The sequence below is a fragment of the Pipistrellus hanaki genome (genome assembly GCF_964339955.1).
Source record: "Pipistrellus hanaki genome assembly, chromosome: 13".
In the NCBI taxonomy this organism is placed as follows: Eukaryota; Metazoa; Chordata; class Mammalia; order Chiroptera; family Vespertilionidae; genus Pipistrellus; species Pipistrellus hanaki.
This window is the reverse complement of record NC_140515.1, coordinates 40,060,097-40,204,275: the sequence shown is the minus strand read 5'-3', so window position 1 is coordinate 40,204,275 and position 144,179 is coordinate 40,060,097. Positions and strand designations below refer to the sequence as shown.

General features: G+C 39.8%; 1 protein-coding gene and 1 long non-coding RNA gene across 3 annotated transcripts; one reads left to right on the top strand and one right to left on the bottom strand.

Moving 5' to 3' along the window:
• Positions 1 to 12,679: 12,679 nt before the first annotated feature.
• On the bottom strand, positions 12,680 to 14,855 carry LOC311632174. Its single transcript, XR_014796728.1, has 3 exons — positions 14,381 to 14,855; positions 13,254 to 13,342; positions 12,680 to 12,716 (listed from the first exon to the last, which is right to left on the bottom strand). It is a non-coding gene; the product is annotated as an uncharacterized lncRNA (long non-coding RNA).
• Positions 14,856 to 35,768: 20,913 nt separating this feature from the next.
• Positions 35,769 to 115,572, top strand: SATB1 (SATB homeobox 1). Of its 2 annotated transcripts, none has more exons than XM_084903320.1 (11): positions 35,769 to 37,604; positions 40,395 to 40,629; positions 44,513 to 44,689; positions 45,513 to 45,639; positions 46,432 to 46,555; positions 65,281 to 65,392; positions 67,754 to 68,208; positions 76,031 to 76,243; positions 84,491 to 84,646; positions 112,922 to 113,125; positions 113,808 to 115,572. In XM_084903320.1, exons 2-11 carry the CDS (start codon positions 40,419 to 40,421, stop codon positions 114,306 to 114,308), a joined length of 2,280 nt encoding a protein of 759 aa, XP_084759446.1. In that variant the 5' UTR covers positions 35,769 to 37,604; positions 40,395 to 40,418; the 3' UTR covers positions 114,309 to 115,572. The 2 variants fall into 2 exon arrangements, with proteins under 2 accessions (XP_084759446.1, XP_084759447.1); XM_084903321.1 differs by having other exon boundaries at positions 35,769 to 37,615.
• Positions 115,573 to 144,179: the final 28,607 nt, after the last annotated feature.

Sequence of the window (144,179 nt, the reverse complement as noted above, 5' to 3'; positions counted from 1 at the left end):
ATCTCTTTTCAAAGTTTATGTTGAATTAGTGGTTTCTACTATTTTGAAATACTACTAATTTACATAAATTTTCATCTGACTTCTAACATTTTAATAATTTATTAAGTCTAATCAAATTTTCATTGACCTTTTTGGATTTCCAAGGTATAAAAACATTTTTCAGTATACAATGATAATCTTGTATCTTTTTTACTCTTTATAGCTCTTCTTTCTTTAATATGTTTTATTAGATTAGTCAGGTCTTTTAATATATGATTAATAATCATTTAATGACATTATTATGGCAAACTACTATATCAACTTCTTTCCCTACCCCTGGTTTTAAACAAATACATTTCTAGTATTTTTGCATTAATTTCATTGTTGACTATTGGTTAAAAATATTTATCATCACATTGAGGAAATATTTTATTTCTCCCTTTCTTGTTTACCATTTTATCAAGAACAGGTATTAAATTTTATCCAATGCTTTTAAAAATAATTCATTAAAATAACAACTCTTTCTTATTTAACTTACTAATACCACATATTTTATTAGTATAATTCCTAATTTTATAAACTTTTGCTTTGCTTAATATGCATAATTTTAATTATTTTGCTATAGTGAGTTTTAATGCATTTAAAATATATCATGTATAAAATATATCATGCATAATCTTTCAATACCACTGTTCCTTCACTAACATTATTCTACTAATGATTATAAACTATTTCCTGTATCTTATTTACTATTTTTGACAAAAATTCATCCTTGTTTAATATTCATATTGCTTTAATTTGATCTACATATGTGAGCAGATTAGGTTAAAAAAATATTTGCCATTTAAAAACATACTTCTATGTTATTTTTCTTTAAGTATGACTCTTATAAGCACCTCCAAATCATAAGGTCTTTATCTTAATTTAATGTGAATATATTTCATTTGAATAGGGAAATTTAAGACATTTGTAGTTTTCATAATGTTTAGGCTTAATTGGAAATATTTCACACTTTGTTCTTTTCAATAGTTCCTTATTGTTTCCTTTCTATTTGGTCTTTCACATGGACTATGTTTTGTTTACTTTTATCTTCTACAGTTATTTATATAATATATATTTTGTTTCCAATTCAACTAGTACCTACATTAAATTGTTCACAAAATAATTTAATTATTAAGAATAATAAGAATTGTATTCTTATCTAAGGATTTAAAAATAAAGCAATTTGTAATGTTTTTGTTTTCTCCACATCTTCTTTTGACATTGTGAACATGAGTTATACACTCTGTTTAAAAATTTAAAGCCTTCCTTTTCAAGATAACTTTATTGAAAACATTGCTCCATTAGTAAAAATATATCTAGCTGTCAGCATCAATTCTTAACTCACTTCAGTTTTCATTACACTTTACTCAAGTATTACTTTGTCTTTATTTTCAATGCTTAACACTAGTCTTTTTCCCCCAGAAATTTCCTATTCTTGAGTTTTTATATTGTCTCACCTCTCTATGATCAGGAAAATATCTCTGCAACTTTTGCAAAAATATTCGTAGCTATTTTATGTTCTGGAATCTTGCATATTTTACAATATTTTTCTGTTGCTTTTACATATAAGGCAATAATTAGGTAGGTATAAACTTGCAAAAATCAAATTTGTTTCTCATAAACTTATGTAGAAATTTACCTTTGGTCTTTAAAAAGTTCCTGTTCAAGTGTGGAGTTTCCTCAAAAAACTGAAAATGGAACTCCCATTTGACCCAGTAATCCCACTCCTAGGAATATATCCCAAGAAACTAGAAACACCAATCAGAAAGGATATATGCACCCCTATGTTCATAGCAGCACAATCTACAATAGCTAGAATCTGGAAACAGCCTAGGTGCCCGTCAGCAGATGATTGGATCCAAAAACTATGGTACATCTACACAAAGGAATACTATGCTGCCATAAAAAAGAAGGAATTCTCATCATTTGCAGCAACCTGGATAGAACTAGAGAACATCATGCTGAGTGAAATAAGCCAGTCAATGAAAGAGAAATACCACATGGCCTCACTCATTTATGGATATTAAAGAACATTATAAACTGACAAACCAAAAGTCAGATATAAAGACAGTAAAGCAATAAGCAGACTGTAAAATTACAGCGGGGAGAGTAGGGAGATCTGGGGGAGATAAGAGATCAACCGAAGGACTTGTATACATGCATATAAGTACAACCAATGGACACAAAACTCTGGGGAGGGGGGGTATGCATGGGAGGGGGGGGCAATGTTAAAATATGTACACAGATAATAATTTAATAAATAAAAAAAATAATAAATAATAAAATAAAATAAAAAATAAAAAAAGTTCCTGTTCAGTATAATATAAGGATATATATATATACTTTTCTCAACTTCTTGCAAGCTTGTTTGTCCTACAAATATTAAAATTGACCAGCCTAAGACTAAAGCATTTAGTTATCCTCCTATATTTTGTTCAAAAGAAAACTTATAATATTGGTTCAACTTTTTCTTCAGAAAGTTTCTCTATGTTATAACTTTAATTTTTACTTCTGATTCATATGCTCTATATTCATGGGAACACTATTTTTTTTTTTTTATAAATTCAAGAAATGTTTATTTAACACCAATAGAATATACTACGGGTTAAGTACTCTGTTAGGAATAGGGTTACAATAATAGATGTTTGTTGTTCTCAAAGAGATTATATTCTAAGTGAGAACTACATAATTTGTCTTTCAACTTTCCTGTCCACTTTTAACATTTACTCATTTTCTTTGGATGTTTGGACTATTTATAAACTTTTTCTTTTCTGTCCCTGGTTTCTATTTCTGCAAAACAAAATTTTTACCTACTGAATTTTTTATTTAGTCACAATTTTTCTTATTTTTACCTGTTCTTGTTTAATTAAAAACAATATAGTCTCTCCTACTATATTGTTCTAATTGCATTTCTAAGAAACCTCATATTATCAAAAGGTTATTATAAAAACAATTATTTCAAGAAGAAAAGGGGCTAGGGGCTAAAACGTTCCAAATACACAATTCAATAATTTTTATTATAGTAATTTCAATAATAAATGTGTTTTTTTTAATCTCTAAGTGTTTTTAATTCAAATTGCCACTAATCAGTTAGTCTATCAAAACCAGTAAGTACAATTCTTAACATTACTGATCAAGTTATGTAAGCCTTACAGTGTAAAGTAAGACCATATCATAGACAAGATGTTTCTAGGATCATAAAATAAATAAAATTTTCAACTATCCAAGGTAAAGAAAAGATCATAACAGCAAGTGAGCAGCAAACCAGCCATTCAAACAAATTTATTCCAAATATTTTTATAGAATAACTTCACTTCTGCACGATTAACTTTAGTCCTAAATGTGCCATTATGTTAAAACTAATAATAGCCAGTACAATGCAAGCGATGTATCTTCATATATCAAAGATGTTATTTCCAACTCCATTTATAAGTCGTGGGAAGTAAGAGAAATGATTGATGTCTTATATAGAAACAACCAGAGTTTTTGGTCCACTCCATGCTTTGGGATATGTTTCTCGCTCCATCTCAAAAAGCTGAAGACCCAAGAGGAAAAGCACCTGTGCCTTCATTGTGCTTCCACAAAATTCCCTTTTCCTTTGAACTTGCAGAGTCAGCGTCTAGCACTTACAAGGAGAGCCAAGGAAAAAAACAGAAAACAAAGGAGAATATTTTTGTGTTGCTCATATATTTCAAGTCCTGATGCACAAAGCCCGAGAAGTCATGGAAGGGAAGATGTTTATGTTTGTTTGAACATTAAAATGCAGAAATGCAGTTCTGGCCAGGATTAACTTTCAGTCTGCTAAGTATAGGCAATGCCCGAGGTATGTCAGGGCCAGCAACATAGAAGGCCACTGGAGCATGTTAGAGAACCAATTGGAATTGACGAAGCTGACCCTTCATTCCTTTCAGTATTGGGAATATGCTTATTTCCTATGTTCTTATTGTTGATGTATAAAATTCTTTTTCAGGTGTTTCTAAAGCTTTTCAAAAACAAATTCAGTAGAAGAGTGTTCATATACTGCAACTCATTTGGTGTCTTCCCAGAAGTTGCCCAAATTGGAATCTTAAAATATGCACATTGGGATGAAAACACAGCTTAAAAGCAGTTTTGTTAAATGTCTGTGTTTTTAACTCAATGAATGATTTTAAAAATTAGCTTCATTGTTTTTTAATTTACCATCTGTTAACTCAATAAATATGAGTTCTTAAAGTTAACCTAATTGTCTTGGAATTTGCTGTTTTCGAAGCTGATTAAAGTTATTTAAATTAATTTTATTGTATATTCAGATTAGGACAAAGCTTGTCTGCATTTGGATAGATCTTGGCTAATAATTTACAAATAAATATGCCCATTTTTAAAATGAACTAATTTTCTTTTTATGGTTCCTACTACACATCAGTCAACTTGTAAAGAGTCAGAGATGCTGATAGGAGATAATTAAAGAGATAGGGTATCAATACACTAAAACTTATAGCCTTTATAAACTGTGACCATGCACACTTCTATCAACTCTGTCTCTTGTCTAATGAAGATAAATGTAGAGTAAATATTAAAGGGAATGCAAGTAGTTTTATTCTACATTCCCATGGCTAAAAGGAGCTATGTTTTTTTAAAAACATTGTCCTGACTCTGGTCACAGTGGTCTTTGGACCCAAGTGGGCCAATTAGTCTCTTCTCTGAGAGTTGTGAAAGATAGAAGGATAGGCCTTTCTCTGAATGGCTTGACCGAAACATCTCTAACTCGGGAACAACTGGCAACTATAATCTGCTATATAACTGAGGAGATTGAGGGAGCTGGACTGCTTTGAAGAAGAAACACAAAGAAGACATATATATAGAGAGAAGATTGATGGATTTCCTATAGCATTTTGCATACCTTTTCTACTCCTGAGGCCCCATTGCATTGGCTGTGAATTCCATAAAAAGCCCCTCTGTGCTTTTCATTTTTTTGTTTAAACTCAGAATCAGCTTCTATCACTCACAAGTCAAAATAACTTGAACTATTGCACTAGAGAGGAAATCCCTGTGGTGGCAATGATTGTTTAATCAGGGATTTCCAGATTTTTTTTACTCTTCTCCTTGTTCTCCTTTAGATGAGAAGTTGTTAAATATTAATATATATTTAATTTTTTTTGTTTTATGGTTATGCTTTTATGGTTTATCTTAGAATCTTTTGTCTATCCTCAAGTTACATTATGTTTTCCTCTAAAAGCTTTATGGTTTTAGCTTTTACATTTAGTTCTATAATCCATTGCAAATGAATTTTTGAATATGGTGTGAGGTAGGGATCAGTGTTTTGTTTTTGTTTTTTGGTTCAGTTTTGTTTCTATATGATATCTAGTTATTCTAACACCATTTATTGAAAATACTTTATTTTGCATATTGGGTTGCTATGTTGGTAAAAATTGGGAGCAGGAATGGAGTGGCCATCTGAAACTAAACTAATGACAGTACTAAAATGAAGAAGTAGACGCATTTATTTTATTCGTTGTACTAATGAGTTTAAGAAAATGACAGTAGCTTCTTCACATAACAAAGGAATGGGTTAATAATTCTTTCATCAGAATGCTCTTCTTCCATGAATTCACATGTAATGCACCTAAGACATATCGAATGACTAAATATTCCACTCTGTTTTCTGTTCCATGCTGTTGCCAGCTCACCCCTTTCCATTATCTGTATAATGTGCATCCACTTTTGCTCCAAACATTAAAAGGAACCAGACATGTTGAGATCCAGACTGGGACTGTATCCATTAGGTGGAACAGACTACATTTGCCCCAAAACATCAAATAAAACCATCCTGATAACCAAGTCAAAGTAAGATTCCACTGTTGTCCCTGTTTGTTCATTCCACTTATTTGTACCATAACTGGAGTTTTTTTTGTCTTTTCAATTGCTTAAACCAGCTTCCAAGTTATCTCCTGAAGATCCCAGAATACATCATTGCATGTTTGAGATGACCTCAAAGTGTGAATGATTCTCAAAATCCAGTGGTTCCCAATGTGCAAGTCACATAACCTGCATATATATCACTGTCATGGCACACAAAGCAAATGCTTGATACTTGCCAAGAACATTGGGGGAAGAGAATGAGGTAACTGGCTCAGGGACTCTGACCACCCTGGGCCCTTCCCAGGCCCTGCTGAGTCACCTTGAACGTTGAAGGCCTTAATGTCTTGGCATAATGGTTATCCTTTTGTAACATAGCATTTGGCTCACTCATATATAAATATTTCTTCAAAAATATACAGTAGTGAGTGAAAATCGATAGTTTTGGCTAATAAGCACCCATTTTTCCTATTTCTGGAAAAATTACTCCCCAATTTAACTGGGAGAACCATACCTCCCCCACTCCCAAACTACATGATTTGTGTAGGGTGGTTGTACTCCCAAATCCAAGGTGAGCACTTGACCAAGGCTGGTGAGTTAAAGAACCATAGCCCTTGATCAGAGTGATGAGGACAAGTATTGGGTAGATGATACAATTTGATCTAGTGACAGTCAGGGGTAGCAGCTAGATCTCAATATGCCTAAAGCAGTCCTTGCACTGTATTTTCCAGTTTATATGTATGTTTGGTTAGGGATGGAAGAATAAAAATTAAATAAAGTCAGAAATAAAACTCTATTTTTGAATTGGATTTCTACCCCTCACAAAACAAATTCCCTAAATCAATGGGGATTTCTGGATCCCAGCTTATTTCTACCAAATCTGAATTTATGGACATGCATCCAGTAATCTGTATTTTTTAAAAGATTTTTATTATTATTATTATTATTTTTCTTTTTAGAGCGTGAAAAAGGAGGAGAGAAAAATATAGGTGCAAAAGCAACACATCTATCAGCTGCCTCCTGCTTGCCCCCCTACCTGAGGTCAAGTCCACAACCCAGCCATGTGCTCTGACCAGGAATTGAACCAGCAACCCTTCTGTGCACAGGAAGACAACCAACTGAGCCACATCAGTCAGGACTAGAATCTCTATTTTTAAAAAGCATTCTATTTCATTCCTATTCACACTAATGTTTGAAATCTACTGATTTAACCCCTTTATTTTATGACTGAGGAAACTGAGACTTTTGAAGACTAGGTGTTTTTCCAAGATCATTCCACAATATGTATTTATTCTAGGTCTGTTGGAATTAAGAATGAAAAGAACAAAGACCCCCTGCCTTCATGGACTTCGGCAAACTAGCTGGTTAGTTATAGAATCAGAACTAGAATTTAGTTCTACTGTTTTCTTCCTGGTGACTTGATTTCACCAAGGTCTTGCTCTAATACTTCCTTCCCAACTCCAGCACATTTTTTTTTAAAAAAATTTAAAATGTGCACTTTTATTAAAGGCAATGATTCTATAGTTGGGCAGCATTCATAGCATCTTACCTAATAATGGACAAACATGTAAATTGACTGTACCTCTGCTATGTCCACAGCCAATTCGAGTGAGCATGCAAATCAGAAGGCCAAAGATGGCGGCTGCCCAGCTACTCCAGGTTTGAAGTGGCCAGTCTGGGCAGGACTGATGCTATTAGAGGTGGGGGGAGGAGAGGGTCGGCAGGGGGAGGAAGGGATCTATAGGAGCAGAGTACTGCAGCAAAGAGAAGACTGAGTCTGCAGTGAAGACAAAGATGGCAGACTCTGGCCAGAGGAGACCGGTGCTGGAAGCCAAGGGAAGGGAGGCCTATTGCATGAATCTCTTCATGCAACGGGCCTCAGGTATAAAATAATTGCAGGTGCTTTAACAAGTTTAAGGCAGACGTTACCAGTACTACTGTATATGGTCTGGGACTTGCAGACATTTTCACCAAAAGCAACAGAAGACAGAAAGCAGCAGAAGGAAACAAATGCAGTACTCACCCTTCCCCTCAAAGTCACAGGTAACCCAAAAGTCTTTGAAGACTGTTTTTTTCGTTTAAAAAAAAAAAAAAAATCATGCAAAATGCTGCCTTTAATCCCATTGTATGTGTAAATGTTTTAATAGAAAAAAATAATTTCTTCCAAAATCTTTAAGTAGAAAATAAATGTTCCAGAAATAGAGACCATAATTGTTCTCTGGCTTTGCGTACCCTTGGCACACCAGCAAGTCACCCAGGAGGGACTTGTTCCTACGCCATTTACATTCCAGTCATTTCATTTTCTATTCTTGTTTAGATTCCAGGATTTCTTCTCTATTAGAATACTAATGACAACAATAACATTAACACAATAAGCAATTGTTAGCCTGTATTGAACATTAACTGTGTTGAAGCACTGTGCATCTATTAACTCCAGGAGGTGGGCACAATTATCACCCCCATAATATGGATGAGTAAATTGAGGCAGAAAATTAGGAGACGTGCTCAAGGTCATGCAGGTAGTAACTAGTTGAATCAGGATTACAATTCAGGCAGTCTGACACCCAAGGTTTCTTTGCCTGTATATATTAATTTACTCTGAAGTTCACTTGAATATTATAATTTGCCCACACTGCTCCTTTGTACTCAAAATCCCTGGAACATAGAAAATGGGTGAATTTTATTGTATATAAATTATACCTCAAGACAGTTGAATAAAAAAAATATATAATTTGTAGAACCGAGTTGTTAAGACTTTAAAGACTTGCTTGTTCAGTGAATTGAGTGGTTTTAAGAATATGGATGTGCCCATGGGAGCAGAACCTACAAGAAACCAATCAGCAGCATACCTTATGAAAGCACACCTAGTATTTTGACCATTTTATGGGAGTTGATGGGGAAATGTGGGGTGTTCTTACAGATCAGACTGTGGAGTGGCTGGCAAATATGGCTTCAAAACAAGAGAAGAGATGAGAAGAATTGTTTCGTGGACTCAGTTTTGTAAGAAATTGAAAAATTAGACCTTGTAAAGGCAGTCTCAGGCCCATGCTATGGGACAGGCTGTGTTATAATATATCTGATGGGTAGTAATAAAGAGGTTAGCCTTCACTAGAAACATACTTGAACTATACAAATGGGTTTAGTATAGCCCTAGCCAGTTTGACTCAGTGGATAGAGTGTCGGCCTGTAGACCAAAGAGTCTCGGGTTCAATTCTGGTCAAGGGCACATGCCCAGGTTATGGGCTTGATCCCTAGGAGGGGGCTTGCAGGGGGCAGCTGATCAAAGATTCTCTCTCATTATTAATGTTTCTATATTTCTCTCCCTCTCCCTTCCTATCTGAAATCAATTAAAGATATATTAATAAACAAACAATTGAGTATAGTGTAGTGTTACAGAGCCTGGGAGTTCAGGGTTTTAGAGCCTGGTACAAGGACCATCTGGTTAGCCAGCATTCCTCATGCAGGCTCAGTAAGCTTAGTCCTAGACAATAGGTTTTCTGATGCTGTGCAGAACTTTGTGTCCTGCACTGAATGACTTACGCATTTTTTAAAACCAATAATCTTTAACATAGACACAGAAAAGTATATTGATCAATATAAGATCATTGTGCTCTTGAAAAATAAACCATCTAGCAAAGGAAGCTTATGGCATAAGGAACATTAAAAAATGTGTCATTTCCTTTCATTCATTAGCTCTCTATAAATACTTAATCTGGCACCACCTATGTACAATATGGAGGGTTGTGTACTATAAAAAGGGCAGCATTATAAAGGATGTTGCCTCATCCTTCAAATGAGTACCGAATATCAACTATAGCCTCCCAGGATTGACTAAAATATATATATATATTGATTTCAAAGAGGAAGGGAAAGGGAGGGAGGTATGAAGAAAGAGGGAGGGGAAGGAAGAGGCGGGGAGAGAGAAAAAAAACACACACACATCAGTGATGAGAAAATCATCTATTGGCTGCCTCCTGCACACCCACACTAGGGACTGAGCCTGCCACCAGGGCATGTGCCCCGACCAGGAAATGAACTGTGACCTCCTGGTTCATACGTTGATGCTCAACCACTGAACCACGCTGGCTGGGCAGGATTGCCTTTTCCAGTCTACTCTGCCACCAGAGAGATCTTCTTTCTAGAGATATTTGATGGTATTGCTCTCATCCTTACAATCTTTAATGACTCTAACTCACACATGAGACACCTAGTATCTCAGGTAGGAGATATTGACTGGTAGTCTTTAATCTCAATTTGACCATTAGACAGGACCCCCCTCCCCAATCTGTACTTTGAAATATGAGTAAGTTCTCAACATTTAATATTTCAATTTTTCATATAAGCTGAATTTCTAGCTTTTCTATAGAAATTGAAGAACTGACATTCCGCATCATTGGCATTGACTATGGGAGAATAAATTTTCCAGGTTGCCACAGTTTCCACCACTGCCTACGGTCTCAACTTGGCCTGCTTTGCTCCCTTAGATCCATGCTCGGCCCAAGGTATCCAGGGGTCTTCAAACTTTTTAAAGTGGGGGCCAGATCACGGTCCCTCAGAGAGCTGGAGGGCCGAACTATATGAACAACTAATTCCTACTGTAACACCTTGGCTGCGCTCACTGCCCAAAAAACCTGGCGGGCAGGATCAGACTCCCCTGGGGGCTGCATGTGGCCCACGGGCTGTAGTTTGAAGACCCCTGAATCGTCTGCAATCCTCCATGGATCGGATCATGTCTAAACTCAAGAGCATGTATGCAAGGCCCCTTCACAATTTGGAACTGCTTGGTTTCATCCTTCACAAAGGCTCCCTGTGCTAGCCACCCTGAATTCCTAAACAAGTTTTGTCCTCCTAAAAAGTGCCTTTTCTTGTGCTGGTCTCTCTGCTCGACATATCCTTCCTCCATCTTTCTTTTCTGCCTAGAGGAGTCTCACTTATTCTCAAGACTTAGTTCAGTCCTCTATGGAACGTTCCAGAATCCTGCCACAGAGTTATTTGCTTCTTCCTAAGTGTTCTCAAGGCACTTTGTGCCTCTATTAGCATTGCAATGACTTTTTCTGTCTGTCCAGTTGGAAAATGTGTTTCTAGAAGAGAACTTTTAATCATCTCCATATCACTCTTACAAGAGTGCCTGCATCTAGTAGATACCCACGAGTATTTATAGAATGAACAAAAAAGTGAATGAATGAATAAATGAAAGAATACTTCCAGGAGAAACTTTTCATTACAACATTTTCAGGTTTATAATAAGAAAGGTAACTACTCAAGACCAAATCTCAAATTTTGATAATGATAATGACATCTTCAGTTAACAGTTCTTAAAAGTTCCTGTTCATTGTACCCTTTCCAGAAAGTAAGTCTTGAAAAATTAAAATATATATATATATATATATATAGTATTAATAAATATAGTGACTTAAATTTGATAAGAGCATCACACTGTTGGAGTGATTTGGGTAGTGCAGAGAGAACAGATGGGGAAAGACATCACAACCTATCTCCCTTGAAGGGTGGTGGCCTCTCTGGCAATGTTTACCTGGAAGAGTGGCACATTTGGGCCACAAAGTGGCAGGAAATGACCATGTAGCTGCAGGCTATCCTGTGGGAAAGGGTCAGCATGGTAGTCCTTAGAGATGTGCACCATAACTCTCTCTGTTTGGGCGCAAGGATCATTGTAATTATTCCAAGGAGCCAATGCAACTAGTCCTTGTCAATAGTTGCAAATAAAATGTGTCACTCCTAGCCATCCCATTTAAATGCCAGCATGAGCCTCTTCAGAGTGATCTTTATTGTTGTCCTAGCCCAGGGGTCTTCAAACTTTTTAAAGTGGGGGCCAGATCACGGTCCCTCAGAGAGCTGGAGGGCCGGACTATATGAACTACTAATTCCTACTGTAACACCTTGGCTGCGCTCACTGCCCAAAAAACCTGGCGGGCAGGATCAGACTCCCATGGGGGCTGCATGTGGCCTGCAGGCCGTAGTTTGAAGACCCCTGTTAGCCACATGAGACATTCAAGATGGCAACCGTCCCAGCAGCCTGGGACCCTGAATAAGGAGACATGGAACAGATATGCTAATGTGCAGTGGACTTATAGCATGACCAAGAACACAACTTTGGCTGCTATAGGCCACTAGAACTTGGAATTGTTACTCTGGCATAACATAGCCTATCCTGATTAATAAAACAGATTTGCTCTGTTTTCCTGCAAATGACAGAAAAAGACTAATGGTTGTATGTTTTAGGAAGACCAATTCCATGCAATTTAAGAAAATGTAATATTGAAGTGTGCAAAGAAGAAATAAGTTGCTTATGACTTTATGCTTTATTCACACAATATACATTGAACTCTAGAGTGTGTTGAATATTCACTACCTAAAATCTCTGCCTTTATGGAGGTAAGTGATGAGTTTCTCTTTCACCCAAATGTTTGCATTGATGGCCTCTAAAGTTTTGACTGGACAAATTAATTTTAAAAATACTCTCCAATCCAGAGTTTCAGGATGTCTATATCCTCTGGTCTAAAAAAGAAAAAAAAAAAAATACACATTTTCTCAAGCATTCCTTTGATTCAAACCATTTATTGATTTATTGTCTTTTCACATTTTAATGTCATTTTCCCAGCAAATAAGTTCCTTGAAGGCCAATACTTTGCGTCTTTCTCATACTATTTAGTAAGCAGTATTTTATTGTCTATTCTCTGAGGAATATAATCAGCTTTTGACACTAGGTATTATTATTTGATGTATTTCAGATTTGTCTTTCAACTATTTATGTTAGATTTGGACTTATTAAAAAAAAGTCTAGGAATACAAATGTATTACCTTAATAACTTTCAGGGCAAAAAAAAAAATGCCTTCTTTTTCTGAAAAAAAAAAAAGAAAAGAAAAAGAAAAGCCTTAGCTCAGTAATATTGAATTTGCGGCCAATTACAATATTTCATTAACATCTTAATTCAGTAAGCATTTAATGTATTCCTACTATGTGCCAGGGGGCAAGGTTTATTCAAGATTATCAAGATAATGTTACTTAATACCCTTTACCCATCATTACATAATTCTATATTTAAATAGAGTCTATGAGCTCCCTGTACAAGACTACTTGGGGGGAAGCAAATGCAAAAGGTTGGGTCACAATCTCCCCTTGGTTTAATTCAGGGGAGCATAGCACACCTTGAATTCTGAGGACTTAATTGATAACTTGGGGGGGGGGCGGGGGATGACCAGTAGGTAAGTGTGTGCAAGGGAGAAAAAGAACAAAAAACCTTCTACTTTCTGTATTTCAGTTTCTGTTAAGGTTCATTTCAGGCTTTTAGAACTGGAGAATCAGCTGCCTGCTACAAGAAATTGCTAATAAGCAGTAATTAAAGACCGAGGGTTTATTTATTCTTTCCATTCCAAACCTGATGTCATTCCCAGATGGAAATATTGGTACTGGTTAGGCAATTCAGCGTTTCGGGAAATTAAGGCAGGGTTGGGTGTCTCCTGGGTCCTGCAGGGAAGAAAACTTGTGTTTTATCACAATCATGCATACATTTTATTTTATTATTATTATTTTTTTTTTGCCTTGCTTTACAGAACCAGGAGTTGCGGTGGGCACGTGTGTCTTAAAAAAAAAAAATGAGGGCTATTTTTCTAAAAGAAACTTTTTGTATTCTTATGTCTTTGGAATCGTGGTCCCCGCCTAAAATGACAATCAGCTGGAAAAAAAAAAAGACGGCTACATTCCAGTGAATTCAATACCCATTGATAGAAAAGCACTGGCAGATGAGAGAGCAGCATGACTACATGGGCGACTCTCCTTTATTTAGAAAACCCACCCCAAAATACAGCACAGTTGACGTGTTTGTTACCCAGGGCTTGAAAAAGTAGCACCTGCCACTGTGTAAAAGATAAAATAAGACTGCACGGGTGTCAGGATTTTCCCAGCGTGCTTTATTCATAGACATTTGACAAGAGAGGACCTACCAGAGCTTTTAGGGGGGGAAAAGCTGAATTCTCAGCCCACAGTCACTTTCCAGGAACTTCACGGTAAAACTGTGTTCCAGGCTAGCGGGATGGAGATCTTAGCAATCTCCCTCCTGCTACCATAGTTTCCTTCTCTTGTAAATACAATTATTTATGGGGGCTTAATGAGAGAGCAAGCCTTGTGTGAAAGGAACTCAAGAAAGTGCAGCTTCTAAAAATACAAGGAGGCGGCTCTGCAATTCTTATTGTTACAAACTGACGTTTTTTGCAGTTCAAGCTCTGAACCTAACAACTACACACACATACACACCACACACACACACACACACACACACACACACACACACACTGGGAGAAAAAGTAAAGACTATGGTTTTTTTTTTTTCTTCTTCTTTCTTTCTGCAATCCCCTTACACTTGTAGTAAACAGTAGTAATTTTCTGTTGTCATACTCAATGCAAATTTCCCAAAGAGGACACAACACAAAAACAAAAGACTTGTTAGCTTCCCTTAGAGTGGGGGGGAGGGGGGCGGACGAATGGCAAGTTGAATTTCCATTTCACCTTAGCTGGGGTCCTGAACCTCCAGTTCACCCCTGATCTTGGAGGTTTTTGGAGCTTCAGTCTCCTGTGGGGTACATTCCCTCGCCCCTCATCACGAGCCCTCTCTGCTTCCAGCTTTTTTGGAGAAATTGGACCTCACAGCTTGGGCGCCTTTCTTCCAGCGAGTAGGAAAGCACAGCTGCCTACGGGAGGATCAATAGTAAACCCGTGGCCAGGGGTCCACTCCTCTTCCTTCCGCCACGTGCTCCTTAGTTGGGGTGCAGCGCTCCCGCCTGGGGTACAGAGAGGGGCTAGGGTGTGGGGTGAAGGGGAGATAGATGGGCAGAACAGGCTGTGAATGAAGGGAAGGAGGCCCTTTAGGAAAGATCTTCTTCACCTAACACCGAAGAGGAAAAAAAAAAAAAATTGGCCCGCATGCCCCTAGTGGGGAGTGATCCATCCCACGCAGGCTGGGCTGAGGGTGGGCGGCGGGGGGGTGGGGGGGAGAAGGGGGGAGATTGTCGGGGCCTCTCACCTGACTTCCTCCTCCGCTGGCACACTCTGCGATCACCCCCCTGTTCCCCCTCAAAAAAAAAAAAAAAAAAAGAAAAAGAAAAAGAAAAAAAGCCCAGGCAAACAACGAACAACAAGAGGAAGCCGCAGGCAGCCAGAGGAGGGGTGCGCGAGGTGGGGGCCCGGGAGAGGGGGGGGGGGGCTGGCGGGCGCCGAGGTCCGCGCCGCGCACCCCGAGCGCGCTCCGAGGCGCCCACACTTACCCCTCGCGAGGGCTGAGGGTCCGATCTTCGGTGCCAATCCCCCTGGCGCGCCCCTCGCCCGCCCTCGTCCCTCCGATCCCTCCCCCGTCCCCCCCTTCCCCACCCCCCCCAACACCCGGCCGGCCCGCGGGGAGGGAGCCCGGGAGCAGCGCGCGGCGGCGGCTGCGGCTCGGGCTCGGCTCGGCTCGGGCTCCGGCGCGCCCGGTGCAGCCGCCGAGGCTCCGCCGCCGCCAGGGGGAGAAGCCGGGGCGGGCGCAGGGGAGGCGGGCCGGGCCCTCGCCTCGCCGCCCCGCCGGCCGGCCCCGCGCTGCGCACCAGCTCCGGATCGGCGGCGGCGGCGGCGCGGAGTCCGCGGAGCGCCCGGGGCGCAGCGCGCAGGCCCCCCCGGAGGAGCGCGGCTGGATGCGCGCGGCGGGGGCCGCGGGGGCTGCGGGGGGCTGCGGGCTCCCGCGGGGGGCGCCCGGCTGCTCCCGTGCACCTCCTCCAGACTGCGGGCGCGGCGACCGCCGCCGAGCCCCGAGCAGCTCCCGCCGGCCCCTTCCCCCTCCCGCCCCCGCCCCTCCTCCCCCCTTCACATCTCCTCCCTCCCCCCCCCCTTCCCTTCCTTCCCTCGGCCCCGCGCGCTCGCTCGCTCGCTCCTCGCTCCTCGCCTCGCTCTCCCCTTTAAACGCCCACTTCGGATGGGGAGAGGAGACAACTTGAAGTCAAGTTGCCATTAACTTCCGCGGCGGCCGCAGCTCCGGCGGCGGCGGCGGCGGCGGCACCAGAGGCAGAAGCCGCCGCCTCGGGAGTCCGACGCCGGCCGCACGGTGCGCCCGCGCGGGGAGCCCGCCGGCCCCGGCCCCGGCCCCGGCCCCGGCCCGCGTCCGCCAGCGCCCATGCCCGGGTGAGTCCTGCTCCTTTGCCTTTTTTTTTTTTTTTTTTTTTCCCCTCTCCGCTCTCTATCTTTTATCCCTTTCTCTCTTTCTCTCTTTTTTTTTCTTCGGGATCGATTCAAACTTCTTTGTAGCACCCACTCCTGGCGCCCCTGGTCGGGGCGGCTCTGCTCGGCTCCCCTCTCTCGTGGGCGCAGGCGGCGGGGGTCCGCGGATGGAGCCCCTTCTCTCGCGCCCGCGCCGCCGGGTCCAGGGGTGGCGGGGAGAGTGAGGGGGAGCGCACGCGGGATGGGGGGACTCGAAGATGCCGTCCGTCCTTCCTCTCGCAGGGTGTGGGCACACTGACACACCTGCCCGCCCGACAGACCCCGGGCTGGACACACGCCTTCGGGTCATCCGCTTGACGCCCTTTGGGAGGAGAAAAGGGGGGAGTAGAAAAGACCCGAAGGAAGCCCACGGAGCAAGGGGGAGCCTCTCTGCGCCCCTCCGAGCCGGGCTGGCAGGAGGGAGCCCCGAGGAAGGAGCGCGCTGGGGAGTGGAAACGCTCCCCCGCCGGATCGCCGGGAAGCTCAGCATCCTTCCCAGGTCCATCCCCGCTTTCCTCCGCCCCCCGCCCGCCCGCCCGCCCGCGTCCCCTTCCCAGGACGGGGACCTGGGAAGTTTGTGGCAACTTCTCCTCCTCCCCGGGAGCCGCTCGGGCGCCGCCGGGCGCTCAAGTTGGAGCCGGGAGTTTGAAAGCCGCGGCGGGCACCCGCGTCTCCAGTCCCCGGCAGAGACCGGTCCCCGAAAGCCTCCTGGAGTGAACATGGCTTTGGAGATGGGCTGGAGGAAGGGAGGGAGAGGTGCTGCCTTCTTTGCAGGGATGGACGGAGACATCACGGAGCAGCCACGGGGGTCACTGTGCGCCCCACTCCGCTTTCTCCGCGGGCCCCACCGCCGAGGCTCCTCCTGGGGCGGCGGGACCTGGGTTTGGGCAGCCGCCGGGCGGGGAACTGCGCAGGCAGGTGGCAGGTCCGGGAGGGACACGCGCGTACCCGGGGCAACGCACAGAGCAGGACGCTTGGATCAAGACTCCAGAATGCCAAGAGGGACTCAGGGCTCTTGCTGGGGGTTCTGGCACGGACCTCTGCCACTAGGGCATTGCAAATTTCACTCCCAACTGTCAAGTGCAGGGTCCCTTTCCCAAAGTGCCCTCGCTGGCAACTTTGACCTCTGGGCCCTTCCTCTGTGAACTTTCTCAGCGGCCTCCCGCCTTTCCAGGCAACCGCTGTCACACTTGGACTTCCCACGGTTGCAAAAGAGGGGACACAGAAAGATGTCCTGTTCTCAAGGACAGAACCTGGGGTTCCATGCTTGCGTGCTCGGAGGCCAGGCCACCTGACTTCCCCTGGAGGACAGAGTTAGGAGGGTGAGAAGGAGTAAAACTACACTTCTCAGTGCCAGGTTTTGTGCGAAGCAGCTCCTGAAATCTACAGGGTTTGTGCTGCTGCCCCAGTAACTCATCCCGCTGAAACTTTATTGAAATGTACACCCTGTCTGAAGTGGATTTTTTTTTTCCTGAGTTATCAGGAATGCAAGATTTATTCTATAGTCGAATGTGGCTGCAACACCTCCTCTTTCTCCCCCCGCACCCCCCCCCCCCCCTACTTTAAGACTGGAGAAAACTAAGGTTGAGGTGTTTGCTCTACGAACCTTTAATCCGCTGTGTGGTACGGGTGCTATGATTTAGCAGCAGTTCTTTATTTCTATTGCATATTATTTTAGCAGAACAGTAGTACATTCATATACTGGCTGCTCCAGTCTGCTGGCAAACATTAGCATTCAAGCTTACATTTTTGACAAATGTGCAGACAGGAATAGCATGAATAGGCATCTTAAATATTAACAACCTAAGCATCTGTTGCGAAACAGATTTAATATATTTACTCTGTTTTTCTCACATTGTTAGAAAAGGTTATAATAAGTGCATAATTTCAACTTTAGTTTGCAGAAGTAACTGGCTGCATCTTTCACTACCTCTCCGAATGTTTAACACAATCACCAGACATAAATACTTTAATTAACTTGGTTAGGCACGTTATTAAATAGACTTTAAACAATGTGCTTACTATGTAACAGGAGCAAAATATGTATCGTATTTCTGCATATTTTAAATGACTATGCATTTTATAAACATACCAGGCATGTTTATTCTTCATCTCCATTTGACACTTATTACTTCATGTTTTTTTCTAATGGAAACAATATTTTAAATGTAGAGTTGTTTAGTCATATGCAATACATAACATGTAAACAGTAGCTATAAAATACAAAGCACTGTTAAATTTGAGCATGGCTACTTGTAACAAGCTCGAACAAGAGAAATAAAAATCACTGCTCAATTTTGTATTCCTTTCTGAATAATGAATACAAATGATGTATAATAAAGAACAAATAGGGATTTCCCTTCTAAAGGACTAGTGCCTTAAAATGTGTGGGGGGTAGGAGGGATGGAAGAGAGGGGGAAGATAAAGAAAACCTAAAGAACTTCCCAAAGTCTGAATAGTTATTTCCAGAATCAATGCATTCCTCATTTTCCCACAGGCTGAAATATGTAATAAATAATAGTTCTTTGTATGTAAAAGTATTCAAGAGGAATGCCTTTTGTTTAGTTGTTGTAATAAATTAATATATTCTTCGGTTGATCATCTACAAAAGTGGGTCTTTTGTTTCTCAGCATCTTAAACAAGAACCACCACAAAATGAACATTGGCTTATTTCTGCAAAGAAGTCTGTTGCCAGCTATGCGATCATGCGGCTTAATAAGATATGATATGCTGAGTGAAGGTTAAGAAAGGCTGCATCACGTTGGCAAAGATGGAAATACCTGGAGGAGGTTTTGAGTTATTTTTTTCAGGTGACAGGTTGGGGGTTGTAAATTAGGCCTAAAAGGTCAGGTGACTGGCACCTGTTCCTCATTATTGTGAAAATCTTCTGGTTACAAACTCTATTAAGCTAAAGGCAACACGGATATACAGTAGGGACTCTGTAAAGCACTCTAGTGGCTTGTCATCTGCTCTGTAAATTTCCAGAAGGGCCATACATAGATATGCCCTGTACACAAACACATCATTTCTTTTGAGATGTGTTATCTTGGATGACTCTTAGTTAGTACTTGGGATTGGTGAAGTCTGTAAAATAAAGACATGCCACTGAATCAATAGTCAGGCCATATCTAGACATGCTGTAGTCCAATGCAAAAACATTTTTAAGCCCCTTTTTTCCTCTTTACAATCCATGGATTATCAGAATGCGTTCATGTTTTAAAGGACAGCCTCCACAATTGCCTTGTATACTTTTTAGATCAGATGTGTCCCCATTTTACATGATGCCATGAAATATTTTGCTCAGTACTCATATGTAAGGAGAAAAACGAGTTGCTATATACCGTCATAGCGTGGTGGCATATAGAAAATGGGAAGAAAAGCCACATTTTTATATGAATGCTGTTAGGAAGGGCATCGTCATCTGATCCTCAAGCTTGCCACTTCTCTCAGCAGAGCTCAGTAACGTTTCTGTTAGAATCAGAGAGTATGATTTGATTTTCATGAATGGCTTACCTTTAGATATTTCAGGGAGCAGAACAAGCATAGGTATCGGATGGATCTAAGTTGCACACGGTGACAACAGAAGTAAAGATGCCAGCTGCTTTTCATTAGCCAAGGAGGAGGATTTTGAGTCAATTCTTTAACTCAGATTATTACATTCTATATTTAAATTGGTTCTTTTTTGCTCTCTTTTTTTTTTTGAGTGGGGGGGGGGGGGTTTTGCACAGTTATTGCTTATTCTGTTAAGTATTTGGCTTTAGCATTTGTGGTCAGGTTACAGAGCAGTCATTACTCTTGCTTTTCAAATTGATTTGGTTTTCAAACTCCAGAAGTCTGGGATGATTTTTAACAAATCGGTTTACGTTTTGACAGAACAGAGTTAAGTTAATTAATAGATCAGGCACAACACACCCTCCACGGCAGGGTGTATTTTCTGGTAAAATGAAAGTTATGTTTCAGCATGATGAGCATCAGGCTTCAGTAATCTGTTCCTCGTGTGGAATGAACACTTCCTACTTCGAGCTAGCAGGCACCTACTGTTTATTTACGCTGCATTAAACTGACAGCTCAGCAATCAGGGGAAAAATATTACTTACCTCGCTCAAGTAAGTACCAGTTTATAGGTTAGTGCACGTATTTATATTCCTGTCACCACTAAATAACGGCTCTGTCTCCCATTTTAATATCTACCTGTGCAGTAATCCAGGGCTTCAGACTTCCTGGTTGGGGCTAGGGGTCGAAAGCAGGTTTTTCTTATCATCTCCCAGTGGCAAAAACCTTAACGAAAAGTAATTTCATCTCTGTCGTGTGAGAAATGTTGCTTTCCATACCTCCACTAGAACATCAAAACCCCCCAAAGAATCTGCAGTGCCACTTAAAATAGTAATCTGTTAGAAGAGCAACCTCAGGACAAATACGTCCGAATACCTCGCAAGTGTGTGTTTCTACCGAGTTCCAAATAGGATTCTTAAACGCTTTGATTGCTTAGATAGTAACTTTGATAAAGTGTCTTCCCTTCCATGTCTAAGATGGAATGTTTCAGTTTTGTGTTTTTTTTTACTGGAAATCTTCAAATATAAGTGCAAAGTAGGGCTCCTTGATTGCTCGGTACCGTTGCCTTCACTCTGAAAATATTCTTGCCTCCTTTCCTGTTACTCTATCAACCTTGAGATCTGGGTGATTTCAGCTTTTTTGTAATACTAAATGAATTTGTTGCTTTTCCTTTTACAATGAAAAAATCCCTTCTCTTTCAAACTCCTGGAAACATCAAAACACTGCTAAAGTTGAATTCTAAAACGTATGGTTAACTTGAGAAAATTCTTATTTTCGCGTATAGTCCCTCTTGCGGTCATTGTCTACACACAATTGTCAACCTCTAATCACATATTTCATTGACATCAGAGCAAAATGTGGTCTTAATACAGCATATAAATCAAATTTGTTACACAAGGCTCTTCTGCTTCCCTATACCAAAGAAAGAGTGTCTACTATGGTAATTTATATGTAGTTCCTAAGTGCTATTCTCAATGGTAAGTCTATTTAAACTTGATGTCTTCATAGAGTGTGATCAGCACATTAACACACATTATTTAATACTTTTGAACGTATGCCAATGGTACCTTTTGCTGTTTATTTCTCTTAAAGTCTTTTTAAGATCAGATATTTCATTGCATAGTAAATAGATACAGATTGTGCGTCTATGCATTTAGGGTGAGATTTAGTAGCGTAGCATTTCTCCAGCATATTGGCCTATTTTTTTTATTCTTTCAAATTATTCTTTATCACTTCCACTGATGTGGCTGTCTGAGGCTTGGTTCTTAATAGAAATTCTAATCATCTCTTTTCAATGGACTTTTAAACATGTAGTTCAGCTTGGGCAGTGTGATCTAGTTTAGTTATGCGAGATGGAAATGAGTTAGCTGGTATCCTGGCAGTTATGTCCCTAGATTCTCCTGAAATTTCAGTCCCGTTATTTGGCATTGGGCTGTGAAGTGTCTTGCAGTCAAAAGGAAGACGTGGCTCCGTTTCCAGTGGTGGAGGAAAGAAAACATTGAACTGTGCAATATTTTATGATGCTCACCGCCACTCATTTGAGAACGTGCCTGTGATGGCACACATTTTGGGTACCTCGGGCTGCAGGTCCCCCAAATTGAAGCTGAAAGGCTTGTAGAAGAAGCGAATGTCAGGCTGCACCTGGTTGTGCCTTTACTAGAATATCTGTGGATCTGCACTATCTACTCTCCTCCCCCCCCCCCTCGTACTGCGCCCCTCCCCCCCAGGTGTGCAGGAAGTAGAGGGCGTTGTACAGGGTGAAGTGGGTGGACTCTACCCAGAGCTATGACCTGATTTGTGACGCACCCTCAGAACGGCAGTAATGGTCCAACTGCTTCTCAGGCAACTGGTAACCACCTCATTTGGGGATGCTTCTGCCTTGCTAAGCACTGCCAGAGAGAACGTCCCTTCCTGTCACCTCACCACAGGCTACTCTTTGACAGCTCTCTCATAGGGCTAGAGTCAGAGAGCGGCTTCTGATATCTGGAGGGTAAGTGCCGGAAATACTCCTCTCCATTCCATGTGGAGAAGCAGGGCTACAGCCACAGGGAGGGCCAGGCATTGAGTGTCTGTCTGTGTGGGGTCTCTGGGTTGGGATGTTGCTTTTTCTCAGTTAGAGATGATTTGAGATCACAGATACCAACACACATTTTTCAGTGGGCTTTCTTTTTTCTTGGGGGGTGGCAAAAGAGGGTAGGAAGCTCCCAAGGGAAGTTGCTAGAAGATCTTCCCTTGAGATATTTAAAGAAAAGGGAATTCTTGAGATGCAGTTTTCCAGGAAGCCAGGCATATAGTAAACTTGATTGCTAGATAGATGTTCCTTTCTAGTCTTCCTCAATGGTTTCTGTAATGCTGTTAAGAGCATGTAAATGAGAATTTGCCCTTTTACCGGTTTATAATGTTAAAGACTTTAAGGTAAAAGAGGTTTTATGTTTATAAATATTTTATTGTAATAATTAGTATAAATAAAATAGAACCCAGTGTACACAGATATCCTTTGAAATGGAGATAGTCTTGAATATAGCAAATCCATAATTAGCTGTTTGATGTTGAATGCAATTGAGTTTTCTTGTTCCAGTGAACTAGACAATGGAAAAATCATTGGGAATTAACAACACGGCTGTGTGATTCTTGATAAAGCTAACCTTTCTTTTTCCCATTCAAGTATTTTATCAGTGAGTGAGGGGCTAAACTAAAATGCTTACACTTGTAAATTTTAAAAGGATATACGGAATTGGTAAAAGAATCTCAGTGCTTCCTGTTGTGTCTTTACTCATTGAAACGATGCCTAGGTATCCTATTCAATGTTAGACAGATTTCTCCAGACTATGGGAGGAAATAACACTATTTTAATCGCTGTGCTTTATAAAACAAATCTTAGAGGTGGGCTCTTTTGGGTGGTTGAAAAAAAGACTCAAAAACAATTTAGAACATTATCTTAAAAGTCAAAAAAAATGACAGCCTTACTTTGTATGCAGTCATTGTGTTTTAATAATACTGTACGCTTATTAGTGTTATTAGAGCAGTAGACAGTTAATTACAGCCTTTTCTGAGACATGTTAACTCTATATTAACAGCCATGTTAAAAAAAAAAAAAAAAAAGGAAGAATGATGTATATGCTTACCTACAAGCTGCTGCTTGCTAGACTCTTACAAATATTTTCTTAGAATGTATGCAGTCACATTTTGGTCCAGAATCATCAAAATGGTTTCTACTAAAACAACTGAATTTTAAAACTTTTCACTGGGACATAAAATTTTCTCTCTGCTTTTCTTTTTTTTTTTTCTTTCTTTCTTCCTTCCTTTCTTTCTTTCTTTCTTTTTTTTCTTCTTCCTTGTAATGGGTATTGGTTTGATCACTTCTGCCAGCAGCAGAGATTGCTGTCCCTCAGCTGTTTTCACCTTTCCCACATGATATTTCCCACCTTGCCCGCATTTTCTTGTTTTCGGATCACTTTGGCCAGCCCACACCATGAAGAGCTTATGGAGCTGATGGAGTCCCTCTGGATACTTGTATTTTGTGGAATCGTTTTAGTCACTAGTTTTCCTTGATCCAAGTGTCGTTTCCTTAACATGCTCCAAAACCCGATACTTCAGATACATGTGAGCAGTTGATTACAACAGTAGTTCTAAGACTATTTTATTTTCCAGATTTCAAACCTGGGTTTTTGCTTTGGCTTTTTGGCATGGCAGAACGATGGGGGACTGCCCAGAGGAGCTGGAAGTGGGACTTTGCCTTACTTAGATGATGGCATCCAACTGGTTAACCATGTGAATTCCCTTGGTTAATTTGGACACTTAGACCTTGTAGCCATGTACTATAGCCCTTAAAGACGCACTAGTATGCCCTGCTTTTGAGGTGCTGCTGCTATTTACTCCAGTAAGACATTAAGCCACAAAACAGAAATTCACTATAAGGTGCCTATCTCTGTTACATAAAATAGGAAAAAGTTCACAGTCTTCTGTGCCTTGTATAGTATGCACTCATTAAAGATTTGCGAAATTAGTAATAAAGCAGCCAATTTGGCATGTGCTGCAATAATGGTTTAATGAGGGGGGTGGAGGAGGGAGACCTTTCTCTCTAATTTTCTGTTTTTACTGGGGTTATCTGAACACTTAATCTGCACATGTCCGGCTTTCTGGATAATTGAATGTTTTTCTTCTTTAACTATGTGCTCTGTCATTTTTTTTTTGACAGTAGCACTGGGGTCTGTTTCATCCTCCTTGTCTGACCTCAAGGATTAGGTGAAGTATCTCTGTTCAGGTCTGTGGTCCCTTGGTGTTTGGTTGTGGTAGCAAACGGTATTAGAGTCAACACAGAACACTCCCCTGGGTTTGTACAGTTAGGCCACAATGATCTTTCTGATATTCTGGGACCAAAAATACTATTTGCCAGTAGCCCAAAGCTTGTAGGCCTCTACCTATTCTTTCCTACAATAATGACTTTGTTCAGGGTCCCATGGCAAAAATATGAGCCATGGGTACTGCATACAAATATATTTTTCATTTTAACTCTATGTATTGTACTTTTAAATGTTGTAAGATTTAGGGTCTTTATATGAATGAAGATTTCACTCTGTTCCTTTAAATTAATACTAGAATTCCAAAGGGGTTGAAAAGTTCTGGACATTCTAAGAAAGTTATCTAAAAAAAAAAAAACCCAAAAAAACACTTCCTCCTTAACTTTATTTTCTTTTAAAAACGTGTGAGGCCCTAACCTGTTTGGCTCAGTGGATGAGTGTCAGCCTCTGGATTTAAAGGTCCAGGGTTCGATTCCGGACAAGGGCATGTACCTTGGTTGCGGACACATACCCAGTAGGGGTGTGCAGGCAGCTGATGGATGTTTCTCTCCCATCCATGTTTCTAACTCTCGATCCTTCTCCCTTCCTCTCTTTAAAAAAAAAAAAAAAAATCAATAAAATATATTTAAAAAACGAACAAACAAAAAACACATGTGTTGGGTTATTTTGCAAGACATTCCTATTTAGTTACAGAAAGGAAAGTATTCTTAAGTGGTACACTGCTGTGTGACCTATTCCATTATCATGCACATTCTGTCTCTTTAAAAACAGTCTCCTCTATTTGCCCTATTAATTGTTGATATGTTGCCATCCACGAGACAAAAATTAGAGCTGTAATTAAATAATCATGTGATGCTCCTTAGTGCCAGTGAGAGCAAACTCATTTTTCCAGGCCCTGATGGTCACTGATTATTGTATTACGACTGGCTTGCCTTATTTTTTCTCTTCATGATCCTCTATCTGTAGATTGCCTAACTGCTGTCATTCCTTTCAAAATTAAAGAAAGTAGAGAGCATTCAGCCAGTTAATTGGCTGGATGTCCTCAGAGATGTAAGGTAGAAGTACCTTTTTTTTTTTTTTTTTTTTTTGCTTTTGGTCACCTGGTAGGTCCTTTTGGGAGACTACATCAGTAGTGTGGTTGCCTGCCATTTAATTTACACTGGTGTTTTGGCTGGGATGGAGGCATATGGGGAATGCCAGGAGAATTACAAAAGGAGCTGGGTATTAAAATTCAGAAATGATTAAAATTGAAATAAAAGGATGCTGCTTCTTTGCCAGTACTCTGGCAGTCATAATGACACATAGAGATTAGTTTCCACCTTCATCTTTTCCTTCTTTCTCATTTCCTCTTGTTTATTGTTGACACATTTTCCTTATGTCTGCCTCCTGTCTGTGTCTCTTTGCACCATTATGCGTTCCTGCTTCTCTCTCTTTTCCTTAAGCAGGGAGAAGCCTACTTAACCTTATTATAACAATAACAGAATAGGTTATTAATATTTAATATGCACATGATTAAAATTTCTCTCCCTTAAACATAGGTCAGCTGTATTATTATTAACCAGCATGTAATTTTTCATTTAAAATATTCTTATTCTGCCCTCGCTGTTTCGGAAATGTGGTCTACTTGAGTAGTGATTTAATACCTGATGTTTGGAAAAACGGTGGTGGGCTAGTGAGAAGAGAACTTACCAGTCATGGATAATCAATTATACATGAATTCAAATGTAACAGATGGAATCTGGTGAGTTAAAGTTTCTCTTTGCCTTAATGGTGTGTTGGTTTTTTATTTTATTTTTTTATTTGTTTGTTTGACATCTGTCTTCTATATAGATAAACATCTCATGTAGCAAGTGAGAAATTTTCTTATATATTTATATTCTCTTTAAAGTGAACTTTTTTTTTTTAATTAAATGAAGGGGCAGATAATTATTTTATGTGGCCTTAAAGATGATCAGATTATTTTCCATCACTTTGTAGATACAGAACCCAATCCCGTTTGACCTATGAAGGTTCTCTCAGCTAGCTCATAGAGGAAGAAACAAGCCTCAGTCCAGGCTCTCTGCCTTCTGTCCCCTTCTTTGCCCTCTGTCATTTGTCCTCTTTTGTGGGAGTTGCTTCATAATACAGGTGCTACACTAACTCCAGGCCTTAAAGAATTTCTAATGAAGACTGTGGTAGACTAGTTTCAAACTGTGTAATCTTCTGTCTTATGACATGCAAACAGTACCTGTGAACATACATCATGTTGAATGCATGTCATATCCACATTTAGTCATATTGGATATTGGCCAAATAATTGTATTTCCCAAATCTATAGAGAATGCCCCAACATTGGCTTTATATCCTAACCTGCCGCACATGCCTGTACACTTACAGTGCTGTAAATTTTTAGTGGCAAAACCCCTTTGTGCAAAGCAAACTAATTTTTGAAGCCTTGTTATCTTCATGGAGATATAAATTTTAATTTTAATTAAGTATAGTGTGAATACATAGCGTGCTTTTTTTTCAGTTGTAGAAATATTACAATGATTGGTATTGTCCATCTCTAAAGCAATACAGTCGCAAAATAATTTCAAGCTGGTCCCCATCAAGATTTTTTCATAAATATGCTGTTTGTTTCTCTCAAGTGTATTCATGTGTATATATTTTTAAAACACAAATGAAAATAGTCTCTACAGAATAAAAATAAATGATTAAAAAATAGCCTCAAGGCTCACTTGTTCTGTTTTTATAGTTATACAGAAGCATTATTTATCAACTTTTTGCTTCATATCAACTGGAAATTTGCATATATATTTATAGTTCATCTTAGTTACTTAATGAATTAAATCCCACAATAAACACACAAATAGATAAATATATACCTGAAAAATAGGTAACTTGATATGTCTAGCTACAGCTATACTGTGAAACTATTTTTGTAGTATTTTATGTTTGCTTTTATACATAATAAATATATAATTTTAGTTTGGCTTTCCTACGTATTAATGTTGCTTAACCATGCATTAAAAACATATATGTAGGTATGAGCTTCCATAAGATCAAATTTACATAAGAATTTCCAATACATTAAAAACTTCTTCATTCATAAGGAAGTCCTCTAATGTAAAATAAATATGAAATCAGTAAGAATAGATTATAGGAAACATAATACAGGACAATATGTTATAGAAAAAGATAATATAAAATTACTGCATGCTGAAGTAAATACTTTAATCCTAATTATTATCACTAAAAAGTGACTGGAAACTAAACTTGAAAGGCTTTTAGCCTTTTTTAAAAACAGACATTATATTTTTATTTAAAATCAGAATCTAAAGTCTATATTCAGAGACATTTTACAAATTATTACATGGACTAAATTTATACAATTGTTACACATCTGGGGCTGTACTGCATGGAATGTTCATCACTCTTAAGTACTGTTCATTGGAAGGGTCTACTCTTTTAGGAATATAGTTAATTTTTACTCATTTGAAAAACATCTAAAAGAATTTTTGGACTCTATGTACTCTTGTTTGGTTTGTTTCTGTTTCTTTCCTGTCTTTTGCAAAAAATACAATAGGACAGAATACAATCTGAAAATAGAACAGTTTTCTTGCATTATAGGACCATCAAATTACCTACTTTGGGTGGGATCTTGGTCTCTAATTACAAATCCATGTTAATTATCCTTGGGTCAGGTATTCACCATAGGAATTAATTATCTTGCATAGGCTGGACTGTGGCTGTTGGCTGGTAAGGACAAAGCAATAGGAGGGTTGTCGGTGAACATGGGATTGTGTAGCTCATTGTTGTTCTCCTTGGCATGATAGTTTCATGCTAATATGTACCTGCCAAACTTAGGAATAGGTAAAAGATTGGTTTGTTTTAGTTTTTTTCATTGAAAAATTTTAAATTGGGGTAAAAGATATATAACATAAAGTATGCCTTTTTGACAGTTTTTAAGTGCACAATTCAGTGGCATTAATTCTATTCACACTTCTGTGGAACCATCAACACAATCTGCTTCCAAATCTTTTCCATCATCCCCAATAGAATGTGCTTCTGAATTAACTTCTCTCTTGCATCAACAAATTTCAAGCATTATAGTGGAATTTAGTCCCAGTCCAGGTGTGATACAGTTGTTTCTGGTGGTGGCTTTCCTTCCTGATGGACAACTCCTGTCCATTGCCTTGTGGGGATGGGCACAGCAGTACCATATCAGAAACTCCCTGTGGCTGATCCTCCTCCCGAGGATCTGAACTAGGATTCAGGTGCGTCAGATCCTCAAACTGTTTCTCCCTCCAGTTAAGCCAGGAAAGATTAGTGATGACATTCACATCTCTAAGAAGATTTGGTTATGTCTTGGCTAAAACCATGGATTGGGAATAGGCTAAGCTGTTTGACTTCGTTGGCATTAAAGTCCCCTGGGCCCCCCGAGAGAATTGCATGGCAACTAGCGCTGTGAGGACCTGTCACTGGCTCTTGGGAATGGACCCTAGGAATACGCCAGTTCTGCCTAAGTGCAGCGACTTAGGCTGGAAATAAATAAGTGGAACAGTTTTCAGCTGTTCAAGGAGAACCTCACTCCAGGTTTAAGTTCTTTTTTTGGGAGAAAAACTTGTGCTCAACTATGTTGACAAAAGAAATGGAGGAAACTGGGATGCTTCTGGCTCCAGCAAATAATAGGCTGGTTTTAGAACTTTACTTCCATGTGTAATTTTGTGGTTAGTCACTTATGTCTGTGATGGTAAATCACACACCTTTACAGGATTTCTGGCACCTTAGTAAATCTCGAGCAAGTGCAAAATGCTGACTTACCTTGGTTCCTCAAATGGCATTTCTTTAATTGACAAATCAATGCCCATCTCCTCCTCCTCCTTGTTGTTTTTTTTGTTTGTTTTTGTTTTTGTTTTTTAATTTAGTGGCTTGCCTGCACATATATTCCTTAAATTTTGAAGAAAGTGCTGGTCCCAATACAATTTTAACTTTTCCAAGTGAACTCAGGATTGGGTTAAAAACTTCACTTGAGATGCCCTCACAAGTATATTCGATTTCCTATGTTCAAAATGTTACCTAACCCAGTGGATGCCAATCTGGGCTATAATTGTAATCACCCTGGGAGCTCTAAACAGCAATGCCCTGCCATTGCAGTGGGGTGGAGCGTGGACATCCGGGTTATGGAAGGCGCTCCTCAGGTGATGTTAACCTGAAGCCCATTTTGGGAGCCACTGAGCTAACTTCTGATCCCGGCACCTGGCTTTACTTGCTAAGACGTCAAGACTCTTCCTAAGATTTCGTGTAAAAACAGTTCTAGAGTTCCTTCCCCTGTGATGGCTGGCACTTGTGAGAGACTCCAGAAACACAGACGTAAAAACACCCTCAAGGTGCTCACAGACTTGCAGTTCGGAGGGGCAGACATGTAATTATGGAATGTCACACTGAAGGACAGGTGGTATGATGGAACATCAAGAAGCATGTAAGGAACAGCTGGAGAGAGCTTTGGACAGAAGAGTGGAATCAAGCTTCAGACTAAGAATATGGCAAAACGGAGGCCTCAGGTGAGAAGAGGGAGGAAGGACACTCCAGAAGCAATTCTGGGGGAAGGGTGTAGGGGGCAATGAGACAAGCTGAAACTGTAAGCATTCTGGAGGTGATATCTACACTAGAGGACTCAACAGCCATCATAGGAATCCTTCCCTCTACCTACTCAATTTTCAGATCTAAGTCTAGATAGAGATATCAGTTTTGGTGGAGCTATTACTGTTGTGTGGGTTATGATCCATACTGATATGTCTGTGGAAAGAAAGTAGCTTTCAAAACTTTTACCTAAAACATTTTTGCTAAAACAAACAAACAAAAAAACAAAACAAAACACACCAAAAACACACTAAACATACACACACACATATACACACACCACCACCACCACCACCAACAAGGAAAATGGGGTGTGTGGTTTTTAATATTTCTGGGTTTTTAGGCCCAGATAGTTTGTCAGGTTCTAGAAGCCAACTACAATGGTTGTTCCTTTCCCTTACCCAGTTTTCCCCAAATTAGCATTAACATTGGCCTCCCTTTGCTCGGCTTTCATAACGACCCTTTTCTATTAAAACCATATCACAAATTACCGGTGGGTATTTACATCCACCCCAATGTAATTAGGAAACAACTCTTGATCACTATCAGTCTGGCTATAATGGAAACCCCACCTATTAGGGGAAAAAACACCAAGAAAAAAAAAACACAAAAAACTCGAAGGCCCATAGTTAGAGTTGATTATCATTGCTCCGTTATCTCCCCTGAAACATGCTCAAGCTTCTTGCTGTTATTTTCTGCGGTATGCCATTATTTGTTTGGTATCTGGATGCCCTCCCAGTTTGAGTAGGTACCTACATTAAAGCTTCCAGAAGACCCATTTCTAATGGCAACTATGCTTATGTAATGTGGGGGTAGAAGGGAGGAAGCGGAATGGCTTTGTGACTTTCACCTATGAGCTCATGGAAAGCAGCATGTAGGCTAAATGCATACTATTTCAGATGTACTGCAGGACCCTTTCAAATACAGACTGCCTAGAAGTCGTCTTAAATTGGTGTGCAGTGGCACACAAGCCTCATTGCATGCAACTGTACAGATCCATGGACTCATTCTAAAATGGAAAATGATTTCCATTTGGACATTATTAGAATGTCTAAAAGCCTCTCAGCACCTCTAAGACTCCCTGCCAGGTCCTGGATTGACTTACGTAGTCATCTTTAGAGAAGTTCACTAGGTAAGTGCTGTCCAAAAGATCTTTCAGCAATGGTGGAGGTGTTTTCTATCCTGCACTGCCCACTACCCACCCTAGAGCTATTAAACACTTGAAATGTGGAACTCAGTTGTAAATTTTATTTAATGTCAGTGAATTCAAATTCAAACGCTATAGCCACCTTCCCCACCAGTGCCTCCTTTTGCAGTTCTCTAGAAGGAATTGTGATTGCAGTTAGCAGTGGGAGTTGGATGCTAAGTGATACTGAGCTTTTGCTCTCAATTTCTTATTCATGATGTGAATATTGTAAGGACCGCACATAGATTCCTGGTACTGTGGCAGTGAGCAAGACACATGGTCTCTGTTCTCAGAGGGCTTACAGTCTAGTAGGAGAGGTACTTATTAACGCAATTACTATCCAGCTTGTTAATTGATTAAGACTGTGATGACTTAAAAAAAAAAAAAAAGAGAAATGCTAGAGGCTATGAGAGGATAAAATGGGGGCTATCCTTTCTGGTAAGCTTAGTCAGAAAGTTTAATCAGAGTTTCGTTTGTTCACTAAAACAAGAAAAGCATGAGACAGCTTCCCTTCCCCAAGGTCAAGGCTGGGTCAAGCCGACTGCAGGACCCATAGCTCTCAGAGTGGAAGTGTGCCTTGCCCTGACCTCCAAAGATGTGGGGTCTGTCTGAGCTGCATGCATGCCCCTATTGCACACTTCTGAACTTGAGCAAGCAGATTCTGTCTGCAAACGATGCAGTTGTGATGATGTCAGTCACAGATAAGATGTGAGAAGAAGGGTGCAAATGTTTACAGGATATTGCATTTCCTCTCCCAATATATGTTTTGACAATGTTGTTTGGGCTCCAGCCCCAGCTTTTTCCTCTCTGCTCTTACAAATTTGTATTTGGTCTATTCAAGAAACGATGTGGAAATCAGTCCTGACATCCCAGAAAGACAAAATGAGACACATGACAGCAAAACATATGGCTCAAATAGACATCCTTATATGGCCAACACAGACCATATTCCCAGAAATTCACATATGGAAAACACCACCTGCAGCTAAAGCCAAAAAAACAAAAGAGTTGACACGACAAAGAAAAAAAAAAAGAGCAATATGCTACGTAAATTGTGCAGCTTTAAAAGATGTAGGGAGATAGCCAACTGTATTTGAATTTAAAAAGATGGGGGAAAATGTCCTTAGGAAGTGCTATGGGTGGTAAGCAATGCTTTGCTAACACAGTCACTGGCGGAGTTGCCATATCTTAAAAGCGTTCAAATTCTAAACGCTTTCTCTGTTTATTACAAATGTATGTGCTATTCAGAACTCTGAATGTGTTTTAATGCTTTCGGATATCTGCCTGCATATTTATCTTAATACAGTGCCATCTGAAAACATGCAGTAGTCCTTTCATTATTAAGTTAAAAAAAAAAATCTTGTATATCTGTTCCAGTATTTTATCTTTGCTACTCTTTTTGTAGCCAGTCTGAATGCTTTCTTATGGGATAAAAAAAAAAAAAAAATTAAAAAAAAAATGGATGCGCTGTTGTACATCACACATTCAGTAATTCATGTATTGCACTTGTACTATTTCATGTTCCTGAGGATACCCATTTTGATATCTAGATTTATAAAGTTCACTTTGTTTTAACTTCTTCCAACACTTGCTTGCTTCTTTATCTCCAGATATGCCTGTGTGGAATCACATGTGTTCCCCCCCCCCCCTTAATAATTTATCCTCAGACATAACCTGAGTAGTGGCATTTTTCTAATTATCTTCCTCCCCCCCCTCCTTTATTTTAACCTTGGTGTACACTGACCAGTGCTCAGTAGCTAGAATGAGTATTCTAAGAGAAAGATAATTTATAGTAACTAAGTTTATCATTGTCCTATTTGACTTGGGAGGGCATAAATCTCTGTGTATCACTTTACTTATGTCATTTCTTACAATTGTACAGTTCTAACATAAAGGACGGGCTTGAGGAGAAATGAGTATGTATTTGTGAATAATAAGTTCATAATTGTACTACATTATTCTTTATAATAAAGTCACTGTTAGATATTTTATCCTCCTCTATTCTGCTTATCATTTTCCAAGTCCATGTCCATCCTCATTACCCACTTTTATGTTTTGTGTTGGAGAGTCAGTTTGCAATTCCTGGATAAAAGATGCTATTCAAATTTAAAGATTACGGTTGTAGTTCCCACATTTCATTAGCATTGGCCAAGTCTTTAGGAGCCTAAGGCAATCAGGAAGCTTTTTGTCTTATTTACTGTGTAAATAATGGGATACATTTACTTACAATATTTTATTCCAGTGTGTCTTAATATTGATATTTTCAGCAATCCTTTTTTGGTCTTCTCTTTGCTGAAAAACTATTTTTCTTCTTTTAAAAACACTCAACATTGGGAGAAGTTACATGGATAAATTTTTCTTAGTTTTTTTTTTTTTTTTCTCTTATGTTGCTATTTTTGTAAATCTCTGCAGTGTGACACTAGAATGCACTGTCCCTACTGAAAACCAGGCAGGACAGCGTGTCAGGCGTCACCAGTTTGAAGCAACTAGTCAAACATTCATCTTGGAAGCTCCTAACTTAACCTATCATGTTGCAAAAATCATTAACGAGATAATTCATTGCTATCTGTCTTTTTAAATATTTCCTTATTCGTTACATTTTTCTTCAATTAAAACATTCTTCATTTTTCCCCACATTTCAACTTTTAAAAATGTGATCTCATTGGTTTGCTTTTCTTGTTTTGTGAGGCTGTCGTTTATTATCACATGTTCTTCCTTTTGCTCAAGGCTTGGGTTTGTATGTGCCAAGATTCATGGTTGCCTTCCTCGATTTTGAAGAACCTTTCCGGTTTGTGGGAGAGACTGGGGGGCCATTAGAGTGATATATTCTCATTGTGTCTCTCCTAAACTTGTCCTCCCCAGGAGGCCAGTATTTCTTATCCTTTATCTTCTACTTTACCTTCTGCTTTTCTTGGATTTCTAATGTAAACAGTGCCTGTAAGTGTGTATTGGTAGCTTTAAAGAGCCTCATTTGCATATTTTCCTCTTATCTCAGTACTTGTGATAACTTGTTGCTTTTTTATGAGTAACAAAATGTTTATCGGACTGATTTTTTTTTCTCTCTCTTTTCCTTACTAGTATGTCCTGAAAAAAAAAAAAAAGTAATTCTTTCAACATCTTTGTTTTTGTCTAATGATTAACTGCCTTCAGGGACTGAGATGCCAGTGCTCAACCCTAAGCGATTAACACTGCATCTCTCTCTGGGTGAGATTGTAACATTCTTCCTTTTTTTTTTTTTTTTTCTTTTATGGGAATTACACTTAATAGATTATCTCAGAGGATCTTCCTTATGAGCTAATCACCATTGATTGAACTGGGTAACTTACCCTGGATTGCAGAAGGATTTATTGCAACCGCAGATGTATTTATTTACCCACCCAAACTTTCTTGTCTTTCGCTTGTGTGAAGTTAGTTTTAAGAATGGCGGCATCTTTTCCCTTTTTTAATAACAAGTCAGGTCTCTTTATTAAGTGACCCAATTTTTTGCTTAACGCGGCGGCGGCCACTCCAGGCCACGTAGGTCTCTCCCTCCAAAGAGTTCTCTGGCTCGGAAGCGAGGGAGTTTTGAACCCACCTCTGACTTTCACGTTGGCTCTAGAGATAACTTTTAGGACTCATCCTCTTGGAGGGCACATCTTCGCGAGACCGTTTTTTAAAGACCTTGGCCTTTGATTCCTCTGCAAATGTTCCCACAGCCCTCCGCGCTTCCCTGGAGAGCTGTCCCCTCCGGAGGGAGGGTCCCCTCCCGTCCCTTCCTCGGACCCGGGACCTCAGAGACCTCACGCCTCTCACCTGCGTGGCCGGGTCCATCTCCCGCGGGGCCGGCGCGCCCTCCCCGTCTCTCCGGTTGGTCCCCCGGTGCCCGCCTGCGGCGCTCCGGACGGATCCCTTCCTGTGGCTTTTGTGGCGCGTGGGTGGCTGGGTGGTTAGCTTTCCCCCCTGGCCTTCGCGCCCTCCTCCCCATCACTTTCACCGCCACCACCACCCCCGCACCCTCCCCCCCCCCCCACGGCCCGCCAGCGCCGCTCTTCTCCCCCGCTCCCTCCGCACACCTGCCCCCGCCGCCCGCGCCCTCCCCGCAGGGCCCGGGGAGCCCCGCGCCGCCTCCCCCTGCGCCCTCCCCGCTGGCGGCCCCGCGCTGCGTCCGGTACCCCGGGCATTGTGTGCCCTCCGCGCCGGCCGCCTCCCGCTCCTCCAGCTCGTTGCAAACGCCTGCGCGCCCGCCCGGGGCCGGAAACCGTGCGCTCCCCCCACCCCATCCCCTCTCCTCCCCTCCCTCCCCGCCCCGCACTCATTCACTAGTTACTTGTCTTTTTTAACTCGCCGCCTCCTCCCCCTCCCCCGATCCCGGCCCTCCAGCCCGGGTTTTAATCCCCATCCCTTCGCCGCCTGCTCCTTGCACCCTGCCTCCCCCCCCCCCCCCCGCCGCCGCCTTCCTCCTCTGCTCCGCACCCCCTTCCTCCTCCTCCTCCTCGTCCTCCTCCTCCTCCTCTCCCTCCCGCTCCTCCTCCTCCGCCGCCGCCGCCGCCACTGGCTCGCTCGCTCCCGCTCCCCGGACGCTGGGGAAGGGCTCGGGGCGGCGGCGGCGGCGGCCGGGAGGCGGCTGCGTGCTCGGGCCGGGCGGCGAGCGGGGAGGATTTGTATTAAAATGAGGAGGAGGAAGAGGAGGCAGCCACAGCGGCGGCGGCGGCGGCGGCGCGGAGGGCTGCAGCCCGGGCGGACGCGCGGAGCCGAGCTGGGCACGGCGGCGGCGGCGGCGACAGCGGCCGGGATGAGTCAACTAATCATTTAATGGGGGCAGAGACGGCAGCGAGGGGGAGAGCGAGAGCGAGAGCGAGCGAGCGAGCGAGCGAGGGGGTGGGGGGGCTGGAGAGAGAGGGAGAGAGAGAGAGAGGGGAGAGAGAGAGAGAGAAACAGCCCGTCCGGGCGCCGGCGCTCACACGCGCACAGACGCGCGCACACACCTCCCCGGGCCGCCCGGCCGCCACCGCCGCCGCCGCCGGCCGAGCAGAAAGCGGGGCGACTTCCCCCCTCCACCCCCTCCTCTTGCATTTTGGGAAACTCCTCATCAGTTTTGCGGGGGTTCCTGCGTTCCTCCCCCTCCTCCCCCCTCCTCCTCCCCTAGCGCCCAGGGCCATTGTGGCGCTCCTTGTTTACCCCGGACTCCGGCCCAGTGAGCGCGCGGCCACTTTTTTGGGGGGAGGGCGGAGGGGGCGGGGAGCGTGTGGCTGCGGAGGCGGTGGTGGAGGTGGGGGGGGGGGTGCCTTCTGATTCCTTCCTCCCTCTCCCGCCCTGTCCTGCCCTCCCTCCTCCCCCCAAAACCCCCTCTCTCGCCCCTTCACTCGCCCGGCACCCCCAGCCGCGCGCCGCCCCGCGCCCATGGGCAGCGAGCGGGTCCGCGGGGCTGCGGGCTGCGAGGGCCGGAGCCCCGGTGGCGTGTTAGTGCCTCTCCGGGCTTTTTCCGTCACCTCCTTGCCCCCCGCCCTCGCCGCCCTGGGTTGAGGGTGCGAGGCGGTGGGAAGAAAGTTTAAGGTTTGTTCGTATCAGTCGCGATTGTCGGGGGGCGGGGGAGGGGGGCGAGGAGGGGAGGGGCGGCGAGGTGGCCTCCCCCTCGCCGCGTCCTCCGGGGTCATCGGAGAAGAATCCTGCAAGTGACAGCCCGAGTGCACTCGGGGTTCCCTCGCCCCGAAAACCCCGAGCGAGCTGAGGGAGGGGGACCCCCCCCCCCTTTTTTTTCCCCATTTCGGGGAGACCTTGTCCGCAGTGAATTTTTTTTTTTCTTTTTTTTTTTTTTAAATTTTCTTTTTTGAAAGAATCCTCCAGCCACCACATCGCCTCCCCAGCTCCCACCACCACACAGTGCCCAGGGTTTGCTTTGTTTTTTACGATTCTTCCCCCCAACGAATCACTTGTCAGATCAATTTTATCTCTTCGCCCTCCTCCCTCCTCCTCTCCACTCTCCCCTCCTCCCCCTCCGCAAACCCCGTTCTCTGAGGTTAGGCGTTTTACAAACCTTCTATGTCGTTTTTCGAATTGTGATTTTTGTTTTTTTTTTTAAAACAACACTCTCTCCCCCTCCACCCCCCACCCCCCATGGCTACTCTTCCAGGCGTTTATTTCTGCCCTTCCCCCGCTTAGGGGGGGCGGGGGCAGGGGAAGAGAAAATAATACAATTTCAGGGGAAGTCGCCTTCAGGTCTGCTGCCTTTTTTTTTTTTTTTTTTTAATTAAAAAAAAAAGAGAGAGGGGGACAGAAAACATCAGTCTTGAACTTCTCTTCAAGAACCCGGGCTGCAAAGGAAATCTCCTTTGTTTTTGTTATTTATACGCTGTCAAGTTTTGAAGTGGTGAGTTTCAGGTCGGTTTTGCTAATTTCACTCCGTAAAACTGCAGTGTTTCTGTTTCTAGATAGTACTTTGCTTCTTTGTCTCTTTAAAAGGTCACAGGGAAAGCTTGGCCTGGATCGTGCCGGCCATGTGGAATGGATAAGGGCATAATCTCTTAAAATGTGATTAGGGGGTTCCGTGGGGGGTGTGGGGGTGGGGGGTTGAGGGAGGCCATTTAGCAAGGAACTCCTTGAAAGGATCCCACATTGCAGCAAAAACAAAAGCAAAAACAAACAAAAAAAAATGTTCTTGAAACCGGAATTTCGTGCTTTTCTGTTTTTGTGTGTGTGTGTAAAGGGAAATGATTGCTGTGTCTGAGTTCACTGTTTTAGTCAGGAGTGATCACATATGGACTTGGTTTACGGCCTGGGAAATGGGATTTTGAGAAAGTGGCCTGCTTTCTGTGTGCCAGCCAAACGTTACACGAAAATGGACTTCAAAATGTGTAACTCACAAGAAACTCTGGAGCCTGGCGTCTGTGGAGACAGAGTTAGTTCCCGGGCTGTCAGTCCAGCAGGCCCAGAGTGCAGACTGCTCTGTGCATTTTCAAACGGAGGTTTGGTGAACTTTAGCCTTGGGCATAGAGTTTAAATGAGGAAATGGGGTGTTTTATGTGCATGTAATTTTGCTTTATAATGTAAAGCTTTTTACAGGACGAGACCGATTGTTTGACGCTTGTGGGTGGGTATTGGGAGGACAATTTTGCATGACCTGTATGATGTTTTGATTATCAATACGTTAACTAAATTATCATCTATCAGTTTCACTTGCTGTATCCTTTATAACGCTGCTAAGCCTCAAGACTGCTGAATATGTTTGGTAGCATTAACTTTGATGCTGATGTCTCCTTTTTTCTCTCTTTTTTCTTAAAATTGCCCCACGGGTGAAGTATTTTCTTTTCAAAGCATATGTTTTAAAATTCATTTTCTGCTCTAGGGGAAGGCAACCACTTTGGGGGGAAAAAAAAAGCAGCTCTGTATTATAGCCCACATGTAGCATTACAAAGAGTGTTTTGAATAAGTTAATAACCATTGCTCTCTAATTTTGGCTTTAGTTTAATATAATGGAGAAGAGTAATCTTGATAAAAAGTGGTTAAAAGAGGCACATTTATTGTTAATGAACCTCATAACCAAAAACAGATGGGACCTCGATCAATGGTAAACCTTTAGTTCTCAGCGTGCCACCCTGGAGTACAAGGATAAATAGCCATTATTTCTCAAACTTTACAGTTCTTCAATTGGCATTCTTAAGGTTGCTTTTAAGCCTACAGATTACCGTTGCCCCCTCCTCCCCATTCGCCTCTTTTCTTGATTATAATGGACAGAGTAATCTATGGCTAAACAGAAGAAAAACATGCTTATAGAAAAGGCATGCTACTATAAGCTGGCTTTCAATAAATCGGATCTAAATAGCTTTCCCAGTGTAATAATTTTTTAAAAGTACAAGAGATGTCAAATTACTAGACAGCTGGAGGAAAGTAGTAATTATCATATTCTATCTGATTTTTTTTTGGAAATATGATCCCTTCCCCCTTCGTATTGGTAAGCTAAGTACTATGAAAGTTCATAATTCCACTCACCTGTTCTTACCAATTCTAGTTAAAACTATTTTAGAAGTGACTTGGATATTGTGCTCATTGTTTTATCGTAAACCGTATGAAAATTGATGTCCATTGTATAATTGAAAATATAAAATTTTTTTTTGAAGTCAACCAAGATGTTAACTTCAGTGCATACCGAGATTATTTTTGAAAACTGGCAATTGTGTTTTACCTAAATCAAGATTTTTTTAAAAACCAGTTTGCCATTTGCATCTAATGCTAATATTACAAAGTATTTTCACATGTTTTGCTATTGAAATTAAGAGCTTTCTATTACTAAAGTACTCCTAAATGTTAACTCTAAACATGTGAGTGGTAATACTTCAGTACTTGGAATATTTGAAGTAGTCCTCCACCTAACATCCATTTGCTTAGGGGTGAAATGATCCAATCACACATTTGAGCCAAGACTTAACTAGGTATATAACAGGTCATGTAACACTTGCAACTTTCATAGTAGAAAACTTTTTCTACAAATTAACCTGTAATGCCAGTGGGGAGTATAAAAAATTAGATGTTTGCTACCTTCTGAGGTGGTATGTATATGCATGTACCATTTTTCCCCCCCATAAAAACAGCTATGTTACAAATATATATATATATATATATATATTTATTTATACACACACACACACACACACACACACAGATTTAACTAATATTTGGACTGTGATCATTTTGCATCCTTGATTAAAGTGTTACTGTTTTGTTCTGTAAAGAGTTGCTAATTTTTAGAAATTGGGACTGTATAAATGTAATTTATTTTCTTTCTGGCTATATTGCAGTGATTCTTGTTTTAGAAGTAAAGCCCATTCCCCCTCCCACACACTGAGTTTTGGTGGTAGGTCACAAATTAGCTTTTATTCACGTGTGTTAATACAGTTTTCACAAATTATTCTGTTAACTTGAGTGGACATATGGTGTTATCGCGAAATATAGTAACATCTACGTTATATTATCTATCTAGCTGAGTAATCTTGCAGATTATATTTGTGAAGAGAGAGATCTAGGGGTAAAACATTTACATGATGTATATATGTAAATACAGAGAAAGAGTGGGAGAGAGGGAGGGGGGGGGGGAGAGGGAGAGAGAGAAACACCCCCCACCCACCCAGTTCTAACAGCATCTTCTTTTTTTAAATCCTGGCAGGTGATCTTTAGAGGGTAACTGAGTATGGATCATTTGAACGAGGCAACTCAGGGGAAAGAACATTCGGAAATGTCTAACAATGTGAGCGATACGAAGGGTCCACCAGCCAAGATTGCCCGCCTGGAGCAGAACGGGAGCCCGCTGGGAAGAGGAAGGCTCGGGAGCACAGGTGGAAAGATGCAGGGAGTGCCTTTGAAACACGCGGGCCATCTGATGAAAACCAACCTTAGGAAAGGTAAATACTCTGGAGCCAAATCCTGGAAAGCTGTGAGCCCTGTGCCTACCACCCAAGGCTACTCTGTGTGGGTGTGGAGAGGCAGCGCTCCTCTGCAGGCTCTTTGCCTTGGTTCTCTTTCTGATCTGAAATCAGTTACATCCCTGGCTGCGTTGTCAGGCAGGTTTTGAAAGTGGAGGAGGCTGTGTGTGTGTGTGAGTGGAGCATCTTACTCTGCTGCTACAGACTGGGATTATTGGACATTTACGTTGATCAGGACTGAGTTCAACCTAATGGTCTTTAGCTACCCAAGGCTTCCATGGATAAGGTGTTATTGAAGTAGAGCCATATACATGGCTATTGCTGTACTCTCCCTGCTTCAGAATCAGACACTGGCTTTTCCACCAGATGACTGGTTGTAAAAGACAGGTTCAGAGGCGATGGAAATTTTGTGTGCTTTGAGGTACAAGTTGTGCGATGTCATTTTTGTGGCTTGTTTTCTTAAGAGCAAATGGCATTATTTGACAATGAAGAAAACCTGATCATTCTAGTTTTCACGTTTGCTATCACTGGGTATTTTGATTAAAAGGAAAGGCAGATTTAGGCAAGTTTATAAGGAGAGGAGGTGTAACTGGACTCCTTTCTGCCCATTTTATGTGAAGTTGATGAAGTTGAACAACTTTGTGTTCAGCACTCGTCCATGTAAAAGCAGTGCCTGTGCTGGTTTCAATGTGTGCGCCTCAGAATGGTCTTTATTTTGTCTCCGAATAAATGTGTACAGGATTCAGATTTCCCTTCTATTTGCTAAGCAAAGGATAGAAATGCCATCCTTTAGCGACCGAGAATATTAAGTAGATAAAGTTAGAAGGCAGAGGAATTTCATTGTGTTTGATGCATAACATTTATCATACAATCATTTATTTTTTCCTTGGTTTGGCGAAAACAAAGAATATATTGATCCTGAAATGAACAGACACAGCAGACCGTATTGTTAGATCTTTATCTATTAAAAATGGAAAAACAGCACTTCAGCAAATTCTTTGGCCTCTGCTCATGATTACCCTATTTATTGATTGTTTGCCAAGAATGTATGCATCTTAAGAAAGCCAGGGTAAGAGCATTAAAAATATAATTTATTACGGCTTTTCCAACAGAGTGCATTAATATTGTACTGTGAAGCACTGGGGCTCTATAAAAAAAAAAAAAAAAAAAAAAAAAAAAAGACTTTCTGACGCCTGCAAACATATAAGTTCCATAAATTCCTAAATAGGAGATTTCAGCTGTCTCTGGTATTATGTGATATTTGCACAGCAAACTTTTAATGCCAGGACAGTTTTAGACAAGGATTCTACAGACTTCCCTGCTCCTTATGGCAGACGTGCTGTTTACACAGGCTCATAAACCTTCAGCAAAAGCTTCTGAGGCTGCCTCCAGGTTTAAATCATGCGGTATTTTTAGCAGCCGGCAGTGGCCAGCGCGCTGCTGGCCCCCTTTAATGCCGGGAGGTTATGGAGTTGCAAGTCTCGCCAAACACCCGCACAAATAATCAGTTCAGAGGAGGCTCCTGTTCAGCGTTACTCCCCATGGCAGGAGGGCAGCCCTGACAGTTGGCTGGAAGGGTTAGCAGGCGAGGTTTGTAATGAAATGATACTGTTGTCACTTTATCAGCAGCCACCTTTCGTTACCTACATACAGGGCCCCGCTCCATACAGTCGAAGATGTATCCCCATGCATGTCAGTCGTTTGGAAAAAAAAAAAACCCGCAGTGATGTCATAGGGCTAAGGAGAGAGTAGGACCAAGTCAGCCTCATCCTTGAAGAGGAAAAATCAATGCGTATGTTTTTGTTGTACCAACCCAACTCTTTGAAGCCATCAGGACAGGGGGAGGAGAAACCCAAGTACAGTAATTTCACTTCCTGCTCAAAAGATTTTTTTTTTTTTCTTTTCTTACAGCATTGCATTGGTAGTGACTTATTTTCAAAATGTAGTTTAATTGGGGAAGGTTCTGTGCTTATTTCAAACAACAAAAATCACTGAAGCCTTTTAGTGGTGGTAGGTTTTTTTTTTTTGTGTGTGTGTGTGTGTGTGTATGTATGCGCGTCTTTTACATTTTATTTTTTGTGTATAGTTTCTGTTTGACAGGTGCTAGATAAAAATTGTGGCAGGGTTGTGGCTTAAGAAAAAGGGGCTGGATGTTTTTGTGTATTTGCTGAGGAGGTTTTGCCAAAGTACCTCCAAGCCAAGAAAGAAATCACCAGTTAGTCTATTGCTTTTTTTTTTTTTTGCTGTGGTCTCCCCAAATTTTCTGATCCCTGGCGGGTTCTCTCTCTGGTATCAAACAGCCGCATGAACGACTAGAATATTGGCAAGCTCCACGGCTGCCTTTTTTTTTTTTTTTTTTTTTTTTTTAATGTCTCGCCTGTCGGATACCTCCGAATGAGTTTGTGAGCTTTTTCTAAGTAAACCTGTAGGTTTTGGTGCTTTAGCTTTGTGGTTTGTGTTTTTTCCAGAGTTAGAATCTCTCCTGAACAGGTCACTGAGGCTTTGGTGAAGAGGCATGTGTAGAAAAAAATGTAGCTGTCTTACTGCCAGCTTTTGTTCACAGAAGAGAGCATTTTTAAAGGGCATCTTGGGGTGTCCGTAGAAAATCCCGATTTTTATTTTTTTATTTTTTTAGCTCTGGTTGGCACCCGCTAGACAAATTCCGAAGTTGGTAGGATTCTGCGAGTCCAGAGGACAGCGCTGAGAGAGGCATTGATGTTGCAGGGCTAATTGAGGATCCTGGGTGCCCTGTTAAAGTAACCCTTGCCATCATTTATGGTAAAGATGATACCCTGCTGGCAGTGTGCCACAAGCACAGTTTCGGATGCATCTGCTTTTAACCCTTCTCTACGTGGCCCTGGGAGTCTGGCAGTGCGCTGCGTGGACACCTTGAGGGCGACAGCGTTCCCTGGCTTCCTTTTCTAGAAGCCTTTTTTTTTTTTTTTTTTTTCTAATTTGGTATGGCCAGTGCTGATTCATCCTCTGGCTGCTGAGTTATTGCATTGGATTAAAGTAAACGGAGAGCGAACATCAGATCGTCGCAGATTCCTTCATCCTAACAGGTCCCGATGAGGCCAGCTTCCTTTTTCGCGCGCTCGTTTTCGTCCCATTTACTCCAGCAAGGCTGTTCGTGTTAAAGACACGTGGTTACCGTGGGTGTCTCTTTAGTCAGGTAGATGAAGTGGGGAGGAGCCATAAAAATAAAGTCTTATTTGCCTGCATTGTGCACCTACTGGAATCATACGTTTTGAGCATCAGTTTGGCTTAAGTTTTGTGCTCCTTGCATGGAGGCATGATAAAGTAAAAACCTTTAAAGAGGAAGTGAAAGGCTAATCATTTTACAGCCAAAAGATAATTTGTTTGGGCACAAACAAGGGATCCTTTGATGTTAACAAAAGCCTGTGGGAAACACGAAGTTGCTTCTTGTGAAGACAACTGGAGTGAGTCAGGTTTGCCCTCTGTCTGCATACCACTCCCAACCGCTCAGACAAGACACCTACTCCCCCCACCCCCCCCTCTCATCAGCATTATCTCTTGATCAGAAAGGTAATTCTGCAATAACTAAGCTTCATGGAAGCAGGGCCCACCTCCCCCTCGGAGCAGGCTCACGTTGTTTCCATCTCTCTCTCTCACAGTTCCGAAAGAGGAGAGGTTGTATGTTTGTATATGTTGGTGTGTGCGTGCCTGTGTTTCTGTGCCCTGTCTGCCTGGAAAACAGTCTCTCCCTCCTCTCCCTGTTGTGAAGATTTAGTTTCATGGCTTCGTGTTTGTTTTCTTGGTTTTTTTCCCCTCTTCCCTCCCTCCCAGACTGTCTTTCTGAAGATTGTTGGTTTGCCTCTCTCCCTCCCTGTTCCTCCGATAGGCACCATGCTACCGGTGTTTTGCGTGGTGGAGCATTATGAGAACGCCATTGAATACGACTGCAAGGAGGAGCATGCGGAATTTGTGTTGGTGAGAAAGGACATGCTTTTCAACCAGCTGATCGAAATGGCACTGCTGTCTCTGGGCTACTCGCACAGCTCTGCCGCCCAGGCCAAAGGTAAATGACGCACGTGCGGGGCCGGGAGAATTGCTTGGCATCCTTTGTTTACCTCGCAGAGAGAGCACTGACTATAATCTTTTTCCTTTTTCTTTTTTTTATTCCAAGAACTGTAGGTTGTGTATGATGACACGAGCTCCTTATAGGCTGTGGCTTTAAAAAATTGGCTTAATTCAGTTTGGTTTAGTTAACACACATTTTTTGCTCATGTGGAATGTCGAGGTAGATTTTTTTTTTTTTTTAAATTACTTCAGCTGAATCATTAGTATGCTTATTGACCTTAATAATCTGCTCCACTGAGGACCCACAAGGAAGTGAGGAGCGTATTTGAGCAGATGGACTGTTGAGAGTCAATTTGCATTTATGACTGAATATCTAGTTCTGTTTCTTTTATTCTGTTTCTGATGGTTTTATGGGCTGTAAAGTATTTTTCAATGCTGATTCCCTTTGCAGTAGAGGATCTTATCTGAATCATAAAGCCGTGTTAGCACTGGCTCAGCTATGTCTTATTTAGAACTTCCTGCAAGTTTAGGAAAAGCGTGGCCTGGGCATCGGTTTTATTGATGGCGTTTGATTTCCAAAATAATAAAACAACCCTACTGTCATTTACATAATTTCACAATTTGGAAAGCTGAGCTATGAATATTTTCACTGACCTGCCTTTCAGAGGGAAGGGAATCATTTCAGACAGAAATGACAATATTGCTTGTGGTGGGGGCCATGAAAGAAAAAAACAAAAACAAAACAAAACAAAAAACAACCTACCAGATGTATTGTCTGAAGGACACAGCATGCAGTGACATATTCTCTTTATCTGGACTAGGGCTAATCCAGGTTGGAAAGTGGAATCCAGTTCCACTGTCTTACGTGACAGATGCCCCTGATGCTACGGTAGCGGATATGCTTCAAGACGTGTATCATGTGGTCACATTGAAAATTCAGTTACACAGGTGAGTCAGGGCAGCGTGCCAGGGGGAAGCATTCTGGCTACCTGATATTTTTAACTAAAGCATCTCTGGTCAACCTTTTCATTTCCTCTGTGTTTCAGACAGGTTAATTAAAATGGATGTTTTTTGCCTTACCCTCTCTGCTTTATTTTCCTAACTTCAGTGTAGAATTTAAAAGCAACCGCATTCCCCCCCCCCCCCCAAAAAAAAAAAAAATTTGTAGGTTTGTGCAGGTTATCAAAAGACAAGACTTTTTATAGGTAGGCAATGAAATGATGCCTTACAAGAAGGCATTTTACATAAAGTTTACTTAAGAGAAAAATATTTCTGCATATCATGAACAGTGCCATCTGTGTACATTTTGTGAAAGAATGCCTTGTTCACTCTTGCCGCAGCCTTGTTTCTTTATATATATATTATTAATTTTTTTTTTTACCATTTTAATTCGTATGAGCGGAGTCACGAAAGGAAAATGGCTAATACGTTCACGCTTCCCTCTGCTTGCTCGTGAGAGAGCAGTACACCTTAAATTGTCTTCCCAAGCGCATCAGAGCAGGAAGGTAGAAGTAACATGAAAAAATAGCCACCACAGGCAGCTGATGTATAATTCATGCATCGATACAGCAGATGTGTTGTATAAAGTAATTAACTAATCGGAACAATCAGGAGACCGAGAGCAATCTCCAGATGCATCTGTTTGATGCGCAAAATGAAATCTGTCTGTCTTAAAGGAATGTTTTGCAGCGGGATGCAATCTTGTAATAATCCCCTTTCTAATCTCCGTCTCACACATAGTTGCCCCAAACTGGAAGACTTGCCTCCCGAACAATGGTCGCACACCACTGTGAGGAACGCTCTGAAGGACCTCCTGAAAGACATGAATCAGAGTTCGCTGGCCAAGGAGTGCCCCCTTTCACAGGTACTTAGCAGCGTGTGGAATAAGCAATAAGACAATCCCATTCCGGGTCGCCCCATGTGAGTGAGGTTCCGTGGGGCTCCGTGGTACCGGGAGCGAGAATCTGCCAGAAATGCAAAGTGGCTTGACCCCGGGTGATGTTTAAAAAAATATGCCTGATTCATTCTGAGCGCAGCCTTGACACTTTTTCTCCCTTGGGAAAAGAGCGAAGGAGAAACGGCTCAGCAGACTCTGCTAGCTTGTTTTCCGATTGCTCTTCTGAGCATGGGAGCTCCATCCTCCCGAGGGCTCCGATGTAGGGAAGAGTCAAGACAATCACACTTCCGGGAGCCCGCAGTATAAGTGTGAATGCTGAAAACTTCGCCGTGCCGCCTGAATTAAGAGTTCAGTTGTTTAATACTTAGCTCATTATAAGAATAAAGAACTGCAAAGAGCATTTGTAGTAATAATTACAAAAGTAAGGATAGAAATCTCCTATAACGAAAGGTTGAGTAGTTATTGTTCCTTAGGATTTTCTCTCTAGTTTGGGGGCATTGGGTTTGCCTCTTTCTCCCCCACTCTGAGATGCCTGCCAGACCACCAGGAATTTTTGGAATAAGACACAGATCTATTTTTATTGTGTTTGATTTTTTTTTAAGAATGAATTTTGATGGAGAGTTACTAAAACTATAGAGAGAGACCACCCCTGTTTCTAAATGTAAAACCAAACATCGTGTTGGATAGTGCTCAGCTAATTTCAGATTTAAACAAACAAACAAACAAAAACAACAAAGGTGCTATGAACCTGCTTTTTATGGGCTGGCTGTGCGGTGACTACATACATGTGGTAGAAAACTGCCCCTCGGTGCCCAAATGCAGTGGAAGGCAGTTCTGTGACAGAGTATAATTGAAGTGCTGATAGAACTAGATGTTTAAGGCTTTCTTTCAGTTCAAGTTTAATTCATAATTCTGAATGTCAGTCTGTCAGTCATTTGAACTTGAACTGTATGACTCTGCTACAAACATTTCTGCAGTTGATGGAGTCTTCACATGTGTTTCCAATGTGATGCTCATGAAGATCCAGGGCCCCTTTGGAAGGAAGCTTGCGGGCTTCTGTGCCACCTTTTCGTGGAACCCCCATGCATTGCTGGTTTGCTGCATTGTAGTCCATCCGTTTTCCTTTGATATTTATTAGCAGTTACAGGAGTGAAGCGAATGAACTAAGTGGGTAGTTTATGATGACTCGCTGTGTATGCTCTTTTAAGGTGAGCTCTAGCCACAGGTAGTACATCCTCTGTGTTGTTACGTGTTTCTTGAAATTCAGAGCAGCCTCTTTTTGTCATTCAAGCTCATCTCCTTCTGCGCTTCCTCTTTCACCCATGGAGTAGGAAGGATGTGAATGTATACCCGTCCAAAGTAATTTAAATTAATGAAACACAGAAATCTACAGGATGATGGAGTGAAGCAGGTGCCTCTGACCTCTGGGACTTTGGGTTTTGCAGACAACTCCAGATAACATGCCAGTTGGGTACTAGCATTTGAACATTGGAAATGTCCTCGAAATAAGCTTTTTTTTTTTTTTTTTTTTTTTAATTCAGAGGTAATACGTGTAGCAACACCCAGAGTAAGAATCTCAAGTACTTTCATATTACTACGTGTCCCATTGATTTCGGAAGTAAATTCATGCAAAGATTTAGCGCATTCATTGTGAGCTGGAGGAAGAGGATGCTAGCGCAGTATTCATCAATATAGGCAGTGAGAACTCATAGTTCAATGACATCAGCCTTCGGCCTGTAAACTCCACCTCACGGTAGCTTGTAAATATAATTGTGAATTTACTTAATGTTATCATGGGAAATGAATTGGATGCAGGCAGTTATGACATTAAACCGAATGACAAAATGAAATTCGGAACTTGGTTTTGGAGTCATAGATTGGTGAATCTCTGCAGAAAGCCCTTTAGAAGATCATGCGTCCATCTGTGTGTGTGTGTGTGTGTGTGTGTGTGTGTGTGTGTGTGTGGACTTTGCTGTAATCATTCAGTGGTGAAACTAGGCTGCAACTTCAACATAATTGTAATTACAGTCATCTTTTCTAAAAAATTTTTTTTTTGAAAAAATGCATAGTTGAGCAGTGGCAGCAAATATTTGAAATTAATTTAAAATTTAATACTATAAAGGAAGTGCAGTCTGTTGTGTAAATGAGGGACTTATTTTATATTTTATTACATCATCTTGTATCCTTTCTGTAGAATAAATTCCATGAACCTGATACTCAATTCAGAATGTTTTAATAATGAATTATTTTCCATTTTTTTCTTTTATTTTATTTGCTGTCGTAAGTTATGATAGATGAGAAATTCAGGCTCTTCTAAGGAGTTAGCCAAAAATATATGCTGAGTTTGGCAAAAATGACTCTTTCTCCTGTGGTTAAAATTTGGTGATGAAGATGATATGGTAAAAGAAAAAAAAAAAAGAAAAAAAAAAAAAGCCTAACAAATAAATATTGTCTCAGCCTTGTATAAAACGGGACCCAATACCAAGAAATCCAATGTTAAGACCCTTTGACTCCCCTGTGGAGATTTGATTCATTCACGGAAGAACTTTCAGCATACTATGCACTGTTCCCATTTCGCTGTACAGTTAGTTGTTTTGTTTAATATGATAAGATAACCTTGTAGCCACTTAGGGCTACAGGTCCCCTAATATTACGTTTAGCAGATGTCTACCCTGTGGGCAGTAGACTCGCTGTAGAGAGTAGGAGCCAGAAAGGAATGGGAACAGGAGCCAGCAGGAATTTGCCTCCTGGTGTCCGATAAGCCCTGCCCCGATGCTCTTAGGAGGATTGTCTCAATCTTGCTGAGCAGAAGTCCATTTGTGACTCGGAACCATAGAACTAGGACGTGTTACTCTCCCAGACTTCTCCTTGGACAGATAGAGGAGCCACTGTCCCCAGAGGTTAAAGTCAAAATGCTGGGTACTGGCTGACCCAAAAGTCCTTTCCCAATGATGAATTTCAAAGGAAGTGCTGACTTTAAAATGAATACTTAACATTTTGGTGCAGTAATGTTTTCTTTGATAATATTTGTAAAGTTTTTTCCAGCTGCAGAGGTTCTGTAAGTGTGCATGTGGTTTGATTTATAACTCATACCTTTCTTTATTTGTGGTACTGCTTTCCTATCATAAATCTACCCAAGTAGATTGATACCCCTTTATTAAGTTTTGGTCCCGCATGTTTGTTTATTTTTGTAAAAATGTTCTAAGGCATAAGAAATGCCTCCCTTGTTACAGATTTGAGGTTGAGCGTTGTATCGTTACTCTTGCTTTTTTTTTCAGTGGGATGTGGTTAGATAAGTTGGATGTTGTATTCTGAAATGCAAGTAATGCGGAGAATGAAGTCTGACTCGGGGACCAGAAGGCCTGTGGTCATGAGAACTTTGAGAGTGTAAATTCAGGAATAATTAGGGAGTTGAAAAAAGAAACATTTTGCTTTTCATTTTGATTTTAGTTTTCCCTGGAGTTTTAAAATGGAACTTGAATACTGGAAATATATAGATATAGATATATGTAGATATAGATATAGATGTAGATATATATATATATATATAGATATATCTATATATGTGTATATACATATAGATAAATAGGTATATCTATATATGTGTTTACATATATATACACACATATATATGTAAACATATACACACACATATATAGTCAATAAAAGGATAGATTCATTTTGTTGAAAGTATCATAAGTAAACATCAGTTATTCTACCAGACTAATGCGTTCCTTCTGAAAATGTTTAGGTCAGATATTTCGGTGAGATATTCATGTTATAGGTGCATTATTACCACCCATCCATACCCCACACCGGGGTACACACACACACACACACACACACACACACACACCACTGCCTTAAAGACACTGCGTGGTTTTCTATTTCTTACCTGGGGAAAAGTAGCTCCAAGCCCAAGTCCTACATAAACTAAGTAGCAGTTGTCATTTTTATTTTCAAGTAGCAAAAGCTATAGAAAATGAATTCAAATGTGAACATTCCATTCAGAAGTAATATTGAGGAAAAAGATTTTTGGGTTTTCATTTTCCTGCCAGCAGCAGGGTCTAATATGTGTTAGTTTTTTGTTTGTTTGTTTGTTTGTTTTATGTATTGACAAAACATATAAAAAAAGGAAACTGTGCTGTCCTCCTGGAACTTAGCATTTAAAATTTAATTCTACTGATTCTCTGGAACGTAGACATTTAACAAACCTGTGTTCAGTTGATTTTCATTCTGTATTATAAATAACACTGGAGCAACAATTTTAAAAGCCCTTCTTGTTACATATTTTTAACTGCACTTTGTGTAATTTTTTTTCATAACTTTTGTACTGAAGTGACATTTAAAAAGATTTTTGTTGAAACACTGATGATCACGTTCTCTCAAAGGAACAGGCAGCATCAGTATTCATATATTGTATTCCATGTGAGAGCCTAACCTATGACATTTATTCACATATTTACATATTTATACATTCAGAAATATGTACCGACAGTCTGCTGTATGACAGGAGACTCCTATTTCCAGTGAAATAATAAGGATGACACACCTTAATAGTTGAGGTAATAATAGCTAATTGATTTAGTGCTTTAGTATCAAGAGCACTTCTATCACCCTGTTTTATATTTTGCCATTTTCAGTTCAGGAACCTCAGGCATGGGATGTTTAAATAAAGGCTCATGGTTACATTGCTAGGTGAAGGGCAAGAATTCATACCTGGAGCTTGTGAGCTTAACCAGGTTTCCTTCTTGCTCACATATATAGTAAAGGACTTTTTAAAAAAAGGCTTTCTCAAATTAATTTGAAGTTTTTACAAAATATTTAGATTTCTAGGAAGTACTGATAATTAAGTTTTCCAGTTGTCTTTATTCTCACTGATGACATTTTTCTTTAATGTGTTTTGAAATTTTTGATTTTGTTGTTTGCATAGTGACATGCTTTTTAAAAGAACTATCATCTCATGCCCCTGATTTTGAGCATGAGAGAGTGATTCAGCCCACAGGAGCTGACTTCTGGAATGATGAGGGACATTGAGGTTCCAGAAGTTTTGCATGTCACAGCTCTGTGGCCGTCACGTCTTTCCCCCCATCCTCAACATCCATCCATCTTGATCAGTAGGTATAATTGAGCTCATAGCCCGCTGTTTTGAACCCCAAGATCATGTTAGACATTTCATTGGAAACAGTGGGCAGTTCTTGAGTCTCTCTGAAAGTATAGACCTAACTCATACATCGGACTGATTTTAAGGATGAGGATATAGCTGGCAGCTCCACTTAAAACTGGAAAGTTTCCTGCATGGCTAGTGTGGCTCAGTTGGTGGGAGCATTGTTGGTACACTGGAAGGTCTCGGATTCGATTTTAGGTCAGGGCACATACTGGGTTGCAGGTTCTATCCCAGGTGCATATGGGAAACAACTGATTGATATAACTCTCTCTGTCTCCTTCTCTCCGCTTCCTCTCTCCTTTCTTTCCTCTCCAAGACACACACACACACACACACAAACAAAAAACAAAACCAAAAAAAAAAAACCACCAAAAAAACACCGAACAAACTGGAAAGTTTCCTGTTTGAAGTGTGCTTGTAGAATTTTGTATTTGCATCTTCCTAGTATAATATTATAAATCTTATTGCTAATTACCCTGTATTTTGGGAAATACCTGTATTCTTTCCTTTAAAAAAAAAAAAAAAAATCCAGTCCTTACCCTACTGACCCTTGGAATTCCAGCTTGTGAATATCTGCTTTTCCAGGCACTGAACTACATGATACTAATTGGATTTTATTACCACTTTCAGCAATTGTATTAATGGCAAGGTCCATAATGGAAATAGTAACCAGTCTTATATGCATAATTGTGTGTGAATTGCTAAACGTACCCCAAATAATTTTTTCTGCCTCCTTTTTTGAACCAGTTATTACTTCATGCTCACTGTTCTTGGGAAAATATTGCAACACAAGATATTTCGGATAGTGAGACATACCTGCTGGTGTTAATATTATAATACATAGAGTCTACTGTAGAAGTGTCCTCTAAATTGCAAGTTTTACTCTTTGCATCTAATTTTTAGCTGCTTTAGACACATAAAATTTTTACTATAGCTCCATGTTAGTTCTCCATAACCTTTTAGAAATATTAATCAAAAAGGGCTGAACTTAATAAAGCACCTAACTTACAGTGAATTGATCTCAAATATTTTATGGCCACTATCTTTTCACAATAGTACAACATAAAAGAGTTTAAGCCATGCCAACTTAGGGATGCTTAACAATGTGTAAGTACTTCATTTTCACTTAATAGATTTTTACCTCTGCTTTGTTTTAGGTCTTAAACAGGGTTTCTTTTGACCTCAAAATCACTAATGCAAGAAAAATTACCGTATCATGAGAGCATTTCCCCTATTTTTTCTTCTGGTTTGTAGAATAATAAATACTTCCAAGGCTTAGGAGTAGACATGGCCTGGGTGAAAGCCTATTAAATGCTATGTTCTAATTGTGTATGTTTTTTTAAGTTAACCGGTACATGCTAATTAATCTGGTTTTCCTGCTAAAAAAGAGCTAGCTTTAGAGTGCTTTTTGAGTGTCTTTTTTTTTTTTTTTTTCTTCCCACAATTATGAATTGAAATTTCAAGTTGGGCTCTGTCCGGATTTGCTTTTAAAACCTGCTTTATTTCACATCAGATTTGGGCCCCTTACAACTCGTACACAAACAAACAGAAAACAACCCTAAATTCAGGATAATCCAAACAAACAGAGAACACCCAGTTGTTGTTAATTTTTTCCCCCCTTTTTCATTGGAAATCATTTGATCATCTCGGGCTTTGAGCGTAGAAAACATAAGAGAGCCTTTAACATAACAGGGGAGAGCTCAGCCGGGCTCTGCAGCTCATTGCCAATTGAAGTAAGGAACGCTCTGGCTGTTGGGACTTTTAAATCTAGACTTAAAAGTTATTTGTTCTGTTTAGCATTTTTAAAACGATTCTATTAGGAATTGTATGTGCTTCAGTTTTAATTTTAACTCATAATGATTGTAAAGCACCCTGGGATGCTTGCGCGGAGGGCACAACAGAAACACAAGATTGTATTGTGTTCTAATATGCCGCATTATTGTGGGGTGCTGGAGTTGCATTGTGGACAATTCGTAAGGTTGCAGAATCCCTCTCTGCAGAGAAGGTGGCTGACTTCCTTTCATAGTCTCTCTTTTCTTTTCTCTCATTCTTACTCTAAAACTTTATCCTCTTCAGTCAACCTCTTTACTTCTTTAAAAAAAAAAAAAATAATCTTGGATTGCAGTATTTTCCCACGAACATTGCTAATCTAATTTAGTTTACTCAGAGGAGTTAAAGATGCAAACCAGATGATATGGTGAGAGTGAAGAGAGAATGATGCTCTAATTGTTAGCATTGTTTGAGATCACATTCTTATCTAGGCGACAAGACAGGAAGGGGTACTTCCTTATTGGATACCAATGACTGTCCCTGGCTTGTCCCGTTTTACTGTCAATTCAGCATTTATTCCCAGGCAATTAAAAAATATGGAGCAAGCCTAAACAAGTATGAACTATTTGAATCCTCACAAATAGCTATTATTTCCCAGAACGTATTAAAACTCTCCACGATTATGTTAATAGAGGACAGAGCTTGATGGTGCTTTCTTTTTATTTCTTAATGGAACTATTTCTTGAAGAAATGCATTTCTTCAGAAACGCCATTCTGTCGCTCTGATGTGAGTATTTGTGTGCCATTGGTCTTTGCCATCACTGATTGGTGAGCTATTTAGCTTTCATTCCCTTAGGTCTGTGAGCTTGGGCAAATGACTGTCTGTGCCTCAGTTTCACCATCTGTAAAGTGGGAAGATCATGGTACTAATTTTGCAGGACCGTTATGAGAATGACATGAGAGTTAATACTTGTATAACATTTACAACAACACTCAGTTCTAGAGCATTCACTAATCGGAGTTGTTTTCCTGAGACATGGGAGGGAGAGTTTGACATTGCATTTGTGGGAGCTGCATAGCGTTGGAAGCTTTGCTGCTATGAAGTAGATTTGATGTGAGCTTCATTTTTTATGGGAACAACCAAGAACTTTCCATTTGTGAAGAAATCAGAGGACTGTGTTATAACTCATTCTCACTTTTTGAGGGATCCTTTTAGCATCGCCCGAAGAATCATTAAAAAAGTTCCCATCTATTTTAAAATGGAAGTGGGGGAAGACTTGGGCCTTTGCGCTAAATAAGCATATTGGCAGGTTAAGAAAATATGACACTTTAGATGCACAATGTCAAAGAAGATAAAGATGCCTCATGGGACTGTCTTCTGGATGTGAGGTTTCCCCAGTGTCCTTTCCTGTAACTTTTCTCACCCCACTCCTCATCCTCAGGCTCCTCCTCCCTTTATGTACCTATCAGAGTGCTTTCTGCATTGTTCTGATATCAACTGGACTGACTGGACTAGCTAGGCTTCCTGTGTACACTGTAATTGTGTACAAAAGGGAATAATTTTATTCATCATCACAGTCAAATGCTGGCACACAGTAGGATCTCAAAAATATGTGTAAAACTGAAATATCCTCATAGGGTTTTCACCATGTTAATTTCATGAACCAATAAATTCTGTCAGTAGTTTTATTAGTTGTATTTTATTTATTAGTTGTATTTTATCCTAGCTTTCAAAATATTTTTCATGTTATACTTCATTTTGAATTTTCGTACCCAAGAGCAAATTGCTTCTGGTTTTTTTCTAAGAAAATCTCACATTACAAGCTGTTTCATATTTTTACCTATATTATAATATTCTTAAATATGTATGTATGGCACTTACATGCTTGTAAGCAGAACAATAGTCTTGACCAAGTACTGGGGATCCAGAGTTCTTTAAAACAAAATGCTATAAAAGACCTAATTATACATTACTATTAAACACAATCTTTAGCACCATATTTCTATGCATTTTAAATTTTTCATAATTGAACATATATTTCAGTGTGACTAATACTTTCCCTTTTGTCTCAATTGTGTTACAGTTGAGATCCACGTTTTCTTTTTACTGAATCTAAAATCTCTTTTAGTTAGAGAAATTTCTTCACTAACAGTTTTAGTCCCATTTATTTCTCATATTGAAAAATAAAATTAAGAGGTGAAATTTCAAGAACAGAGCCTAAATAATTTATAGACAAAGATGCTGATGCTGCCAACACAGAAATGCTAACAGCCAGTACCACCCCGTGTGAGTTCACGATGTCCATTCCTCAGTTGACATGCACGAGTCCGCAGTTGGCCTTGGGAGACTCTGGTTAAGCCTGTAAACATATAATGTATATGTCAGCTCGAAAGGTCCTGGATGACCTGAATTTAGAGAGAGCTGCAAGTGTAGATAACTGTCCAGTCATTCCAGAATGCGCCTCAGGGACTTCGCTTATCCACCCCTCTGTGCCTGAGCACCAGCTCGGCCGAGAGCACTCACCTCCAGTGATGACGGGACTCATTAATTCACGATGTCCAACCCGTCCAACGTTGTGTGTGTGTGTGTGTGTGTGTGTGTGTGTGTACATGTACATGTATGTGTGTGTGTGTTTACCATTTCACCACAACAAAATCGGTGATTAACAGCATAGTACCTTTTCCCAAAATGAAGCATTTTGGTAGTATCGATAGAAAATCTGATTAACTTGGTTTTTCTTTATGACCTAACCCAGAGGTGACATTGATTTGTATTTATCCAGTGGACATGGGAAGTCTTGGTGGAGAGCTAATGAGAAAACACAGAAATCAACATGATTTAACCCTCAGTCTCCAGTAAAATCCTGGATCAGGTCTGAGTGGGGTCCACAGACCCTGCAATGGGCCTTCTAGGGTTTGTGCGGACCTGAGAGTTATTTATAAGGAACCTTGGGGTGCCCCAGTAAGGGGAGTTTCCCTAGGATTTCCGAGACTCCCAGCGTTCTGGCAGCTCCATCAAAAGCTAAAAGCCAGACTGTTTTTTCCTCCCAATTTTTAGGTAATGTAGCTTAAAAAATCTAATAGTGTTCATGTAAAGAAGGAATGCAAAGAAGGAATATAAAATCCGTGAAGAGTTACAGAACCTAATTCTAGTGTTTACTTTTAGAAAAATGGATTTTTCAGCCTACTTTCCCCCCTTACCCTGTGGCTTAAAGCTTTTCAATATGCTCTATTTAGGATCCCTGGTACTTAACACAAATTTGGTATCTTTTTTCCCCTGCTATTTCTAAGCACAGATACTAGAAAATTTCATCTCCCCAGAGGATGGGAGATTCAACCACACTAGGATCACCAGAATAAGAGGAAGCAAGCATTCCCCAAATGTGTCAGTTGATAAGAGATTTAGAATTTTAGGAAACAATTTTTGTTATAAAATCAAACTCAGTGGATTTAGGTCTATCTAATAAGAAATTTATCCAGATCCTATTTGGAGTAGCATAATGTTTAACTGAGTGGTGAGTAAATTTTTTGTAATCATATATAAGCAAGATACCAAGGTGCTTTAACCGTTCTATAAACGAATTCTAGTTGGGAACAATTTGCACAGTGAATGCCTAAGAATGGATGGTGTGCATGACAGTTGCATCTTCTTTAGTCACTAAAGGAGACCTTCCCGGACCTCTATCTGGGAAGACCTATAGGTTTCATACAATCTTAAAGCTGTTAGAAGGGACGTTGGGGAACATCTACTTCAGTTCCCTTCGTACTGCAGATGAACTACTGTAAGCCTCTATGTGCAGTTAATTTGAAATATTTTATGCCCTTGGTAATAATACACATTTTAACAAATATTTTCTCATTTAAGGCCTTTACTAACATATTCAATTAGTTTGAGTAAGAAGGTTTCAGTGTAATAAGAAAAATCTAGATAGGTACTTACACAAAAGAACTGAATAGAGAATCTGGTCAAAGATATTATCTGGGTCTTAGCAAAATTACTTTAATTATGTGAAAAAGCCATATGAACCGTGAACCGACGTTTTCTTTTTTTAAAAAAATTATGAATTGGATATTTAAATAATTATATAAAATGTCCGTGTTTGAAACGATCGCATTTTCGTCAGTAGGAGATAGGCTAAGAAAATTAAAACCAAATTGGATGTGTTTTCTTTGTGCTTCCTTTTGTATTCCTTCAGAGCTTTGTATTGAGTTTCCCTTTTTTAGTGCATCTTAGTAAACCCTTGTGTGAAAACGCCATTTTTCAGGCACTGGGATTGATCAAGATGGCAAGAGCCATAACTATGACAATTGGAGTTTAAGTAAAATTTAGACGTGATTAGTCTCCTCTCAACAAATTGAGATTCTGAATGTGCCCCAGTTGTCTCTCCCAAGAGGATAGCTTAGAAAGCAATTGAGGATCCGGAGGGAAAGATTGGGGGAACATAAGCTAACATGCACCAACAGAATATTGCACTTAGAAACCCTGCCGTTTGCTTCTCATAAATTGAAGCCCATTTCACTTCCCACCCCCAAATGCCAGATGGGGACTACCTGTTAATTTCCAACAAATTCCTTCCATGTCACTCTCTCACCCGATGCCTTTTGGCGCTTGTTTGCGGTATTAGCTATCCTTTGGGATGAAAAGAAAACCCAGTTTTGTGAAAACTCCCATTAAGATTGTATTTGAACGTGGGGTTGATTCTGTTCGATCTGAAGTCTCAGTTTGACCTTTTGAGTTTTCCACACGCACACGTGAAGGCTGCTGTAAACAGGCAGGCCATACGCAGACAGGACTTGGAGAAAGGAGAGGAACATCGGAAGTGTGTGAAGTTGCACTTCTCAAAAAAAATAAAAGTGGAAAAGAATAGAGAGCCAGCAGTTTGACAGATTGTTCTGTGAATGCTCATTTTATTGAAAATTATAAAAAGGTGCTTAATGCCTCTGTGCCATTAATACAATACATAAAAAGGTTACTGTCAAGATTAGTGTTCCAGTTCTGAAAATTAACTGTAGAGCTTTATGCGTCACTCTACATCGACTTAAAAGTTAAAGGCTTCTGTGTGTGGGGGGAGATATATATATATTTTGTATGTGCAGACATTTATCTTAAAAAACAATTATTTTAGACTTTATGCCAGAGACATTAGCAGTGACATGCTTTCATTTAAAGCACAGACATAATTGATACATACATACATACATATATATATATATATGGATCAGAGAGAGTAGAACCATGAAAATTGCGTTATAGAATTACGGTAAACCTGTGCAAGTTGATTTCCCTTGCTGCCTCTCCAGAGTATTCCAACTCAACACATACATTCCTTCCTACAGAAGAAAAAAAAAAAATTCAGATTCCTTAGTTGAAATTAATTAGCATTCAGAAACCAGATAGCATGTTTTTGGGTATTCATGAGATCTCTGTTTGAAAAAAATGTTTTTAACTTGTAGAAATGTGTTGCAACACACAGATGGGAAGAAAAAGAAAAAAAAAATCTCTTTAGCAAGCACTGTGTGTAAAAGGAATATTACATTTTGCACGCTCCTGATTGCTCTGTGTAAACAGTTTTTGACATCTGTCTTTATAGTTTTCGAGGAGAGGAAGACTTTGTTAAAAGAATCATTTTTATACAGCAGTCACCATTTCAGTCTTGCTTTACCTGTATTATGAAAGCAGATGGTCTGCATGTCTTTTGAATATTTATAACTATCAAAAACAATCTCTTGCTATTCACCCTTAGGCTTATGAGATGTCAGGACTGTTCTGGTTGAAAAAAAATCATCTTGGGTGTTTACAGAAAGAGGATTACATTAAGCTGAAATGACTATACATTTTCCAGTTTAATATTTGTCCATCAGCTGTTTAATCGTATTTAGATAATTGTGTAAATAAGACGTCGTAGCCTTTGCCCTCTCTGCTGATGGAGCCTGAAAGCTTTAGACCTGGGTGAGCCACCATTTTGTAGATTCTCCTGCTACCTTCTCCCGCCTCAGTTAAACCATCCGCAAGTCTCCAGTAAGTTTGGATCATGATACTGCAGTGTGTTTGTGCAAAACAAACCAACACAAACAAAAAAACAAAACAAAAAAAACCAACAGTGCACAGAAAGCCAGGATGGAGATCACATGCGCTGCTAGGGAGTTGCTGGCTTCCGGTGCAGGCTGTTTAGTTTATTAGAGTATATTGTCATATGCAAATAGAGTACCGCACTCCAATTACCCTTTAAAGATGACATGGCTTCCCCTTTTTTTCCCCCTCCCGGAGCGTGCAGAACGCTGAGGGTATTTTGGAAAACTTTTGGTACAGTGGGGGTTAACTGTTTTTTGACTGGAAGCTGAGCAATCAGAGATAACAGATTTTGCTGTGGTTGGTTGATTTGGCAGAAAAGCATGAACAGTTTTGGTTTAAATGATTGAATAACCTGATTAGCATTGTTTTGGGGTGGGTTTTTTTGTTGTTGTTAAAGGCACAACAAAGCAATTTTAAGGGTAATCAGATCACTGCCTCTCCCCAATGGATGAATCTTTTTTTTTTTTTTTCTCCCCAGAAGGCTTTGCCTCTCCCCAAAAACCTCTTGCTTGGCTACTTACGTAGGAAAATAAAACTGTCTTTCCTTAGTTTCTGGATGTGTCATAAATGTACACCTCCAGTGAACACCCCATTCTCGTCAGGGTTTGGAAGGATATAACATTTTGGAAAATTATGTAACCTCCACTGATTCCTTGTAGGTGTTTTGATGGTTGTTGGTGTGTGTGTGTGTTTCCTATTTAGAGACCTGCGGTATTTTTGAGCCCAGGTCCAGAAGGTCCTCCCTCTATCTACGTCAGGCTTTAGAAAAATTCCACCCTTACCTTTTCACAATTAGAAAGGTTATAAATAATGTATTTGGCTGCGAAGGAAGCTCAGCCTGTGGCAGATGGCATCATTCTAGAGTGCCGGGGTTTCTGCGAAGATGGCATCCTTTCAGATCGGAACTTTAGCAGACTCCCAGAAAGCACGGAGCCCCTCCTAGGGCGTAGACATGTGCTTTACGGATCTTAGAAAAGCTTACGACGCGGCTCCCAGGACGAGCCGTGTCGTGTCACACTGGGGTTGTGAGACCCACGGCCAGTGCTGCTGACTTCCAAATCCTGTTTCCCAGCACGGAAAGCCGTGGCCGATCACTGGTCGGTGCTGTGTGTAGCATTTGAACTTGGGAATCTACGCCGATGTGAGTTCTGTCAGCCTGAGTCCTTCCTTCCCCAAACGCTCACGTGTTCACACGCACTGGCCGCCGAGTGGTAAAACTTACGATGACAGTTGTGTCTTTCTCCGAGTGCTCTGGAGAGCTTGTATAAATAGACGTGGGAGAGGGAGGACTGGTTCTGGAATGACATAACCAGCGAGCATGGTGACTTCTGAGACATCTGTGCCATTGCATTTTGGAAAGGCTTGGGCAGGGATCTCTTGCAAACGAATGAACAAAGATTCTTTACAAGTTTTATGGTGACTGCCAAAAGTGATGATTACCTTTAAGTTTTAAGAACGAGAGAGAGAGAGAGAGAGAGAGACAGACAGACAGACAGACAGACAGACACACGGGGGGGGGGGAAGGTGTGTGTGTGTGTTTCTGGTAGTCTGCAGTAATGGCTTATTTCAGTGTCCTTTGGTTGATCAACTAATACATTCCCAGCCCTGTCTGTGATGAGTGCACACTATTTGGAGATAAGAACCAAGGCTCTGGTAAAAAATCAGCAGCAGGACAAGTGCTATTGTGGTTCCGTGTGTGGGATGTTCGGGAAGTGGGGAAAGGCAGAGCAGAGATACCTGAAATACACCCTCAGGGTTGAACAGCTGTTAGCTAGAAATTAGAGAGGGCACTGGCCGACCATCCAAGTCAGAGAAGTGGTGTGTGTCCTCCTGACGTCAGCGACCAGGTGCAGGCCAACTTTAGAAGCCACCACCACATTTGAATACGGCAACAAATGGAAACACCATTTTTCTTGGTGCTTTCCCTTGTTCCTACGTGACTTGTAACTCAGTTTAATGAGCACAACCTACATTTTTCATAAGAAGATGTATTTGACTTAAAATATATATCTCTGGAAATTTTACCCGGTGCCTTTGTCAGTCACAGATTAGTCTTTGGACTGAGCCTGTAATAAGAGCCCAATGAGGAGATGGTGGCAGAGGATTGTCGTAGTAATTCACACCGCTTAAGTCCAGGCTCGATATGTTCCAGGCCCTGTGCTAATGATATCACATTCATTAGTTTATTAATTGTCTGTCCAAGGGCAGATGAGTAATGACTTGAAGAGCCATATTTCCTAGTCACTTGTCCCATGCTTGGTACATAATAGGAGTTCAATAAATACATAGTGAATGAATGAATGAAAAAAAACAAACAATGCTGGAATGGAGTCTCAGAACAACCCCACGCTGCAAGTGCCACTGTCACTGCCATTTAGTAGGATGGGGAACTGTTTTAGAGGAGTTCATTTGGCTGGGGTCACACTGGAAGTGTGCAGCAGATCCTGGACTTGAAGGCAGATTTAGCTGATACTCGTTTTTTGTTTTTGTTTTTTCTTTCATCAAAGAACATCGAGTGTGTGTTTACTATGTGCCAGGCATTTGGGCTGGAAAGTAACATGGAACCCAGGTCTGCATGGACTCATAGCCTAGGGTAATATTTTGAAACCAGTGTCTTCCTTTTGATGGACACGAACCCCAAGCCCCTCTCCTGAAAATCATGGCTCTTGATGCCCCCTTTGTACATCCATCTCTGCCACCTATGGAAATACTGTCAGTCTTCAACTTTCTGTCATTTGTATTATCAAAACAGGAGGTGTTTCTTTATGACATCCCAAATTGAAGAATATGACACTGGATATGCTCTTTCAAATGCCATGGGTCCCATAAGATCCTGAATTCTCTTTTCCCTGGCCTTGAAACACATTAGTGTCGTCAGATGCCATGCCTGAGATTTCAGTAAGGGTTTTGCTAGAAGAAGGAAAAAGGTATCTTACCTGTGGCTACATGTGAACTGTACTGTATATTGTTCCAGTGAAAATTGAAGTGGCCCTGAGTTACCTGAGTTATGGAATATTTCCCAGCCTTCCAAAAAGCATAGAAAGATAGAGAATCTAAAAAGTTGTTCTGGCATACGTCATAACTTGTGGGTTAGCCTTTTGATTCTGTCCTGCTTAGGCTAATATTTACATTAGAGTCTCCTGAGCACACACTGCTTCACAGGGTGGAACAGCGTCTAGAAAGTCGCTTAAGGACAGAAGCTACCAATGCAGGGTTAAACAAGGGCAGGGGGTGGCTTTGATAATGGTGCACATATGGATATTATTTTTCACATATGGATAATAATGAACTACATAGCACTATTACATATGGGCTCTAGTGTATAAAAATATTTCAGATTTTTTTCCCCCTCACACTATGTATCCTTTCTTTTTTTCTCCCATAGACATGTATTTCACAGTTGATATATTGAACACGTTAAATTGAAATGATCTGTTTAGCTATCTGTCTTCCTAATAGATCGCAAGCTTCCTTTAGGCAGAGGCTCTGTCTTGTCTGCCCAAGTGCCAGCCAGGCACACAGTAGGTTTACAGCAAAGAGCAAATTTCACATATTGGCAAATTAAAGTAGATTGGATTATTTGTCAGAAACCTTAGGAAAACGTAGATATTCCAAATATTTCAGGAAAAATTAAGACATAAAGCTACATCTAAAATTGATATGTGCTATTATAGTAACATTGAAGAAACTGCCAGAAGGTCTAGGTATAAGAGTAATAATTTTTTAAAAATTGAACCAAAGTGGAAGAACATCAACTGTCATCCATTTTCAGAATCACCGTTATCCATCAGCGGTCTCAATAGTTTTATTAGTGTCTGACTTTATTGATCCATTATTACGATGGAGTAAGGGTGATTGAAGCTGACGGATGGTTAACCGGATCAGGTAATCTGGCTCTGGTTCTGGCACCCTCGCTAAGTATCTTTTTGTACTCTGGACTGAGGGGAGGCTCTTAGTAAGATTGCAAGCGCCTAGATTAATGGCAGGGCATCATGAGCCCATTAAGGATGTCTTTTTAGAGAAATAAAATGAGGAAAGGACTATAAAGTAGAAAGTGTCAAAAAGAAAAAAAAAGAAAAAGGATGTCACAATTTTTCTTAAGATCACCCGTGCTTTACATAAATAATGCAATCCTTGCTTATCCTCCTCACCATAAGTTCTTCAAAGATCCCCAAGATTTGCATATTACAGGAATGTGTTCCTATTATAGAATTACCACTGCTAATGGATGTTAGGAGAGTCAATAATAACCAAAAGAGCTTTAAATTAGAAGTCGCTTAAAGGAGATAATTATATAAAAATACTTTTGTTCCCAAACTGGCTTTTCTGGTTGTGCTCTGCTCCCAAACAATGCTGCCCTCTGTAAACTGTCACCAAAGACCAACTGAAGTCTGGAGTGGAAGTTCTCAGGTTTCTGCAGAGGGGGGGGATTGAAGGGGAGGGAGAGGAGTTGGTGCTGCAAAGTCTTAATTATTCCTGAGATGCAATTGGAAATTAATTTAGCTGCTACTAGAGAAGAGGGGTGGTATGGTTAAAAATAACGTGGATTAAAGTCACTGAAATTACCATAACTAAAATTTGCTGGGATGAAAAACACTTTTCTTTGTTTGAAAATGAGTCTCACTCTCTCCCCCCTCAAACTCCTAATACATCAAAGTCATGATTTCCATCTTCATTTTTCTATTAAACTGTTGGCTGTTTTCAGGATGAAGGCAAGTGACAGAACAGGTCTTTTTTTTGTGTGTGTGTGGTATCTTTGAGAAATTTAGTAAGCATGAAATGTATATATTTGAATGTTTGATGGTTAGTTTGAAATTCAGAACTCAAGCTTGACTGTAGATGAAGCTAGCAATACAACTGTAGAATTTCCCCCCCCCCCCCCCCCCGTTCTGATAGAGGATCTCTGAGTAGTTTATTTTCTCCTTAAATGTGGTCCATGTTAAGGCAGTTAATGTGCCTCCATTGGGAAACCCAATAATAGGAGTGGAAAGCAAAGCGGCGTATCCCAAACTTTAATGCACAACAAAGACCCTGGGGATCTTGGTCATATGCAGCTGCCCATTGACTGGGTCTGGGGTGGGGCTGAAGATTATGCATTTTTAATAAGCTTCTAGGTGATGCTGATAGTGCTGATCCCTGGGCCATCCTTTGAGAAGCAAGGATGTAGAGTACACTCACTAATACTCAGAGTAGCTGTGCAGGGCCCTGGGGAGGGAGTGGGAGCAGGGTGGAGGGGGTCCATGGGGGAAACAGAGGGACATCTGTAATGCTTTCAACAATAAAGACACATTTAAAAAAAAACAAAACCCTCAAAGTAGCATTTCCCCATAGTCATAAAGTCATCTTCACAGAATTGGGTTTATTGGGATCAGGGTAAGTTTGTCAGCCTAGAACAGAGGACATGGATGCAAGTTCCATAAATACTAGAGCAAAGCCTGTGGGTTTGACAGGCTTTATCCTGGTCTCAGTGGGGCGGTTGTTTTCTATTTAAATAAGCATTTGATGACCTACTTGATGAATTTTAAGAAGCGGAGGCTTTAGGTTAAGGGTGAAACACAAACGCATTGGCGCTCCGTTGGTTTGAAAAACAAAATGCGGTTTGCACAATTGAAATCGTTTCTGTGTTCCACCGTGTGCCACTATGTGTTACAAATGTCTCCCCCCACCCCTCTCTTCACACAGAGTATGATTTCTTCCATTGTGAACAGCACTTACTATGCAAATGTCTCGGCAGCAAAATGTCAAGAATTTGGAAGGTGGTACAAACATTTCAAGAAGACAAAAGATATGATGGGTAAGCAAAAACCGTTGCCTCGGTGGCTACATACCATTACATGTCATTCAGGGGGGTTTATCAAAGTCACATCTCAAGCCAGGTCTTTTGATTGCCCAATTAGAGATCAATTTAGAATGTTTCTTTGAGGGTGGGGAGTGGGTACGAGTATAATGAGATAATTAAATTCAATAAATGTTTGTGTTTAAATCAGCCAAACTGACTTGGTTGTCAGACATGCAGGAACTCGAGGGGGTGAGGAGGGAGCTGTCATTTTTTAACATCTCAGTGAAGACCTTGAATAACTAATATTAGTCATGATTTCTCTCAGAGATAAAACATGCTTTTATGCTTTTTGCTTGTGTTCAAGATAAAGAGCCTATTTTTTTTTTACACCCAATTTTAAGGAAATTAATGGATTTCTAGTTTTCACAATTGAGATCGAGTGATTTTTTTTATTCCTAATCCCCCGCCCTGCCTATAGGTGCTTTAGTGAACATACCGCTGTACTGTCCACACCAGAAAAAATCATTGCATCATCCCTGAACTTTTAATTCTAGCATCTTAACATAGGACTTTAGGTCAATATTTGTTACTAAGGAGAAGTACATTAAAATTATCTGCAGTGTAAAATGACAGATAAAAGCTATGTGTTGTACCTCAAGCATTTAGATTTTGACATTTTTATCCCTATTGAGTTCGTTAGTATTTGCCAAGGCAAACACTGTGATTGAGGTTAATGTTTTAATTTCTATTAATGTTTTCTTTCATATACTTGTACCCTCCAAATAATATATTTAAAATAATATGAGAATGGGATATTTAATGTGCATGGTGTTATGCCCTGTTTGACATCTATTTCTGTTTACTTCTATTATATTCATTTTATGACAACAACAGTAACTTTTCCTTAAAGATTTTAAGAGACAAGAGAACCTGAATGTTGAGCATGTTTTAGCTTTTAATATTTCAAGCGAAACCATCCATCTACCCAAACAGATTCTTTTTGCCTTTTTATAGCTTAGAGCTATAATGAAGACAATGCATCATTTTTGGAATAATTGCTTGAATTACTATTCCCCGTGAACGGCCCACTTGGGCTGACATCACTGGTAGAAATGGAAGGTTTCTTCCCCAGTCCTTAGTTCTGTTCGGCGTATAGTCAGTGATTATAGACATATAGGATACGTTCCCCTAAATATAAAACCTGAATGAATGGAGAGAGAAATGATGATCAAAGCCCAAGCACAATCTGTGCGTGGAAAGGACGGTGTGCTGTTTGGGAAGCCTCTCCTCTGTCTACACAGCATCATGCTCAGCCTTTTCAGTCAGGAGCATCACCCCAGCCTCCTGCTCGCAGCAGCAAAGCATTGGACACACTTGGAGCTCCTCCTCAGCCAGTGCAGTGCGCCTGAGAGGTCTGGCTGAGGAGGAGGAGCGTCCATCTCGGGTAGGTGGTGATAAATTGCAAAGCCATGACAGGATCACCCTTGCACCAGAACAGCTCTCCGCCCCTTCCTTGAAAGATTGTCTTGAGCATCTGGTGCTAGCCCATGGCTTCTCCAAGACACATTTGGGTCTTAGCAACCCCGGGTAGTCTGGCTTGTAATCCTATAAATCACTCGCCTCCTTCCAAGAAATGTTTGCAGAGGATGATGAGACTTAAATAAAGCGAACTGTGTTGTAAGATGCTCAGCCCCGTGTTCAATATGCACTCAGTTATTATTACTTGTCATGATGACCACTTTCATTATTTATTATATTGATTACTTCTTTATACTCATGTCTGGGTAAGAATTGAACGTTGACCATATTTATGTTATCTTTTTTTCTTTCAGACCTTCTGCCTAGAGTAATAAGAATTTATATATATATATATATATATATATATATATATATATATATATATATATATATATATCATAAGAAAATACTTGTGTATTTCTTTTTTGTGTATTGCCTATGATGTCTTTTCTTAGCTCAACTCCTTCTTTCCAGATGCTATTAAGCAAATGTCATTCTTCTAGAAACAACCTTGAAGTAAACAATGCTTATCAGCCTCCTTGGAATAATGAGAATGAGTAACAGTTTGACCCCCAAAACTAGTGATTATATAATATGAAAATCATTGATTCTGTGCCCTAAGTCTAAACATGATAAAATAAATCAGAAGTATTGTCCACGTTTAACGTCTATGGAATCGTGCCGAGGAGGAAAGTAAAAAACACAGCAGGTTGAATTCTATCCTGAAATGCGCTTGTTTTAATTGGACCTTTCACGTGCCCTGTGCCTCTACTCTCTCTGTTTAGGACATGGTCAGAAATGCTTGCACCAACGCCCATCCTGTGGACTTGGCTTGATTTTACCTTTTATCTGTTTCAGTCGAAATGGACAGTCTCTCTGAACTGTCCCAGCAAGGTGCCAACCACGTCAACTTCGGCCAGCAGCCGGTCCCAGGGAACACGGCCGAGCAGCCCCCGTCCCCCGCGCAGCTCTCCCACGGCGGCCAGCCCTCCGTCCGGACCCCCCTCCCGAATCTGCACCCCGGGCTCGTGTCCACGCCCATCAGCCCTCAGTTGGTCAACCAGCAGCTGGTGATGGCTCAGCTGCTGAACCAGCAGTACGCGGTGAATAGACTTCTAGCCCAGCAGTCCTTAAACCAACAATACTTGAACCACCCTCCCCCTGTCAGCAGATCTATGAATAAGCCTTTGGAGCAACAGGTTTCAACCAACACAGAGGTGTCTTCCGAAATCTACCAGTGGGTACGCGATGAACTGAAACGGGCAGGAATCTCCCAGGCAGTATTTGCACGTGTGGCTTTTAACAGAACTCAGGTCAGTTTTGTTTTACTCATTAATGATTTTTCTCCATCTTTTTCCTCTCTCTCTTCAGTGCTGTCTACACCTGATGCTTATTCTTTTACTTGGTACTAACATTTTATCCTCTTGATGCGATTGTATTGTCTGTTCCTGGAGGTGCTTAAATGTAATCATTATTTTCCTTCTTTTGAACCTCCTCTGCCAAGAGGAAGCTGTGCACAGCATGATCCGGGTTCAGGGGCCTTGAAAGAATAAATGGAATATGAAATATGTTTCACACTGGGATTACCTGCGCTCTTACACAATGGAGTCCTAGGCAGCAGTAGCGGGTTGAGGAGACTTTCATGACTTGGCCAAGGCCACTGGGAGGACTCCAGGCTTCTAGCCTAGGATCTTTAGTATATCACCACCCATACCAGACAGCTTTCTATCCATGGCTCTACTGAAATTCCTCTACAACTTAAAACACACACACACACACAGACAGACACACACACACACACACACACAAAAAAAACATGTTGGGACTCAATCACAATTCCTGCCATTTAATTCTAAGCAGCCATTTAGAAAAACATATATGACTTTTCAGCAGAAGGTATTTCTCTCCCCTCTTCACATTATTGTAATGTTCCTCCCAGGCTCACTCAGGCCTCCGGGGTAGGTTTGAGCTGCAGGCCTCAGTCTGCCTGTCCCCGTCACGTCCACACCTTTGTCCTCCTGGGAAATTCCTCGGCAGATTTCATCCTGGAAGAAGTTTCAGAAGGACAGGGAGGAAGGGTGATATAAAAGACAGGAGTCCTAAGAGAAAAAAGTCCTAAACCAATTGATTCTATTAAGCTGTGAGTGAGAGGGTTTTTAATTCCTTTTTTTGGAAACTAGTATGATGTATAAGGTATTTATTCTTGGCCCAGGCACGCACACACTCACACACACACACACACACACACACACAAAACAAACCTCAGAAGCACATGTAACTTTGATTAGAATGAGGACATTATGTCCTTTCAGTGTTCTTGTTTTACCACTGTTATTCCCTTTGTCAACCTTTTTTGGGGACCTGACTCATACTTTCCTCTCATATATAAGTTATTTTGTTTATTGCATGATTATAAGAATGAAATTCTGGTACAAAAATAATCTAGTATTAATTCCTTGTTGGCAGAATGTCCATACCTAGGAGGATCCCAGCTGTGGCTTATTTTTGGCTTGCCTTAAGTTAGGAGGCCCGAGAAAGCCTTTAACTCTGTTTATTTTCGGTTTCTTTATCTGTATTTTGTACATCATTTGTCTGTTTTTTAAAAGGGTGATTGCAGAAGGTTATGTCTCAGGTTAAAATTGTATGGTTTTGCCTATTTGGATATTTTAACAGCTTGAAGCACGTGTTTTTTCATTAGCTGGTAAATTTAATACGGCACCTATGTTCAGTTGGGGGGGTGATCATTAAAAAATAGAATGAAATGGATGAGTACATGAATCAAAAGTCAGCCATCTAGCTAGCTACTCCTGTTTCTGGCAGCATTTTTGTTTTGTTTTGTTTTTGTAAATAGCAGTGACTGCTAGAAGTTGTCAGTACTGGGCAAAAAATAGATAGGGTTGTTGAATTGAATTAAAAGCCCACAGACAAAGAGCACATTGACGTAGACACAAATGACATGCAGATTTACAGATAAAGCATTTTTTTAAAAAACGGAGCAAATGGTTATTTCTTAAAGCACCAGGGAAAGCGTGTTTCATATGGTGAAGAATGACAAGGCAGTCCAGCTGAGGGAGAGGAGGGTGAAGGCCCCACCCCTTGGTATAGTTTTCCTTCTCTTGGGTTATGATGCGCCTGCTATTACTCTGAAGAGCTGACCATTTTTTTGCCTTTGGGTCTTACATGGACAATGTCCACAAATATCTATAAAATTTGTTATTATAAGGAGGGTAGAATTCTCTTTTTATGCCCTATTAATCTCTCTTGAAAAGATACACAGTGACTTTATTTTTCTGAGAGTGAGAGAATGAAAACCTGGTGCAGCATGACGCCAGTGTCTCTCTCTTCGTAGTAGCCAATTTAGAAAAAGTCATTCCCAGAATCTTATTTGGAGCTCAGGATGGCAGAGGGGTTTGGTTCCATACCTTTGCATCGGTGATGGGTGCCCCTCTGTCCAGGAGGACGCTGGGCCCTGTTGGAAGCAGTCTGATGTAACCGGCAGTCATTGTCTATGTACAGTGAAGGGTTCACTCCTTGGGAACCAGCTTTTGAACACGCAAGCAAGCATGCATGTATTTTTGGTGTCATATTTAAAAACCATCACACACACACATACACGCCACGCACAGTCACACAGCTGCATTTATTTTAATGATTATACATTCATATGAATGCATGTAGTGTGTTTATTTCGAAGTGTATGCGTTTCAATAAAAGCAGGTGCAGAATGAGGGTGTATGGTGTGAGTGTGGAGTACGAAAATACGCATGCTAATGCATATGTATAGGCGGAGGAGCTCTGCAGAGCTAAATCACACATCACACATTGTGTGCACTTACTGCAACGTGCACTCATTCCAACCCCAGGTTTAAAAAATTAATGTAAAATATGTACGTACCAATGCAGTTATATGACATGATCAGATAAAGACGTTGGTACCCTGTACACAGTGTGTTAAAACATTAGTATAATAGATAATGCTGTTACGACGCAAGAAAATTTCAGTCATTGACAGCTCTGGTATAACTTTAAAATCCTGAATTTCATGTTTTAGCTCTTAATTGGAGAATTTTCTCATCATCTTAATTGGGTCTCCTAAATGAAATCATACCCCTCTCTCAAGACTTTCCCACATGACTATTTTTTTTTTAAGTCTACCTTTTCTGAAAATTTATGGAGAATTTATATAATTACTTGTTTTAAGTACTTTTTTCCCCTTTTGAATTAATGGGCATATGTTCTTTAATTGCTACCGAAGATACCGGCTTTTAGCATATGTCATTCATTCAGTTATTCCTACTTGATGTCTTTTTAATGGAAACCTATGGCTAAAAATAATTGCCAAAGCTTCGAGATTTATCCTTTCCAGTTCACTTCTCTGTGTTATTGCCCTTTAAAGGTGGCAATAGAAGAAAATATATCCTATAGTGCCTTTTTAGAAATAAAACCCAGAGTTTCACTCTGATCCCACCCCCTGGCTTTTTTCCCTTTTTTTTTTTTTCCCTACCCCCTCCTCTTATCTTTGGCACACTTTATTTTCCAGTAAAATAAAGAATGAAGATGGATTATTCAAAACTGATAACAGTAATGGACCATCATGTAATGTTTTATTGAATTTGAGTTCTGTAAATTATGTGGTGGAGAGAAATTTGCCTGCTTAAGTATAAGAGAGATGGCTGCTGTGTTTCTATAATTCTTCACAGTGTAATTTAAGCAAAGTCCACTATCCATATCACTATTGAATAAAAGGTAAAAAGGTGCTATTACCCCACCGTGACAGCTCTCCTTTAGCCTCCCCCAATGACAGAGATAAATGTGTCTGCTTATAACTTACTTGGCGGAAGTCCAGAGCAGGAGGTGGAGTTTGAAAATGGTCTTTCACCTGGGCCTGTGTTTAAAAATTCACCAAACCACAGAGGCAGGTAGCCTTGAAGAATATTCTACATATTTTCTTTTTTAAAGTAGGGAGGTTTTATCAAATCATATTTTTCCTTCTGAGGCTTTGAAGTTCCATGAAACTGATAAAAATCTATTTGAATCAGTGATTATGTTCAAAGAGGAGACAAATGGGAGGCCAGACCGACTTTTTGTTCGGATTGGCAGTCTCTTTCGCTTATCTGCTGTTTTAAAGAATTCATAATTAGCATTTGGAAGTACTGATAATATTTATTGAAGGTTTTTTTTTTCTTTTCTTTTACAATTACTAATGAATTTTACTTGCAGTAACTTGTAAACTCTTTTTGGAATGTAAAAAAAGGTTTAGGAATTCATCAGTAAGCTTGCTCTTGAACTGAAAAAAAAAAAAAAAGAAAATTCTTATTTAACCACCATGTAAGACAATGCAGAACCATTTTATGCTTTCATATATAGAGAACATATCGAGTTATTTGAAGATGTGAAGTCCCAATGAAAAGCAGCTTCTCATTTCCAATAAAATTAATATTCATGAGGTGCTGGTAACTTATGGCATAACATACAAATTCTCAAGTTCTTTTCAGAAACAAGAACGGCTAATGATTTTGTTTAGTTTTCTTCAACAAATTTATTGAGCACCTATGGTGCACAGTGTTGAGATATTTTCGTCCTGCTGTTTCGGCATATTTGCTGAAATAGCAAATAAGGTACAGGACATTATTTTTAGCATGAAGAAGAATTTTTGGTAAGAGATTCCTCTTACTGTCCCCCATGAGGGATTACCACAAGTGACATTGACCTAACTTGGCAAGTCTGAACTGTATTTTCGACTATAGGCAAATGGAAACGGGCCGCATACATCTTGAATCCATAAATGTAACTATTTCAAGTAACAACAACCTGAAAAGGACCAAACCACTCATTCCCATATCCGGATTCTTATAGCAGTCATTTTGCATCCAGAATTATTCTCACGTGACATGATTTTTTATTTATTTATTTTTGGTAATTAACACATTCTAATCAAAACATTTCCTAACAATATTTTCAAGCATTTCCACCAGGGGGCACTCCCCTCATTGAAAGCCTGGGCCAAAAAAAAAAAAAAAAAAAAAAAAAAAAAAAAAAAAGAAAGAAAAAAGAAAGAAAGAAAGAAAGAATGAAAGAAAGGAAAAAAAAAAAAGAAAACCCAAAAGGTTTCTAAAAACACCCAAGATGTCTACACTGGCTGGTTTAGAGCTCTGTGTGTTCCAAGGTTTGAAATAATCGCTTTAAACCTTCAACATATTACAAGCAGAAAAACTACACTTGCTCTAGCCAAATAATTAAATGGAAATAAAATGTTTTGCCCCTATAACACTTTATGTGCTCAAATGGGAAGTCATGCCAACATCAAAATATAGGTAGAGAAATTTCTAAATCCTCTCCCAAGGGACCTGCTGTCTTCTGCGTGAGCCATACAGGAATGCTTGGTGTTATGTTAGCAAGACTTGTATGTATTTTTTCAGGTCGTTGCTTTTCTCACCACAGTTCTCTGCTGTCAGGGGAAGTATTTTATAAATGTCTAATTTCAAATTCCCCAATCTGCAATATTTATAGGATTCCTTTTTTTTTTAAATATATTTTATTGATTTTTTTCAGAGAGAAAGGGAGAGAGATAGAGAGCTAGAAATGTCAATGAGAGAGAAACATCAACCAGCTGCCTCCTACACACCCCCTACCGGGGATGTGCCCGAAACCAAGGTACATGCCCTTGACCGAAATTGAACCCGGGACCTTTCAGTCCGCAGACCAACGCTCTACCACTGAGCCAAACCAGCTTCGGCTATAGGATTCCTCTTAACCTAATCTATGTTTGTTTGTTTTTTTTAATTATTGAACATTTAGTGTAGGTCAACATCTTAACCGAGCGCCACAGTAAACTTTTCATTGAAGGCTCACCTTGAGTAACTTAATAATTACCATTAGAATATACCTGTGGGTAGCATATTTAAGTTTCTGTCACCCATTTGCAATGTTATTCCTTTTGTGGTCTGAATACACATAATTTATCCACTTAGTACATATTTATCAAACACTTACAGAATAGGCTTTGTGCTGGAATAACAAAAATGAGTATTAGAATATTCAAGGAATTACAACATTTCAGTTGTTAGACTGTATTTTTCTATCTCTATTTCTGTGTAGTTGATGTGTATTACTTTTCCAAGCACATCTTGTAACACATACCATTTGGTAGGGGAAAAGGGAGAACATGGATTATTACTTTTTTTTTTACACCTATTTTCAGATGTTTTTAAGGCCTGTATTTTTCGGTTTTCATGTGACACATCAACACAGTCGATCTAATTAGTTGGCCTTGTGCAAATTAAATAGCTGGATGATTGACTGCCTGTTTGACTGAATTTTAGTTAAACTGGCTGGATGTTTTACTCTTGTGTAAACTCAGTGACAATAGTTACTTGTCACTATTAGGAATGAAAGGACTACATTCCCTGCATTCTTCCCTTACGCATCTCACCGTGGAACTTAATGTTTGGGTCCAGGTTCCTGACTTCCGTTGCAGAGACCTAGGGAGAGATTAAAATGCACTCTTACGCCCCCTGAGCCTATTAGAGGTTCTTTTTTCACGGCAGCCTGCAAATCATAATAGCGGACAGTACTTGACTATACTGTCTGCATCTGTTTGGGCTCTTTGGGCAGTATCCCTGAAGAACCAAAAACTGGGTTTGCACTCCTAGGAAACGGTGAAAAAACGCAAATGTTATCATCTTGGGACTTACTCATTTTGACTTGGCACTTGATCTCCCCTTCCCCAAATGGATCCTTTCACCCTTTCCGCAGAGTTGTTTGGAAAGTAAAATTTGCAAACTCTACTGAGGCCTGGACATTTTATTCTGAACTATATTGTATTAAACTGATATTCTGGCTAAATGTAGATACCAAATGTGCCTTGGTATTCCAGGCATTATTTCATGTACAAGATTGAAGTGGTAAGAGCTGCTCAGCCCCTATCAAATGGTCAGAAAAATTTTCTAGTCTTTCAATGTTATATATCCCGTAAATAACACTGGGGAAAACCACCCACTTCTTAAAGCATTCTTCCAAAAATTAATAAAAGGGGGGGTGTGCTCTATTGTGGAAAGAAACACTTTAAAGGACTTTACTAATGGTTTGTAAGTTCCTTCTATTAGAAATACATATTTTTATTTCTCAAGAAATTTAATAGTTACAGAATTGGATAATACTCTTTTTCTGTGGCATGCTATCACAGATTTTTGAAATGTGGAGAGATGTTTATGTATTTCAGATTTAATCTTTGGTTTTTGAAGTTCAGAATTTCAACCTGTTACCAAGAGATAATAGCATAGCAAGATAGTATTTAATCATTGGGTCTGCCAGTGTAGTTTCCTTAAATGATAAATACAAAGAATCATTTGTCGTTGACTCTAATAATTTTCAAATAAATAACTTAAAATACTGTCTGTGAAAACATAGCCTTAATCTTAGATGATGCTTTTGTAAAATTCTTTTTTTTTTTTTTAAATTATTTAATCCTCACCAGAAGACATGCTTAGAGAGAGGAAGGGAGAGAGAGAAAGAGAAAAACATCGATGTGAGAGAGAAACATAGATCCTTTGCCTTCTGTAGGTGGCCCAACTGGGGATTGAACCCGCAACCCAGATATGTGCCCTGATGATGCTCAACCAAATGAGCCACTTCTCGCTGGGCCATGGCATTCTTTTTTTCCTAATATGTTGTAGTTCATTTTTCTAGTATTTTCTTTGAAAGTTCTATTTCTCCTGAAATAGCTTTGCATCTTTACGTATCAGGCTGTTGGCATTCCACTGTCTTTGTCTAGGCAGCTTGAGAACTCTGCCGTTCCATGCTGTTGTATTATGAGCATTTCATTTATTCTTAACTTCCCTCGATCGTCTCCCTCTGAAAGATTTCATGGCAAGTTAAGCTACTCAAAGGAAGGAGACCAATTAGGCAGTTTCGGTTTATGGTATATGTAAAGCAGATGCTTAATAAAATTAGGAATACAATTGAGGCTCTCTTCTCTACCACTTCAGTTGTAACTAATATATTCTCCGCAGAATTAATGCTTCTGCCTGTTCCTTTTCTGAGCAGAGTGGAGAAGAAAAGGGAAGGGTCGCCGCTGGCCAGGCAGAGCCGGGGAGCAGGCTCGCTCACCCTGTCCCTTTCATGCTTTCCCTGCAGGGCTTGCTTTCAGAGATTCTCCGAAAGGAAGAGGACCCCAAGACCGCATCCCAGTCTTTGCTGGTAAATCTTCGGGCTATGCAGAATTTCTTGCAGTTACCGGAAGCTGAAAGAGACCGAATTTACCAGGATGAAAGGGAAAGGAGCTTGAATGCCGCCTCGGCCATGGGTCCTGCCCCCCTGATAAGCACACCGCCCAGCCGCCCTCCCCAGGTGAATTCTGCTTCTCCTTACGCCTTTCCCTTTGGCTTTTTTTTATTTTTTTTTTAATTTTTTTTTTTTTATGCCTGATGAAGAATCGCAACAAGGAATTAGAAAGATAGGTGGACAGATTTAAACACACACACACACACATGCATAGAGTGGCTTGGGGAAATTTTTGACCCCAAGCACTACTTATGGTATAAAAACAATAAGCTACTAATTAAGGGGAAAGAAACTTGCCTCATATTGCTTCTTCCTTGGGGTTCTTTGGGGGCTGAGAAGTAGTCTGTAAATGGGATATTTATCTCTATGACTATTATGTAAAGAAGTATTCTAAGCTTAATAGGGGCGGGGGGGGGGGGGCAAGTAATACAGTCCATTTTATTCCCCGCAAGTGTTAGAACTGCCATTGGAATGGTAAATAAATATAAATAAATAAATAATTCTATTTGTATTTATGCTTTCCGATACGAAATGCAGCTGGTGCCAATTACACAGCATCTCGTTTGTAATCTTTCATAATTAAGTTTAATACAGTCCTGGAAGGCAGCTTTAAGTGGAGCTGATGAGGAATTCCATGCATATTCCCAGAAATGGGCACATTTTCTGTTTTCCAAAATTTTACACTTTTTAGGAAAGACCAAGGTCACTCTTCCAGGTAACTTTGTGTATGTGCATCTATGCTGTTCGTTTTTTAACCAAGTTTAAAAGGTAGCCTCATAACTATTATGAAAATTCAAGATAATATTCAATACCAACTGTCAGATACAAGTTTGATAGTGGATTAGATTTATAATCCACAAGCAAATATATTTCTCTGACATATAATTTCTGGCATGTACAGTTCTTAAAAATAAGATCAATAAAACTGGATAAAAATTGAATATGGAAGAGAAATTTAAAGTATTTATATAACCTCATGTCAGAATGAAATTAAACCTTAATGATCATTTCTTTTCATTAATAGTAAAAAGTAATACATTTCCAAGTATAGAATTATAGAAAAAGCTCATTTAACACTAAACATGAAACTGCTACAGACACTCCATAAATAGGGAGTACATATTGTATTTAGCCACTTGTTGAGGGTCTTAAACTGTATGTTGTAATGTTTGAAATTATTTTTTTTTTTTGAAATGTTGCAAAGGTCCATCATTTAATGAAAATTAATTAGGCCTTGATGTTTATAGGAGCAGGCTGTAAGGGAGTCATTACTGTCATTATGAACAAGAAAGCCATGCTTCTCTAGAAGAATAGAAAAAAAAAAAAAAAAATATATATATATATATCTCCTTATTATAATAGAGCTCATCTGCACGCGCACACACACACACACACACACACACACACACACAGCTATTGAATTTGGTCTATAAAGACTTCTATAAAATATTTCTTAAGAAAAAGAATAAAAAACTCTTTATATAGATACGTAACTTTTATTGTAAGAGTGACTAAACAAAAAATACTGTACTTAGACTCGGTTTAATACTTAGTGTGTGGTGTGTAGAGTTAATACACACGATTGTTAGTTAACTTTGTTCCTGTCGTCATCACTGAGAGCTGTCTTATCACTGAATCTGCAAGACCAACGAAAGAACGACTTATTTAAGACGAGTATGAACTTTAAAAATGTATCCAAAATATTTAACTTAATGATTCTTAATACAGCTTTTGTTTTTAACATTCCTGGGATTTTAGTGCTTCTTTTTTTTTTTTCCAAATGGAATTCTGTTGTCCTTAGTCAATCAAGTGTTTTTTTTCTTTTTTTTCTTTAGGCAAAGTGACATTAATTTTTAAGGGTTATTTCTTTCCATACACTAATAAGGTACTCTTCAGTAGCTATCTGTAGCTGCTGATAAGTTTGGATAGGGGATATAATTTACTTGGCTTGAATTATTGATTAGCTGATTGAGCCACCCTTAGCTGCATTTGTTCTCAAGAAGCATTGAGACCAAGCCCTTATCCAGGTAGTTCTGACAATGTTGAACATATAAAGCATGTAGATACTGTAGATTCTTAGTGAAACTCTTTCAGAGGAGAAAAAAAAAATGTTTCTATCAATCAAATTTCGAAATGATTATCTGATATATGTGTCTAATTTTATTCCACTGCTATAATATAAATCTTTATGGTATCTTATTTGCCCCACTGAGAATCTTTTTGCATTATTTAATCTTATATTAAATAAAGAGCTAATATGATAATTAGACTGAACGGCAGAAAGACCCTTGGAATGACTTCCGGACAAAGCCAGGGCTGTGAGGGCTGAGCCCCTTGCACGAATTTCATGCACCTGGCTTCTAATATTATTTTAATAGAGCTCACAATCATTTTGTTCACCTTTTATTCTTTAATAATAATTCAGTGAATTAAATTTTTAAAATTTTTTTTAATAGGTTAACAGTATTATCATTGTCAAACCAGTACTTTAGATTTGAAGGAAAAAGAAAGTGTTATAGAGCAGTTGAATTAGTATTTTGTTGCAGCAGTTGAAACCTAGTGCCTGCAGTGGAACCAGACCTCAAAATTTTGTCTTTTTCAATTTTATATTTTGCCAGAGAGGAGTCTTTGTGAAATCACTGTGCATTTCATTTTCCCCAGAAATGAAGAGATTTGAAATGTACAGTGAGACAAGTTGTGTGTTTGGGTTAAAACCCAACTCTGATTTCTTTCCAGTGAACTGCATGCTGCAGACACAGGTCCCCGCCCACCTTCAGGCTTGGGAAATTGGATTCCTTTCCAGGTCCCTCTGTAGACTTTAGGTCATGCTGAAGATGGTTTAGATGTTTCGGGTTCAAACCAGATCGAGCACCTAGACTATTGAGAAACTCATCAGATTCTCAATCATCTTCAAGAAGGAACTTCCTTGGTTTGAGTCAAACTCTAGGTTTTATTCTTAGGAATGCCATCCCTGGATAAGCCCAGACTAGCCTCAGGAATCACCGAGGCTCTTGGCTGGTCCTGCCGAGGTGAGGTGCATCTTTGCACACCTGTCCCTTGCGCTGCAGGAGGGGCAGCCATGCTGAAGCTGCTTGTCACTGGGGTAGTAGGCTCTGGCCCAGACCTGTTTAATGATAGTATATTCTCACAGCTTTAACTGCTAATTCAAGAAGCAAGATTACCTTGCGCTTGATAATGTTTCACAGTTTTCTCAGCACCTTGATGTGTATATTAATTCACTGAATCCTCAGGCCAACCTTTCCGTAGGAGAAAAATGATAAAAACGAGTCTAAGGTTCAGTTAGGGTTTTCCAATCCCCTGTGAATTCTGTTGCTCTTCCCCCTACCTCAGCCCCACCTGCTCAAAAATATAAACGAATGTGACAGGGGAAAAAGAAACTTGGGGACTTGTTCTATTTGCCATAGAAGATAGGAAGTTTTATTGTTAGATTAGGAAGATGCACAAGAATGTGATCTGGATAGAAAATGCTGAATGTTTGAAAGATGATCCCTGTGTATTTCTGAGATTGGGGAGAACATTGCCCCTTCCCCCCTTTTCATTTTTTTAAAAAATTATTGTTGATAGTATTACAGATGTCTCCAATTTTATCTCCCCTTTATCTCCTGTCTGTCCATGGGCTATGCATATATGTATATAAGTTCTTTAGTTTCTCTCTCCTTGTACCCCCACCCCCACAAAGAATATTGCCCCTTAACTTTGGTTGTTTGGAAATATCTGAAAGAACCCAACCCCTCCAAAAACCCCTTGGTCTTAAAGGCTATTTTTCTGAATCTACTTAGCAGAGTGAGTTTAAACCAGATGAGTTTATTAAAGGGGTTTTATTAATAATAATTAATGATTATTTTATGCAAATTGGTTCCACGGAACAGGTCAGTTTTAAGTTGATTTCTGTTTAGGTGGGTGCTTCCTCTAGTTTTATTTGTATGTTTTAATATGCGTGACTTTTGGGGGTAAATTAGCAATTTCTGTTTTCATAGGGACTGTTTGAAGGCCTATACTTACCAAATTATAACTTTTATATTAGTTATATAATTTCCTCCCTTTATTTTTTTTACAGTTCCTTGGTAATTCTTTAGTTTCTTCTAAAGGAAGGTGTGATATTTTATGCTTTAGAAAACATATGAAGTTCATGTAAGTTCATATATCATTAATTTAACCTGGTAGCTGCACCCTCTGTCTCTTTATAACAACTTCTTCTATAATATAATGAAACAGGTCTAGTTATGGGCAGGAGCTTAATACATGATTAAAGTTTTATTTGTTATAAATTCCTTGCCCAGCATTATTTTAAGATCTTATTTATATGCTTGTAAAATGTTTCCCATTAACAGTCATCTTTGGAAAGTTAGAGGACTTGGAAAACAATTAATATTGTTTCTACAACCATAACCCTCTAGACGGTGTTAATATATAAAAGTTTGATAATATGGACTATATTCCATCACCAATAAGAATGCCTTAAATAGTGCATTTCTTGCATAACGTTACCAAGAGAAGAAAAATGATGGTTGATATGCCTTGAAAAATAAATTCAGACTGGCTTTGTAAAATGAATGATAGTCATTTACTACAAAAAAAATAGATATTAATAAACTAGACTTAGCAAAGGACCACCGAAATCCAGGTCCAGCATGCCTTCAAAAATAAGAATTTTTCCAAATAAAGAAGTTGCATGGTTTCTAAGATAAGCATTGGCGTCAGACCGACTTCAGCTTAGCTCTCAGCCTTGCCTGTGGACAAATGACTTACTAAATGTCTTTGTTTTAAGAGCACTTTCTCAACTTTTAAATGGGGCAGTAATCGTACCTACTCAGGGCTATTGTGCATGTTAGAGTTAATGTGTGTTAACACTATGCCCTGCACATAATAAGCAACTCATAAATGTTAGTGTTTATTTTCATAGTTATTAGTAAAACTACATCAGACTTCATGTGTGTGCTCCTGCCCCAGTGAAGACCACAGTAGAGTCCATTGAGTGCACTGTGCATATAATCTGTAGTACATATGTCGTGTGTAGCATTCATTTTGTAGTATGACTTGATGCATTCAGCAATACAGAAAGAAACAAAAATAGAATTTGATGGCATGATTTTCGTGAAATAAAAGGCAGACCTTAGGGCTGTGCCCTATCCCCACAGGAGCAGGTACATGGCAGAAGCTTCAGTTCTTACCTGCTTCCCGGCGCCGCCGTAATGATGGAGTAGCCCACCCTACCTGGATAAAAGCTGCTCAGAAAGGCAACCGCATTTATTTCGCCTCCTGTGCTATTTGCAGAGAGGAGCCCAAGAGTAGTTTGTTTTGCCTGGAATGAGCTACTTGATGAATTTTAATGTGTGATATAATATTAAAAGCTAAACCAGGATTAAAGAAGATTTTTTTTGTACTAAGCTAAAATAGTACTTAGTCGAGTGAGGTATAAAAGATTTTTGTTTCCATTTTTACCTGGGGAAAAATTCAGCCCTCATATTTTTTGAAAAGCCGTCCAAGTCAGTTCGCCTTAAGCAATCGCTTGTGTTTAGGAAAAAATGTGATCCCAGAATTGTAATAGCTTTTCTATGATAAGATGTATATCTAAGCCAACAAGATGATAAAGAACTTTCCTAAATCTTTTTAAAATGAGTAATGCGGTTTTTATATACTTTTAAAAGTTGTTCTCACTTTCTTTTTCTTTCTTTTTTTTTTTTTTTAATGTTTCATGGGCACTTATTTCCCACTTTTACTTTGTGTCTGCTACCAGGAAACCATTATTTGACTCCCCCCCCCCCCCCCCCATAATTTAAAAACCTTGCTTTTTTGATTCAAATTGTAATTGCTGTAAAAAAAAATATATATATTAAACCAAAGAAATTTTTAGAGACAAAAATCACAATGTTGAGGCAAATGATTAGAACCTACCTGCAGGATAAATTCTTAAACAGCTTTTTTTTTCTTTTTTTAACAAAAGAATACAAATTATTTTTAAAAACACGAAACACCGAGTTTCCAAAGACTGCTCTCTCGCAGCAATTGCTAAGCAGATTGCTACCAGGGAACTACTTCTTCCAATGCCCTGGACTTTGTACCCCCATTTCCATACCATCCAACTCCAAAGCGGTTGAAATGGCTTTTCTTTTCTCTTTCATTTAAGCTGCAAGAAAAATAGGTATTAAAAGGGACCCCATAGGGTGATCAACTCTATTCTTTCTCCTCAAAGCAGGACCACCCCAGAGCAAAGTTGTGAATCTCACCAAAGAGACTTTGTAGGCAATTTATGGTAATTCGTTAACTCTTCTGGCTCCTAAAGTGGTGTTTAGCAGATTATTGCTTCAAAGCCCTGAGTATGTGCTGAGTGGCCTCCAGTCCTTCATATACCTCTGTGAGTGCCCCTGCATAGTGGAGTCACAGAGCTGCAAGGGGGACCCTGCAGATCTGGCCTCCACCCCTGTCTCCAGTTTACAGGGCAGGAGAGGCAACTGAGGCCCAGCCAGCTAGACACCTGTTCCTGCCTCACCGTTTGTGTCCTCACTTCGGGCCTGTGGTCCACCGGGTTCACAGCTTTCAGTGCTTAGGCAGCGTCAAGGTGGAAGAGTCTACTTGTCTCTCTACTGCAAGCCAGATGTGAGGTATTTTGCTCACTGGCTAGATATCCAAAGGATTCAGAAGGTACCTTTAAAAGGGGCTCATATTGCCCTGGCTGATTTTGCTCAGTGGGTAGAGCGTGGGCCTGTGGACCGAAGGGTATTGGGTTCGATTCTGGTCAAGGGCACGTGCTCAGGTTGCAGGCTCAATTCCCAGTAGGGGGTGTGTAGGAGGCAGCCAATCAATGATTCTCTCTCATCATTGATGTTTCTGGGTCTGTCTTTCTCTCCCTTCCTTGATGAAATCAATATATATATATATATATATATATATATATATATACACATACATTTTATTTTTTTTTTAATAAAAGGGGCTCATATTTACTCACTAAGAGCAGAGAATTGAATAGCCTAGGATAACCTTTGTCCCACTTTTGATGCCAAATATTTTGGGACAGTGTGAAATAAACCTGGAAGACTTGCAGCCAAAAAAACTCCTTCGTTTATTCTAAAATGCATTTCATTTCCTAGTGTTTATAGTATATGTGAGAAATGGTCCAAGATACTAAATTTCTCTGGAGAACAAAAACCTGGGTTCTGTAAAGGACCCTAAGAAATTGGGCCCTTCATGAATCACGTTGTCAGGAAAAACATGGTCCTGCATCCTTGGTAACTTTCTCATTTAGATTTTTATCAGTAAGAAGGAAAAAAAAGGGGGGGGGCAGTTACATGCTTCATATGCAAATTTATCAGACTGGTCAACATAACTGCATAATAAAAAAATTAAATTTGCAGTTTTAAAGATTGATAATAGTATTAATACATGTTGAGGGTGTGATTTTATTTCCCCCCAAAAAATCAGTGGCATTTTTTTTCTGCTGGCACCTGTTTATCATTATTTCTAACAGCACTCGTGCTCATCTTCCATTCAGGATTATACATTTTGGATATTCTTTTTAAGCCACTGATTATATAGTTTGTGTAACTCGCAGCAGTGTTCCGTTAAATATTGTGGAACATTTTCTTATAGTCTGGTTCCACAAGTCTAAAAGAAACAATCCCAGACAGGGGTGCCAGGAAAAGATGGAATAATTGCCCAGAACAGCTTGGACAGGCACGTGTAAAACGCAACCAGCCTTTCTGATAATTAAGCAAGGCACTCTACCTGTTTCATGGATGGATAGAAGATTTAAATATGCAGCTCTGCAAATGGCTTTGTTATGGGAAATTTTTTAAATGAAACACGAGGAAAGGGTATATATAAAAAAAAGCCTAACATTAAAAAAAGGCCATCGTATATAATAACTATTAGTGATGCAATTGTCTATCAGGCAACAGGCACCCAGTGAAGATATAGCACTGTGCATGATGACTTTAATTGTGAATTTCCTTTGTTAGAATTGCAACGGGAGGTAATTGGGAAACAATTAGTTTAGGGTTTTCAAGTCTTTGGAACTATTTAGCTTTCCAGAAAACTTACTTTATGGCATTATAATTCCTTGTTGTCGGCTGGCAGTGGCTGTCATATTACAGAGGCAATCACCTGTGACAGTGTGACTTCCTCAACTTAAGCAATCCGATCTCAGGGTAATAACTGAAGCTGAATGACTGCACTGCTGATCATAGTGATCATCGAAAGGAGCGGCAGTGTCTAGCTGGGATGCTGAGCCTGGGAAGCTTCAAGACAATTTGACCAATGAGAAATGACAGTCATGCTCACAATGTTTTGTAGGTGAAAACAGCGACCATTGCCACTGAGAGGAATGGGAAGCCAGAGAACAATACCATGAACATTAATGCTTCCATTTATGATGAGATTCAGCAGGAAATGAAGCGCGCTAAAGTGTCCCAAGCACTGTTTGCGAAGGTCGCCGCGACCAAGAGCCAGGTAGGAGCCTCGATTAGGCATGGAGAATGTTTATCTGTCTTCCAGGATGTCTGGTTTCCGTATGCATGTGCATCCCTGAGAGGTCACGGTCTCCGGGATTACATACCGAACTCTCTGGTGAGACCAAAATGTTCAGATTCTGATACTGGACACTTTGGTTTTATTTCCTTCAATAGCCACCCTCCAGACCTAGGACTTCTTCATAAATCCCCGAGTCAGTTTATAGTTGTTTTCAGAAGAAGAGTAAAACTAACGTATAGGAAGTTTTTCAGTCTGGTCCATTGTGGTGGAACAAATAACTTGAATTACTGTTGTTTCATCATTACTTCAATGACCTTGATTTCTATCCTAAAATACTAGCAACATTATAGTTTCTTCTGTTCCAACTCTGGCACCTATAAATCGTAAGTGTACTTATTAAAACAAATTGACACACACACACATATGTATATCTTCGCATATGAATGATTTGTTTTCTATAGCTATGACACACAAATGGAATTATAATTAGAAAAATTGTCCCACCTCTGATCAATTATAAGGAGAATGGAATTGGAGGAGTTACAAATTCCTACAAAACAAGATAGAAAACATAACAATGCAGTTCTTCATCAGTGTTATTGCCGTATATTGATAATTTATGTTCATCGAAAGCCGAGTCATCTGTATCTATAAACCCTTGTTCAAAGCAAGAATACATCTTACAAGACCCAAAGAATACTACACTGTCTTTGCCTTTGATAATGCTACCAAGGGGAGAATTTAGAGGCAGTCAAGGGCTCAGGTAAGATTTCGACAACGATTGAAATTGTAAACAAGTGTATTTGTATTATCATTAATGAACCCTCCTTTATAATACACTGTGGTTAACTTTGATAAGAATATACAGAGAGTGTTTACAGTATACTACTTTTTTTGAGCTTTTCCCGCAGTTTCACTCTGTCAGCATTACTAGTGGGCCTAGATGGGAGTTTTGCTTTAGAAAAGGTTGTTCTTGTTTAAGTTATAGGCTGGATGAAATACTTAAGGGATATCTTGGAAATGTTATAGAAAAATGATTAAGCTCAAGCTGTGGACTGTAAAAATTATAGCTTTATAGGCCACATGCCTGCCTACCCTTCAATCACTGTCAAAGTGATAATTTCTACAATAATATGTTTCTTTTATTGTGAGATTCTAAACATCAAGTGCTGTTTAAACATTAAACGGAATTGTTTATGTTAGTGCCGTACTCAGCGTGTCATACATCAGGCCACCGTAATCTCTCATGGAATGTAAAAATCTGTCATGAATCATGGCTTGTATATCGGAAATTACTGTAATTTTGATTGGAAATTACAGGGCTTTTGAAATGTTTCTAATTATGATAGAATGTTAGAGCCGCTGCAAACCTGTGTGCATCTTCAGATGTCTTCATTTACATGCCAAGACTATGCATTAAGGGGAAGTGTCCTGTTCTCACTTTACCCCTCACCCACCCACCCACCCTGTGCATTCTTGTTTGGGCTGTTAGGCTAATCGTGATGAGGATCTCCTATTTAGATGTATGTAATCTTGCTTTGCTCTCTCATTCTACATCTTTTCTGACCTAGCCAATTACATTATCAAGGGCAACAGACTTAAGTTTCTACAAGGCCAAATACTTTCCCTAAATCTCCAAAATAGACAAACAGAGAAACTAGACGTGTATTCCTGTCAGGCTTAAAACAAAGAAAAATGAATTTTAAAGCTTTTTTGTTGTTGATAGTATTACAGATACCTCCCACCCAACCCCCTCCCTTTATCTCCTCTCCCTCAGGCCTTCACTACCCTATTGCTCATGACCATAGGTTGTGCATATAAGTATATACGTTCTTTGGTTTAAAACTTTTTGATACCTTTCACTTACTTGCTTGCTTATCATAGGTCATTTGATTTATCTTGTCCCCCCTTTCCCATTTTCCTTTCTGACTAGAGCAGCAATTTTGAACCCTTTTCGTTTCATAGCACACATAAACTAATTACTAAAATTCTGCAGCACACCAAAAAACATATTTGTTGTCAATCTGACAAAAAAAAAAAAGGTATACTTTTGATTGATTTATAGAAAATAATAATAGTGATTATAGTTTGCTCAAAAGTGCCCATCCTTGTAAATAAGGATTTTTTGGTACCATGAATTAACCAATAGGAAGCAACCTTATTATGATAGAACTCTATTTATTATATGACCTATATATTTATGGTTCGAGACAGGGCGTTCACACTGGACAGCTATTGTTGTTTTGGCTATTCTCATTGTGGGTTTTTGTTGTTGTTGTTATCTTTTTGACAAGTGAAAATAGGTCAGTGCCCATGATTAAATAATCAGGTATTGCATGTTTTAAAAATTCTTGTGGCACACATTGAAAACCATCTGACTGTAGCATAGCCCCTTATGGTTAGCAGCCCCTTGCTTACTTTCGTTCTTTTCAATGTTATAAGTTCAACCCTCACTGCCTGGGCTAAGTCACTGGTTTTGGATCTTTTCAGACAGTGACGGCCATTGGTTGATAAGGGCAGGTGAGTGATGTCCGGGGAGGTTTTAAATGTTCTTGCTCTTTGCAACCCTGTCCTGCAAAGCTCCCCAGGAGTCTCTTTCAGCCATGTCGCTTGGCAGCTTCCCTGAGTTTGCCAAGATGGTGTTTCCCGAACCCCCCAACGCTGTTAGCCCGTCTCTCACTCCTGCTTGGAAGAGAGTCCCAGGGCCCGTTGGTGGTGGGGTCACCACGGGAGTGAACCTGTTCACTCCATTCTCTCGGGTGCCTATTCCTAACGCCTAACTTACAGCACCTCCTGACAGAGCCTCTCTGTAGTTTTCTCCTGGTTGTGTAGTTTGGTTGTCAGCACCACCCTGTTGATGAAAACAGGTGGAAAGATGGATGGTTTCTTAAAAAGAAGACGGTCCCCAAACAGCGTGGAACCCTGAGGGAGGAGATCGGACTTCACAAGGAGGGTGGTTGTCTGCTTCTATTCTCCTACCATGATTTTTGTAATGGGAACAGAAAAATGAGCAAACAAATTAACAAAAAACAAAAAAACCTTCAACTCAGACTGACCCTTTTCATGGTCAGAATTCCATTTCTATTTACACCTTGAAGACATGTGGCAATGACTGTCAGAATGAGGCGGAGGCCCCAAACATGGGGTTGAGGGGGGAGGGGACATGGATAAAGCAGGTGCACAGTCCTGTCCAGCTCCACCTGCTGCTGTGTCTTGCTCTGATTCCTCCTCCAGGTTGACTTAGCATCCGCCACCTCTTTTCTGCGAAACCCCATCCTGTATTCTCTATTATCTGCATTTAATTCTGAGGAACCCTGTGAGCTAGCGTAGTGTTCCCATGTACATAGGACTAATGAACAGGAGTGCCGACCCCCAGTTCTCTGCACCTGCCCTACTGCTGCAGTGTTTCCTCGGGGCTCCAGCATCAGTACCGAAGTTAAACCCCAGGAAAGCTGAATTCGGGATATCAGACTCGTGGATAGTGGAAACGTTGGGGGCTTTCCTGCCTTCGCTGACAGAGTCTTAGCAGCATGGGGCCGGAATGCACACTTTTTCATGCCCGATAGGGAAGCAGGGTCAGGGGGGCAGGTGAGAGGACTCCGAGGAGGCTGTGGTCCAGGCTGTGTGGTTGATATTAATAATAGTGAGAAATTAGTTAACCTTTTGGAGCCCAAGAGTCTGTTAACAGGAGGAGGAGGAGGTTACATGTTATGATGTATGCAGAAGAGCTTTAAAATAACACAGTGCTATACACAAATAGGAAATGCCTAAGCAAGAGGCTCAGAGACATTTTTATTCTCTCTTCACGTATTTCAAATATAAAAGATAAAGCGTTAGGTAGATACCCTGAATGACAGGGAGCACAATTATTTGGAAGTTGCTGCAGTCCCAGAACGTTATGGATCCAGACACATCATAGTTGTGCTAGGCACTGACAGACGCACAAAGTATTTCCAGTCAAAGAAACCCACTCCCGTGTATTTTCTCTCCTCTTCGATGAGTAATAGAGATGAGATTGTTTTTACCTCTAATAGAAATGTCTGAATAAAATATGCGGGTGCAACCTGGAAGGTAGGCGATTTTTGTGCTTGGGTAGGAAAGCTGGCTAATGCCAACTTTAAAAAGATGATATGCTTTAAACATAATGTGAATAGCTACAAATGAATACCCTTTATATTCTGGGTATTCAAATAAGCAGCAGGTTTTTGTGTGTGTGTGTGTGTGTGTGTGTGTGTGTGTGTGTGTGTTTTTCAAGTGAATCATATTGGAATTCTATCAAACGTTTAGTCTGATAACGTTCAAATAATTATAAGAGCAGAATTCGCTAATTTTACTGTTCAAAAAAAAAATAGTTGATTTGGGTAATAACCATTACTGTATCAAGGTTCAGTTACTGTTCATTGGTTATAGTGTTTTCATATGGGAGATGGAAATGGAGTTTTTCCCTTAATGGCGGCAGATGTTGGAATCTAATTTTATTCCCCGGCAAAGCCCCTGGGAGCTCTGAGGCTTAAGGTGTGTGTCCAGCAAGGGGACATCAGCAGCGCCGTAGGCCTTGCCTTGTACATCGAATTGTTACATTGATTTCCACGTGTGCGGAGGTGGAGTTTGCAGACACGGTAATGCAGTAAGAGGGAAGGGCTGTCACTGAGGGGCATGCATCGCCACTTGTGTTTAGAAAATGATTTCTCTCCTTTATTGAGCAGAGAGCATTTCTTTTCAGGGAAAGCAACTAGATGATGAAAATTCTACTGGACTGAACATGCTTTCAATATAATCTTCTGCCTTCTCTGCCTATCAGCCCCGGAGAGTTAGAGGACTCTTGCTGGTTGATAGGGACAGGTTTGAACACCAAAACAAGAGGATTTCCTCCTCTGGGAAAGAGCACGAGCAGTTGAAGAGGCCAAATAATTGAAAGCCTCTCGCTTTCTCCCATCCTTTCAGACACCTGTATCATTGAGATTGAAGGCCTCTAGCATGAGAGAGAGAAGGGAGGCAGAAGAGGGAGAACAGAAGAAAGCATTAGTGCTCCTTCGGTGTATAGGTGTGTTGGTGGGGGGGCGGGGGAGAGCATCTTTTTTACCTTTGGATTTAGAGATGGTGATTGGAATTCTTAAATACAGTAAGACATACTATATCACAACATGGGCTTGAACTAGGGCTAACCTGTAATTTTCATTGCTGGGAATAGGAATCTATAGTGACAAAAAATTTTAATCAGGGAACCATGATTGCATTCTGCATTCTAGCATGCGAGTGAAGGCATCTTATATTTTGTTAGAATTAAATTGCACTCCCCAGAAACGGCACCTTGAAGTTCTGTGCCGATTCACTCTTTTGGAATGTCCATGTGACAGACTTCGCTGCAACACGGTGTCACCAGTGCAGCCTCCCATGTAAGACACGCAGGAGGCCCTGCAGATGTGAGAGTCCCGGCCTCTGTGAGTGCTGGGCCCACACCCTGTGCCGGCAGTCCCTGGGAGGATATTCACATTGTGGCCTCAAAGCACTTATTGGGCAAATAGAGTTTCCTTCAGCTAGGGTCTGCGGAGAGCACTACCACTTTGTATATTCTCCATCTAGTGCATTATTAAATGTTACGTATGTTTACTGGGGAGAGGAGAGCCTGGAAAGTACAGCGTAGGTTTCCTTGGATCATCCTCCTGGAGCAGGTGAGGATAAGAGTGGGAGAGGGAGGGAGAAGTAAGACAGCCTGGAGCGTAGCCATCTCAGCCTGCCCACACCTAGGTTACTGTATTTTTGGTGGCTTGTCTTGCGTTCTTGAGTAAGAAGGATGTGGAGTTCCAGGTTCTCTTATTTAAGGTGTTCTGTGCTGGTAGCCGATCTTCGGAAATCTCATGTCTAAATATTGGGAAGCTATATTGGATTGAGTTTTCATAAATGTAGGCCTATCTTTTCATCTTTAGTTTTTTTGTTAAGAAAGACTATTGAAATGGACAGCTTTCAATGCATAGATATGGATGTACTCTACTCTCTTGAAGGTACATAGGTTGTATTTTTTAAGAGTTAAATTTGTAGATATGATTATAAGCCCTTTTCATATTTCTGAATTATAAAAACAAGCATGTGTTTTAGTAAATCTAGGGTTTGATCGAGGAGGTCCAGAATTATCCAATAGAACACAACTTATTTGCTCATTATATTTTTAGCCAAAAAGTCATACAAAGAGGTGTTTTTCCCCCAGGCATTTGATGTTACTATTTTAAACAGGGTGAACAGAAGGTTTCTGGTTATCTTATTGCAACTTTCAAATCATTTAAAGTTTCACTCTTTTCCCCTAAATTAATTAACTAGAGTCATGTAAATACATCTTCCTCATTCACCCACTTAAAAAGCTAACTGTTGCAAATATAGACATAATTCATTAAGCCCACCCAGTTTCTCCATCTTTAGAAAATATCACAGGGATCTTTTAGGCAAGATTTGAAAATAATCAGTTTATAAATATTGAGCCAACTCTTGTCCTAATAGGCCAAGGTTGTGTGTTCAATTTGGTTGGGGAGCATGTAAGAATCAACCAATGAATGCATGGATGGGTAGAACAACGGATCAATGTTTCTCTCTTTCTCTCTATCTAAAAATCACTAAATTAATTTTAAAAATCAAAGAGCAGGTCAGAGTGTACATACTAAAGCATGAGTATACCAATTATGGGTTTGTAGACTCTGCTTCATCTAAGGACACCTTTTGTCCAAAAGTGTTAGTAGAGGTTGATAAGAATATCCTGTCAAAGTTCCTATTCTTGGCAACTCCTCTGTGATCACCTTTGGCCAGTTGAAGAGTTAGCGCATTAGGACAGGGCCGTGTATCTACAAAATGGAAGTAGGGAAGACGCCGCACCAGTGGGGTTTAACTTTTAATAGGCGTTGGTCTTAAACCACAGTGTCATTCAGTTTAAAAGCTTAGCACACAACAGGAACACTGATATAATCCTTGAACAATGTGCCACGTTAAAAGACGAAGTGTTTTTCTCAGAAGTCTCAACAGTTATCTTTTATGTTTTTGGTAGTAAAGGGAGGTTTTATTTCAGCTTTATCTCCTTTCTTCCTCATATGAGAAATGAAAATAAAGGCCCTGTGAAACGAGTGAGCAGTGAAAATGCATTTATGCAAAATGACAATAGGAAGATAGCGCTGGCAGAAACGGCATCAATAAAGTTGCACGTCAGTGAGAGGTGCTCAGAGAGGGATAGGAGAACTTAGGTTGGGAAGACGAATCTAACATGGTGTTTTTTCTGCCCTGACGAAAGTATACCGTTAGTATCTTAAAAGTAACTTCTGAGATTATCCTTTTTTTTTTTTTTTTTAAAGTATAGTTGTTAAGCTTTTACACAGGCGATTGTTTTTGTGTGAAAAAAAACACAGCATAGCTAAATCAGACCACCCATTTAAAAAACATATATGTACAGTCTATATTTTAGAGATTAGTACGAATACAGCCATTCTCTAATTTACCATGAAATTCCTTGTAAAAATAAGCACTCCAGACCGCTGGTGGAGTTGCCCTGCAGTTGTTAAATGGATGAAGCTATCTGTTTTCTAGGTCTTAATCTACCTCTGTGGTATGTTAATAGAGGAGCCTAGTCTGCTTTGATTTCTTGATTCAGCAATTCCAGTTGTCTCTTGTGTGTGTGTGTTTTTTTAAAAAAATTCCCCTTCCAGCCAGGGTGCTTGAGGAATTGGGCTTAAACACACTGTTTCATAAACTGCCAGCCTCCTCGGCCGCCTCGGTGCCTCTGATTCTGTAAATCAGATCATAGACAGCATGCTGTCATATAATAAGGTGTCTGATCCTTATTACCAGTTTGTTGATGCACAGACTCCTTCAAATTGACCATTGCAACACATGGTTTCCCCTGAAACTAGCTGTGATAATTAGCGTGGTTCTAATGAGACAGAATGTCACTGATCTTGTGCTGAACTGTCGAGTATCGGCGCTACGGATGGGAACTGTCAGAGCCTGCCATCTGTGACAGCGCTTGGCATATTCCGGTGGCAAGGTGGAGCATGCTCAATAGAGTCTTTTCAAACAAATGGCCCTCTTCTTGACAAGGGGGGTCTGAGTTCTGTTCCGCCGGGTGATCGTTTGCCCCAGCTTTGGCCTAGGCCAAGTCCATTTTGAGATCCAAATGCGAAAAAAATAGTTAAATCTGTTACGTGTTACAAAAGAGAGGGATCTTTTGTTTAGTAGGTGTATTTTAAGTGGCTTCCTTTCCCGTGTTTTTTTTTTTTTGTGTGTGTGTTTAATTTGTTTTTGCCTCTTCCAATTGCCCCATATTGTCAGTTAACAGTAACACAGTCATTTAAGGTACTTTTCCCCAATTTGAAAATCGCCTTGTTTAAGAGAGATTTGTTGGGGAGTTGGGATCGCTCATAGAGTGAGAGAGCACTCTGGCTGAACACAGAGGAAGGGAAATGAGAGAAATCGTTCCGATGCGTTTAGGAATACAAAAGTTGAATAGAAGAATTAAAATGGACAGGACAGTTAGATCTTTAGGCTCCGGAGAGGAGATTTTCTTTTCTTTTTTTCTTTCTTTTTTTTTTTTTTTTTTTTTTTTTTGCTAGAGTAAAAGTCCAGTGCTGCTTATCATTCCAAAATATGCTTTGTTGCTTTTTATTTCCTCCTCTCTGGCAGACCACACAGGGCTTGTTCTGAAGAACATTTTCACTAATCTGATCAGGCAGCCAAATACGCCGGGAAAACTGCTTTAATGATCCCACTAATTACCTCAAGTCAATATGAACTGTATTATTAGACTGAGGGAAAATATTCCATTAGGTCTCCCCCTTGGGAGTTTCTCCGCTTTGTGATGTCACCGAAGCCTTCACCCTCTCGCTTGTAATTAATTTTATTTACACACGCAGGCACGCACAAGGTCACACCTGCACAACCGGCGCTGGCCAGGGAGCGTGTGGCTCTCCGGCTTAATCAGATCTGTCATAATTACCATTCTGCATGTTTCTGACACACGCTGTGAAATATTTCAATTTAACTGCCGCTACCAGCACAACCAGATGTAGTGCGAGTGTGGCTGCATTGGAAATATTATTCCTCAGGATAGACTCTCTCCTCCTCCTCCTCCTTTTTCCAACCTTCCCCCTCCCCTCTTACAGCTAATGTGGCACAGAAGCTGATGTATCCTGTAAATCTTGAATGCAGCGCTAGATTGATAACAGGCGATTAGACAGTTTAACCACAAACAGCTTGTTCATTTTTCACAAATGAAAACCACATGTAGTGTAACTAAAATTTCAGGCTCTTTTTTTTTTAAGAGTTGGGGTGTGTGTTGATAATGTGCTTAAATAAAAATGAAATGCAGTGAAAAGGAGTGTTTAGAAAAATGGAGAAGTGGCCTAGTGTTTTGCAGTTATTTTTTATTATCAAAATCTTCAGCAAATCCCATGTTTTTCTAATTTCATCAGAACTTGAACAAAAAATAAGTTTATTCTCCTTTGAGCTTACCATTTTTTGATGATTTTTTTTTTAAATGGGAGGAATACTATCCCTTTGTGCTGTACCTTTTTAATTTTTCCTGTGTTTAACCTTTTATTTGAACCTAAATTATGAAAGAATTGCTATAGTTGAGCACATGGAGTTTTTTAAAGGACAATTTCCCTTATTTTTATTATTATTATTATTACTTTTTAATGAAAAGTTGTTGGTTTAGGCTTTCTGGTCATAATCCCAAATAATTCAAAACCAAAAAATGGACCCAGTCAGAAAATGTATTTTTTAGAGATGATTATGGATTTGCAGAACCATTTTGAAAGGCGGAGTTGAAAAGTCAGTGCATTCTGTCTCTAGAGAAATATTGGAGATAAAGTGGCCCAAAGTGCAGGCACAGTAGGTAAGCATATAAGGCCAAAGTTGCCCCCAGTCTCAGAAGAACCAGGCCATAAAAACAAAACAAAATGGAAAAAACAAAGTGTTGGTGCCATAAGAAGGCAAATAAGCTGGTAGAAGAGTAAAATTAAGGGATGAGGAAGCGATGGGAGTAGTGTGATTTAGTCCGACCTCAAGCAGGTTCACAGCAATCCATGTCAGAGAACATTTAAAACATAGATGTAGCCTTGTGAAATGGTTTTTAATGCCAAGTAAAATTCACTGTCTTTTTATCTTTGTTTTAACAGATAAGAGGTGCCTTTTCCCATAAAATAGTGGACTTTTTTTGGCTCTTTGTTCCCTTTATCCATTTTCCCTCTTACCTTACTTTCTCAAATGAAAAAAAAAACACACACACACACACAAAAAAAACCTTTACTTCCCCCACTTTTTTACTGGAACTTTCTCCCCTCTTCCCCTGGCGATTTTCTTTGTGTTTGCTCCATCATGTCTTCCATCTTTTTAAAATTGAAATTTTGCATGCCTATTTATACTTTCTTTGCTTTAGAGCCTAGATGGGGAGCGGCCGGCCTGCAGGCAACGGAAGGCCTGCGAAATCATTTGGCCTGGCCCTGCCAAGGCATTAGGGGTGAGTTAATTAAATGTTTGACCAAATATAGCCGGCTCATTTTTAAGCTGATAATTTTGCAATGGCCAGAGAATGATGTTATAAATATCCAAATGGCCCTTGGCAGAAAAGAGCTTCCCCACCCCTGCTTTAGAGGGAAGAAAAAAAAAATCACACAAAACATTTGCCTTCCTGTTAGAACTTCTTCCATCTCAGCTGCTAAGCCATTCACACGGTTAATATGAAACCGTTAGGTCAGTTTCTTCACAAGGTCTCAGTCTAGCTTCATAGCCATTTTGCAAGGTGCAGTTCTTGTGGAAGGTTTGTTTCAATCCCCACATCGTGGCTCTGTCACAACACTATTTCCTGTTGAGTGGAGATAATGCCTCAGAATCCTGTCTAACACAGAGGCGAAGGCACCCATTGCTAACTACTGAGGTCAGCCCACTGCTGCTGTCATCACTTGCATTTTAGGTTTCCGAAGAAGAGGTTTTATATACAGTTGCATGGACGTGAGGTTAAAACACAAAGCTTATGATTTCATTGCTACGGCCCTTGCTTTAATAACCCTGTCATTTTTGCACAGCTATTTCAAGATAGGTCAGAGCTAAGCCAGCATGCAAAGTGAATCCCATTTTATCATCGCTGGTAGAACTACACCCCTTACAGGAACCTTGCATTGTTCCTTTTGAGTGAAAATTTTCATTAACAATCTGTAAAACCATCCTGTTTTCCATGTTTGCGAACTTTAGTTGTGTGTTAGGATTTCTTGGTGCCTAGCACACCTGTTGACACAAACAGGAACGGGAAAGAGTGCAAACAAAGAGTTGTTGTTTAGGAACGCTCTGGTATAGATGGAGTTTGAGAATATCCAGTATTTCTGGTAGGTATGAGGGAAGAGCATGTCTTTTCATTGGATTTAATGAGACTACAATAACCCCATTGTCAAGAAAAACCTTTTAATTTATTTAGGGACCCTGCTTGGTCCCCATTTAGTAAAAGGACAGTTTGCATGCATCTTGTAGCAAGTCACAGTTGAAGATTCAGCAGAAGTATAGTTAACAAACTTTATCCTGCCCCACCTCCGTCTGCCATTCTGCAATAGCTCTTCTTCAGTGCTCTCAAATCCTCATGAGAATGTGCAGGAAGGAGAACTGGCTCCATTGAATACTGTTTGCTGTTTCCTCTTGGATGCATTGCCTGCAATTTTCATGATCACTGTTGAGGTCATCAGTATCGTTTGCAGCGAAGTTCACGTTTTCATTCTGAGCTGAAAGAAATGAGAGGGTGTGGTTCCCGATTATTTGCGTCAGTTAGAAATAGGGGAAATTTGCAGACTAACAGATGGTTTATGTAATACCTTGTCCATCAGATTCATCTTTCAGAGAAAGCATGGAGGATTGTAAATAGTGGGAGCCCCACAGCACTGCTGCCCGTTGGGTAGCCCCAGGCAAGTTGCTTAACCTCTCCAGCTTTGAACTTCCCTTAGGATAAAATAGGTTGGGTCAGATTATGTCTAATGCCCTTGCAGTTCCAGGTTCTGTGAGTTTGTTGCAAACGAACAAGCACACAGGAAGGGAATAGGATGCTATTTTGATTGAAGGTACTGCTGACCACCAGGTGTGTTAGTCTGAGAATGAATCAGAGGAGGTAAGCTTTTGAATAATGGAAAGGCTCAGTTTGGGGGGACAAAGTGCTATCTTGGGGTTTGTGTCCAACAGGAATTACTTATGAGTGCCATAGAGTGAGGAAAATCGATAGTTTGGAATCCAGTGTGCTATGTGCTCAAGATTGATATAATCTGAGTGCTGCTATTGGAAGGTCTCCCTCTCCTTACCAGGGACCTAGCAGAGTCAGCACAGTGTGGAGGGATGAGCTCAGATTGGTTGGGGAATGGACTTGGCTTAGTATGAGGTGGGTTAGTGGTTGCCAACATGAGATGACTTGAAGTTTGCTGAAGAGTTTCCTCCTTAAATATATATTTTTTAATTGATGCCTGAAAATCTACCGTTAACTTCTCTCTTTAATTGGTGTAAGTTTTGCTGGGAAGACGGCACAATATAGAGGGAAAATTATATGCAGTCCATGAGAAATCACAGGTTTGGAAGAGATTTGTGAAATAGGGAGTAAACAAGGAAAAAGAGCAGGGAGTGATTGGAGGGAATATCTTGATGCCCAAATTTGTAAATTGGTACCTGCAGCATTTAATAACTGCTGAGGGGTACCCATCCCCAAATGTCTCCTTTAAATGTTTACCCATTTTACTTATGGAACCGACAGAAGTGCTAGTTGTCATGGGTGCTACTTAGCTGGTTCATTGATGGAGTATGTGGTGGTTTAAATGAAATGCAGATTAGGTAAAAAAGAAATTACTTTCAATAAGGTCAAGGAAGTGAAGGCTGTGAATAAAATATACATTCGCCAATAGACAAATGCCATTAGGAAACCCAGCTCAGCCATGCCAAGCTGTTACTGTCTAAATTGCCTTATTTCTTCCTGGCTTGCAATTAATTTTTGCTTGTATGTTTGGAGATTGGGGGAAGGGTAATAACCTAATGGGTAATAATTTTATTTTAGTATTTTCATTAAAGAGACTAAATAAGTTGGACCCTAGATAACCATAAGAACTAAAACCTTATCCATCAAGCCTAATTTCTAGACAGAAAGTTCTATTTGTATTTCTGGAAAAAATTAACACCGACCTACATATAATATGAACTTTTGAGATGGTAATGTGCTCAGTTATTTTCTACAGATTTCCCCACCTCACTCCACCCCGATTTATCATCTTTCTGCTCACTCTAATCCTCTATTTGACTAGCCTCCTTCTGCCCTCAAATCTTCAAGGCAAATACTTCATAACCACCCACTCTTTGAAAAGTGGTGGTGAGGGCAGGATCTTTATTTGATTACCGCTGGCTTCCTGGTATTTGCATTAGCTGCCCCTCCCCACACCCCAATAGCACGTCGGGCCCCCACTCCTTCCTTCCCTCCTCTACCTGCCCGGCTGCCTTTCTCCCTTCTATTTGAGAATCCAGATGTCTGTGGCAAAACTTGTTAGTGCTCCTCTCCTGGCAGACAGACGTTTCTCAGAGGACACTCGGCTAATCTTATTTACCTTTATAGTTATGTGGATGGTTTGAAGCTAACTAAGTTAGAATATCGAGGCTTTACTCAGAGGTTGTAAACCCTTTTGTGAGTTTGTTTTGTTTTTTTCTGGTTCTGTAACAGTTAGGTGTGCATATGTGTTAGTGTGATTGGCAGCCAAAAATGTTAAGTTAGGAAACTATTGTTTTATGAATGAAATCTCATCCAGAACTGAAATATATAAGTCGTCCCCCAGATTGATTGACTTGAGGTTGGGTTAGGGTGGGCCATTCTCATCAACACAAACCAAGGCACAGCTGAAACACCCCTGACTGGACCCTGGGGCTCCTCCACACACTCTGAGAACCATCAGACTGGTGATTTAAGTATTTTCTTCCAACACTAAAGGTCTCTAAAAGGAATGGTCCTTTCATGGCAAAGAAGGAAAAAAGAAAAAAAGCCCTATTAGTAAGGAAATCTTCTAGATCTGTGATCGGCAAACTGAGGCTCAAGAGCCACATGCAGCTATTTGGCCCTTGAGCGTGACTCTTCCACAAAATACCACTGTCTGCGCGAGTCTATTTTGAAGAAATGGCATTAGAAGATGTTTAAAAACTTTGGCTCTCAAATTTCAATCGTGTACTGTTGATATTTGGCTCTGTTAACTAATGAGTTTGCTGACCACTGTTCTAGACCACTAGGAACTTATATAAGATAGCTCCAGAAAAATGTGCATATATGTACACACACACATCATGTGGAGGGAGGCACCCTATTAATAAATTCTTAACCTGTGTTCTACCTTTCCCCAAGATGTTCATGAACTTGGATAGAAAAAAAACATTTTTTCATTAAGGCATAACTAAAATTTGACATTTTATTTAATTATCAATATAAGCAGCAAATCACAGTAGTATTAGCAATACCTATGAATTTATCACCAATAAAAATCACAAGTATTTTCATATCATATTAAGTTATTACAGTACTTCAAAATATTATTTAGGCTCATCACTATAAAATTGTAATAGTTTAGTTATTAGATTTGTCCCTAGATCTTATTTAGTGAGTTAATAAAGAAGCACATTATTACTATGTCAGGAATTTCTGATAACTGTATTTCATAATTGTTTTTTTTTATATTACGTATTTTATTTCAGGCACATAAAAACATTTTTCAGTAGAGGCATCATCCCTGGGGTTGCCAGAGGGTTCATGACACAAAAGAAGTGAGATCAATGATTAAATAAAGTTTGTGTAGGGAAAAACATTTTTAAAAGGCAGTAGCTGAGGAATTCTTGATTTCACCTGGGCAACATTTTTTTTGTTAGGCATTACCTTTTAGTATGCTTATTTCTCAAGTGCCCTTCACGCCCATGGAAGCAGGGGACCAACATCGCAGTAACAATGACGACAAGGGGCAGCCTTTCCAGCGTTCTGATGCCACAGATGGTGCAGCACTTTACCAAGGAGCTCCTTTGCCCTCAGGCTAGAACTGTTTGCCCCTTGAAAGACACCCTTACTATCACCTTACAGCTGAAGTTGAAGCTGTTCTTACCTGGCAGGACAGTAAGAGAAATGATTCCCTATTATCTCTGTCCCCCAATTTTGCCCTCACAGAGGCCAGCGCATCCCTGAGGGAGTCCAGGTGAGCGGGGTAGGGCCTCTGAGCTTAAAAAGACAGTCTGGCCAGACTCCACTCCTGTCGCCCTCCCTGAGCCTGCTTTCCCCAGGGAGGGCGCAGGAGCACCTGAGGTGGCCTGTGCAGAGCGCCCCCCCCCCCCCCCCCCCCCCCCCCCCCCGCTTCCCCCATCTCCTTTCGCTGATAAAATTATCACCTGGCCATTGCCACTGGGGCCCCCGTGATATTTCTAGAACTATGTATGCTTTCTTTTTTTTAATGCCTCCTTGTAAATCACAAGATTTGAGTCCCTCATTACGCCAAGCTCTGATTAGTAGGTTTGCATAATGGATAAGATGATGTGGGTTTTGACCACAAAATAGGTGTTTTTATCAGCAAAATCCTAAGCGATTTGAGAGCTCATAATGAATGCCCACCCCCTCTTGATTGTTCCTCTCCGATACGAGTCCCTTAACTCCTGGTTTTAAGCATTTTTGTTGTTATGCTAGAATATCACGGGAAGGAAGATTTAAACTTTTAATTTCAAGATCCTAAATATACATTATGGGGAGTATAGTTTATTTTAGGAAATGTCTGCATTGTTGAAAAGTTTTATATAAGTCAGTATGCAATGGCAGACATACTTGTTTAAAATAACATGGCAGTCAGTCATTTTTGTAAGCTAACTACTATATCTGATAAAAAAAATTAACAATTTTTAGGTTATGATTTAAGTTCACATTTTTCTTTGCTTTTTGCACTAGGCATATATGGATATTCATCTTTTTTTCATAGTGAGCTCATAATTTTGAATAGAAAAATAATGCAAAATTTTAATAGTGACTATTAGGATACAGCATGGTAAGAAATTTGCTTCCTAAAGTTACAGTATAAGAGCACATCTTTATTTGGGTTGAGGGCTTTGTTTAATTCTCATCAGAGGATATTTTTCCCATAGATTTTTTTTTTTCAGAGAGTGGAAAGGGGGGCGGGGGCGTGAGGGAGAGAAACAGTGTGAGAGAGACACATAGATTGGTTGCCTCTAGCATGTGCCCCGATGTGGGAAAGGAAAGGGAGTTGAGACAGCAACCCAGGTACATGCCCTTGACTGGGAATCGAACCTGCAACCCTTCAGTGTTCTGGCATGCTCTAACCATTTAGAAACACTAACCAGGGCTAAGCCTCTCCTTTAAATAGTTCAATATATTTGCCTTTGACAGAAGCTTTAATAGTGCTTCCCTGCCTCCTTAGACCTTGTAAGCTGAGCTCAGTTTGAATCTTAGTTCTTCAACATGCCACACCAGCATTATGGATATGAGTTGTTGGACTTTGCTACCCTCCATGATACCCTCAGGAATTACAGAGGAGTAGTTTGTTGTCATTAAATGGCCCAGATTTTGTCATCCTTACATCTTTCGCTACAGTTTTAACACTCACTCATGAGAGTGTGAGCCTCAGGGGTCTCCCAGGCCCTCGGGTGAAGAAAAGTGGGCCACTCAAAGGGCTGTTTGTTTTGGCCTCTGCTTGCAGTAGCTGTAACTCAGATAACACGCATGGGGGTGGACTGAACTGAAAAACCCATCAGCATTAATTAGTTCGAAGAAATGCCCAGGGCCTGGACCAGAGCAGTAGGGATGGAAAAGAAGGAACACGTCACGTGCAGGAGAGGTTCTCAAGGAGGGGAATTAACAGGAATTTATCATTGTTCCTTTAAAATCAGATTTTTAATTGAAACTGTTTGCTATTTATTTTTTAATCCTCACCTGAGGCTATGTTTAGTGATTTTTAGAGAGAAGCATCCATTGGTCACCTCTCATACATGCCACAACTGAAGACCAAACCCTCAACCTAGATATGTGCCCTGACCGGGAATCGAACCTGTGGCCTTTCTGTGTAGGACAACACTTCAACCATCTGAACTATACTGGCCAGGGCGGTTTCCTATTTTTTTTTTTTTTTAAATTAAAAACCAGTGCATGGTCACTATAGAAAAAAGTAAAAAATGTCAAGCATAAAGAAGAATATAAAAATATCCCAAATGCCAATACTGAGAGAGAGCCTGATCAATGTTCTTTCTGTATAAACATATTCTATATATGTATATACACTTCTCAGAGATGGCTAAGGGGATCAAGTAAGCTTAATTAAACTAATATATTTAGCTATCAGAAAGTTCAGTAGGCTAAATTATAATGTATACATATATACGTGGTATATGCATATAATATGTTGCCTTATATTTGTTAATTTATATGATATACATACCTTTGAATTCTCTATTGAGGTGTATTTAAATTATATTTAACTTTTGCTATACAAATAATGCTAATGTGAGCATCATTATAGTTTAATAATTTGTATACATCTTTAATGGTCATTTCTTTAGGATAAATTCTCAGAAGTTGAATTATTGGATCAAAAAAAGGCATTTGTGTTTTAAAGGTGCTTGCCAGACATTTCTCAGTGCCCTTCAGAAAGATTATACCAATTTATACTTCAAATAATAGCCTTTCAGCACAGGTGACTGGGTGGGTGGTGATACTGTTAATTGAGTTAAACTACATAGGAGGAGAAACTAGTTTGTGGGAGGAAAATACTGGGTTCAGGTTGGGATGTGGTAATTGAATTATTCTTACTAACTTCGTAGGTATTCCAATTCCTTTGGATTATCTTTTTGATGATGACAAAAATAGTAGAAATAATAGTAGCTGACATTCATCAATGTGTGCCAAGCCCTTTGCATAAATTATCTTAATTCTCACAATCTTGTGTGACTGGTGGTGAAATCGTCCCCATTATATAGAGAAGGAAATTGAGGTCTAGAGAACTTGAGTAATTTGACCACAGTTCAGGGGGCTAGTCAGTAGTAGAATACGAATTCAAATTAATACCTAGGCTTTCTTCACAAATAGATCTGAGACATGTAGCATATAGAGTAGAGGTTGCAGTAATTAAGCTGTCTTCTCAGGAAAGTAAGGTAAAGAGCAATAGCAAAAGAGTTGTAGGCATAGTCAATTCAAAACCAGCTAGTCTATGTATTTTTCCTAGCAAACTAATTCACCTCACTCCTTTTGTCATTATCCTTCCCACTCCAAGCATTGTCCTTTCTTCAAAGCCAAGCCAGTAAGGACTTCCTTGACCACCCCAGCATGTCTCTTCTTCCCCTCCAAGTGGGTCTGCCCATTATCACATACTGTCTTGCACTAAATAGGTATTTTTTTAATGTTAGATCTTCCCCAAAAATAGAATCTCCCAAAACTGAATCAGAAAACCTGAGTAGGCTAATAACAACTGATGAAATAGAAGCAGTAATAAAAAAAAAAAAAAAAAAAAAAAAAAACTTCCAGCAAATAAAAGCCCTGGTCCAGATGGCTTCCCAGAGGAGTTTTACCAAACATTCAAAGAACAACTAACACCTATATCCTCAAACTATTCCAAAAAAATCCAAGAAGAAGGAATACCCCCCAAGCTATTTTTTATGAGACCAGCATTATCCTATCAATAATTCCAAAGCCAGATAAAGACACTACAAAGAATTACAGGCTAATATCTCTGATGAACATAGATGCTAAAGTCCTCAACAAAATATTAGCAAATCAATAAATGTGGTATATCACATAAACAAACTGAAAGATAAAAATCACAAAGTCATATCAACAGACAAAAAGCATTCGACAAAATCCAACACCCATTTTTGATAAAAACTCTCAGCAAAGTGGGAATAGAAGGAGCACATCTCAACATGATAAAGGCCACAAATAACAAACCTACAGCGAACGTCAAATTCAGTGGGCAAAAACTAAAGCCACGTTTTCCCAAATACACTGTGAGCCATTTAAGACAAGTGCTTTCCATTAAGCTCATCAACCCTTGTTGTGTATGTCACAACAAGACCCTGGTCTGAATGTATTGTTTCATTTGTACCAGCCACAATCTTGAGATTGACAGTGAGATTAATACTGTTGTCACCTGCCCTGTGTAGAGGAGGATCTAAAGCACAGAAAGGAAATGTACTCACGTGCACAAACATACATGCTATGCTGAGGTGATTGAGCGGAACTTGAAGAAGGTGGTGTTTGGATGGGCAGGAAAAAAAAAGAGAAAGGGGCCGGGACCGGTTTGGCTCAGTGGATAGAGCGTCGGCTTGGGGACTGAAGGGTCCCGGGTTTCGATTCCGGGCAAGGGCATATACCTTGGTTGCGGGCACGTCCCCAGTAGGAGGTGTGCAAGAGGCAGCTGATCGATGATTCTCTCTCATCGATGTTTCTAGCTCTCTATCCCTCTCTCTCTTCCTCTCTGTGAAAAATCAATAAAATATATTAAAAAAAAGAAAGAAAAAAAAAGGAGAAATGGCTTTTCGGTTGAAGAAAATAGACTGTGGGGAGGTGTTGGGCACCAGCCAAGAAATAGGCCAGTGAATCAGACCATGAGTATGATTGGGGGGAACTTGGGTACAGCTCTAGGGACTGTGAACGTTCACTCTATAATGGGGGACTTTCAGAACAGCAGTTTGAGAGAAGACCAGAGCTGGTGATTTTCATCCTAGCATCCTTTTCCAAGGGGACCTCAAAGATGGCTAAAGGAATCTAAAATTGCTGAATTAAACCTGTGTCTGTCCCGTCAGGAAGTTCCAGAGACTAAGTCAGACATCATATTTATGTGCTTTCTCTAGGAATCACAGCTCTATACAATAACACTTGTTCTCTCGTTCTTCATCAAAGCTTCAGTCATTAGTGTATTCCCCCCTACATTTAAGGGAGGAAAAGGAATGATTACTTAAACGTTTCTTGTTCAAAAATCAAAAGAATTATCCATGGGAAGTAATTTAAACATCTGTGGTGCCTAAGAACATCATTCAAGGGAGAGGTGCCCAAGCACAGACAAGACAGGGGTGAGCAGGGTGGAAAGGAACATACGATTATGATAGAAGTAGAGGCTGAATCGGATGAAAGTATAGAATGAACCTTGGGAGTATTGATGTTTCTTATGACACCAGCTTTGAAGAACAAGAGAGAATAAAAAGATTTTTTAAGGCCCAGTATATAAATGTGAAATAAGAATGGAATCCTATCACTGAAATTTATGGAATGTCAAAAATACATCTCAGATTGAGAGGAAAAAAGCTCAAGCAGTTCATTTGCAGAAACTATATTCAAATTAAACATGTAAGCCAGAATCAGTTTTGGCTAAGCTTTGAATAAACCATCTCGAAACTAGGATTGAAGTATATGAAAAAAATAAACTTTTAAATTATTTTCCAAGTTGAATGTTTTAAAAATGTAAGGCTTTTTTGGGGGGCTGGGGGAGGAGAGGGAGTTCTCTATTTCAGTCAGATTAAGAGATTATTTTCTTGCTAGTTAAATAGGTTGTTGAGAATGCCATACTTTTATCTTCATTCACTTCTCAGATTCTCCCTCATGAAAATATTCTTTAAACATGAGATTCTCCTCGCCTGAAAAATGTTTTAAGCAAGAACCATTTTTATCTACTCTGACCAGATTGTCATCTGATAATCTTGCTATGGCCCAAACAGTTTATAGCAAAAGGGGAAAAAAAAGAAAAAAAGCTTCCATATTTATGTGTGCCCCAAAGTCAGCGGCTGTGAGAAGGTAGAAAAGAAAAAACAACTACAACAAAAACATGGCAGATGAATGATTTTCTTATTTTGGCTTAAATTTTAAGCAAAACTGAAAAACAAATATGATTTGCTAATGATTCTGAATATTCCTTCTAAATTTGCTACATTTTAAAGGGAGCTTTCACCCAGATGTATAAACGTGTTATTGTTTTGTTTTTTGTTTTTTTATAATAACAAACCTCCAGAAACTCTGGTAGATACGTTATTTAACCTTTCAAAGACAAAATGGCAAAACTTCACTCAAATGAGAAATGTATAGAGAGTTGTTTTAGGTCCTCTTATTACCACAATATGAAACCCACAGATTTTTGGCTAAGATGTAGAATCCCTTACATAAACTGTGGAGTCTGGAGAGAGTTTAGAAGTTTAAAAATAGTAATAATTTAGGAGTACATGATTTTCTTTCTTATAGCAAATATAAGTATTAGAAACCATACTTTGAAAATAAATATATTTGATTTTATATATATATATATATATATATACACATACACACACATATATACACACACACATATATGTGCTTTCTCTAGGAATCATATCTCTGTGTGTGTGTATATATATATATATATATATATATATATATACTCTCTCTTTAAATACATTTCTTTTTAAAACCCATCTTTGAATAATGGGGATGTTAATGTGCTACTTTCAGAATGGGAAATGCACTTACTGGTACTTCTCTGTTCAAATTTATTTCCCAGGATTTCTGTAATAAGACCAGTGTTAACAAAGCAGAAAAAGTTGCTTGCAGACCTGCTGAAATTCTCTTTGCCGTACACAGTGTAGAGTTATTAAGCTGGGGAGAAAGATTAATGTATTTCCTGCTAATTCCATAGAGGAGAACATGTATCTCTATTCATGTTAATGGGTTGGCCTCTCATTATGTTACAGAATGATCTGCTTGTGCAAAGGTTTTTCTTCTAAAGAACCTCATAGCACTTAAAGGTTAACATGTTAGGTAAAGAACAATATCTTAAGGGAAGCGTTTTTATTACGGGACGTGATGGGATGGCTTTTATTAAATTACATGATGATTTGAATGGGGAAGAAGAAAAAGTGCCTCGCTTCTTGCCCTCAACTTTAATGCCTTTAATCAAATAACGACCTTCTGGAAAATAGTTAATTTTAAGCATTTGGAAAGATCAATACCACTTTGCCACCAAAAAATGGCCTAGATGATGAAATTTGATGTATTTAAAGTATCATTTCACCCTTTTAACCTAGTAAATAATTTAAAATGCTTCCAGTATTGCTTTGCCACTGTTTTGTTTCTCGCTGTTCAAAGTGTGAGGATTGTTCTCCAAAACAGGTTCAGGTTGGTGTGTAAAGCCTCTGGGCCTGGAAGTGGGGTTGGACCTCCATTAAGCCTCGGTGTGTCTGTGTCGGAGCCCCTGAAGAAGTGGTATATTTTAATGCTATATTTGAGGCAGAGTATGTGTAAAGCGTAAAAAGTGTGAAAATGGAATTCTTCTGGAATGTTAAAGGGGTGGCTTAAACATCATTGGTCCCTTTGGCATCTTTTGTGGTGTCTTTAAACCTTTATTCTAAAGGTGAAAGAATCAGTAACTCGACTATTAAAACCCAGACCACCCCGCCCCTCACTTATAGAACATTGATATGAAATTGCTCTTGAGTGCCGACAGCTTTGTAAATTAAAAAATTTTTTTTAAATTGCCCTCTATTAGCATGTTTGTGGGCAGATTAAAAACTGTCTTCATTAGCATAAGTGACACAGGTTCTTTTAAAAGTGGAGCACTATTTGCTGAATGATAATTTGCTAGCTTTATAGTTAGTTATTGTTCAGAATGTACTCATTCAAAATGCCTGTGTAGTTTCATCTACAATGCTGATTTTTTTTTTTTTTGATTTTTTTTTTTGGTATGCTAGAAGTACTGTTTAATGGATTATGTACTTAATCCTTGTTCCTACTACTTGCTAAAATGTAATTCATGCTTTCCACTAAAATGTTTGTATCAAATACCTCCCTATTTAGATTGATTTCTTTTCATATCATATATTGTTATGTGATGAGCCCGAGAGATTGGAATGAAATAACTCTGCAAATAACACACAAAAGATGGGGGGTTGGGGGGGTGGGTAAATACAGACTATAAAATGTTTTGCTTTTTAGAACTCAAATTACCATTTTGTTTTTAAAAATGTATTTTCCTTCTTAGTTGTAGCAAGAATTATTTGTCATTTTCTTTCTCTTGTTAAAGCTCTTGGCTTCAAAATGCATATGTATAGAATGAGCACATATACATAGGACTTTTTCCTTCAGAGAATACAGGAAGTCTGTTTTCCTTTGGAAAACTAACTGTGTTGCATGCTCCCAGCTTTATCACAGGCCAGGCCTTGAAAGGTTTCTCTGTTTATGTGTGAGACCCTATAGGTACAATAAATTCATTCCTGAAATGAGGTTCCCCTCCTTACTACATGAACATCATCATGCACCCATTACCCATTAAAATGTAAGAAGTGAATTGACTTGAATTAACTGTTCTGACGAGAGTGGAAATCAGGGGTTGAGTTTGGGTGGAAATTAGCAGCTGAGAGAGGAAGGTGCCAGGATTTTTATTTAAATGTGGCACAACAAGATTCTGTCAGTAAAGCACATCATTAGAATATTGAGCTTAGAACTGCTAATTTTTCCTTTAAAATGAGCATACAGTCGTGTGTTTTATGGGCCATAATAAATTGCCATTGTGTTGTCATTGAGTTTGTTTTGCTTTTTTGTCAGTACTGGTTTGGCAGTCACTCTGCATTTTCTCTCTCCTTCCCCCCTCCCCCCGCGCCCCCCCCCCCCCCCCCCGCGCCCCCGATTTTAGATTTCTTTAATAGGCCCCTAACCAATTCCAGTCAAAAGAATGCTATTTCCTGCAATCTTAGCATTAGCATCCTTTGCACCAGTCTCTTGCTTACGGTGGCTAGACATTTACAGATGGTTCTTGGTTACTATAAAGTACATAACAGTATTTCCTTTGTGGCAGATGGATTTAAGACTTTTAGTTCTCAATAAATGTAGGTTTACAATACATAACTTTACAGGATTTGTGTTGTATATAACAGGTTTGAACATATTATCTCAGAATTCATCTGCATGGCATTTTCAGCTTATTCAGGGTCCATGCCAGTTTTGGGTTTTTTTTGAAGTAATAGGGGGAGCTCTGTGATTGATAGCAACAGCTCAAGGCGTGATTTTGAATAGAAACAAAGGGTTTAGAACAGAAGGTGTCAAATTAAACTTTGTCAGTTTGAAAAGTAGTAACATCCTGAAAGTTTTACTAATTTATTTACATGTGGCCACTGTTTATATTTTGCCCTCTTTATATGCAGTGTGATGTTGCTTGGCAAATTTACTACATTTAAAGTTTAGGTTGTTCCTTGTGCCATTTTGGTTTCCTGAGAATGGATTGGTATCATTATTTGAAGGCCTTTCGTCTTCTCTCTTTGCCACTCTTTGAGTTTAATTTTGTCATTGAGTTTAATTCTGAGAGTAGTTTCCTACCCCAGCCTGTGGTCTTATAATATTTTAAGTCTCAGAGACCTCTCTTAAAAAAATGTAATTATGTTCACATTTTGCAACCTATCGCTGCATTTCGTTCCTCATCTCTCCTCTACCAAGAAAATCTAGACATTTATCATTTTAAAACCTATACAGTACTTAGGGGAATCATTATTTTTTTTATTTGCTGAATATTATCAATATTCTGACATGTTCGTTTTCTTCCCCAATTTATATGCTCTAACAATATCACTTACGGAAAAGCGATTTAGAAAAAAGGTTAGAAAGCATTTGGCTTTTTTTAGTCACTTCCTGCAAAGAGATTAGATTAGATTACTGTCATCGTTAATAGAATCTCAATCCATAGAATCTGAGGTAGTCAGAATATTCCAAGGCATTGAAATAGCGTTAGAAAAAAATTCATCTTATTTTGCCAGTGTGAATTGGGGATGAGCCAAATTATTTTCTCTGCTGACGGAGAACTAGTGTGTCAGAATATCTGTTTTCCATTACTTTTTAAGAGATACGCACATCAAGGAAAGAAACCCCTTTTTGTTTTGTTGGAATATCCTTGTAGAGCTAACACTTCCCAGCTGTACCGTTAAATATTTTCCTAAGAAGCATCTGATTTCAGTCTCTTTAAGTGACCGTGTTTCTTGAAAGGCTAGCAGAGGCATGCTTCAAACTTATAATTCATCAAATTATTCTTAGATAAGGAATTAGAAGTATTATTTAAGGGCAGAGGTTAATAGCAAACTACTGGAAATGTTATGTTAGTCATAGGCAATTAATAAAAATAAGGATCTATCTCATAAGTATAGAGACACACAAGTGACAATATGAGCAAATATTTGTTGAATGAGTCGGGGCTCTTTTTCTGAAATATTTGTGGAACCAGCATGAATGTGATTGTTTAGGAATTAGCTATCATTATTAGCCATTTTAAAAGAACTAATGATTTTCTTTTCCAGAGAACATCTGTGATCCACATGGTTTTTTGTTTTTTTTTTTTCCCATATATATCCAAGTGCTAACTGATCTCGGCATGAAAAAGTTTCTAAAGGATTTGAAAATTATTGGAGTTTTTGGCTCTCTCCAAGAAGCTTTTCTTACATGAATTGTTCTTAACTTTTAGCAATTTTTAGTTGTAAGCATTAGTGTGTGTGTGTGTGTGTGTGTTTTTAATTCTTAGAATCTCAACGTTGAGCACTTACTACAATAATGTAAGACTAGCTACTAGTAAGTTAAAAAAGAAAAAAAAAGCATCTTTATGAACCTTCTAACATCTCTTGAAAAATAAGTAAAATTATAGTATTTGTGGTGTTTAGGAATGGGGTTGGGGGAGTCAACTGCCATAGCTGAAGAACTGAGACAGGAGGAGAAGGAGGAAAGTGAATCCTATTTAATAAAAGCATAGTATGCAAATTGTCCCCTTGACCAAAGTTCTTCCCGTAGTTTGACCAGGGGGGCTGGCCAGGCAGGGGAAGGGAGGTAGGCCCTGACCGGCAGCTGCTAGGGATCCTACCTGTGCATGAATTTCATGCACCGGGCCTCTAGTAGTTAATATTCAGACTTATGGGAAGATATATCTAAAACCATCACAGCATCAAAACTGAGAGGTAAAGTGTAAAGAAATAGCTTAGAAAATATAAAGTATTTTCATGGCTTACTCTATTTAGCGCTTCCTAGCTAATATTTGCTATCTAATCATCTTCAGGGTCTCAAATATTTCAAATAGTGGAATATAGTTTCCCAGTCAATAAAGTACAAACATAAATAGAGCTAAAATATGACATGTCATATTATTCTGGAAATAAACATTGGTTGCCAAGATTAGAAGAGAAGCGTGTTCAATGACACTGTAATCAGCATCCTTTTTTTTATTTAGCTAATATTCTCTTAGGCACATCTTCAGTTTACTGCCTACTCTTTTAGCCTTGAATTATGCGTTCGGTGGCATTGAATGAGTGCATGACCGTCCCCATGTACATATTTGTTTAATTAAAAGACATGTTGAGTAGAGCAGTGTTTCCCAACCTTCTCTCATGATGAGAATCACCTGGTGGAGTTGTTAAAACACAGATTCCTGAATCCCAACTAAGAAGTGCTAAACTAGAATTTTTGGGAACATATAGGTAAAATTGCATACCTAACTAGTGCTCTAAGACAGATTTTATATACAGAGCACTAAGTTAGGTATGCAATTTTACCTATATGTTCCCAAAAATTCTAGTTTAGCACTTCTTAGTTGGGATTCAGGAATCTGTGTTTTAACAACTCCACCAGGTGATTCTCATCATGAGAGAAGGTTGGGAAACACTGGAGTAGAGAATCAAAGCTCTCAGAAAAATTGGGTGGTGAGCAGCAGTCACCCTTGGCTGGTTACGAGATAGGCCTTGGGAAGCTAATGCCTCAGTTCTCTCTACTACTAGGCCATTTTGGGGAGAGTGTGCCTTGCCTCTTCCCCCTGTATACTGCAATTGGAAAGGGAATTTTCTCTCTAGTGGTTCAGGCTGAGAAGAAAGGGAGGAAAAAAACCCCCATACAATTCTCACTCCAAAGGTAACATTAAACACACACACACACACACAAAAAAAAAAAAAAAAAAAAAAAAAAAAACCACAAAAAAACACAAACAAACAAAACAAAACAGCAAAACAAAAGACAAAAATACCTTCGCCTTAGCTCATTCTAAAAATCAGATAATAAGGAAAATGTACTTGATCCATTCACATCCAACTAATTTAGTTAAAAAATTTTAAGTATTATCCCCTGTATCTTAGGCCTTGTTCCCTAAAGCAAAACCTGAAATGGGGAGTCAGGTGCCCGTGGTTTGGTGAGGGACTTGGAAGGAGAAAAGAGGATATGGGAAGAGGGGTCCCAGGTAAAGGGGAGACAAGGTCATCTCCAGACAATAAATTCCTCTGTAAAAACAGCAGTACATGGAAGGTACAGAGACTTTGAACCACTGGGTTGGCCAGGCATGGCCACCCTGGGCGAGGGGACCAGGGGGGAAGTGGAGTGACTGTCCAGGAATCTCTAGGTGAGATGCCTCCGAGACCTTTCTCCGCAGAAGAGTGTGGCTCTAAGCAGGCAGCATAGCCACTGCGGGTGGTGGCCTTGGCTGGTGAAGGGGGTCTGGGAGGGATACCCCTTCCTCTTCACCCCATTCCTTAATATCCATCATGGCAGCCGAGATAAAGGAGGTCTGAGATGGTGATGAGAAAAGGTTGAACAATGCACTGCATTAGACCACTGGGTTCTTGATAATCTGGTATTTCACTCTTTGCTCAGGAAATCTGTTAAAATGGTCGCCTGACAAATCACAAGTATTATATATGGCAACGGGCAGAAGAGCAGGACTCCAAGTTCTCCCTCTGGAAAGTTCTTCCTTGAGAATTTTCCTAATGCCCAGTCTAGTCATTCTTTCTGTAGTGGACAGAATTCTACACAGCTGCACACATCCCTCCTCTCTTTCATACACACAAATATCCATGCCTAATGTCCTTTCTATTGCACATATCCCAAACTTAGGAAATCCTTTCTCAATACGTATTCTATACGTCTGTCCTAGCTCTCCTTAAATACCCGCAGAACCTCAGGTGGCCACTCAAGAGACAAGAAAAATGGGCAAGACTCCTGTTCCACGTATCACAGAGCCCCGAAGGGTAACTGTCTTGCCCTTGGAGTCTGAAAAACATTACCCTCTTTTAAGATGCGAGTCTGAATGCTTATTGGGAACAGAGCCTGTCTTTCTGACAACCACAGCTCTTCTCAGAGGTCTAGCAAAATTGTTTGAAGCAGATTGGAGTATTTCGAGCTTATGAAAAACATTAACTTCACAGGGTCTTTCCATTTTACGCTCCTAATGGAAATTGTCAGCCTGTCCCCCGCATGAGCTGACCTATTATTCCCTTGTCTCTAAGGGGTGGTTGTGTGAGCTGTTGCGCTGGAAAGAAGACCCTTCTCCAGAAAACAGGACCCTGTGGGAAAACCTCTCCATGATCCGGAGGTTCCTCAGCCTCCCTCAGCCCGAGCGCGATGCCATCTATGAGCAGGAGAGCAACGCGGTGCATCACCATGGCGACAGGCCGCCCCACATCATCCATGTCCCCGCAGACCAGATCCAGGTTCGTGTACCTTGGCCAATTCAATATCGCGCTAAGCAAACAGGGCTTTCAACTTAGCAGGGAAATTAGCGTTTCCCTCCTTCCCAGCAGCCTACACATGGGCTTTTGAGAGAGAGAGAGAGAGACAGGCTGCCGCCTTGCTCAGGGGGATGAGAGGAAAATTAACACTTCTTCCAACATGTGTTTCGTGTTCCTCTCCCTTCACTTCCCAGCCCCAGAGTGGCAGGAACCCCCTTTTTACACTTCTTGTTTGGCAAGTGAGTCTCTGTTAGATTTGGGTTGTTCTATGACTGTGTGCTTCTTCAATTATTTTTTAAAAAAATCAGAATTTAAAACACACACATACCACCTTTAAAAACAACTAATACCTAAACTGCACCCAAGGACAGGAAGTGCTGCTGTTTTCTGCAGAGGCGTTTCGTAGAATCACCGTTTTGTATGTACCCTGGCTTCCGTCCAAGAGGAGGTGGGGCGGGAAGCCTACACGGGTGCGGGATCATCCCCGAAACCCCAGTCCGTCCTTCCTAGTCACTATCCTTTTGGTATTTTTCTGCATGCTGCGGGTCATTGCGCTGGCCTGCCTTTGGGCCTGAGCCTTTGTCCCCATCCCAGAAGCCAGACTCCGCATTCTCCCCCAGCCACGCGCCCCGCAGTCTGACCTCCGCCCGTTCCTCCCCCGCAGCAGCCGCAGCCGCAGCCCCCGCAGCCCGCGCCGCCGCCCCCGCAGCCGCAGGCGCAGCCGCCGGCCGGGCCCCGGCTCCCCCCGCGGCAGCCCCCCGTGGCCGCCCCGGCCGAGGCCGAGGACGACGCCCGCCAGAAGCCGCGGCCGCGCACCAAGATCTCGGTGGAGGCGCTGGGCATCCTGCAGAGCTTCATCCAGGACGTGGGCCTGTACCCGGACGAGGAGGCCATCCAGACTCTGTCCGCGCAGCTGGACCTGCCCCAGTTCACCATCACCAAGTTCTTCCAGAACCAGCGGTACTATCTCAAGCACCACGGCAAGCTGAAGGACAACGCGGGCCTCGAGGTGGACGTGGCCGAGTACAAGGAGGAGGAGCTGCTGAAGGATCTGGAGGAGGGCGGCGCGCAGGACAAGAACGCCAGCACCCTGTTCGCGGTGAAGCTGGAGGACGAGCTGGCGGCGGAGGGGAACACGGACCTTCACGCCGACTTGAAAGACTGAGATGCGCAAACGATTGCTTTCCCTCGGCATCGCCCCTGGTACTGACTCAACGCAGTGAAAAGTCCACCTGTCATGCGCCCAGAAAACCCTCGTGGTTTGGCCAATGAATCTTCAGAAACTTGCACAAAGTGGAGAAGGGATCAGACAGACTGCACTAACACGTTTTCCTCTGTTTTGCAAACTGCTCGGCAGCCCCAGGTGAAGCATTGAGGATTGTTTGGTATGAAAAGTTCAGATTTGTGTTCTCGAGATGCACCGAGGTGTGTACCCCCCCCCACCCCGTCAGCATGATACCAGTGATTTTTTTTTTCAAAAAAAAAAATTATGATTATTATTCTGGAGCCTCAAACAAGCATTATAACTTCTGTGATTATGATTTCCTTCCTTGCGTTATTTCTGTAACACTCCACACACTGATCTTTGGAAACTCGCCCCTTATTTTAAAAGAGAGAGAAAAGAAAAAAAAAAAGAGTTTGTTACTCTATTGTATGTTACAAAAGAACTATAGACTGTGGAATGCAGTTTAAAGATGACATATGCCAACAAATGCCTTGTATTATATGGCACTGCCGTAATTCAAACTTGTTTTTATTTTGGAAATAAAAAGTTCACTGTAATTTTTTTTTTTCATTCTCATTGTTACATATTTTTTTTTAAATGAAAAGAAAATGTGAAACACAATTTAGTCCTCATTATTTATTTGTAGATCCTGCAGCATCATGTTGTAATTAATTTTTTGGAAGTTTCCGTTAAATGTAATATTGCTTCTCTTGTTACCATACTGATTCTTTTTCTATTTATAAATGTATTTTGATGGGCAGTAAAACAAAGTGTCTTAAAAGTTTTAAATAGAGAAAATGTGCTTTACACAGTTGCCTATAAAAAGTGCTCTATGTTATCCAAGCAATTCATACTATAAGCTTCACTCTTATTGTTGTATGCAATTTTTACTATCATGCAAATAAGCTTAGGTAAATAAAACTAATAGATTACCTTAGAAAATTATGCAATTAATGTGAAAATAATTGATGTTTGCAATGTGTCTTCCTTTGGTTTACAATCAATTTTAAAGCTACATCTGTATAAAATTTCTGTATAAAGGTGTATTTCTTTTTTTATGAGTTTATGGCTATGAAAACACCAGCTATTTTGTTACAGCTGGCTGTTTTTATACGTGTATCACAATTTTCTTTATGCAGAAATATTCTGAATAGGAGTGGTTATTGACTGTAACTACACAATTAAAATTGTTTGTATGGTATGACATGGTAGGGTTTGTCTGCTTATGTGGAGTAACTTCCCAGAGTCAAAGGTGGTCCTCTCGGGTAGGTGCATGTTCATACTTTCTTGATGATATTTTACTGAATCTTAAAAGTCACTCGGAACACTGTAAATTTAAATCACAAACACATGCTCCTTTTTAAAGTTTAACTATGAAGATCATAACCTGTTTGGGGTTAACATTTTGCTTAATAAACAGAGCAGGATAGTCTAAAGACTCGCTGGCAAGAAAAAAAAAAAAAAAAAAAAAATTAATCCAGCCCCTAGCAGTTATGTGCTTAGAAAGTGTGGATTCATCTGCATTTATGCCACAGCACTTCACTTATGGCAACGCTTTTTTTTAAGCTAATGTATGCATATTTTTAAAGGCCATAAATAACAAAATAAGTAAGGAGAAAGGGACCTTTTGTATAAATATTCCTTAATAAGCAATGTATTTTTAAAAGGTATAAATGGAATATAAGTTTAACTCTGTTCATGAAGAAAATATGAAATACACACCTGGAATTTAAACACAATTTTCAAGATACAAAATTAGGGTGTGCTGATGGTCATGGGAAGGTCAGAGGCCAGTGTTGCCATTTTTTATTATTTTCTTTTTCTATTCACTTTCTATTTTTTTTTTTTTTTAAGGTTTCCTCAATGTTAATAGGGGTATCCAAATTCCTTAAAATGTGGCTCTGAAATGGCCCATTCTTTTCCTGCCAGTGCCCAAGGCCCTGATAAACTCATTGGTAGTCAACTGGGTTGCTTTAGTGTTGAGCTTTTTACTTAGGAAACTGAAATGTGATCATTGAAAACTCCGAATTCAGTTGTCCTTATAAGTACTATTTGCTTTTAAAGCACAGCTGAACTACTGTGAAAGCAGCTGGTTTGCTGCAGACCTAAAATTGATTGAAAAGTTTTCAGTTATTAAGTGAGGAAAGCTTTAAACATTCCTGCTCCCTAGAGCTTAGGAAAGAATTTGAGCAAAAGGAATTTGAATTAGAATAGACATAAGATTTCATGTATTAAAAATAAGTAAAACAAATAGAAACTAGGATGCTATGAAGTTTTTAAGAAAACTCTTACCTTCCTCTTTTTTCAGATGTTAAAGAAAATTTAGAACAGAGACTTTTGTTTTTAACCAGCCCACTTAACAGGTGTCATAGGTATGACATTTAATTTTTTTTTTTTTGGGGGGGGGGGGGAGGAGAAATTGGGTTGCAAATATGATTTTCCCATTCCCAATAACCTAATTTATGCAATAATTTTCTCAAGGAATCGATGAGTGTAAGAATCAACAATGCTAATAAAATTCTTACTTAGGCCCCTTAACCTTGGCAGCCCTAATTCCACTAATATGACATTTTAATGCCCTCCCCACAGCCCCAACCCCAAGAGGAAAAAAAAAAAAAATAGCACATGTCAGTAAACAATCATGTTCATGATGGAGTGAGTAAAGTCGTTTTCAGGAAAGATGGCATGTCTTGGAAAAGATTTGTCTGGGTGATCTTCCCCATGGCTCCCCCAGTGCCACATATCGCTCCTACCAGTTCGACTGCTGGCGGCTATGGTAAAATTCCTTGAACAAGCTTCATTGTGTCCAAGTTTTTCAGAGACTTTAAAAGCGGGGCATGACATAGCGCTCCGTGCTGCTGCGAAGACCTTAGCAGAGTCAGGTAGTTTACGGGTAATATTCAACCTTGCGCATCTGAATCTGTCATGGATTCCTCCCCTCAGCACTTTGCCACTAATTTGTATTACACTCTGTGGCCATATAATACTTGCACATTATGCAAAAAATAATGTTGATAGTATCTCCTTGGCACAAAAATATGCAGAGTTGACAAGTAACCTTTGACAACCAAGGTAACGAATATGTATGCGTGCCCTAGTTGTGTGGCACTTGGTTACAAAGTCTGTACATGTTATGTATAAAGTGTGTATAGATTAACATTTAGCCCCCAATGAATTCTGAGCTGAAAAGAAGTGTTTTTTTTTTCTTTCTAAGTAGTGCTATCTATATCTATGTTTATCGAAAATATATAGCTTGAATAGAAAACATTTTCAAATGGGTCAAGATGGAGTAAAAATGACAATCCCATACATTCCATTATGAAAGTCTGCCCTATCCCCTATTGTTATCATCAGCCAATTTTAAGGTCCTTGAATGTCACGATATTATCAATAAATGAGCTATTCTGAACTGCCTGGTGATATTTTCAAAAAGAGCAATTAAGACGTATAAACTCTATTAAGTAACTTACGGAGAAAAGACTACCGTGTTAAGACGAACCAGACGTTGGCATGGTAGGTGGAAACCATGGAGGTCCAGAACATTAATCATATCTAAACTATCAGAAGATACTGATGCTATAGTTTACAATTAAATATTCTTTACTTTTGAAGGGGGTATATTATGGATTTGGTGTTTCTTCTGGGGCAGTCCTCTTAATGTAAATACTACCTGCATGTTTTTTTGACAAAGGCTAAGCTACCATCTATGAATACACATTTTTGATGAAAATATACAGTGCCCTTATTTTAAGAAAAATGTGGTGGAAGATGTATGTCCAGAATACTATCCCTGTTCCTGATACCAAATGTTAAATAAAAAATAGTTTGGAATTACTGTTTAAAAGATGAGCAACATTTTTAAGCCTTTTTTACATTACCCTACTTAGGTGGATTACGCACTACCAACTCTAATTTTATCAAAAATAATTCCACAATTCCATTATGGTTTCTTGCTTATATCAAGGTTATATATTGCCATTTCCTTGTTTTTCAAAAATATATTTTCATTTATTTCAGAGAGAAAAAGAGGAGAGAGAGAGAAAAAAACATCAATGATGAGAATCTGATCAGCTGCCTCCTGCACACACCCGACACTAGAGAAGCAAAACACAACCCCCTGATTCATAGGTGACGTTCAACCACTGTGCCACATGGGCCAGACTATATTGTCATTTTCTTTCATCCACTATTTTAGACTGCTAATATCCCTACTGTGACCAAAGGCACATGACCCAGGCCCTGTTCTCCACAATCAGGTGGCTAATGGGGGAATGCCTTAGAGCGGTATGTGATATTCGTTGCCTTGCAAAACAAACACAAAGAAACTCCTGTGTTGTATTTTGCACTAGATTGAATGTTCAACATAACTTCTTTACTGCTAGTTGAACATTTTTACTATCCCTGAATATTTGCTTTTTATGTCACTCAAATAAGCTTTCATTCCAGTGACAGCCTCTAACTCATGCCCTTGGACTCAAAAAACAAATGATGTCCCAGGTGCTGCTCTGATTTGCCACTTGCAGTACCTGTTAGGTGAAAATGTTGACAAGGTTCAAATATGCAAATGTGTCCGTTAATTCGCTGAGTCTGTGGCAACTTTCTCCTATCCTTTCTTTCATAGTGTTATAGTTTTAGGACTTATATTTAAATCCACAATCCATTTAGAGTTGATTTTTGTATGTGACAAAATACTAAGGTATAGATCAAAATCTTTTTTTTTTTTTTTTTGCATTTCCTCTAGTACCATAGTGATGCACAATGAGCATTTGTCCAGAGCACAACCTGTCTGTCCCACAGCATCTTACTGTGGGGCCAGGTTTCAGCGACTCCCCCTTTGTTTCCAATTTTAATTTCCAAATAGTTGTTTTACCATCTCATACGAAGGCTTCCTGCCTTCTGAGGACCCCTGCCTCAGCTTAAAGTGATAATAGCACCACATGTGCCAAAGGCTTCGTTTTAGGAGGCCGTGCCACAAACAGGTCTCCCTTCCACCATGAAGTGTGTCAGGAGGGCACTGGCATTCCCACTTCAAAGATGCAGGAAGTGAGAGAGACTCAGGGTAACTCCCTTGTTCAGCTAAGTGGCCACAGTGGTCTTTAAACCCAACTCTCCTACCTACAAATTATCTACAAATTCCATCTCTCCTTTCTCCTTTAAAAAAATGACTTTCTCAAATTTAGAAAATAGAGGAAAAAGTAACTGCAATTCAAATGTTTCAGAAATATAACATGTATTTTGCTAATGTGAAAAGTTCATCACTAAAGTGATTGAAATCAAGTATATGAAATGTTTCCTCATGAAATATCTACCCCCAAACTCTGCCATCCTGGTATAAGATCCATATACACCAAATTAAAAAAGAAAAAGCAACAACACACACTTTGTTATAGTAATTTTCAAATGCACATGAAAAAGAATAGAAAAATGAACTCCCAAGGATTCATTACCCAGTTCAAAAACATTTTTATCAATAAATACTTTGTAAAACTTGCTCCTGCTCATTATCTTACCTTTTTTTTTTTTGCAAAGAACTGATTTATTTCTAAAAATAAAAAAATACTAAAACTTGAAGTTTTTCCCAGAGCCCTCTGAGAATCCTCAAAAAGCCACTTTTAGAAGGAAAACCTGTGAGAATTCCACAAATATTTGTACCATAAAGGAGAGAGACAAACCAGCCTCTCTTTATTTATAAACAATACGTGCTTTCATATCATTGTTTAAACTAAAGTACATAATTTTCAGTTATGCATAATAAAATATGTAATTAAGCAACATTCCATGGTGGATTAAAGAATTAAAAGCTTCAGGTGCAGAAAAGAATTTGTTGGCATTTTCTTTTTTCAAGGTGGTATTTTGAGGTGTTACTTTTCATTTTCCTTTGACATCTTATACACAAATAAATAGACAGAAACAGGTGAAAAGCAGAGAAATGAAGGGCTGGCTCTCCAATAGACCTGAAATATGTAGCGAGGCAGAAGACTCGCAACATGCCCACAAAAGCTAAATAAAAAGGATAAGAATCTTTTTAGTCTGGGGGGCAGGGGGGGCGGGGAACACACACAAAACTCTAAATAGGAGCATGAGCTTCAAGAAATAGAAATAACATAAAAAGTGAACTGCATTAGGTTATGCTTATTTTTTAAACTATATTAAAAATTCATAGTCCAATTGGTAGATTCCAGTACACTTATTTTTCAAGTGAAGAACTAAATTAATATTTCTGGACTAGAAACATAAAAGTTCATAGAGGCATTTGCAAGTTATTTCCTGCCAGTCTATAGCTTGTCTTTTCATTCTCTTAACAGTGTCCTTTAGAGAACAAAAAGTTCTTGATTTGGGTGAAGTACAATTTAACATTTTCTTTTTCTTTTAAAGGTCTTGCCTTCACTGCTGTATCTGAGTAATATTTGCCTAATCCAAGGTCAAAGAAATTTTCTCCTATCCTTTCTTTTACAGTGTTATAGTTTTAGGATTGATATTTAAATCCACAATCCATTTAGAGTTGATTTTTATATGTGACAAAGTACCAAGGTATAGATCAAAATCTTTTTTTTTTTTCTCATTTCCTCTAGTACCATTTGTTTAAAAGACTATTCTGTCTCCATTGAATTGTCTTTGCATCTTCGTAAAAAAATAAATTGACCATATACATGTGTTTGTCACTTTCTACTTTGGCTTGTTGTTCTCTCCACCAAGACCTCACAGTCTTAATTACTATCCTATACGATAAAAGGCTAATATGCAAATCAATTGAACAACAGAACAACTGGTCTCTATGACACGCACTGACCACTAGGGGCAGATGCTCAACTTAAGATCTGTCCCCTGGTGGTCAGTGGGCTCCCACAGGGGGAGTGCTATTCAGCCAGAAGCCAGGCTCATGGCTGGCTAGCACAGCAGCAGTGGTGGGAGCCTCTCCAGCCTCTGTGTCAGTCACACATCCCCCGAGGGCTCCAGGACTGCAAGAAGGCACAGACAGGGCTAAGGGACCCCATCTTCACCTCTGAGTGGACAAATTTCATGCACCAGGCCTCTAGTAGCTTCATAATCCTGCAGATAATCTACATCTTTAAACTTTATTATTCTCTTCTTCAAAGTTGTTTTGTTGCTTCTAGGTTTTTCATTCCCCTATGAATGTTAGATTCAGCTTATTATTTTCAGCCCAGAAAATCTGCTGGATTTTGATTCAGTTGCTTAAACTGCATAGATCATTTGGGGATCAACTGGCATTTTAACAATATAGAGTCTTCATGAACATGAGTTTTCTCTTCATTTATTTAACTCTTTGTTCATTTCTCTTAGCATTGTTTTATAATTTTCAGTGTATAGTTCTTACATATCTGGTCAGGTTTATCCCCAAATTAATTTATACTTTTGATTCCATTGTACATATTTTTAAAAAATGTTTGATTTTCAGTCGTTTGCTCCTATTATATAGAAACATAATTCATTGTTTTATATATTGATATTTTATCCTGCAACCTAGTCTAAACTCACAATAGTTCTAGTAGCTTTTTTTTTGTAGAATCCATCAAATTTTCTACATAGACAATTATGTCATCTACAAATAAGTTTTATTTTTCTTTCTAATCTAAATATCTTCTTTGCTTGATTTAATTTTCTAGAATGTCTAGTACAATGTTAAATAGAAATGATGAAAGCAGATATCCTTGGCCCCTTCCTGGACTTATGTGGTAGCACTGTTCTAAACCCTTTATAATAAATGCATTTAATCCAAATAACCACCTTATAAGGCAGATATATTATTATTTTATTTTTGATAATGAAACTAGACAGAGTTTTTATATATCTGCCCTCAGTGGATATGACTCCCAAAAAATCTTTTATCTCTCAAAATACAACTATTGATTTTCCCTTGGCAATCATTGTTTTATCCTTATTTGCCACAAGGGTCATAGCTTTAACACTCAACTCTTGATTAGATGTCAGGCTATGCCATAAAATCTTGATCAAAATAAAGTTCAACTATGGAAAGATAGTAGGAAGAGAATTGTGCTAAAAAAATAAAACTAAGGGAAGAAGAGAAGGAAGCCAGGAGAAAGAACAGAAAGACAAAATGAAGATGTTGGGAGGACATAGGAAGACTGGCTGATAACTGAGACTACTCAAAGGAGAAGGATAACTTCTATATATTTTTATAAGTATAAGAAAAGAAAAAAGAAAATCACATGGCTGACTGACCCCTGTTGATGATTTTGAAAACACTGTCTATTTTCAAATTTGGTGATTCTAGTAAATAAATACCCTAATACCAATGTCTTAGATTAGTGATGGGCAAACTATGATCTATGGGCCAAATCCGGTCTGTTCTCTGTTATGTAAATAAAGTTTTGCTGGAACACAACCATACCATTCATTTACTTACTCTCTATGGCTGCTTTTGTGGTACAACAATAGAATTAGAATGGTTGTGTAAGAGGCCATCTGGCCACAAAGTCTAAAATATTCACTCCCTGGCACCTGTATAAAAAATGTTTGTCAAACTCTGCTCTAGACAATTAAGCTGTGCCTAGGTTTGCAAAGGTAGAAAACTAAAGCAATTTTCTAGATAACTTGTGTCAAAATGAAATAATCATTTTTCAAGAGAGTTGGAGCATATATTAGAAATTCTTTAATTCCCAATTCCATGTTTCACTTGATGCGTATGAAGAACCTAATAAGTTCACTGGCCTACACAAGAGCATTAGACCAGAGATCCTACAACTTGTTGCTCACCAGTAACTAGTCTAAAATTTTAGAAAATTATTAGCTAGAAACTTCATCCTTTCTTGATAAACTCAAGAAGTGTTAATATTCTTGGCAAAATTGTTTTTGCACTAATTGCCGTACCCATCTGCTCTGTGAGATTGATTAGACTGAGAGAACATTTGTTCTCTACTAAAATCAATGCTTCCTGGCCCAGCAGAAAGCTAGATCTGCCTCATTTTCATCTTGAGAGGACACGTCACTGACAACTATATGCTTTTCCTTTGAGGATTTGAGATTAAATTGGCAATTGGCTTGATGGCCCTTCAGGAAATGATTCTGCCTAGAGTGTCCTGTTGAAGTAAACCAAGACTACAGGGACCAAATGATTCCTTCTTATATAGAGAACCTGCACTAAGCCATCAGTCGGACATCCCTTGAGGGCTCCCGGACTGCAAGAGGGCGCAGACCAGGCTGAGGGACACTGCCTGCCCCCCTCCCCGAGTACACAACTTTTGTGCACCAGGCCTCTAGTGAGTAAATAAATAAAAACAACTGTTGTTATATGAACATTGTTTCAACCTTGCAGACCTCTTCAAAGGTCTCAGGGACTCCCAGGTTTCCAGATCAACTTTGAGAACCACTAAATAAGACCATTCTTCCTCTCAACCAGTCAGAGCTTTGTGACAGGTTGACTAATTTGGCTACAATACCTGATTCGCATGTGCTTGGATTTACATCCCATCCTTGTCTTAGCTAAAAAACATTTTCCCACCCTTTGATTCTGGGTGTGGCCAGCTAACTTGCTTTTGCGAAGAATGTTAGCTGCCTTGAGGCAAGCAGAGCCTTTAAATGGATTGGGTAGCAATCTGCCCTTCAGGGGAAGGGCCACCATAAACACACATAGAGCTGACTGGAGTCCAGCTCACAGTGAGAGACAAGCTCTGACAAGTGCCCAGATAAAAGCAAAGCCCAGCTGAGCCCACTCTGGATCAGCTGATTCTGCATTGAAACTGCAGACTCCTGATGATAAGAATAATATGTATGCTGAATGCCACTGAGTGTTAGAGACTGTGATGATGGCTGACTGACTGAGACTTAAGTTCTGCCAGCTGAATAAAAAGAAACATATCAAGAAGCAGTTGGAACAAGAGTGAAGGAAGATGATGACGTGAGACAGGGAAGGAAAAAGAGCCGAAGTAATGGGTGTTACGGTAATCATAGAGTCCAAGGAGAGCAACTGGGGCTGAATCCCACTAGAGACTCGGAGGAACCATGTAGAATGAAACGCGGAATTGCCGCCCTAAGAGACTGATTCTAACCTCTCACTGGTGCCAAGTTGCCTCTGAGTTTCTCAAATCCCCATCACTAGAAGTTATTCTTAACAGAACTTTTTTTGACAAAGCGTTTTCAAATACAGCAGAAAATCCCAGGACTACTAGAAATGTGAGTGGGGTGGAACAGGCTAACAGAACATTTTCCAGATAACTGCTTACCTGAGATAAACCACAGACTGATTAAGGCTTTTTTATGTGGTCCAAAGAGGAATGCCCTTGGTGCTTTTAAAAATTGCAGAATCCTAAAACTCTGAGAGAGACTCATACCCACAAAATGTCAGGGATTCACTCACGCTATTTAAGAGCTTGGATTGGGAAGCCAGAGCCTCTGAAGTGGGCTTCTGTTAACAGGGAAAGTAACATTGGAGAAAGATTTTTTTTTCTACCTTTGAAAATGCCATAGTAGAGGCTACCAATTTTCAGATTAAAGGCCCAACCCTTTAATTTTCAGATTAAAGGCATATTGTTATATCTTCCAAACTGTGCTATTGCTCACCCCACAACTCAATAGGGTTTTGGAACAGTGTGGAGGCACAATCTAAGCAGAAGACATTGATCAAATAAATGTCCCCTTTGCTTCCTTTCTCCTGTCTTCAAATAGTTCTGTTCATGTTCATTGAAGGTGGGCACCATTGGGGGAGCTGAGAAAGCTCAGTGAATATCATAAAACAGAAGAAACAGTGATTTAGAGATCATTCCCTGTGTTTTCGTTTTTTTAAGTTGGTACTCAATGACCAGGCCATCTCACTCCTAGATGCTCACCCAAGAGAAACAAAAATGTATGTCCACACAAAGACATGTATGCAAATGTTCATAGCAGCTTTACTCATAGTAGCCCTAAGATTTAAACGACCTACATGGCCATCAGTTGGTGAATGGATAAACAAATTGTGGCCCACCTATACTATGGAATACTACTCAGCAATAAAAAGGAATGAGTCGCTGATATGTACTACAGTGTGGATGAATTGCAAAAGCATACTGAATGAAAAGAAGCCAGATCCAAAAGGGTATACATAGTATGATTCTATTTATATGTAATCCTGCAACAGGCAACATCAACCTATAGTGACAGAAAGCATATTAGTGGTTATTGAGGCAATGGCTTGAGAGGAATAATGGGTATTAGGAATCTTTTTGGGGTGACAAATGTGTTCTATCAACTGTGGTGGTAGCCTTGTGGGATGTTTGGTCCTGTCCAAAATATCCATAGAGACATGTGGTCCATGCCAGAAGCTCCTTGATATTTGATCTTGTACCAAAATGTCCATGTGTCCATCTCTAACCCCATGTGCCATTACCAGCTAAGCTACTGACACACAAAAGATTATTGGCAATACAGCCACATCACAATTATTGGATTAATATTATTTTTATGTATGAATTCTGTAATTCAAAGGTATACAATAAACATTATGGACTATTGAAACCCAGGCCATTTTCTAAGCATAGACATTTAGACAGACCAAATTCAAGGACCTGTTGGTGTGTACCAAATATTTTTCTAGATGTTTTAAACAAAACCAAATAACCATTAATCAGTAAATACACCCATAAATAAATTTGCTAAAACTTACTGAAGTTGTTTCACTTAATGGGTGAATAATATGTACATTATATCTCATTTCTGTTCAGTAAAGAAAAAGACAATCTCTTTTCTTTACTACCTTTTATAAGCCATCTGGCTTAGAATTCTCTCTCTTTCTCCCTTTCCCCTATCCCCTTCTTTTTCTTTCTCTTCTCCTCCTCCTCTTCTCTTTCTCCCTGTTTTTTGTTCCCAACTCAAATTTCCCTCAAACTGCAAACAGTTCCACTAATCATAGAAAAACAAGGAACTCTATTATCTTCTAGTCAACATTCTAGAACACGAAAAAGGGTCTAACAGCATGCTGGAACTATTTGGAGCCAAGTGTAATAAAAATATATGCAGTTAGCTGGTTGAAGGCATAAATTAGATCTATGTATGTATTTCTGAAATAAGATCAAACTTAGTATAAAAAAATGGTGGATGGACTCCCTACAGTGGCACTATTGGCAGAAAACAAGGTTCTTAATGTCCAAAGATAGCAAGAGAAGAGAAATGGTTTGGAGGCAAAGCAATTTATTGCCAGTGATGACTAAGCCATTTGGACCATTCTAATGGAAAAGACAAAAGAAATCTAGTACTTCCTCTTAATATCAGATTTGGGGTCACCACCAGGATGAGAGAAAATGAGAAGGGGAAGGAATTTCTTCTCTTCTGGGACACTATGGCCAAAAGTATGATGTTTCAGCTCTTGCTTTATGTAGTTTTACTATTTGGTATCTAATTTCTATTTTAACATAAATTTTATTTGGATTAATTTTAAAAAGTATTCCTTCAGAGAGGAAAATCCTATGCTTGATTCATTGGGACAATAGCCTTCCTTCCTTTCTACCTGAATTCATTCATTCATTCATTCATTCAACCAGAGAGATTATTGCTCTTCCAAGGAAAACCCATTAAATAGCTAAAACTTTAAAGAAATTTACTGACATCATTGGAAATAGAACTGAAACTCATAGCAACTTTTTTTCATTTTCAACAAATTATTATTTTAAAGGCACAATCTAAAGCTTCTCTTTTTGTCTAAAGTTCACAAAGCAGAAGAAGCCAGTAGGTTTGCATCAGCACATCCACATGGGCGCACAAGTCCATTTAGCCTTAGCAGATGGCACAGGTTACAAATATGAGGCATGATGTTGAGATCAGTGATATTCTTTTCTAGTCAAGGGGATGAAGCCCCGGAGTGGTAAAATGTTTGGCCAAATATCCCAAGGAAGTTGGTACAAGAGATGTACACAAGTGTGTATACAGAATAGTCCCCTGCTCCTACAGCCAATGGCTACGTCTTGAAGAAGTAGTCACTGAAAGAAGTCTGAAATGTCCATTTACTTTGTTAGCTACACCCTAACAAAGAATGACCAAAGTGTGAAAGTAAAAGAACGACCTAAAAATTAGCAGGATGACATTATTTGCTAGAATGATATCACTCTCTAGATACAGGGAGAAACTTACTTCTGTGCAAAATTTATTTTTTATTCATAAAAAACAATTTGGTGACAAAACTTTTGTGCATTTACTATTGGCCCGTAAACATTAAGATTTATTTTCTTGAAGTCTTAGTTTACTTATAATTTGTTTTATAAATATCATCATTTCCCAATAATTTTTCTAAGGGTTAAAACTACTATGTTTAAAGTAGTTTTCTTAGTTGGAAATAGGTATATAGAACCTTACCCCAGCCTTTTTAAAAGTGCTTTCTCTAGATTTTAATCCTGAAAAAAAGGATTCTATGACTAATTCACTCAATTGATTTGTGATAATGGTCACATAGACTTGAAACAGGGGCATTGATAAGGCCTAGTGTTTTCCAAACTCATTTAAATGCAGGCGCCTTTTGAAAAGGATCATCTCGCAGGATTTGTGTTGCACATAATGCACCCTTTATGAGACATTATTTAGATCAATTTCCCTATCACAAGTCTGAGGCCTCGAGACATTAATTACCACTCAACTCAAGACATAGCCAATTTGTGACAGAACCCAGACCAGAATTAATAAATACATTTCCAGAAATGCAACGTCTACCTAAATCTCCTTTACAGTTTTGGCTGAAATACTCTCACACTGCCACCAAAAATTCTGTCAATGACAATTCTATGAATCTCCAACATAATGTCTTTCTATTGAGCCAATGGAACAATAAATGGAAGCTCTTCTTTTCCCCTTAGAGCAGTCATGGGCAAACTCATTAGTCAACAGAGCCAAATATCAACAGTACAGCGATTGAAATTTCTTTGGAGAGCCAAATTTTTTAAACTTAAACTTCTTCTAACGCCACTTCTTCAAAATAGACTCGCCCAGTCTGTGGTATTTTCTCGAAGAGCCACACTCAAGGGGCCCAAGAGCAGCATGTGGCTTGGGAGCCGCAGTTTGCCGACCACTGCCCTAGAGAAACATGAGACTGCCTGACAAACCTCAGGATATCCACTGAATGAGTGATGCCTGGATGTCTAGAGACTGATGCAGATATGAACAAAGCCAGTGCCTAAATAAATGCAGATGTACACAAACGGTTAGCAGAGTCTGTACATTGGAAAAACAAACAAAAAATATTGAGACATTACACAGGAAAATTAAGGGTGGGAAATCCCATTTTGTGTTGTGATGTCTAAATATCCTAAAATAAAAGTATTTAAAAATCTCTGCAATAGACCATAACTCACATGGAAAAGAACTTTGTGAAAGAATGGGTTTTACTTAGCTCTATACAAGCTTTAATCTTGATTCTGAAACTACAAAATACCTCACCTGCTTGCCAGAATTGGTCAATGAAATCCCATGTATTTTAAAGGAATGTATTCTTGGCATCACATAGATTTCTTTATTCAACATTCTACCAGCTCCCACATTAAGTAGTTATTGAAGGGCTACTCTATCAGTAATGTCTTCGTTCAAACTGCTGCATGCCACATTTTGTCACTAAGAACCTAAACGGACCTGCTTCTGCCCGGAGCTTCACCAAGTCCCTCCTGGAAGTTGTTCTGTCTGGTTGTAGCCCTCAGACACTTCACCAGACAGACCCAACCTCAGCCCCGAGAGCTGGGTAAGTCACAGACCTTCATCACCTCTTCTAGAATCCTTGTCTCCACTCCATATTTTCTGGACTCTGCCCTCAAGCAAATGCTTTCCTTCTAAACTAGTCACCAAATGAAAGTCCCCATTAGTATCAGTGAAAGCCATTGGATACTTGCGCTGGCTTGGGAGTGAGTGTTGTTCTCACAGTTGCCACTTGGATCCTGAGTCAAGTCATAAAAAGATCCCTTTATGTTTATTAAAAAGCATCAGCTCTTGGAGGGATAAATGTACATATTATCTATAATAATAAAAGCATAATGTGTTAATTAGACCAGACAGCCGAACAACCTTCCAGACATCATTCTGGATATCCTTCTGGATGAAGCCACGGTGGCGGGGGCCGAGGTAGAGGTGGTTAGGGTTAGGGTTATATTTCAGGCAGGTAGGCAGAGGGGTTAGGGGTGATCAGGCAGGCAGGCAGGAGAACAGTGAGGAGCCAGTGGTCCCAGATTGGGAGAGGGATGTCCGACTGCCAGTTGAGGCCTGATCCCACAGGGATCCCTGTGGGATCATCCCTAAACTGGCAGTCAGACATACCCTGAGGGGTCCCAGATTGTGAGAGGGTGCAGCCTGGGGTGAGCCTCCTCCTCTCCACCCCCCCCCCCCCATGTATGAATTTCATGAACGAGGCTTCTAGTTCTATATAATAAAGAGGAAATATGCAAATTAACCCTCATGCCCTCACAAAATGGCTGTCTATGGGAGGTTAGTGAGGGATGACCAACAACTAAACAAGTAGGCTGTGTGGGGCAACCAGCCTGTCAGGGGGATTAGTGAGGGATGACCAAATGATTGAACAGCAAGCTGCATGGAGTGACCAGGCCAGCGGGGAGTGGGAGGTGTGAGAGGCTACCAGGCCAGCAGGGAGGGCAGTTGGGGGTAATTAGGCTGGTTGGGGGGAAGTTAGGGGCAACCAGGTCAGCAAGTGGGGGGCAGTTGGGGGCAATTAGGCTGGCAGGGGGAGCAGTGAGGGGTGACTAGGCTGGTAGGGGGAGGGAAAGTTGGGGCTGACCAGTTTTGTAGGGGGGAGGGGGGTAATTGGGGGTAACCAGGCTAGCAGAGGGGGGCAGGTGGGGGTGACCACACCAGCAGAGGGGGACAGTTGGGGGTGATTAGGCCAGCAGGGGGGACAGTTAGGGGCAATCAGGCCAGCACACAGAGGCAGTAAGGGACAATCAGGACAGCAAGTGGGTGGACAGGGAGGGGTGACAGGCAAGCAGGCAGGTGAGTGATTAGGAGCCAGCGGTCCAAGATTGTGAGAAGGATGTCCAGAGGATCAGGCCTAAACTGGCAGTCAGACATCCTCTGAGAGGTCTTGGATTGGAGAGGTGTAGGCTGGGCTGAGGGGTCCCCTTCCCCATGCATAATTCCATGCACCAGGCCTCTAGTTATATATAAAAGACTTGCATGAGTATCAAGGGCAAGTACAGAGGGGTGAGAAAGCTAGGATGAAACCATCTGGAGCATTTATATTTAAATAGCTGTTGCTTGAATATTTATTAAAAGCATTGCCTGTTGACAACATCATAGACTTTTCTATTGTTACTGAGAAATAACCTCCTTCTTATTTTCATATACAAAAAAACAAAAACAAAATCATCAGTATCTTTTAATTTTGTTTTAAGTAGGATAATTTTAAGATATAGACCTACATCATCATATTTAAAGCTGCAATAAAAACCTGACCTTTGATATGTACTGATAAAAGCTGAGGCCTCATAGAAGTCCCTTAAAGAACTCAGAGATCTCCGAATCAGAAAGAGATAGCAAAGCGTAAGAGACCAAATAATGTTACAGAAACAAGAGAAAAACTAGGAGAAAGTGGTGTGATGGAAGCTGACAGAGAAGAAAATTTTGAGAAAAGAGAAAAAGTGGCTAGTGTTGTTTTGACCAGCAGGCATTCTATTCTTGTGAGTGTCCTGCGTTGTGAGGAGTGTTGGTAAGAGGTATCACCTATGTTCCCATAACATCCAGGTCCACTGTTATGCTGCCCTGGGCATTCGTACAATCTAGGCTGGGCCAGTGAGCATACTCTCTTCCAGGACTTAACAAATTTTAGTGTAAACAGTGAGAAGACAGGAAACAGTTAGAATTAATTCACCAAAATGGTAGTGTGGACAAGACTGGACCTGGTAAATGAATAAGTGGTAGTTCTTTTACCCGGTTTAATTGTCTATATTCTAGTTTCCTATTCCTTTTTCCAATAAATTCACTTTTATTAAAGATAAATAGGTAACATAGAGGTGAATTATACCTTAAAAAAGGGTGATCTATAATGGTTTCACTATAAAGATAGATGAAAAAACTCAGGTTCAATAAAGTTAAAATCACCCAAGGTCATAGATGGGACTACAACTCATGTGTCTTAACTTCTAGCCTTAAGGCAATTTTTCTCCCTAAGTTTTATATTGTGGTAAAATACACATATCATGAAATTTACCACCTTGAGCATTTTAAGTATACAGTTCAGTAATATTAAGTACATTCACACTGTTGAGCAACCAATCTCCAGAAGAATTATTTTCATCTTAAGCTAAGGTGCCTTTTATTGTACAATTGGTGGCATATGGCCATCTAAATAAATCTACCTTCCTCGGCTCTCTTGCAGCTAGACCTGTCCAATGGAATATGACTTCTGCAGCCTCCAGGTTGTATCCTTGATAGGAAAGAACCTGTCCTTCTTTTCCTCCTTCCAACTTGCAATAAATGTGACTCATGGGCAATGCTGATGAAGGCACTATGTAGAGATGAAGGCAGAAAAACTTGAAGAACAACCCTGACAATTTCATGAAGCAGCACTGCTGTGATAACTTTGACTACTATACATTAAAAAATAAATTCCTATGCCATTTAAGCCACTGTTAATTGGGGTGTTTCTGTTACAAAAGCTGAACCAATTGCACTTGATACAACCATACTGAACCTTCTTTCCTTTCCTCTTCAAACGTATCACAAGGAAAATATAAAGGATTTACATGCTTTTCTTATGAAATGTTGCACAGGCCAATAGTCATATTTAATATTGTTGGACTCCAAAACCATGAATGACATTTAGTTTATCCTGTTAGCAAGGTCAAGTTGATGGAGGCACACATGCATAAATGCTACAATTTAGTATAGAGGGAAAGCTGGGAGAAAAAGCTATTCTGGACACTGTGTTTGAAATGAAACCTTTCTACTAAAAACAGCTTACCAAATAAATAAAGGGGGAAAAAAGAACCATCTTTTTTATTCAAATGTATTTCTGGAAGATAAGTGTGTGCAGGTGGGGCGGGGGATGAGCAACCAGACTACTGCTCAAACATGTTAACGTATTCATACACGTGTGAAAACTGGGACTATTCACTCAGGAGTTGGTGGTTCCACCAGGTGGTAAAATGCTGGATAAAGAATTCAAGAAAAAATGTTTAAGGTTTGTATTTAGCAAACTATAAAGAGCATTATAAATGTTATTCATTCTAATTCACAAAAGTCTATGAAACACTTTATATAAAGATGGATTATAATGCTGTATACACCTTCTTCTAGAAGCTTCTTGGGTAAGAGGAATCAATCATGTGCTATTTCAAATAATGACAACAAAGCTACTTAATTTTATTCCCAATAAGGTCATTCAATGTACTCAATACAGATACTCAGCACCTTAAAATATCTTGTCTAAGAATCAGATAGACTTATGTACAAATCCTGATGCAATCACTTGACAGCATAAGATTTGAAGAAACTTACCTAACTTTTCCGAGCCTTAGTTTTCTTATCTGACACTGGAATTTGTCATACTTGCTATAGGGCAGTGGTTGGCAAACTCATTAGTCAACAGAGCCAAATATCAACAGTACAACGATTGAAATTTCTTTTGAGAGCCAAATTTTTTAAATTTAAACTTCTTCTAATGCCACTTCTTCAAAATAGACTTGCCTAGGCAGGTGGAAGAGCCACACTCAAGGAGCCAAAGAGCCACATGTGGCTTGCACACTGCGGTTTGCCGACCACTGCTATAGTGTGAAAGGATAATCAGAGCATATAATCATGTAAAGTGCTGAGTATATTAACAAGTGCTCATTAAATTGTGCCTGCTGCCATTATATTATATTATTATTATTACTATTGCTAAATGATAATTTTGATAATAAAACTTGATATATGTGAGTCCCCTCTCCAGTGTTTCTTCTTGACCCTGATTTTTATATGCATTTTTAAATATGAATATTACTTTTTAAATCAGAGAAATTTCAATTTAAAAATTTAAGGGGAAAAAATTAAAAGGCAATCCTACTTTATTTTCTTGACCAAAAATGTTTTTATGAGCTTCATTTTAATAACTGTTCCTTCTCATATCATAGTTACATTCCTCATCTGGACCTTCCATGTTGGCATCAAATTCTCGTAGGCTTACTGGGGCTTCCTTTTTACTTTTTTAATAACCTTGGCATATGCCAACAAACAAGATGTGTGCTTTCCCTTGGTTCTGTCCACTTGTATGATGGCAAAGTTTCTTACATATCATGACAACTACAAGGAAGCTGATGAATTCAAGTGCAACATCTAACTCCAGACACATAGGTTAGCTGCCTCATGCAAATGCTTAACTGGGGCTGGGAATTGAACCTGCAACCCAGATACATGTCCTTGACCAGAAATGGAACCCACGACCCTCTGGTGTGTAGGCGAGTGCTCTAACACCAGCCAGGACGAAATACAATTCTCTTTGATGTACATTTCCCAGAAACTTCTGGTTTTCTGTTTGGTGAATATTTCAATTTTGAGTAGGGAACAGATGATGGGAGAACATACAGAATCTTTTTTTCCCCCAGGTAGGGCCTGTTTCACAGTGGTGGTCAGGCATTTCATGAGCTGAAACTTAAATAGTTTTCCTTGCTTGCTCAGTTCTTTTTGTCTTATATTTAGCAGTCAGTCCTTCCAGATTCCAGCATTAAATTGTTCATATATCAAAATTTTTACAATTGCTATGTTTTCAAATCTTTACAGCTATTTTCATGAAAATTATATGGAGTTTGACTGTGCTGACCAGCCAGGATGGCACTTTAACTCGAAAACTTCTCTTGAACAAAAAGGAAATGCTTTAAATGTCCAGCAATAGGGGATAAGCAAAATAAATTATGGCCTATCTTTATGAAAGAACACTTGTAGTCATTAGACATTGATTACTTAAGTTTATTTATTGGCATATGAAAATGCCCACAAGTTAAAAAAAAATTACAAAACAGTATGTACAGTGTGGCTTCAATTTCATAAAACCAAAAAGAAAAAAACAGAAAAGATACATGATACAAAATTTACAGAGGTTCTCTGGGCAGTGGTACATGGGGTAACTTCTATGCTTTATTTTGACAGTGCTTTATAGTTAAATTTTCTATTAAAATATGTATTTCATTAAAGTAAGAAAAGCAATTTTGTAATTAGCAGTTTATAGCTACCAGTTAATTTACTTGCAAAGGTGCTAAGTATTAATATCATATGCACAGTGGTTTAGGGGTGGAAAGAGAAATGTATTCTCAGGTATAGAGAGAAATTTCTCCATCTCAGAGCAAAGAAATGTGAGAATCACAGTGGTCTATATTTAATATAACACTAGCTAGATATGGATTTATTGTCCTTCAAAGTAATCTATATATATAAAAGCCTAAGTGACCATCTGACTGACCATCTGACCGGTAGCTACAGCGTGCACTGACTACCAGAGGGCAGATGCTCAATGCAGAAGCTGCTGAGCTGTGGTGACTTGGCAGCTACGGTTCTTGGGTGTCCCACCCAAAACCAGAGAGGAGGGAGCCTGTTGCCCTGGGCCTCTAGTTAATATATAAATATTATAACATGTGTGCATGTAGACACAAATGTGTGTCTTCTAAAATTGATTTGAGAGTATCAGATGGCCACTTTAATAGGATACTGGTATCTCACATCCATGAGAGGACAACATCTGGCAACAATAAGAAAGTCAATCGATAGCCCAGTGGTTCTCAAAGTGTAGTCCCTGGACCAGCAGCATCAGCATCTCTTGGTTCCTGTTACACATACAAATCCTCAAGCTTGACCCCAGACCTAGACCTACTGAATTAGAAATCCAACCTGTGTTTTAACTAGCCTTCCCGATGATTCTGATAAATTCAAACCTGAAAATCACAGCTATGGACACTGACTAACGCCCACTGAAGTGGACATTGTAGAAAGTGCAAAAAGTCTTTTATAGGTATGGTCATGAGGAAACAAAACAACTCGGAGAGGCAGAAGCATCTCTGATACTGAGCTAAATAACTGTTCAAAAGATGTGATCTGTCTTCTGATTAATGTCTGACTGAGCAATAGGAAAGTGAGAACTTGATTTGTTTCCTCTGTGGTTCTGGTATGCCACATATTAATATATATTACTGTGGAAAATAAATAAGAAAAAATATCATGTGTACTGTAAACTTTTTGTCAGCCCATTGCTTAGCTCATACACCATTTGCTATGTAAGAATTAACAGAGGCCCAGAAATAGGCTACCTGTGCTTCTGTGGAAAAGAGTTTCCACCCTGTGGAAGAGGGTGCTGCTGCTGATAGGTATATGAGGGTTAAGATAGAAGATTCTAGAGCTCAAAGACCCCGAAGCAGGATTTCTCCACCTCCCCCCAGTCTCCCTCTATTCTTATAGATGGTTGACAGGATGGAGAAGCCTGGGCCACCTCCCATTGGGAGAAGGCATCTTTCTGTGGAAGCCCCGGTGGGGAGGATTCAACACATTTACTATAAACTTTAGGGGGAAAATCTCTTTCCTCCACCGCCTTACTTGTGATCTATTTCACTGGGAAATGGGCTAATAAGGATGAATGTGACTGGGCTGTGGGTGTGGGTCCAGATGAAAGGGGCCACATAAACTATCTGCCTTAGGCTTATAGAAAAGGTAATCCAGGTCCTGGGAGTCCTTTTCTTCTCAGTAAGACTGCCCAGTTTAGCAAAAACCAAACCAAACCAAACCAATCAACCAACCAACCAAACAAACAAACAAAAAAAACCCCAAATGCCCATTTTAAATTTCCAATGAACAACAAATAATTTTTAGTATAAATACATCTTATACAATGTTTGGGTCTTACTAGATAGTATAACTATAGTGTGCACATCCTATCTAATAAAAGAGTAATATGCAAGTTGACTGTCACTTCAATACACAAGATGGCCATGTGGTCAAAGATGGCTGCCCCAAATGGACACAAGATGGCTGCCATAAGATGGCCTGCAGGGGAGGGAAGTTAGGGGTGACCAGTCCAACAGAGGAGGGCATTTGGGAAGGACCAGGCCTGCAAGGGGGGCGATCAGGCTTGCAGGTGAGGGCAGCTGGGGGAACTAGGCCTGCAGGGGAGGGAAGTTAGTGAGAGCCAGGCCAACAGGGGAGGGCAGTTGAGGGGAACCAGGCCTGCAAGGGAGGGAAGTTTGGGGGACCCAGGCCTGCAGGGGAGGACCATGGGGGGCAACCAGGCCTTCATGGAAGGACAGTTAGGGCAACCAGGCCTGCAGGGGAAGGCAGTTGGGGGTGACCAGGCTGGCAAAGGAGGGCAGTTAGGGGCAATCAGGCTGACAGGGGAGTGGTTGGGGGTGATCAGGCTGTCAGGCAGAAGCAGTTAGGGGCAATCAGGCAGGCAGGCAGGCGAATGGTTGGGAGCCAAACAGTCCTGGATTGTGAGAGGAATGTTCAACTGCCCGACTGGATATCCCTGAAGGGGTCCCAGATTGGAGATGGTGCAGACTGAGATGAGGGACACACACTAACCTTCCCGCCTCTCCCCACCCCCACCCCCGTGCACTAATTTCATGCACCTGTCTTCTAATTTTAGTATAAAACATTTTGAATGTACAATATTTAGTATGTTTTTTAGTATGATTAAGGCTTCATTATATTATGTGTCTGTATTCCTTGTCTCACTGGATTGGGTATGTTTGGGGGACATGGATTATACTTTAGATCTCTAAAATGCAGTATTTGGGAAATACTTATACTAAAAGTTTACTTATCTAAAATTCAACTTTAACTGTTCTATGTTTTATCTGGCAGCCCTACTAGATGAACTTAGCTAGATATGAGACTTCATAAGGACAAAAGCATTTCCAAAAAAAAGTTAGATGTTGACTGAATACGCTAACCCTTCTTCAACCCGGCCCAGTAACAAATGACCAGCTGTGAGCTTGGGTGTCCAGCATTCCTGTATCCCACCCATCCTGATTCTCTCAATATTACTCACAATGAGCAGACTAGCTTTATATTTAAGTCATTTGAGGAGAAATAATTTCCAAATTTTGCAAGAATGTTAAAAAGGAATAAGGAGTGAGCGTGGCTCTTTGCATGACTCAGAATTAATTTCTTTTTAAAAAATATATATATTTTCCTGCTTTATTCACTGCAGAAAACACAATTATGTTTCCTAGGCATACAATCTCCAAATAAAACATTACTGATACATGGGTCCATCGCTGGGACTAGCGGCAAATCCAGCCAGGAGCTCAGAAAAGCAGCTGTGATTTCTATGTGTTTTTTTTCACATTTCTGCCTCAATGGCAGTTTACTGAACCAATGTTGCTACCCTCCCCAAAACATTTTCTTAATAACAGGGAATCCATTTTATTATTAAAAAAAACAAAAAACAAAAAAACAAAACAAAAACAAGTCTGAAGCTCATCAGAGAAGGTTAACGGAATTTATTTCATGTTCTTCAACTTGGCCTATTTGTCAGTCTGGGAGCGTGTCCTACACAAAGGCTTTGTGTGCTGCTGCTGGTTTTCAGCTGGGGAGGTTGTGGATGAGCTATTGCTCCTCTCCCAGGTGAGAACAGGTGTACGCCACTTTAAATTTCCCGTGGATCTGATTGCATCATTTGTTATATTATCCAACATAATGACATGAAATACGTAAATAATAAAATGCCAGTTGCCTGCTGAAAATTTAAAGTGGCAGGTCCTCTCTCTTCCCTTGGAAAGGCTGTGCTATGTGAGGACGGAGCTTTCCCTGCTGAAAAATGACGACCGAGCCGAAGGGAGCCGTGGGGGGAAGCATACTCCTCTGGCTGACACAGTGAACACAGAGGAGCAGCGCGACCTCACCCTTTCTGTACTCCACACAATCGCTGCACTTACCATATGTGTGACAGGGCAGGTTAGCTTGAAAATATGCATTTCAATCAGGTGACTATGGAAGGGAGTCCATGCAAAGATCAAATGCTCTGCTATAAAATGAGGGAAAGAGGTGGCAGCATTTTCTACTTTAAAAAAAACAACCACCCATGTATATATTTCGCTTGTCTTTTTATCCAAGTGTCAGCGTGATAGCTGAGTGTTTATAGTGGATGGAATGCATGGCATGGGGAGAGAGTGCAAGGCACAATAGGCTGATTGAGGGCTTTCCCAGGAATTTGGAGACTCAAGGCAAAACTCTTCCAACCAAGGCAAATCCTGCCTGTGGTGCTACCTAGATTCTTTAAAAAGCCAAGAATTTTCCCCAGGGAATTTTGGTACCATTCTTAGTACATTTCCAACTGTGCACAGTATAAACAAAATGAACCACAATTATTTATTCCATCGGATTCACCACAGATGCACCGAGCACCCCATTCTGGGAGCTTTTGCATGAGGTGAAAGGAATACACACAGTTTCTGCCTGTCAGGGCCTTATGGTCTGTGGATAAATTTAATGCAAATTCAGTTTCAAATGTGTAATATCATTACAACCAAGAGATGAAACATAAATAGACCTCCCTCAAATTCCTTTTATTAAGAAAACAAAGGTGTCATTTTCAGTTACTATTCTTTGACCATTGGTGCAGAAGTGACAAGTGACACCTAATCCAGCAAGTGGGTCTAGATGGTAATGCTAGGACAAGCCTTGTATATGGAATCAGAGGGGGAAATAACCCATGAACAAACTCACATTTGTCCTAACTGATATGGTTGGGCTCCTAGTTCTGGACTGACAAAGAGGAGGCACACAAAATATATTCTGGAGGCCCTGCAGGAGACATAAACAGTGTGGCGAAGGACTTAACAGGGGATTTGGCCGGGGAGCAGTTGCTGGTGTGTTGATAAGGGATGGATGCCAGCCCTGTACACAGCTATGAGACTTGCCAGCTCCAAGCATTATCTGCTTATGAATTAAGAATGCATTTTGATGGAGCTCTGCTAATTTGCCTAAAGGAATGAGAAGAAGAGCTATAGGAATGAAACAGTCTCCCAGACTGGTGAGACAGGGATGACCTCAACTCCCTGTAAACTGTAGTTCCATAGGAATGTGACAGGAGGAAATAGTATATATTTTTATTTGTATTGTTTTGAGCAATGTTTTATATGGTGCACCACCTGATACATCGATGCTGACTTAAAACTTGTCATTTATAACGAAAGTGGAAATGAGTTTTTGAGGTATTCTTCAGAACAATTATGGTATCTTATGTCTTGCTTTTTCTTCATAGATGCTAACATCCCTTCTATGCTTTGTACCTTTCCCTTCCCTACACTTTAAAATTATTTCCTCTTAAGCATGAGAATGAAAATGTATTGCAAACTGATGATGGCTTATAAGTATGAATCTGGATTAATGAAATGTAATAGAATTTCCCCTAAAACTGAATAGTAACACAAAGTCACAGTATAGTTATGTGTGTACATGTCTTATCTCACTTATGTATATTTTCGAAGGCATAGGTTTTACCTTATATCTCTATGAACCCTCTCTATATGGTGCCTTGAACACAATAGATGCTAAGTATTAATTGAATGAGTAATTCTAGAAAAAAGGAGACTCGTTCTTCTATGTGTCTTCTATGGATTACAGAAAAACTAAGGAACAGAAGCATTGAAATCTGTGTGTTCATAACAAATAGTGCTTTCTAGTTCCAAACCTGCTTAATTAATATTACTGTATTATAACAGATCTCAATTGTGCCACCAATATGGTAGAATAATGTCTCAAGTTTTTAGAATGGGCTGTTCTTTTCCCTCAAACCCTCACTCCACTTGATCCTGGCCTTTCAAAGAGTTCAAATTCCATAGGATAGGTAGAGATCTATGCAACTATAGTTCTGAGAAGCTTGGCTGGCAGGGGCCAGATAGCTAACAGGTAAAGTAGTTAAGCCCTATAGCTGGGATCAAATGTTCAGAGGTCTGAATCTCAGTTGGACTAATTTCTATCAACATGACCTAGCTTGCATCCTCTCCTTTATAAATGAGAGAAATCATTATAAGGATTAAATTAGATAAATCATGTGAAGTATATGGCACATTGTAAGACGTGTGTGATATAAAGTTATAGAATACTAGGAAAGATATGATCACTTTTTCCCAATGAAAGCTGAAAGTAAAATTTGAGGTAGACCTTAAAAAAGCGAACAAGAGGATTGTTTTGTTTTGTTTTGTTTTGTTTTGTTTTGTGTGGTTTTTTTTTTCCTTAGGTGCAGAATCAAAGGAATGAGATTCCAGATAGAGGAACTAGTACGGGCAAAGGCACTAGGGCTAGAAACTACATATGTTCAGGGAACAGAAGACCATTCATATACAGTCCATATGTGACCTCTAGAGCATAGCAAAGAGTACATAGGGGATGGACAGAAGGACATTCAAAAAGCCACAGACCTGAACACAGCCCAGGGGACCTTAGAACCCATCTCTTGCCTCCCAGTGAATTATTTCTTTAACAAATACCAATCTTCTTGAAACTAGAATTTAAATTTCCAGCAGTGTTCAGTATCTCTAAGGATGTTTAAATGCAGTCTACATAAATTGCTGGGATAGAGGATCTTTATTCAATCCCCTGAAAGCCAAGAGCCTACCTGTTCTGGGTGAATATTAAAGGCTTCTCAGCATGTGTTGACAATGAGGGCAGATGTTGCTGCCAATATTTTTAGACAGAATTCAGAGACCTGCTAAGAATTCTGAGCAGCTGAGCATTTCACTCTCCATATAGGCTATTAGTCATCTCACAGACATATCTTTAAATGCCCTGGGATGAAATTTGCTCATCTAGATCATGCAATTCCAACATCAGCTGTTTGTGGATGGTTACTTAGTAATTGTGATTCAAAGAAGTGCAGTGGGGTCCATTTAGAGTGGACCAAACTATTTATAGAGAGGAAGCCCAGAATTACTGTCACGCTTGGGGAAAATTATGGTTCTACTTATAATGGCTTCTTACTTTCCACTGCATTCTGCTAAGGGGGACTGTACACTTTAAACTTTGTTTTTTGATTCACTGTTGGGTGTGCAATGATTAATTTTAAAATGTTGAATAGCATGTAGGTGCTCAGCATATAGTAGGTGTTCAATAGCAAATGACAGGCATATTTTCAATAAATATCTATTAAATGAGTGAATGGATGAATTAATGAATGAATGAATGAAATCAGCCGAACCATACTTTTAAATTGTATTCCAGAAGTATGGAGTGTTGGTTGAAGCTGACACCTACAACCATGTTATTATCATAAAAAAAAAAAAAAAAAACCACAACGAAACAAACAAAACAACCCAGCAAGATTATATTTTTAGAAAGATTCATGGGCAGGTGATCCATTTACTGACATGGAGCCTCTCTTATTTCCTCTTTAGAAACAAAACGTTTTGAACTCAGTGATAATTGATGTCCCTTCTAGCTTCAAAAACTCTATGATTCCAATTCTGGTTTGGCTGATACCAGAAGACAGGGAGTGGTCCTTTGTAACATTTGCCCAAAGTTGAATCATTTATTTCACATTGAAAGCATTGCAATCCATCTTAGATTTTTAAAATGAAAATTTTATTTTCTTGAATGGTTTGCTGTCTTATCTGAATGTGTTTAATCTATGCGGCCATTGCACTTTGACGTGCGTTTCTTGTCCTGAGTGATTTTTCAGTCTGATGTCTCCCTGTCTAGCTGGGCATACTGCTAGGCAGGAACTCTGCTTTCTTCATCTTTGCGTCCTGTGAGTACCTAACACCATGCCATGCTGAATGGAGTCCCTTCTTTACAATCCCCATGTTATTTGTTTAACAGTCATCCCGGAATAATGGTTCCACCCTAATTTGTGGGTTTAATAAAATGCAGCTGCTGTAGCAGCCAACCCATTTCATCTCTCCCTCCCTCCGTGTGTTCCAGCCACATGACTGCCTTTTGACTCCTGAAAAATGCCAAGTTTGCTGTGGCTTCTAAGATTATGTCCTGCCCAGAATGCTTTCCCCTGAAGTCCTCATTCAGGTCTCAGTACCAAAGTCACCATCTCCAAGAGTAATTTCCTGGCCACTCCCTCCAAGTTACCCATTCACCAAATATTGCCTCCTCCTTAAAACATCACTACCTGACTTGATCATAAAATTATAAACCAATTTTTCTTTGCCACTAGAACATAAGAGCTGCAGAAACAGTGTGTTTCCACATTTTTTTATTGCCAGCATCTAGGACGGTGCTTGGCATGTGACAGGTGCTTGTTAAATATGTGTGTGATAACCTAAGTGCCCTTTCCCTGGATCACCACTGCCAGCTCCCTGCCACCTGCTGCCCCTTCCCAGGAGGTCTCCACCATTGTCACCACTTTGCCCTTGACACACCGTGGTCACTGACCATCACTCAGCTCTTTCATGAAATATCCTTCACCAAACTTTCTTTTGGCTACCTTCAGCAGCATCCTCCAGAAGCTCCTCATATCTGCCCCATTTTATAACTAAAAATAGGAATTGTAATCTGTAAACAAGTAAAGATTTTCTTTTATCAGGGAACACAGACAAATTCTTTGAAACTTTAATGTGATGCTATTGCTAGACATTACATGATTATAATAATGGGAATGGAGTTGAAGGCATACCGGAAACTTGCCAGTTTATGGAATAAGAGCATGCTAATAATAATTGTTATTATAAGACTTCATTAGCACTGATACTATCTTGGTTCTATATATAGAAGACAGAAAAATAAAAAGCTCATCATAAGGAAAGACAAATAAACTAATATTTAAAAAATAACTATAATCTGATGACATAAGAGAATGTTTTGTGTGCATTATCAGAATAGCTTTTCCTACAATGAGCACTTACAAGCAGTTGCCTCCAGAAAGCCCCATTAAATAATGTAGAGGCAGAAGAATACGTGGAAGCATTTCAGGCATCACCCTGCTGTGAATCCAAACATTTCCTTGGGCTGCTGTGGTAGTCATCCGGCTGTTTGCTCTTCAGTGGGTTTCTCCCCCTTACCTACCCTGCTGTGGGTCACAAAGGACTGAAACCTGTATTTCCTGGGTTCCTTGCCAAGTGGCTTTTGGTTAGACTCCATCAGGATGGCTCTGGCAGGAGAAGAGCAAAATGCAGTGTATTTCTCCCCATGTTGCTCTTCTTTGAGCTCTGTCTCCAGCAGTGGCTGCCTGTTCTGTCTGGCCCAGCTCTCGGAGGAAAGCCCTGATATCTGGACTCTGTTTACACCACCTCTTCCATTTGTCCTTTCAGCATCACACAGATCTCACAGACCTCAATTCTGATGCAGTCTTGCATGGATGGATCAGTGAGGTTGAATTTAGGATCCATATTCACCCTAGCTGCAAGAGAGCCTGGGGAAGAGATGACACCAACTTTCTGTTGCTATTAATATCTAGGATACCTCCCATCTTCTCTTTTCCTCTCTGTTCTTACAGTATCTTTCTAAATGTTTCCAAAATTAGACGCTCCTCAACTTATAATGGGGTCCTAAATTGAATATATGCTAAGCTGAACATTCACTGAATTACATTTTAGGAAAATATCCTAAGTTGAAAATGCATTTAAATAACCCAAAGAATATCATAGCTTATTCGCCTAGCCTACCTTAAATGTGCTCAGAATACACACTAGACTACAGGTAGGCAAGATTATCTAACACAAAGCCTATTTTATAATTTTTTATTGATTATTTTATGTAATTTTTGTGTGTATCACTTTCACATCATTGTAAGTCAAATCAACATGAGCCAGGAACAATCTATAAAAACTTCCCTCCATTGAAAGATCTGAAGTGAGTCCTTTTCTCATGAATAGATTCTGAATGTTACAATAACTTATTAGTCACCAGTTTGGAAACTTTTTGTTGAAATTTCTGAACCTATACTCTTTAGAGAGGTTTTAATGAAAA

Bases quoted from the DNA above. Each gene is read 5' to 3' on its own strand.
- SATB1 (XM_084903320.1), top strand. From the start codon at position 40,419: ATGGATCATTTGAACGAGGCAACTCAGGGGAAAGAACATTCGGAAATG. The intron at 40,630-44,512 runs GTAAATACTCTG...TTCCTCCGATAG, and splicing joins GAAAACCAACCTTAGGAAAG to GCACCATGCTACCGGTGTTT. The intron at 45,640-46,431 runs GTGAGTCAGGGC...TCTCACACATAG, and splicing joins TTGAAAATTCAGTTACACAG to TTGCCCCAAACTGGAAGACT.